Source organism: Suncus etruscus, chromosome 17 (genome assembly GCF_024139225.1).
Source record: "Suncus etruscus isolate mSunEtr1 chromosome 17, mSunEtr1.pri.cur, whole genome shotgun sequence".
Classification (NCBI taxonomy): Eukaryota; Metazoa; Chordata; class Mammalia; order Eulipotyphla; family Soricidae; genus Suncus; species Suncus etruscus.
In genome coordinates this window covers 23,468,488-23,602,637 of record NC_064864.1, presented here as the reverse complement: position 1 = coordinate 23,602,637, position 134,150 = coordinate 23,468,488, and the positions used below count along the sequence as shown (strand labels likewise).

At 46.5% G+C, this 134,150-nt stretch overlaps 3 protein-coding genes and 1 non-coding gene across 5 annotated transcripts; 2 read left to right on the top strand and 2 right to left on the bottom strand.

Moving 5' to 3' along the window:
• Positions 1 to 32,542: 32,542 nt before the first annotated feature.
• UPB1 (beta-ureidopropionase 1) lies at positions 32,543 to 71,720 on the top strand. Its single transcript, XM_049790711.1, has 10 exons — positions 32,543 to 32,723; positions 39,872 to 40,043; positions 42,730 to 42,817; positions 53,692 to 53,786; positions 58,956 to 59,117; positions 60,674 to 60,843; positions 66,651 to 66,732; positions 68,203 to 68,245; positions 69,226 to 69,380; positions 71,608 to 71,720. The coding sequence occupies exons 1-10, from the start codon at positions 32,620 to 32,622 to the stop codon at positions 71,689 to 71,691; spliced, it is 1,155 nt and encodes a 384-aa protein (XP_049646668.1). The 5' UTR covers positions 32,543 to 32,619; the 3' UTR covers positions 71,692 to 71,720.
• Positions 71,721 to 85,919: 14,199 nt separating this feature from the next.
• On the bottom strand, positions 85,920 to 99,528 carry GUCD1 (guanylyl cyclase domain containing 1). Of its 2 annotated transcripts, none has more exons than XM_049790737.1 (6): positions 99,307 to 99,528; positions 93,718 to 93,802; positions 92,585 to 92,750; positions 89,954 to 90,045; positions 88,586 to 88,827; positions 85,920 to 87,978 (listed from the first exon to the last, which is right to left on the bottom strand). In XM_049790737.1, the coding sequence occupies exons 1-6, from the start codon at positions 99,347 to 99,349 to the stop codon at positions 87,884 to 87,886; spliced, it is 723 nt and encodes a 240-aa protein (XP_049646694.1). In that variant the 5' UTR covers positions 99,350 to 99,528; the 3' UTR covers positions 85,920 to 87,883. The 2 variants fall into 2 exon arrangements, with proteins under 2 accessions (XP_049646694.1, XP_049646695.1); XM_049790738.1 differs by having other exon boundaries at positions 85,920 to 87,975.
• A 1,059-nt stretch (positions 99,529 to 100,587) lies between these two features.
• On the top strand, positions 100,588 to 116,224 carry SNRPD3 (small nuclear ribonucleoprotein D3 polypeptide). The gene is made up of 4 exons (XM_049790754.1): positions 100,588 to 100,665; positions 103,041 to 103,184; positions 112,125 to 112,317; positions 115,986 to 116,224. Exons 2-4 carry the CDS (start codon positions 103,059 to 103,061, stop codon positions 116,045 to 116,047), a joined length of 381 nt encoding a protein of 126 aa, XP_049646711.1. The 5' UTR covers positions 100,588 to 100,665; positions 103,041 to 103,058; the 3' UTR covers positions 116,048 to 116,224.
• Positions 116,225 to 121,413: 5,189 nt separating this feature from the next.
• LOC125995182 (U2 spliceosomal RNA) lies at positions 121,414 to 121,599 on the bottom strand. The gene has a single exon (XR_007490763.1). It is a non-coding gene; the product is annotated as a U2 spliceosomal RNA (small nuclear RNA).
• Between the last annotated feature and the right edge of the window lie 12,551 nt (positions 121,600 to 134,150).

Sequence of the window (134,150 nt, the reverse complement as noted above, 5' to 3'; positions counted from 1 at the left end):
TCTCTTCTAAATTTTACCATTTAATAATAATAAATAGAAAGAAAGAGCCACTAGAAATGTGCATAACAAGAGAAGAGGCCATTTAAGGACACAGAAGATGGCTGTTTGCAAACCAAAGAGAGAAGCTTCCTGAGAAGTCAAGCTTACAACACCTAAAGATCTCCAGTTTCCAGGACTGTGAGAAGCCAAGTTCTGTGCTTAAGACCCTCATATTGATAGGCAGCCCAAATGAATAAACCCACCAAGAGTGCTACCTTCCCTGGAGCAGATTCTCCCTTCATAGTGCAGGTTGGGTTACAGAGATGGTTCAGGTGGGCATGCTGGCCAGTCAGCAAATCCAAGTGAGGTCACCATCCATCAGGGGTCATGCTCTTGAGTTGCTGGACAAGTGGAAAGTAGCATTTCCGCTCATAATTCCAAGTCAGTCTTCTCTCTCGCTGTGTATCAAATTCCTGATGTTCATCAGAATGAGTGCTTAAAGAGCTTTTAGTCCAAGGGGGAAAAATAAAGGCCCAAGATCAACACTTAACTTTCCTCTTTGATATATGTAAGCCAATTTGAATAATGATACCATGAAATAAAGAACAATGTTTAAATCTTGGTTGGAAGCTCCAAGAGCATTTATTCTGACTTCCTTTGGAGGTTGAATTCCATTAGATTTTTTTGTTTATTTGTTTTTTGTTTGGTTGGTTTTTGTTTTGGGGTCATACCCAGTGACAATCAGGGGTTACTCCTGGCTATTGGCTCAGAAATTGCTCCTGGCTTGGGGGACCAAATGGGATGTTGGGGGATTGAACCACTATGGTCCATCCTAGGTCAGCGCGTGCAAGGCAAATGCCTTACCGCTTGCACCACTGCTCCAGCCCCTCCATTAAATTTTTAAAAGAAAGATATGACAGCTTCATTTTATTCCTTATCCATTCAATTCATAGATCTACTCTCTCACCAAAGTTTCTTGATCATCTACTACATGATAAGCTCTATTATAAACCATAGAGATAAAGAATGATAAAACAGGCATATTTCTATACTTGCAGAGTTGTGGTTGAGTAGAGAAACACAAATGTCCTGGCACTTGAAAATACAATTCATGTGGTCCAGTTAACTCCTCTGTGTCTATAAATTTTTTATTTGTTTTTGGCCCACACCCTATGCTACTCAGGGTTTACTCCTGGCTCTGTGCTTAGATATCATTCCTGCTGGGCTTAGGGAACCTTACATGGTGCTGGAGATAGAACCTGAATCAGCCGCATGCAAGGCAAGCGTCCTACCCGCTCTGCGATCTCTCTGACCCCACTACTATATTCTTACCCAAATGCCTTGCTCCAACCAAATTGTCTTTCTGTCTTCAATGCTTTCACTCCTGTTTCTTACCTAGAATGCTTTGTGTTGTTCTTTGCATTCTATCCATTCAGCAGGGTATGGCCAGGAATCTCCTAAGCAGGGTCCTAGGGGTCTCTGCTTCTTGGTGTTCACATCCTTCCTTGTAGGTGGGCTGAACCTTATGACTTGCAGCTAATGAATAAAAAGAAACAGCAAAAGTCATGGAATAGCACTTCAGAGATTAGGCTACAAGGGGTTTGTGGTTTCCATCTTGGTCATTCTTGCTCTGTACTAAAGCCTCATCTTGAAGAAAGCCTCCACTTAGTTCTGAGCCATTCAATTTTAAAATACTTCATGGATTTTATTCTTTTTCCTTGATTTAATTTTGGGGTCACACCCAGTTAGGCTCAGGGGTTACTCCTGGTTCTGTACTCAGGAGTCACTCCTGGTGGGCTCAGGGGACCATATGGGATGCCAGGTATCAAACCCGAGTCAGCTGTATGCAAGGCAAGTACCCTTCCATGCTGTACTATCACTCTGACCCATAAAATAATTTGTTACACAATAGACAACCAGTACACATAATGCAGGCAGAATACCTTGTTATATAATAATAGATAACTAATGCACAAGACTGGTTTGAGTTGCTTTCCTAAATCTTCTTTCACTGAGATTAATCCAGAGCAATCTCTGCATTTAAAAGTTTTTTTCTTGCAGAGTGGGGAACTGAACCCACGGCGTTATACATGCCAGACCAATGTTCTACTGCTGAATCACATTCCCAACCCTATTTCTGCATCCTCTGAATTTGCTATAAATCTGTTCTATGAAAAAATAAAATAAATATGTTCTATGTTTTGGTCAGTCTATAGTCTATTCCTTTCCAAGCAGCTTAAGGTCAGTACTTACTTAATTATTTTGTGTTCATATTTAGAGAAAGTATTTAGCCAGGTAAAGAAAAGCTTTGAGGGCCCAGAGAGATAGCATAGCAGTAGAGCATTTGCCTTGATGCAGCTGACCCAGGATAGATGGTAATTCTAATCCCAACATCTCCTATGGTCCACGGAGCCTGCCAGGAGCAATTTCTGAGCTCAGATCCAAGAGTAAACCCTGAGTGTCATCAGGTGTGACCCAAACCTCCCTCAGCCCCCAAACAAAGAAAGACTTTGAGAGCTAGAATCTTGTATCTGAAGGGACTTTTCAATTCATGGTTTGAGTTTGGTTGAGAAAGACATGAGGGTGGGAAGTAGTGGAAGTCGAAAGAAGGGGCAGTGGCGTGAGAAGAGTTGAGCTTTGGTCATCATCACAGTGAGACATCAAGCAGCCAACACTAATAGCCAGCCCTCCTTGTAAATTCTTTCTGGCAATTTCCTTATAATTGTGTGAAGAGTATCACCTTGGGTTGACAGTTATGAGCAGCGAAGAGGAGGCAGTTCTGGGGCACTGGGGTAACTTTGGAGGAGGGAGGCCAATTGTTTTCTCGGGGCCCCTCTCCCATGGTTATTCTTTCCAAGGCCTCTGCTACAGCGCTGCTGAAGCTCATTTCCTTCACGTATCACCCTTTATTTAAAATACGCACCACTTACACACAGAAACTCAAATGCAAAGGAAAAGGGGGGAAAAGGCTGCTGAAGATCAGAGTCACTAAAAGTTCAGGCTAAGAATAGACAAGGAACTCTGAGAGCCGCTTGGCTATGTGACCTCCTGCAGGGGGCTTGGCAGGGAGCCCAATCCAGCTTTGTTTTTCTACGCCTTCAAAAAGGAAGAGCACTTGCTTCTGAGTCAGAAGACCTGGATTCTGGGCCAGGCTCTATTAGGCCTTCTTCTATAACATTGGAAGATCCCTCCCCTCTCTGGACCTCAGTTTCCCATCTATAAAATGAAAGTGATAGATTAAACTTCAAGACCTCCCAACTCCATAGGGAGCGAACACAAAAGAAAACAGAAAGCAAGACCAAGAGATGTATTGTTTCTTTCTTGCTTCATTGTCACAACGTGCAATCTCTATGGGCTTCTGCTTTCTCATTTACAGAATGAGGCAATGTATGCTAGGTCCATTCCTGCCCTAGAACTTCCTGAAAACCTACTATGCACCAGGCAGGGGAATGGAAATATGATGATGAGTCAAGACAGACATGGTGTATCATTCTAGTGTTGCATGGAATTTCCATGCTTTGGAGGGGAGAGGAGGAAAAGTAAACTGTAATCAATTACAAGAATGAATGTGACATTAAAACTGAGATTATGGTTGGTCCGATGGCAGTGGTTTGACAGAACTTATTAATGTTAGTATCACAAAAGTTGATATATAACACCCCCCCCCACTGCTCAATTTGACTGGCTTTAAAAAAAGAGAAAAAAAACTGAGATCATTGGAAGGAAGAAATAGTAATGCAAGCAAGGCACTTGCTTTGCATGTGTCTAACCCAGGTTCAATCCCCAACACCACATATGTTGCCCAGAGCCCATCAGGAAAAATATATGAATGCAGAGCCAGAAGTAATCTTGAGCATGACCAGTTGTGGCCCCAAACCCCATCCCAGCTTTTTAAATTGACACTAAGATAGGTACAAAGCTTTTATTAAAAAAAAATTCTTGGTTCAGTTTTTTCAAACAACCAACAACCAACAAGGGGTGGAGGCTGGATCTCTGGCACGATAACCAATAAATAACCGTGGCACAATAATCAACCAACAACCTATAAGGGCTGGAGTTTCAATCCCCAGCACAGAAAAATAAATAAATAAAAGATCATACTAGCATTGTTACAGGTTTCTATTTGGAAGGTAGAAAACAAAGTGGGACAGTAGTAGTGAGGGCAGAATAACACTGTGGCTCTGCTATCTGCTGAACTACAATCTTAAAAATGGTTTAAATGACCATTTTGGGGGGTTGAGGATGTGACTCGGTGATGGAACACTTGTGCTTTATGTGTGAGGTCATGGGTTCAGTTCTCAGCACTGCCTTGTCCTCTAAGTACCACCAGGAGTGAGCCTGAGCACTGAACTGAGAGGAGTATCCTCTAGCACTTCTTGGTGTGGTCCAAAGACAAATACCAAAAGTTAATTTATAAACTAAGGGTTTATAAATTAAAGCTCTCTGGCCCAGTGGCTGCTCCTGATGACACTCAGGTGAAGTAGTACAAGCCTGGCTGTTTAGAGGTAGGACCTGGTGCCCCAGTGCTATGGATCCAGCAGTGATGAAGGCCACCAGGGCCACATCCAACCATGCTTACAGGGTCATACAGTACCTGGGATCAAACTCCAAGGCTAAATGGAGACTGGAGATAGTATAGCAGATAGGGGGCTTGCCTTGTACATAACAGACTCGGGTTTGATCTCCAGCATCCCATATAGAGCCCATATACCTCCAAGAGTAATCCTGAGTGCAGAGCCAGAAGTAACCCCTAAGCATCTCTTGATGTGGCCATACACACATACACACACACACATACATACATACATACATACATACACACACACATACACACAATGTTCCAAAACAAATAAGTAAAAACAACAACAACAACAACAACTCTGGGACATGAACATGGCAGGCATATGCTCCACATCTTTTAACCATTTTCTCATCCCTTAAAATACAGTTTTTAAAGTTATGTGTGTGTTTTACCACAATTTTTTCAAAGTCATTAATGTAGAGAGCTAGGAGAGCAATCAGCGGTGCATACTTTGCATGGTTTGATCTCCAGCTCTACATGGGACCCCAAGCACCATCAGGATTTCCCTGGTGATTCCCAAGACCACAGATCCTGAACAGCATACATCCTTAGGCCATAAGATAAAACTGCCTGGCCTGCTGGGTGGGAAATTGCCTCCTAGGCATAACCTGGAAAGAACCACTTCTTTAATTAATAATGTAATAGAAAAGTCCATTGAATCAGAAACTTTTAGGTAGGTGAATTATTTTGTTACTGGTGCCAGGGATTGAATTCAGGCCCCATCCATGTTAAGCATGTTATCTACCACTAAGTTATAACTCTAGCCCTAAAGTGAGTGAGTGAATTATGTAATATGTTGATTGTATCTTAATGAATCTGCTTTATTAATAAAATAGTATATTATAAGAATATATACTTTCAATCTCAACCTAGAACATCTGGTCTCCTCTCCAGAGGCAATGATTAATTTTATTTCTCCTCTGAGAGATTACCTAGGCAAAAAAAATACATTTAAAAATTTATTATGGGTCCAGGAACCGGGTCCCTCCTGAGTCAACCATATGCAAGGCAAACACCCTACTGCTGTGCTATCTCTTCAACCCCAAGGTGTTTCCCTTTCATGCTGCTCACCTGGGCTCAATCCCTGGCACCCTACATAGTTTCCTCCGTCTGCCAGGAATGATTCCTGAGTTCAGAGACAGGAATAAGCCCTGAGCACAGCAAGGTGCATCCCAAAACTCAAATAAACAAACAAAAACACTACTGATCAAGACAGGGAGCTAGTACAGAAATGAAGTGCATTTGCTCTGCATGTACCTGACCAGGTTTGGTTCCCAGCCCTCCTGCTTGTAGCCCTAAAAGTCTCCTAGTACCATTAGGGTGGTCCTGGGGGACTCCAGGATGTCAGGGCCAAAGCAGCACCACATCTCAGGCTTTAGCACTAAATCACTGGCTCAGTTGTCCCAGTACCACAGGGAGTGGTCTTATACCCCCTGAAAACTGTGTCCCTGCCCTAAATCTATCATACCTTTTATTTATTTATTTATTTTTATTTTAGGGGGTGTTGGTTTTTGGGCCACACCGGGTTTCTCATGGCTTTGTGCTCAGAAATCGCTCCTGGCAGGCTTGGGGGACCATATAAGATGCTGAGAATCGAGTCATCATCCGCTCAGGGTTGGCCGCATCCAAGGCAAATGACCTATAGCTGTGCTATTGCTCTGGCCCCATCTTTCATTTTAACAGAAGTGGAGCAAGCGATCTTCTATTTCGGATTCTACATTTATTTCACTTGATGTAGCTCAAGTTATTGCAGATGAGCGCATCAGTCCATGCAGCACTACCACCCTCCCTCTCATCAGTATCTGTGTCAAATTCACTGCAGGTGACTGACCCATCACAATTTATTTACTGAGTTCTCTCCTTAATGGGCTTTGACTGTAGGCGCGTTCCACAGCAGACTGCTGCAGCCAACACCCTCACTCTCCAGGCTTCAGACACACACACAAATGTATCGTCCATAGCGTAAATTCCTAGTTCTGGTGTTGCCGGGTCAAGAAGTCATGTTTGTTAAATATTAACACTGCTAAACTGGCTCTTTTAGAGTCTCTAACAGTTTAGACTCCTAACACCAATCTCTTCATTTGTGCTTATATTCAACCAATATTTGAATGTCTATTATGTACCAGACACTGTTTGAGACCCTAGAAACAGAGCACCTCAGACAAGCCATTCTCTACTGGAGCTAGTCTTATGGGAGAGAGTGAAAACAAAACAAAAAAATGAAATCTATAATATTTCAGTTAGAAATAAATGTTGTGGCTAAAACAAAACATAAAATGGTGTTTAAATATTGTAGTTGCAGTATGAGAATTCTAAGCATCAGTTTTCTTACTGTTAAATGGGACAATAATATCTCACAGAATTATTGAAATATCAACAAGATCGTGTCTGGTACATAATCGAATATTTCTTAACAGCACCCATTTGCTATTATGAACAATTTTACACCCAAGGAAAGTGAGTTAAGAAGGAACAACATGGGGCCGGAGAGATAGCATGGAGGTAAGGCGTTTGCCTTTCATGCAGAAGGTCATTGGTTCGAATCCCAGCGTCCCATATGGTCCCCCGTGCCTGCCAGGAGCAATTTCTGAGCGTGGAGCCAGGAGTATCCCCTGAGCACTGCCGGGTGTGACCCAAAACCACAAAAAAAAAAAAAAAAAAGAAAAAAAGAAGGAACAACATGCCTAAAGTCTGAAGGAAAATAGATTAGGTTATAACTTGAATCCAGGCTTCCTGACCCTTCAAACAGTATGGTTCCAAATATATCCAAAAGCTAAAGTACTAAGAAGATATCCACCCCCAGGGGTTGGGCAGGAGAAAAAGTACAGCTAGCAAGGCATCGGGACAATGGATGTTCAATCCTTCGAATTTCATATGGTCCCTCCAAGAATGATTCCTGACTGCAGAGTAGTCACACCCTGAGTAGTTCTCGGTGTGCCCCCCCCAAAAAAAGGCAAAGAAAAATCATTCTTTCCCAGAACTAAGGGCTTTTTGCTTGTTTTTTTTTTTTGGGGGGGGGGTTGGGGCCACACCCGGCGGTGCTCAGGGGTTACTCCTGGCTGTCTGCTCAGAAATAGCTCCTGGCAGGCACAGGGGACCATATGGGGCACTGGGATTCAAACCAACCACCTTTGGTCCTGGATCAGCTGCTTGCAAGGCAAACACCGCTGTGCTATCTCTCTGGGCCCTTGTTTTGTTATTTGTTGTTGTTGTTTGGGCCACTTCCAGTGGCATTCAACGATTATCCCTGGCTCTGTGCTCAGAAATCTCTCCTGGAAGGTTCGGGGGACCATATGGGATGCTGGGAATCGAACCCGGGTCAGTCTTGGGTCAGCAGTGTGCAAGGCAATTGCCCTACCGCTGTTTTGTTTTGTTTTTATGATTGTTTTGCTTTTATGATTTACAAGTCTGTTCGTGATAGGATTTCATGTCTACCCCATTCCAATACCACATCCTTCATCAGAATATCCACTTCCCTCCACTATCATCAAAGACTTTTTACCCTTTCTCCAAGACCTGATTACCACCTTTTACTTCATCCTACATTTCTTTCTATACTTGGGTCTGTCTTTATACTCTGTTCTATTCCATTTAACATTTTTGAAGGGGGTAAAAGGGAGTTGGGACACACCCAGTGGTGCTTAGGGCTTTCTCCTGGCTCTGTGTTCAAAGTGGTTTTAAGCTGAAAGTTCTCTGTGAATGTGATGTTTGGTACCAGCAAGAGAGGAAGGAAGGCGTGGGAGTACATGAGGTACTTCTTTAAGGAGAAGCAGGTCAGCTTCATGAGGACCCGGGCTGAGCCTGCTGGGGTTTACTCACAAGACATTCAGATCCTGGATGATACTCTCAGCCAAAGGCAACAAGCTTTCTGGCTGCTTCTGGCCCATCTGCTCTGATGAGACTGTCCCAAAGCCTGATCTCCCATTGGTTTCATTCCAAGGAATCTCCTGGAGGAAAGATAAGCAGCGGTTAAATCACAGCTGTAGAAATAATAAATTCTGGAGGGGCACTTGTATCTGTTGGGTTGGATGAGATTTTCCAAGTAGGCCAAGTGTGATTGAGGTCTCTCGGCTGTCTCTGTGCCCTTTGCTCATCCCATGGCAGTCTATCCTTGCCCTCAACCAAGTACCCACCCAGTGCTTTCTTTGACTTCTCCTTGCCAAGTTCTTTTTTTGTCTGTTTGGTTGGTTTTTATGAGGGCTGGGGACCACAAGCAGCAGCACTCTGGTTATTCCTAGTTCTGGACTCAGAAATCATTCCTGGCAGGCTCAGGGGACCATAAGGAATGCCAGGGATCAGGTCGGCCACATGCAAGGCAAAAGCCCTGCCTGCTGTGCTATTGCTCAGGCCCACTCTCTGCCAAGTTCTAATTTTCCTTCATTGCCTATTATGTCTTCATTATCATTCCCTCCTATTTATCTCAACCCTTCTTTTGAGAATATGTATATCTTTTCTATTTTGTTTATGTTTGATTTAGTTTTTATTTTTGGGTCACACCTGGTGATGTTCAGAGATTACTCCTAGCTCTGCACCTGGCAGTCCGAGGGACTATATGGGATACCAAGGATTGAGCCTAGCTTTCCTGCATGCAAGACAAATACCTTACCTGCTATACTATTGCTCTGGCCCTATATCTTTATTTTTGAGATTAAGTTATTTAACTGTTTGTTTGTGGTGCCAGGGATCAAACACAGAACCTCATACATACAAGTATGACCACTGAGATATATCCCTGTATCACAAGAATATATATAGTGGGATGATATTTACTAAGCTTAACAGTCAAAATGAAACAGAATTTGGGGCCATGGGGCCGGGAAGGTGGTGCTAGAGGTAAGCCTTGCAAGCGCTGGACTGCGGTTCGATCCCCCGGCGTCCCATATTGTCCCCCCAAGCCAGGAACGATTTCTGAGCACATAGCCAGGAGTAACCCCTGAGCGTCAAACGGGTGTGGCCCAAAAACCAAAAAAAGAATTTGGGGCTGGAGTGGTGGTGCAGCAGTAGGGCGTTTGCTTTGCACACGGACTGCGGTTGGATCCCCGGGCATCCCATATGGTTTCCTGAGCCAGGAACATTTTTTGAGTGCATAATCAGGAGTAACCCCCTGAGTGTCACTGGGTGTGGACCAAAAACCAAAAGAAAAGGAAAGAAAAGAAAAAAAACAGAATTTATGAAAAAGAACCCCTGGGGGCCGGGCGGTGGCGCTAAAGGTAAGGTGCCTGCCTTGCCTGCGCTAGCCTTGAACGGACCGCGGTTCGATCCCCCAGTGTCCCATATGGTCCCCCAAGCCAGGAGCGACTTCTGAGCGCATAGCCAGGAGTAACCCCTGAGTGTTACCGGGTGTGGCCCAAAAACCAAAAAAAAAAAGAAAAAGAACCCCTGGGCTTGATCCTCGTTTACACGTGCTTGTACAACTTGAGCCCTGCACCTCATTTTCTTTATCTATCTATATATAGATATATATAAAGATATTCATAAAATATATATGAAGATATTTCATATGGCATATCAATAATTTACATGGAGTAAATTATTCTTCAAGGGGTAGGGACCCCAATGATTTACCTAAACTAAAAAATTTACATAAATACATTGATAGTTAATGAGCCATGGACAGACATTTTCAGAACCTAGGTGACAAGATTACTCAATGCTATTAGGAAGTTCGTTCTGATGGCCATTGTCTATTGAATGTTGACAAATGTCTAGTCCAGAGTTGGCTATAAAGGAGATATGTCCTAGAAAAGACTAAAATGTGGGGGCTGGATAGAGAATACAATGAATAGAGTGTTTGTCTTGCACATAACTAACCTGGTTTCCAACCCAGCATCCCATATAGTATCCCATAACTCAGGTTACTCCTGAGTGCAAATTCAGGGGTAAGCTCTGAGCATCACTGAGTGTGGAAGAAGGAAGAAGGAAGGAAAAGAAAAAGGAGGAAGGGAAGAAAGAGAAGGAGGAGGAGGAGAAAGAGGAAAATAAAAAGAAGAGGAGGAAGAGAAGGCAAAGAAAGAAGAAGAAGAAGAAGAAGAAGAAGAAGAAGAAGAAGAAGAAGAAGAAGAAGAAGAAGAAGAAGAAGAAGAAGAGCAACAGCAACAACAATAACAACTACAATACCTGGACTTTGAAGTCCATTCTTTTTATTCTATTTATTTATTTATTTATTTATTTATTTATTTATTTATTTATTTATTGGTTTTGGGGTCACACCCGACAGTGCTCAAGGGTTACTCCTGGCTCTATGCTTAGAAATCGCCCCTGGCAGGCATGGGAGTGGGGGAACCATATGGGATGCCGGGATTCGAACCACCGTCCTTCTGCATGTAAGGCAAACGCCTTACCTCCATGCTATCTCTCCAGCCCCTGAAGTCCATTCTTATGCTGGCTAGAATTCAATAAAGCAGAGATATGGGGGTGGGGGTATCTGGACCACACATGTCTACTCTTTTTTTTTAATTATTATTTTGGGACACAACCCGCCGTTCTCAGGGGATACTTCTGGCTCTTGTGCTCAGAAATTATTTCTGGCAGGTTCAGTGGCCATATGGGATGCTGGGGATCGAACCCAGGTCAGCAATGTACAAAGAAAATGCCCTCCCCACTGTATATTATAGCTCTGACCCCAACACATTTACTCTTAAGGAGAAATATGAGAAGTAAAACAAGAGTTTGGACCATCTTTTGATTCTTCAGCATCTTTTGAAAGAAGAATTACTTGAGCATCAGGGTTAAAGCTCACAGCAAGTTTCCTCTCCAAGGAAATAAAAAGAAAGCAAGGAAAAAAAGAGTGAAAAAAAATCAATTAAAGGAATCTTAAATTCAAATTTGGTGAATTTTATATAATGAGATTTCAAAAGTTATTAGAGCTATAAGAAAGCATGTGGGTGTTCCAACCACTTCTGTTTCAACTATAGCCAGTTACATTAATAAATGAAGCTTCTGGTGAGGTTTTTTGAGAAACTGTAAAAAAAAAAAATTCATGGCCACCATCAGGCACTGATGTGTGCTGTCTTTTAAGATGTGTCCATGGTCAAAACTTTATATGCAGAGAAAGGGAAGAAACAGCATCACAGATGAACACTGTTGCTTCTGAATTTTAAAAAACCAAAGACAGTTTTTTGTTTATTATTGTTCCTGCAAGGAAAAATCACCTAGGGGGTGGGAGAGATAGCATGGAGGTAAGGAGTTTGCCTTGCATGCAGAAGGTCAGTGGTTTGAATCCCGGCATCCTATACGGTCCCCCAAGCCTGCCAGGAGCAAATTCTGATTGTAGAGCCAGGAGGAATCCCTGAGCGCTGCCGGGTGTAACTCAAAAAACAAACAAAAAATCACCTAGACTCCCCAACTTTTTTTGACACCCTACAGCTGGGTGAATAATTCAGTCTCAGAGGTCTGTGCCTTGCAGCACCATTTTGGTGCAGAAGCAAAGTGAATAGTTGATACTGGGAACGGTGTGACTCCCAAGTCTGCTTATTTCCTCTCTCTTGCTGAGATGCTGTAGTGGGTGGGCCAGAGTCCGGGATGCAGCCTAGCAGGGACTCCCGAGGAGGGGTGGCACTGTTTCACGGAGTCGCCAGTGACTTTCCACTGAGCTGTGGGAAAATTTGACAGTTGACTGTGGTTGAATCATAACTCAGAGGTCCTGACCACTCAGATCTTTGAAGATTCCTTTCATTCCTTTCCCAAAGGGGGAACCTGACAAACACCAGCGGTAGCTCTATTTACCTCAGTTCCTTGCAACTGAGATAGATGTAGGTGACAGTGTTGTTGTCGGCAGTGACAAGAACAAAAGCATTGACTATCTATAATTACAACTTGTAGAGATTTTTGGGGTTGCATCTCTATAACCATCCCAGGATGCTATTAGGATCTTTGTTAGCAAAGACACTGAGGCCAGAGGAGCTAATGGTTTGCCTGCAAGTGGCCCAACTGCTACAATGGGTGTGAAGTAGCTGAGTGTTACCACAAATATTCTGAAATTAGAGTTTCTGCTTTCAACTATAAAGTTGTGCTGTGTACCAATTGAAGCATAGTATTCTGAGCTCAAAAGCACTTCAGATATCACAGATATCACAAAGTCTGCTAGTTAGCAGACTTTACAGCTGAGAAAACAGACCGGGTAGAGAGGATGGGAACTGCCGGATGATGGAACCAGCATTCAAGGAAGAATTCTCACTGCATATCTGTAGTTCCTGCAAAGGCTTTATGTTTGTGGCAGCATCTTAAGATAGAATAATTTGATGTTATCCTTATTCTTTAAGAAATTGAACCAAGGGCCCGGAGAGATAGCACAGCGGCGTTTGCCTTGCAAGCAGCTGATCCAGGACCAAAGGCGGTTGGTTTGAATCCCAGTGTCCCATATGGTCCCCTGTGCCTGCCAGGAGCTATTTCTGAGCAGACAGCCAGGAGTAACCCCTGAGCACTGCCAGGTGTGGCCCAAAAACCAAAAAAAAAAAAAAATTGAACCAAGAGATTTATTAACATAAAGACTGAAGTGATAGTAAAGTAGTTACTACCTCAGTTTGATCCCCAGCACTCAAGTTTCTCAAGCCTGCCAGGAGTAAGTCCTAAGTACCAAGAGATGTGACCTGTCCCCCCAAAATATACATCAATGTAAAAATATTTTTACATGGGACCGGAGTGATGGCGCAGTGGTAGGGCATTTGCCTTACACACGGCTGATCCAGGATGAACCTTGGTTCCATCCCTAGCTTCTCATATGGTTCCCCAAGCCAGAAGCGATTTCTGAGTGCATAGCCAGGAGTAACCCCTGAGCATCACCGAGTATGGGCCCAAAAAATAAAAAAAAATTTTGTTTTTTCATATGCCTTTTCTATTCTATACTGATTCCCCAATTCCTCCCACCTCTTTTTTAGAGGCGTAATTGTTAAAGCTGGCTTTTTATTTTTTGCCTTTTATTAAAAACAAAAAAAAGGAAAATCTTTCTTATCCTCAAACAATAAACAATTCTTTTTCTTTGCTGTCATTCCAAGCATAATGAAAGTATCCTCACTATTGTCTCTTCCCTCCTCTTACTCAACTCATTTCACCACTGTATATTGAATCCTTCTTGGGAACCATTTAGGCCATTTCAGGATTCTCTGGCTGTGAACGATGCACACTTAGGAACTGACCTCAATGCAGCATGAACACAGCCTCATACTGTGACACTGGGACACCTGCTCATTTCTGTACCATCTCTGTCTTTTCTGGATAGTTCTATCTTGCCTTTTTTTTTTTTTTTTTTGGGGCCACGCCCGGTGATGCTCAGGGGTTACTCCTAGTTATGCTCTCAGAAATAGCTCCTGGCTTGGGGGACCATATGGGATGCCGGGTGATCAAACCACAGTTCGTCTTGGGTCAGCCACATGCAAGGCAAATGCCCTACTGCTGCGCCATCTCTCCGACCTCTCTATCTCTCTTTTCTTACATCCTTTGTGTACATAATTACTTCACTCCTATAGACTCAATAATCATTATTTACTTAGATTTCCAGTTACCTCTGGTCCAAATGTCAATTCTTGGGCTCCAGACTTGAATTTCTAACCATTCACAATGATGTCTCTTTGATGGTTTAATGAGCACCTGAATTTTTAACTTTCCTCTTTTTTAAATCTTGACTTACGTTTTTTTTTTTTTTTTTTTTTGGTTTTTGGGTCACATCCGGCAGTGCTCAGGGGTTACTCCTGGCTATCTACTCCTGTGCTCATAAATCACTCCTGGCAGGCTCAAAGAACCATATGGGATGCCGGGAATTGAACCTGAGTCCATCCTGGTTGGCCACATACAAGGCAAATGCCCTACTTCTGTGCTATTACTCTGACCCCTGAATTACTTTTTTTTTTTTTTTTTTTGGTTTTTGGGCCACACCCGGCGGTGCTCAGGGGTTACTCCTGGCTATCTGCTCAGAAATAGCTCCTGGCAGGCACGGGGGACCATATGGGACACCAGGATTCGAACCAACCACCTTAAGTACTGGATCAGCTGCTTGCAAGGCAAACACCACTGTGCTATCTCTCCGGTCCCTGAATTACATTTTTTAAATGGCTTCATCATAAAACCAACATTCTAAACAGAAATATCTGAGAAATATCTGTTTTCAATATTCTATAATCTTGAGTAATGACAATATTCTGAATTCTTTTTATTGTTTTTTGTTTGTTTGTTTGTTTGTTTTGTTTTGGGTCACACCCGGCAGCGCTCAGGGGTTACTCCTGGCTCTATGCTCAGAAATCGCCCCTGGTAGGCACACGGGACCATATGGGATGTCAGAATTCGAACCACTATCCTTCTGCATGAAAGGCAAATGCCTTACCTCCATGCTATCTCTCCGGCCCCAATATTCTGAATTTGTAAGTGAAGAGAAATTCCTTTGATTTTGATTTTCACCATATCTCCTGAATTCACTTTGTTTATTTCCATTGCCTTAGTTCAAGTCTTTGCATTTTGTCTCTGCTAATGCTGCAGACTAGATGGCCCCTTATTTTCAGTCACTCGCTCTTGCTCATCCTCTGCTGATATCTGTAATTTATCTAATTAATAGATCTAAGTATATTAATCATCTGCTGTAAAAATCTTCCACAGCAGTGACCAAATGAAATCCAGAGTATCTCTAGCCCTATTAAAAAGTAAGTAAGCCTTATTAATTATTGTATCCCAGAGCCCCTGGAGGGCCAAACAGGAAGCATTTCTCTCTCATCTGGGTTCTTCTCAGGTAGGCTGAGCAAACAAATTAACATCAGACAAATTACCAGAAGAAAAAAGAACAAACTTTACTGCATGCATATGGAGAATTTACATGGCAATTCTAGAGTAAACGGGACAGAGTCAAGGTTCATATTCTTTGTTTGTTTTTTTGGGCCACACCCGATGGCTCTCAGGGGTTACCTCTGGCTCTGAGCTCAGAAATTACTCCTGACGACCTGGAAGAGGGGGATGGGGGGATCGTTTGGGATGCTAGAGATCAAACTCAGGTTGGCTTAATGCAAGATAAATGCCTTACCTGCTATGTTATTGCCTCTGCCCCATTAGAGGTCCATATTCTTGAATTAAGACTGGGAGAAGGGGGCCAGAGTGATAGATAATACAGCAGGTGGGATGCTTGCCTTGCATGTGACTGATCCAGGTTCAATCCTCGACACCCCATGTAGTCTCCTGAAACATGTCAGGAGTGATTCCTGAGCACCAAGCTAGGAGTAAGCCCTGAGTACTGCCAGGTGTGGCTCCAAATCCCAACCTCTAAAAAAAAAAAAAAATGAGAGAAGGATCTGGGTTATTAAGGAGCAAGGTAGAGGACTCAGTAGCAGGAGAGGGTAACTCATAGGACAAAAGCAAACCTTTTAAGATGTTTGTCCTGGGGACCGGAGAGATAGCATGGAGGTAAGGCATCTGCCTAGCATGCAGAAGGTCGGTGGTTTGAATCCCAGCATCCAATATGGTCCCCCGAGCGTGCCAGGAGTGATTTCTGAGCATGGAACCAGGAGTAATCCCTGAGCGCTGCCGGATGTGACCCCCCCCCCCCGCAAAAAAAGATGTTTGTCCTGATTTAGAAAGGTTTTTCTGAAGAAGAAGAAGAAAAAAAAAAAAAGCTTACCTCTAAGGGAGCCGTAGAGAGTATAGCAGTTAGGATGTTTGTTATGCATGTGGATGACATATATTTGATCCCCAGCATCACATATGGACCCCCTTCAAGCACTGCCAGGAGTAATCCCTGTTCATAGAGCCAGGAGTAAGCCCTAAGCATTGCCAGGTATAGATGCCCCCCCACCAAGAAAATTATAGCTAAAGGTAATTTCTAAAGGTAAGGCCATATTTTAAAGATTACTTCTCAATCTCATTCTTTTGTTTTTAGGGAACCACATTCAGGAAGATAGGGGAGCACTGCTTAGGGAGCATGCTAGCAATGAAAGTCTGCTGCAAATGAAATGCATCTTGCATGCAAAGCTGCCTTCAGCCGTGTATGCTGTCTTCAGTCCCACCCCCTTCACTCCTTTTGGGAAGGCAACAGTCCCTTGTGAGGCTCCAGGGATCTGAGTTTAGTTCCACAGGACACAGTCACATATATAGGAACATGTCTCATATGAACGACTTGGAGAAAATCTTTTGAACATTTTAGGGGAGAACTAACCTTCACTCCTAGAACACATTAAATAGCTATCGAGAAATGTTATTAAATGAATGAACATAAGCTCAGGACTATGTCATAGGAAGCCAAGGAATATGAAAGAATTACATCAGGGGCCTTCTCTATTTTTCTCTCTCTTTTTTTTTTAAATTGATTGATTGATTGATTGGTTGGTTGGTTGTTGGGCCACACCCAGCGGCGCCGAGGGGCTACTCCTGGCTCTGCACTCAGAAATCACCCCTGGCAGGTTGGGGGACCACATGGGATGCCAGAAATAGAACCAGGTCCCTCTTGGGTCAGCCACATGCAAGGTAAATGCTCTACCACTGTGCTATCTCTCCAACCCCAGGCCTTTTAGTATACATGAAATGACATAAACATGAGAAATACGGCTTCCTACTCTGAGATCCAAACCCTAAATGAAGGAGTTGAATATAAGGGAAATCTATTGGTGAAGACTTCTCAAAGGAGAAAAGATTGTCTCTAGCTCTTCAGGGATAGGTAGAGTCTGTGAGAACACTGTGGAAGGAACAGTAAGCTACTGAGTGGAAGTAGACCAGGAAGAATACAGAATACTTGCCAGATAACAAGGAGCCTGGCTTGGAGCTGATGATCATGTTAGAGAATAATGAAACTAAACCTGAAGAGGAAGATGGGTCAGAAAACAGATCCTCAAAATCAGGAGAAAGAAGAAAGGAGTATTCCTAGATTAGGAAATCAACTTCCCTCTTTTTTAAAGTTCTCTAATAATAAAAGAAAAAAACTATCATACCAAAGGTATAATACTAAATAATCATTTGGTATATATCTAATGCTTTTTTCATATATCAATACTTTTAGACTGAAATTCCCTGTCCTCTCTTTACACTTGAGGAAGCTGAGACACAGATGTATTAAAGAACTGTTTTTTTGGGGGGGGGAATGTTTGAGTCACACCTGGCTCTGCACTCAAAAATCACTCCTGGCAGGCACAGGGGACCATATGGGATGCGGGATTCAAACCACCGTTCGTCCTGGGTTGGCTGCATGCAAGGCAAATGCCCTACCTCTGTGCTATCTCTCCAGCCCCTAAAGAACTTTTTGAAAACAAACAACTGTGTGTATGACCTTGCACTAAGCATGACTTACAGATAAATAATTCCCACTTCCAAAGAACTCATAGTCCAGACAAAGAGACAGTATGCAAATCATTTCTCACATTTACTTAAAATTAAGGTGTTAGACATCCGTGTACAGGGCAAGGAGTGGTGGCTTAAGGCAATTAATCTAAAAGAGTTTATCTGAAAAAAGAACTCAAAGACAAAACAATAAATTTAAATTAGCTTCCTAGCTAACACAGCCTCCTCACTAATAGAATGATAGACAAGACCCAGTAAAAGGGAATGATGTGGAAACAGTGAGACTAAAATGAGACAGAAGGAAAGACATTTCTAGAACATAAATGAGAGTAACAGGCTTAATATAAAATATAGAAAGAGAATAATAACATAACATATATAATAACATAATATATATAATATATAATAACATATATAATAACATAATAACATAGCAGATAGAGCACTTGCCTTGCATGCAGCTGACCTGGGTTTGATGCTCGGCATCCCGTATGATCTCCCAAATCTGCCAGAAATGATTCCTGACCTCAGAGCCCTGAGTGCTATGGGGTATAGCTTCAAAACAAAAAAACTAATAAAGATATTAGTTTATAGATTAGGCTGGAGTAATAGTTCTGTAGAGAAGGTGGCCAAACAGGGTTCAATTTTCTGCATCCTGTATGGTCCCCTTGGGCATCAGCAAAAATATTTTTTTTTTAGTTTTTGGGCTTCATCCAGTGATGCTCAGGGGTTACTCCTGTGCTCAGAAATTGCTCCTGGGGGCTGCCGAGGATCAAACCCGGGTAAGCTGTGTGCAAGGCTAATACCCTACCCATTGTGCTATGGCTCTGGACCTGAATAATTCTTGAGTGCAGAACCAGGAGTAACCCCTGCGCATTACCAAGCATGGTCCCAAAAGAAACAAACAAAAAACTAATATATATATTTCTTGGGGGGTGTTTTGTTTTGTTTTGTTGGGTTTTGGGCCACACCCAGTGACACTCAGGGGTTACTCCTGGCTATGCGCTCAGAAATTGATCCTGGCTTAGGGGACTAAATGGAACGCCAGGGTATGGAACCGTGGTCTGTCATAGGCTAGCACGTCCTAAGCTATAGCTACAGCCCCATTTTATGCTCTTTTAATTTAATTAGTTTTTTGGTTTTTTGTTTGTTTGTTTGTTTTGGTTTTTGGGCCACACCCGGCATTGCTCAGGGGTTACTCCTGGCTGTCTGCTCAGAAATAGCTCCTGGCAGGCACGGGGGACCACATGGGACACCGGGATTTGAACCAACCACCTTTGGTCCTGGATTGGCTGCTTGCAAGGCAAACGCCATTGTGCTATCTCTCCGGGCCCTAATTAGTTTTTTCACCACTTTTTGCTGTAAGTTAACTCATAAAATTATTGAAAATACGGAGAGTCAAATAAAAGAAAAGAAAATACGTCATAAATTTTGAGTAAGTCTAAATCATCAGGCCTGACTTTCTTTGATAATAAACATTGCTCTTGATTTTAGCATGTTACAGTCCAGGTAAATAAGCAAATAGTGTTTCCTTCTCCTTACATATCAATGTTCAGTTGAGTGATATTGTATATTTATCATCAGGTCTTTATACTAGCTCTCTTAGTCAAATAGAGGCACTAGTTTTATTTAGATTTCCTTCAGATTCTACTCTTCATTTATCACCAGAATACCATCCACATTTATATTTAACAGGCTTACACTATCTTAAACTGGGTTGCAAGTCTGCTAGCTTGAATTATTTAAGAGAAAAACATTTCCACTTGTCCTGCCAAACTCGTTGATCAATGCTCACTTAAGTGATGCAATCACGTCCTCTCATTTTGTAAGGTCCACACGCTCTCTTTTCAGGTGACTAAGCAGTCTGCAATCTTCTTCCCTTTAACTGGATAATTTCAGCCTTGTCTTATCCTTCCGGCTTTTTTTTTTTTTTCTGTCTCTCAAATTTAGGCAATCATTTTTCCCTGTGAATCTGGCAAAGGGCTTCATAATTGCAGTCTTTCTTTGGCACACATGTCTTCAGAGTTTCCTAGACATGCTTCCCTTACACTGGGGCAAAAATCACCCTTTTTCTTCAAGTGTTATAGACACACTGGCTTCCCAGTAGTGACCATCTTGCTCAACTTATAGTCTTGCTTTTCCTTCTTCTTCCGTTAACTTTCCTGTGTTCTCGACACATCCTTCTGGCTTAGATATTTGATCCCCCACCTCTGGACCTATATGACATTTTGGCAATGCTATCAGCTAATATTGTAAACATAGCTTACATTTTACTAAGCACTAACTGATTATGTGCTGTGTCCAGAATCTTCTGTATATAATACATACTGCCCATCTTTTCTTTCTACCTCCTTACCATACACCTCCCATTCTCTATTAAGTCTGTGATATATAAACCTAGTGCATCACCTGGCAAACACCAGGAGACCCCCAAAATTGGAGCCATTATTATGCTGCTTATGAAAATAAGTACGACATGGTTTATTCACATTTGACCCCAGTGCCTGGTAGTATGTCTGGTTCATTCAAAAAATGTATCAAACTGACCAATAAAGAAAACAAGCATTACATGGCTGCAAGATACTTATGAAACTGTTAGTCAACTGACAGCTAAAACTAATTCTACAGAGTCTGGACAGGAAAAGGGCCCAGATAAGTTTACCAAAATGAGTCTCTGGAGTCTAGAAGGATGGCCTGGAAGTCCAGCAGGATGCTTAGAAGAAAGTTCAAGAAGTTGTCTGTTAGTGACTACAGAGGCCAAGTATTTAAGAGACCTCTGAAGCTTGCTCCGGGCACAGGTCGGTATCAATTTGGCTCTCCAAGTACAGCCAGCACAGTGACATCAACTTCTCTGACTCAGGGAAAAACTTGAAACTGAAAAAAAAAACAACTATTTTCATGATTAATGATGAAGTTGTCTGATTCTTAGAGAATTGAAGCACCCTAAGCTTTTCTTTTCTTTTCTTTTTGTTTGTTTTTTGTTTGTTTGTTTGGGTCATACCTGGCAGGCAGTGCTTAGAGTTACTCTTGGATCTAAGCTTAGAAATTGCTCCTTGGGGCCGGGCGGTGGCGCTGGAGGTAAGGTGCCTGCCTTGCCTGCGCTAGCCTAGGATGGACCGCGGTTCGATCCCCCGGCGTCCCATATGGTCCCCCAAGCCAGGAGCGCAGCTTCTCAGCGCATAGCCAGGAGTAACCCCTGAGCGTCAAATGGGTGTGGCCCAAAAAAAAAAAAAAAAAAAAAGAAATTGCTCCTGGCAGGCTCAGGGGACCATATGGAATGCCCATATTTGAACCGCCATCCTTCTGCATGCAAGATAAATACCCTACCTCCATTCTATCTCTCTGGCCCACCCTAAGTTTTTCTTAGAAACCCTGCAGCACCCACAGAAACCCAAAGGTGAGACTGTAGAACCCCAGGAACTTAGTAGTGGAGCCCAAATGTAGTCTATGTTAGTATAGAGATAGCAAAAGCTATCTGGGTCCAGAGACTGGATTTAGACTCAAAAATTAAAGTCAGTTCATTGAGAGAGTACCAGGAAAGTCAGAGGCTTAAGCAAACAGAGAACAGCTTCCATTTCTGAGCTGGAATGCAAGAAGGCTTAACACTTCAAACATGACAGCCTCATTACTTCATTGGAGGTATAGATGCAGCAGAGTTAGAAGCAGGGTTGAGATCTGTGCAGTACTCTTACCAGTGGTCGGCAACCTTTTTTTTTCAACTGAGCCAAATCTCACCAAAACCACAATTGAAATTTATTTTGAGAGCCACACTTTGGGCACGCACTGACAGAGGCTAGGAGCAGAGTCCTGACTCCTGGAGCGGCCGCCGAGCACACAGAAGTGCCAAATTAAAAGTGTAAAGAGCCACATGTGGCTCAGGAGTCGCAGGTTGCCGACCACTGCAATATGGTAACATACCACTTTTTTTTTTTTTTTGGTTGTTGGGCCACACCTGGTGGCACTCAAGGGTTACTCATGGCTCTACACTCAGAAATCTCTCCTGGCAGGCTTGGGGGACCATATGGGATGCCAGGAATCGAACCCAGGTCCTTCTTGGGTTGGCCACATGCAAGGCAAATGCCTTACCGCTGTGCTATCTCTCCAGCCCCCTCATGCCAATTCTTTTTGTTTTGTTTGTTTGTTTGTTTGTTTGTTTTTGGGTCACACCCAGTGTTGCTCAGGGGTTACTCCTGGCTGTCTGCTCAGAAATAGCTCCTGGCAGGCACAGGGGACCATATGGGACACCGGGATTTGAACCAACCACCTTTGGTCCTGGATTGACTGCTTGCAAGGCAAACGCCGATGTGCTATCTCTCCGGGCCCCCTCATGCCAATTCTTAAGGTTATTGGTAATGTCAAATATCTGGAAGATTATTTCGGTACTGCAATTCCTCTACAGAGGATTAGTACACAGGACAGCCTCTCAAAGTACAAAATATATCTTGTCTCAGTGTTAAGGAGTTTAGGATGCTAATTATCTACAGATGATAAAATACAAGTCTGTATGGACTTAGCTTAACAAATATATTTTCTATGAATTCTTTATTAAAACACACATTCAGTTATTTTAATCTTCTTTCACCGTAGGCTGTGTACATTGTATACAAGCTCAGTCTCTTGATCTTCATATATTTAACACTAGATACTACCATCTTCAAGTTGAAATTGTTCTTTACAAGATAGTTTCTTTATTTTGATTCTGGGACTAAAATTCCTGTCACCATTAGGTCCCAGAATTTAGGTTGACACATATTACCAATAAAATTGATCATTTTCCTTTAAAACCGACCAAAATGAAATACAACTACTAATACTAAACATAACAACAATATGTCTTCCTATTACCTGGTTCATCAGTAAGATCAGGCTTCTTGATTTTCACCTCAGATGCAAGTTGCCAGTCTTATATTATTATAAAGCCCATTTGTGGTTCTTTGCATGTGATAACCCTATGATATTTTTGTGCAGGTTAAGTAAATAAAGAAAAATCATGACTGATCTGGTTCAACGACCCAACTGATTGACTTTCTTCTACAATACTCCCACCAAGTGGTCATCTAGCCTGTACTTGAACACCCTAAAGACAGCGATCTCAGGATACTTAAGTAGACTTTAGATGAATTTCCAGAAGTAGGTCATTTCACCTTTGCATTTATTTGTTTTGAGGGCTTAGCTGCACACACAGCGTTGCTCATAGACAACTCCTAGCTCTAGGAGTAGTTCTAAGGTCACTGCCAATGATGCTCAGGGAAGGATCCACAAGATGCCACGGAGCAGACCTGAACCCCTTGTTGCAAAACATGAACCCCAGGAGAGTTAAGTAGAGATATCTGTGAAGGCCCTATTTCATATTTGGATTTCTGCTTGGAAACAAGATATACCTTTATCCATTGACTCAGCTTCTCTTCTTTTTTTTTTTTTTTTTGGTTTTTTTTTTTTTTTGGGCCACACCCTGTGATGCTCAGGGGTTACTCCTGGCTATGCGCTCAGAAGTTGCTCCTGGCTTGGGGGACCGACCATATGGGATGCCGGGGGATCGAACCGTGGTCTGTCCTAGGCTAGCGCAGGCAAGGCAGGCACCTTACCTCCAGCGCCACCGCCCGGCCCCTCAGCTTCTCTTCTTAGGGCCAACAAATTTCTTACTTATGGTACCCTTCAGGTATCTGAATAAAATGATAATGTCCTTCCAGAGTTTATTTGCTTTATTTTGTGGAATGAATGTTCTCAATATCTTCAATTATTTGTTGTTGCTGCTGCTGTTTATTGGTATTGATAGTCTCTCTTTTCTGTAGGTATTCAAGATAGTTATTTGTATCATATATAGCCCAGAGATAGATAAATTTCAGTTATGCTCTGGTCAGTATAGAACAGAATGAAATAGTCACTCCTCTTGTGTCATGGACATTATTAGTCTCATAATGCAACCTAAAATTTATATCAGCAATTTTAGCAGGTACAACATGCTATTGATTCATATTATGCTAAGGGCAACCAAGTATCCCTAAAAGCCACATACACTATGCTAAGCCTATTGTATATTTAAGCAATTGTTTTGGGCTCAGGAGAGCAAATGAAGATTTACTTACTACATTGATACTTCGTGAAAATTGGGTCCCCAAAATTTAAACCAGGATGTTGTACTCCTGATTATATACAGGTCTATATTTAGTTTGCTAGACCAAATTATCAGCAGTAATTAGTCCTGGGTTTTCATGCATGACATTAGGCTGTAGTCTTCTTCAAAAGACTCATCTTTTAAATGCATGCTATGGTGAAAAGCATACCAGTTATTTTTCTTTAAGAATAAAATTTTATTTATTTATTTTGGGGGGGTTGGGCCACACTGGTGGCGCTCACCGGAGGGGTTACTCCTGGCTCTGCATTCAGATATAGCTCCTGGCAGGCTCTGGAGATGATATGTAATGCCAGGGTTCGAACACAGATCTGTCCTGGGTTGGCCACATGCAAGGCAAATCCCCTACCACTTGTGCTATTGCTCCAGCCCCAAGAATACTAGTTATTCAATGCAAAGGCTTTATCGCCTCTGGAAAAATAACTCAAAGGTGGAGCTGGAGCGGTGGCACAGCAGAAGGGTGTTTGCCTTGCACTAGGCTGACTTAGGACAAACCTCGGTTTGATCTCCCGGCTAGTCCCATATGGTCCCCCAACCAGGAGCGATTTCTGAATGCATAGCCAGGAATAACCCCTGAGCATCACCAGGTGCAGTCCAAAAACTAAAAAATAAATAAATAAATAAATTTAAAAGTAAGTATCCAGTACTTGTAATTATATATGTATATAGAATGTAATATAATTGTAATGGGAATATTATATCTATATACTTTTTTCTCAATTAAAAATAATACTCAAGGAGAGGGTACTGGAGAGATGGTAGCAAAGATAAAGGTCTAACTTTGCAAGCTGACAGCCCAGGTTTGATTCTGGCATCCTATATGCTCCCCTTAAGGCCTGCCAGTTTTTAACTCTGAGTAAAGAGCCAGGAATAAGCCCTGACCACCCCCAGATGTGGCCCAGAAACCCCCCAAAAAAATTTTTTTTGTTTGTTTTTGGGCCACACCTGGCAATGCTCAGGGGTTACTCCTGGCTGTCTGCTCAGAAATAGCTCCTGGCAGGCACGGGGGACCATGTGGGACACCGGGATTCGAACCAACCGCCTTTGATCCTGGATCAGCTGCTTGCAAGGCAAACGCCACTGTGCTATCTCTCCGGGCCCCCAAAATATTTTTAAATAACACTAAATAATAAAAATAATCTCTTGGGACTGGAGAGTTGACTCAGAGGGCTAGAATACGTGCTTCACATATGAGAAGCCCGCATTTGATTCCTGATATTCTATGGAATCCTGTGCACCACCAAAAGCAACCCCCAAGCACCTCAGCATATTGAAAGTAGCCCCCCCAAAAATTAAAAAAAATTTTAAGAAAAGAAAGTATCCCCCAAACACCATTAAGTGTGGTCAAAACAAACAAAATTTGTAAGCTGACACTGGATAGATTTTTAAAAATATTTTAACATCTGTGTTTCTTTTCAAAAATAGTAATGTTGAATGTTGTTATCCTCATTTATAGAAGAAGAAACAGCAAGCCAGAAAGTCATGACTTGATACAGGGATAGAACCATGTTTAAACCCAAGACCTTGGCTTCCAAATGCAGAACAGTTTGCACAGGGCCCAAAGAACTGACACAGTGGGGTCCAATTTTACCTCCAAACACCAAGGTTTTGTTTCTAAGCATCACTCAACGTGTCAACCAGATTTAAAATAAAAAGCTTCACTGAAAACAGTTACTACTGTGGTAGTAAGACTGAAATCATAGACTTTATCAGAATTAGTGCAAGATCTTTAACTTTTTTCTTTTAAATAATTTCTTTATTTAAGCACAATGTTTACAAATATGTTCACAATTGGGTTTCAGCCATAAAATGCACACACACCCTTCACCAGTGCCACTTTCCCACCACCATTGTCCCCCCCACCCCCTGCCTGTCTTCAAGACAGACATTGTAGTTCTCTCTATCATTGTCATGGTAGCTTAGTGTCCTTATTTCTCTAACTGCACTTACTATGCTTTGTGATAAGCTTGTTATCATGGGCTGGTCCTTCCAGTCCTCATCTCTATTGTCTCTGTGTGTTATTATTATGATACTGTCTTATATTTTTCTTAAACCCCACATATGAATGAGACTATTCTGTGTGTGTCTCTCTCTCCCTCTGACTTATTTCACTCAGCAGAATAGTCTCCAAATTCATCCATGGATAAGCAAATTTTGTGACTTCATTTCTTCTAACAGCTGCATAGTATTCTATTGTAAAGATGTATCACAGTTTCTTTAGCCACACATCTGTTGTTGGGCATCTGGGTTGTTTTCAGATTCTGGCTATTATAAATAGTGCTTCTATAAACATAGGTGTGTAGAGGGCATTATTTTATTGTGTTTTTGTGTTCCTAGGGTATATCCCTAGGAGTGTTATAGCTAAATCATATGGGAGCTCAATGACCATGAGGAATCGCCATATTGTTTTCCATAAAGGCTGGACTAGACGGCATTCCCACCAGTAGTGAGTGAGAGTTCCTTTCTCTCCACATTCACACCAGCAGTGGTTGTTCTTGTTCTCTGAGATGTGTGCCAGAGTCTGAGGCATGAGATGACATCTCATTGTTTTGATTTGCATCTCCCTGATGATTAGTGATGTGTAGCATTTTTTATTGTGCCTTTTGGCCATTTGTATTTCTTCTTTGAGGAAGTGTCTGTTCATTTTTTTTCTTCTCATTTTTTTGATGGGGTTAGATGTATTTTTCTTGTTAAGTTCTGTCAGTGCCTTGTATATCTTAGATATTAGCCCCTTATCTGATGGGTGTTGTGTGAATACTTTCTCCCATTCCGTGGGTGGCCTTTACCACCCACTAGTCACCCATTAGTCACTGTTTCTTTTGAACTGCAGATAATCAGTTTAATGTAATCCCATTTGTTTACATCTGCTTTCACTTGTTTGGACAGTGATGTTTCCTCCTTGAAGATGCCTTTAGTTTCATTGTCATGGAGTGTTTTGCCTATGTTTTCTTCTATATACCTTACAGTTTGTGTCTGATATCAAGGTCTTTAATCTATCTTGATTTGATCTTTGTACATGGTGTTATCTAGAGGTCCAAGTTCGTTCTTTTGCATGTGGCTGACCAGTTATCCCAATACCACTTGTTGAAGGAGCTTTCCTTGCTCCATTTTGATTTTCTTGCCCCTTTACCAAAAATTAATTGATTGTTAGTCTAAGGGTCATTCTCTGAATATTCAAAACTATTCCATTGGTCTGATGGTCTGTCTTCATTCCAGTACTATGCTGGATTTTATTGGGTTTTTGTTTTGTTTTGGGGCCACACCCAGCATGTGCTCAGGAGTTACTTCTGGCTCTGCACTCAGAAATTGCTCTTGGCAGGCTCTGGGGACCATATGGATGCCAGGAATTTAATCCAGACTCAATCCCCTGGTCAGCCATGTGCAAGGCAAACACCTTATCGCTGTGCTATCTCTCTGGTCCTACCATGCTGTTTTAATGATTATAAGATCTTTAAATTTTTTTGAAGAAAATGTATCAAGTAATTTACTTAAAGTTACAGTCACCTGGGGTCAGACCAATAATACAGCAGTAAGGTATTTGCCTTGCACGTGGCTACCTGGGACAGACCTGGGTTTGATCCCCCGCAAACCATAGGGTCCCCCAAGCCAGGAGCAATTTCTGATCGCATAGCCTGGAGTAATCCCTGAGCATCACCAGGTGTGGCCCAAACAAACAAACAAACAAAAATCTACAGTCACCTAATAGATAATTTACCTGTACATCAGATTGAGTAGCTTTCTGCCACACTCTAATGTTTTCCAAAATATAAGTAGGCCACTCTCTGGCATCTGTAGTTAGGTCATTTCTGAAAATACAGTCTGATATAAATTATCCATTACTCAAAATCATTAATTTCAAGGACCTAAACAAACTCCAAAGCCATGGGAATATGGACCAAGAGGGGATTCAAAGAAAAATAAACATGAGATATTAAACATGGGTCACTTGCCAGTAAATAGAGCTGTGTTAGATAAAGTGGCCCTTGAAGTAGATCCATCGACTTCAAAATCTACTATGGCTATAATCATTCAATAACTTGGACTTCTTGATTCTACGTGACCATAATTCAGAGAAAGCTGAGTATTGAAAGAAGAAGATTATAAATCTGCCACAGTTACTCAGGCAAATAAGCAGGTATCATGCTAATTTGAGAAGAATCTAGGAGCCAGAGTGATAGTATTGTAGGAAGGATACTTGCCTTGCACATGGTTCACCCAGGCTTGATCCCCTGTATCCCATATTGTTTTCTGAGTCCCACGAGGAGTGATCCCTAAACATAGAATCAGGAGTAAGCTCCGAGTCCCTTTTTTTTTTTTTTTTGGTTTTTGGGCCACACCCAGCGATGCTCAGGGGTTACTCCTGGCTGTCTGCTCAGAAATAGCTCCTGGCAGGCATGGGGGACCATATGGGACACCGTGATTCGAACCAACCACCTTTGGTCCTGGATGGGCTGCTTGCAAGGCAAACGCCACTGTGCTATCTCTCCAGGCCCCCGAGTCCCTTTAGATATAACCTAACTCCAAAATAAATAAATAGATATTAAATCTAAATCCAAATAAATAAATAGATATTAAAAATAAATGTAAGGGGCCCAAGTGATAGTACAGTGTGTAGGGAGGTTACTTGCCTTGCACACAGCCCACTGCAGTTCTATACCCAGCATCCCATATGGTCCCCGAGTTTTGCTAAAAGTGATCCCTGAGCATAGAACCAGGAATAAATCCTGAGCAGAGCTGGATTTATCTCTCAAGTCAATAAAACAAAAAGAAAAGTAGGGGTCTTGGGATGTGGCTCAGAAGTAGAGGTATGAAGTCATGAGTTCTATCCCCAGCACCACCCCACACCACTGACAGCAATCCTAGTGACCCTGCCATTGGGATCCTTGGTGCCACAGTGTGTGATCTCTGGTGCATGGAACCAAGCGTGTGGACACAATAACCAAGTGTACACAACCACAAAACCAGGTTGCAACTTCAGGATACCGCAGCAGATAGAGGAAGAAGGGAGAAGGAAGTCTAGCATTCTGTAGAAGCAGATGTTTCCCAGTCCTTCAGCATATTCCCCTACCAGAGACTGGGGTACACACCTCCCAAAAGTTTACATACTCCTAAATCACACCAAGCAGTTACAAAAAGAATTTGTCTCCCAAACAAGAAAGAGTCCTTCATTCTACTGTATTTATAAACAGTTTAAACCATTGGGGTCTGACTGAATATATTAAAAAGAAATTAGAAAGTAGAACAAAGCTTAAAGTCCTTTCTAGATTCTCCCCACAGAAATATTTAGTAAAGTGGCTTTTTATTTAAAGGGGGGGGACTGGACAATCATAAAAATGTTAATATACAAGGTGTTTTTGGTTTGTTTGTTTTTGTTTGTGGGTCATACCTGGCAGTACTCAGGGGTTACTTCTGGCTCTGCACTCAGAAGTCACTCCTGGCAGGCTTGGGGGACCATATGGGACAATGGGATTCAAACCACCATTCGTTCTGTTTTGGCAAGGCAAACTCCCTACCACTGTGCTATTGCTCCAGACCCATGGTGTTGTTTTTTATTATCCTTCTCAGGTTAGTGTTTTCTACTTGTCAAACAGTGGTCTTGTTTTTATTTGAATGGGGGGGGGGGGTCGGGGGAAGAGAGAGGATGGATGGGCACCAGAACCAATGATCACCAGCTGTCCAACTGACAAAAAAAATTATGCTTCTGAGATCTCATTGATGTCAATTCAAGCAAGCTGCCCTAACATCATGTGCCGCTCATGGCAGAAGGTCCCCCAGCTTTTTCTGAAACAGTGGTCTTGTCAGAAAACCCAACAATAGGAAAGACGGATTAAACAATTTACAATCGTTTCGATTGCTGCAAGGGCCAATCTGAAATGTCACCACTTTAATGAATCCTTCTCTCTCCCATCAGAATCAGTTCCTTCAACAGTCATTTGTTTGTTAAAACCCTGTAGATGCACCAACAGCCCAGACCCAGTTTCTGTCTAGAGCTCAGAAATAATTACAAAATATTGCTTGATGCATGTTTTAATAAAGGTATCTATCAGCGGCTAATGGCATCTATGTCTTCCTGTGGCTATTGAAAAGACTACAGGGAGGATAAAAAAAAAAAGAAAAAAAAGGGGGCGGGGATAAAAAAAAAAAAAAAAAAAAGAAAAGACTACAGGGGGAAGCAATGTTTTTGAGCTGCCTTTTAAAGGAGAAGGAGTTCACAAGACAGAAGATAGGACTTTCTTTCTAGAAGAGGAAACACTGACCCAGAGGGAATAGGGAGCATTGAATGATAAAATATTGTCTTTTAGAAAGACAACTAGAGGAAAAACTGAAGGTGGGTAAGTTAGAAAAGCATCAACCATTCAAGCAGAAGATGGAAGTTCTTGCAGGTAGGGGGTGGGAGGCGGAAGAATTTGAACAAAATTTAGGAGATAAATTTAGCAGAACTTGATGCTGCCTTGCATGGCTGAAAGAAGGAATATAGAGGAGTTGGCGGTAACTCCCTTCAAAGGCTTGGCAAATGAGTGGGCAGTGAGGTCATTAACTAAAATAGGAAATACAGAAGAAGATAAGGCCTGGGAAAGAGGGCTTTAATCCCCTTGGAGGCATTTAGAGAGGGCTTCGAGAAGCCTTCAATGGCTTTGCTCACTAAGGCAGAAATCACCCTTTCTCAGAGCTCCATAACATGTTGAAAACATGTTTTCACATTCAATTATTTAAATCTACTCTATTGAGGCTTGGATAGCACAGCGGTAGAGCGTTTGCCTTGTACTCGGCCGACCCAGAACGGACCGGGTTCAATACCCAGCATCCCATATGGGACCCCTGGAGCCTGCCAGGAGCTATTTCTGAGTACAGAGCCAGGAGTAACCTCTGAGCACTACCGGGTGTGGCCCAAAAACAAGCAAACAAACAAACAAACAAATATATACTCTGTTTACATATTGTCTTTCCCTAAGAACTCGGTCTTGCTGACTTGTTCTTATTGTATTGTATTGTTCTTATCTCTGTACTGGTATAACAAAAAAGCCTTCATTTAAAGTCGCATTCTTGGAAAAGCAACTCCAATACTGGAAACTGTCAGTTAACTTTTTACCAAAACAATGACCAAGACTTGCTGGTGATTTAGGCTTAAAATATTTGAAGCATGCCACCTCACTTTCGTTTCTTTTGTGTTTATCTTACTTTTAAACAACCTTGGGTAGAGGTATCCTTAGTTGACAGATAAAGTAACAGAAGCCTGGGTGTCTTGAATAACTTTCCTGAGGTCGCAGGTTTGCAAATAGATAAGTCAGGATTGGGGGGACCATTTGTTTCCTGGCAATGCCGCCTAGCCCAAGTTAGGTTGGCTTCCCGAATCCAGATGTGAGCAAAGCTAAAAAAATAAAAGAAGGGGCCGGGTAGGTGGCGCTGGAGGTAAGGTGACTGCCTTGCAAGCGCTAGCCAAGGAAGGACCGCGGTTCGATCCCCCGGCGTCCCATATGGTCCCCCCAAGCCAGGGGCGATTTCTGAGCACATAGCCAGGAGTAACCCCTGAGCGTCAAACGGGTGTGGCCCAAAAACCAAAAAAAAATTAAAAAATAAAAAAAAAATAAAAGGAGGTGCAGGCAGCAGCACAACGAGGGGTTCAGCTGCAGGACTGAGGGGCTGGAGCGATAGCACAGCAGTAGGGCCTTTGCCTTGCAAACAGCCAACACCGGTTTCATCCCCGCATCCCATATGTCCCCTGAACCTGCCAGGAGCGATTTCTGAGCGCAAAGCCAGGTGTAACCCCAAAACAAAACAAAGAAAAACAAACCGAAAAAGGGGGCGCAGGTCCAGCTGCAGGACTGACAGCTTGCAATCGTAGAAGAGGCCTCTCCAGATTCTTTTCAGACCCAGCCTCAAGAGTTGCGCTCCCAGAAAAGTGCTCCTAAGACCCACACACCACACTCGCAGGATTAAAAAGGGCTCCGGGGGCCCCCCTGCATTTTGCAGCAACGAGCGCACAAAAGTGCTGGTGATTTCGTCGGCGCTGCCAAGGGACTCGATGTCGAAATCTGCAGTGGAACCCGAGGCCAGAATTCTAGAAACTGCAACCCCCTGCTTTCGGAGACCTTGAGACCAAACCCAGACCTGTCACCCCACCCAAGCCTTGTTACCCCGTTCTGTTGGCAGGGGGATGTGCGTTGTGGGATATTGGACTCAGGTGTTTGGGTTTTTGGGGGTTTGGTTTTGGTTTTTGGGTCACACCCGGTGGCGCTCAGGGTTACTCCTGGCTCTGAGCTCAAACATCTGTCCCGGCAGGCTCTGGGGACCATATGGGATGCCGGGATTCGAACCACCATCCGTCCTGGGTCGGTTGTGCAAGGCAAAAAGTGCCTTGCGCCGCTGTGCTATCTCTCCGACCTGGATTCAGTTTTGTGTCCCAAACCAAAGCCCGGCACTGGAGGCAGAGCCCGGTGTTTGTGTCGTTGTCACTGGGACCTTTTGGAACAGAAGGGAGGAGAGAGAGTTGACAAGGGGCGTGAAAGGGCTGGTGGCAAGCAGCGAGGTTGGAGCAGGAGGCGTCAGTCCAGCTTGGACGCTTGCGTAGACCAGCCTGGGGCCACCCCTCCACCCCTCCTGCTGCTTCCCCCACCCCCACCCCCCAGTGGGTGCAAAGGGCAGGTATTTGGGATCCGGACCTGGGAGCCTGCAAACGCTCATCATGGCCGGCTCAGAATGGGAATCGTTGGAGCAGTGTTTGGAAAAGTACCTGCCAGACAGAGACTTGCAGGAGGTGAAACGCATTCTGTATGGCAAGGAAACCAGGTCTGCAACCCTGCTTTCCGGCAGGTGTGGGAAGCCTTGGGACCCTGAGATTAGGGACTGGGGAGGGGGAGTTTGGGGGGGGGGGAGGCAGGGGATGGACTTCTGGTTCTGAAGCACTTTGGAGAGAGTGTTGATACAGTCTTGAGTTGGAGAATTGGAAACCACAGAAGTGTAGGTGAACTGATCCTGAGGGGCTCAGAGGTTGCATAGACCCCGAGTGACCTTAACAACGCGCTTCCCCAGTTGTCCCAAGGCACCAGAGAAAGGTCTTCTGGAAAGATCGAAGCTTTCTCTATGACCACCCAACTCCTTACTGGCTATCTATGACTTGCTTTACTCTGGTGCTGTCTGAATCCATGTCTTTAGCAAGAACCCCCCCAGGAGAATCAACTCTCCTTCTTGCAACCGCTGGATCTCAGGGGCTCTTGCAGAGAGAAATTGCAGAATCTGATTGACCAATGGGTTTAAGACCAATGGTTCCTTCTCTAACTCTTACCTACTCTTTTTTTTTTTTTTCCTTTTGGTTTTTGGGCCACACCCAGCGATGCTCAGGGGTTACTCCTGGCTGTCTGCTCAGAAATAGCTCCTGGCAGGCACGGGGGACCATATGGGACACCGGGATTCGAACCAACCACCTTTGGTTCTGGATCGGCTGCTGCTTGCAAGGCAAACACCGCTGTGCTATCTCTCCCGGCCCTACTCTTACCAACTCCTGCTTCTAAGCACAGTGCACAGAACTGTGAACAGAACTGGAGAGCACTTTGTTCCTGTGTTTAATCTTTCTAACAGAGATCCTCCTTCCAAGCATGAATCATCATGCTGCTCTTTACTTAAAGCTCTTAAAGAAGGGGGACTGGAAAGATATTGCAGGAGATGGGGCACTTGCCTGATTGACCCAGATTCCATTTCTTTTTTTTTTTTTTTTTTTTTGGTTTTTGGGCCACACCCTGTGATGCTCAGGGGTTACTCCTGGCTATGCCCTCAGAAGTTGCTCCTGGCTTCTTGGGGGACCATATGGGACACTGGGGGGATCGAACCGCGGTCCGTCCTAGGCTAGTGCAGGCAAGGCAGGCACCTTACCTCCAGCGCCACCGCCCGGCCCCAACAGATTCCATTTCTAACATCCTATATGGTTCCTGAGGCTCTACCAGGAGTGATCCCCTGAGCACAGAGCTAAGAGTAAGCCCTGAGTACCGTCAGGTGTGGTAAAAACCAAAAATCTCAGAGGGGCTTGAGAATTGAAATAGCTCCTGACTATCCTTTCACGTCCTGGCTTGTTCGTGGGTTCTTGCAGTCCAGCCAGACTGCACGTCCCTGACTTCATGGCAATGACCTTAAGGCAGGAGCTTGATCAACTCCTATGAAGTTCAAAGGTTTTGAATGGATGCACCAACTGCTGCTCTGAAGTTACTGCTGAGAAATCAGACCTCAGATCCCAAAATGCGTTTGCTACCAGTGTATGGTAAATAAAGGCAAAACAGGCACCTTTTGGCACCACAAGAGTGGTTTAGAGTTTTGTCCAGGAGCATTCTTGAGGACCAGAGAGATAACCCAGCAGTTAGAGACATATACCTTGCATACACAAAAATTAGAGTTTAAACCTGGCATCCTATGACCTCCTGAACACCATGAGGTTATGTAGCAGTGTTGAACTATTCAGTCTGGTGGCCAAGTGTTGCTGGGAGTAATCCTTGGGTTCCCCCCCCCCAAGTACTGCTGGGGGCCTTAGAGAAGAGTTCTTCATACTCCAAAGAGGAGTATTCAGACTGGATGGCATCCAGGCCCCATCTGCGCTACTACTTCCCATCACGCCTGCCAGCGCTCATCCTGGGGGACCATCTTTAAGTGCAGGGTCCCAAAGGGGCTTTTAAGCAAGGGGCATCTCAGGGTACAGTTTCTAGAAATAGAAATGGGCTTTTTTGTTTTCCAGGATGAAGTGGGTATGTAAAGTCCAAGAGTCTTAAGAAAGGAGAAAGAGGGCCCGGAGAGATAGCACAGCGGCGTTTGCCTTGCAAGCAGCCGATCCAGGACCAAAGGTGGTTGGTTTGAATCCCGGTGTCCCATATGGTCCCCTGTGCTTGCCAGGAGCTATTTCTGAGCAGACAGCCAGGAGTAACCCCTGAGCAACGCCGGGTGTGACCCAAAAAAAAAAAAAAGAAAGAAAGGAGAAAGAAGTTTTTTACTTAGCCAACTGGCTGGTGCACATTCCAGAGATTAGGGTCAGGAGTACCCTGCAGAGGGACTTTGAGCATTTGGATTGCTCAAGGTGGGAAGGGATTATAATGGGAGTGAAATGGGAGCCCACATCCACTCACCAATGACTGACAAACCCTTTATCCTGGAATTTAGCTCCTAGTAACTGAGAAAATCTGTCCTAGTCCTTTTTCTTAGATGTGTGGTTGGGGAGGACTGGGGCTTGAACTCAGGGCCTAATATATGGAAGACAAGTTCTCTTACCTCTAGGCAAGATCCCTGACTCCTCTTTTGTATTAATTCTGTTTCATTCAGCACTGAACCCTTTCATGCTTTGCCTGCAAGGTAAAAACTTGTGTATCTGCTTGTTCCTCCTGATTGGTTGGAACTGGGCTATGACAAGGGTTGCGGGTGGAAGATGGAAAATCATTAACAGTGTAAAAACTCGAAACCCTTGCTCACTTCCCAGCCTCACTTGGATGGTTGCCTCTATGCAGGTCTGGTAGGCTCTGAGTCCTCAGCCGCTCCTTTAAATCCCAACTGCACACGACTATCTCTCCCAGTGGCCTGATACTGGACTGAAAATGCTTCTTAATTGAAGGAGCTCGAGCCATTGCCCCTGTCAGACAAATGAAAACCCCCAGAGAACAGTGATTCTCCATTATAAAGCAACCAAGAAATAGTCACTCACTCAACAAACACTTATGGCTTGTTTTTGAACGGTGCCTGAAGTAGGCAGTTAAGTGAGCCATCAGCCCCAGTTCCTGCCCTCAAGAGGCCTTTTCTATGTTGTAACTGATGAATACAGGGAGAACTAGATAGAGTTTGTAGGCTATGATGGAGAATGGTCAGGAAGGCTTTTCAGGAGAGGAGCTGAGGTGAAAGGAAAGTTGGCCTGGAGGTGGGAAATCTCTAGGATTACAGCTAGTTCCCTGACACCAGGAAACATGGCCACTGGGAGGCTGTGGGTGTTGGAGTTGTGAGAGTAACCAGGGTGGGTAGGCCCTGGAGGCTCTGTCCACCAGGCTGAGGCAGAGAGACTCTGGCCTTATGGCAGTTAGAGTTCTGGAATCATTTAAAGGAGGAAGCAGAAAGCCAGTAGTTTAAAGAATAGCCAGGCATGACAGATGAGGCCAGTTGTGATGCTTCTGGTTGGCTCTGCATGTGATTGCTGCAGCTCTGGAGAGGCCTGAAGAAGTATGTGTGGAAGCTTTTAGTTTACTAATGTGCTGTAACACATTGCCATAGTCTAAGAGACTTTAGCGAAAAGAAATATATGTTCATGCTTCTGCAGCTGGTATGCATCATCCATAGGGCCACTCCCCTCCAAAGGCTCTGAGGGAATATCCTTACCTGTCTCTTCGTCGTGGTACCTGGAACGCCCTTGCTTGTTGTGTCTGTGTGACTAATGCCCACCTCCATCTTTACCTGCTTTCTCCTCTCCGGGCACCTCTTTCATCATTTGCCTCTTTTGCTATTAGATTGAAGGTTCGCTGACATCATCCAAAAAAGTCTGTAAAATGCAGAATTGCTTCTACAAAGATCCTATACCCAAGTGAGGCCCCACTCACAGTTCAGTCCCTGAAGGGTCCAGGGCGAGGAGGTCTTGGCAGGGCTAGAAGTTGTCCTAAGATGATGAAGGGGTTCAAAGTAAGAGGAGTGGTCTGTATTCTAGAGAATCCAGAGGGTAAGGGTCAGAGAGTTGTGCCTGTGAGACTCCAGGGGGGAGGCTGCAGACACAGGAAGACTTAGGGCATGGAGCAAAGATGGAAGGTGGGACAGGGACACAGTGGCAGAGGTGCAGGGCTTCTAGTGAGAGAAGCAGAAACCAAGTTTTGGGATTTCAACTTCCAGAAGGCAGGTGTGGAGTGGGTCTGGAAGTGGGGTTGTGGGGGACATGTGGCAGGTGACAACTGCCAGGGAAGGGGAAAGGAGAGAAAGCAAGTGGGAAAATCTGAGGTGCCTATATAGCCTGTGTCTCACCTTAGAGGGGGGTATATCAGGGTGGAGTATGGAGCCCAGACAGTTTTCTACCACTGAGCCCCAGCACTGGCCCCTTGCATTTTCTGCTCTGTTTATTCCATGGGAAAAATGCAGTTTCTGGGGTGGATCTGTAAAATATAGATATTCATGCCACGCAAATCACTTGGTGAAAAGGCAAGTGGAGGGTAGAAACTGTAGTTGGATGTCACTTCTCATGTAATACATATCTAACAAACAGAAAGCCATTGGAAAGAGGCCTAAAATATTGTCCAGAATTTCCAGATTGAGGTTCAGACTGGGATGGTGAGGGGAACTTTTTTCATCTGATTTTATTTTCCACTGTTTAATTCCCCCCTCCTCCCCTGAGCTGTGTAACAGAACTCTGGTTTAATTATTTAAAATGCTGATGGTAAGGAGCCATTAGAAAGGGAAAGATGAAGCTACAGAAGCAGTATGATGATGAAGAGGCAAGATCTGCCTTGACCCCAGGTAGGAGAGGTGGGGTCCCAGAGGATGAGCCAGGCCAGTACGGGAAGTAAAGGGCTTCTTGCCCTATTGCTGGTGAGGCTTTGGGAGGAGGGGCCGGAAACCAAGGAAGGGGTTTAGGGGAGGCAGCAGTTGGCAGAGCCTCCGCATTCCCATCGGTGAGGTTGTGACTCAGCTACCGGTGCTCTTCAGTGCCCTTCCTGGGCTGTGCCTGCTGTGCCCTACATTGCGTAACACCCAAAAATGGGCACATGGATTCTTCTCTAAGAAATGGATCCAGAATCAGTAATGGAGTCTGGAGAGATAGCATGGAGATAGGGCGTTTGCCCTCCATGCAGAAGGATAGTGGTTTGAATCCCGGCATTCTCATATGGTCCCCCGAGCCTGCCAGAAGTGATTTCTGAGTGTAGAGCCAGGAGTAACCCTTGAGCACTGCTGGGTATGACTCAAAAAACCAAAAAACCAAAACCAAAACCAAAAACCAAAAAACAGAATCAGTAATGGAATCTGAGAGATAATACTATGGTTTAAGCACTTGCCTTGAATGTAGCTGACTCCAATTTGACTTCAAATACCAACCAGTCTCCCCAACCATGGTCAGGAATCATTCCTGTGCACAGTTACAAATAGCCTTTGGGGGGGTCCGAGAGATAGCATAGCACAGTGATAAAGCATTTGCCTTGCACACAGCTGACCCAGGACAGACACAAGTTTGATTCCCAGTATCCCATATGGTCCCACAAACCTGCCAGGAGAGATTTCAGAGCACAGACCCAGGAGTAACTCCTGAGCGCTGCTGGATGGGGCCCCAAAACACACATTAAAAAACAAATAGCCTTTGAGCAGTGCCAGGTATGGCCCAGAAAACCCCAATAATGAAAATTAACAAAGAAGCAGTAAGGAGTGCCTGGCTTGATGTCAGGAAATACCTGCAGGGATACCTGGCAGTGGCCAGAAAGAAGGTGGTGCTGAGAAGCAGAATTCCAGAGGGCAGAGTAGCCTGGCTTTGGCTAGTAAGGGTCCTCAAGGAACTAAGGGGGTAGGGAGTTGGGAGAACTTGTACGGGACTAACGGGGAAGGGGGATTAATGACATGGAGAAGAGACAGTCACCAGGGACCCCATCTGGCTGATGTCACAGCCTCGGTCACAAATTTGAGACACACACCCCAACCATGACCAAAAGGGCAGTTTGGCTTCCCCCATCTGGTTCTGTGGGCCACAGGAGAGATGCACATAGAGCACCTCTTTGGTCTGTCTCCCACCAAGCCCTGTGCTGAAGCAGAGTGAGATTTTGGGGGTGGTGCAGGGGTGCAGCAGTGGGTTTTGCTGAGGGTGGGAGAGCTGACTCGGAGGAGTCTTGGAACTGGAGGCGAGGTGTGGGCACCGCTGCTATTTCTAAACCACCAAGGATTACAAGGAGCCCAGAGTATTGAAAGGAGGCTGATTGTCAGGGGTGGAGCCGAACACAGAGCTGTCAGCTCTGCACAGGAGAAAGCGCCTGGCAGGGGGCGGCAACAGGGGGCTTGGGCTGACAGGGCTGTGATTTTTGAAAGAAATGTCTTTAAGAAAGTGATTTAAAGTAGGAGAGAAATATTATTATTAGATAATGGCTGTCAGGTTATTCTTTGATGTGTTCTCTGGGGATTTTATAACCACTGTGTCCCTACATGGTAAACCCTTCCTGGCTAGGAGCCCAGCCCCATGCCAGGTCCATGTGGGTCTGACCTCACTGCAGGGCACCATGGGGATGGTCCTGCTGCTTGGTCAACGGTATGTTAGTGGGCAGTTTTCTAAATTAATGATCCACTTGCCTTGTTAACCACAAACCAGGATGAATGCTCAGGCCTTTGGTCTAGTCCAGCCCAGCCCACATGGAATTGAGCCTCCATCCCAACCTGCAGAAACCCCAGCAGGACAGGGTGTGGGTCTCACAGGGCCCTGTAATCCTCTGATTACCCTTCATCCTTCTCAGTCCCTGCCACTTCTCTCAGTAATAAAACCTGGAAGCCTAGTTTTCCACAGCACCACCAGCCTCAATGGGGCCCTCTAACCCTAGGCCACTAGTTTCAGGAATCCATTCCCTTGCTTCTGTGCTTGAGATCCTGGCCCTGCTTCCGGCAACTCTAAATCAATTCACCCCTAATAGCTTTCCCCATGACACCCCTCTCCACATCTGACCACACTATCACTCCTGGGGACTTACATGAAGTCCAGACTTGCGGCGCAGCCATTTTTGGCTGAGCTGAGTTCTCCCCGTCCTGAACCCCAGCTCCTGCCTCCCATTCATTGACACCAATATTAGAGCCCCTTCTTCTGTTTGGTTTGGGACACTCTCCAATCCAGAGCAAAGCCTGTGATCCCAGTGCCTCCTTACTTATTTTCTGTCTCTTCTCAGTCCACTCAATGGCTCAGCCATGGGGATTTGAGGGGAGGGATTTCTGCTGACCTCATACAAATGGTCTCCCCATCTTTCCTGCCTGTGTAGAAAGCTGGAGATGCCCTGCAAGGCTTTTGAAGCTGCCTTGGAAGGAGACTTTGAGCTGCAGGGATATGCCTTTGAGGCCGCAGAAGAGCAGCTGAGACGCCCTCGGATTGTGCGTGTGGGGCTTGTTCAGAACAAAATCCCCCTGCCCGCGGATGCTCCTGTAGCAAAACAGGTGTGGCCTCTTTTGATCAAAATAACATAAATGGGGGGCTGAAGCAGTGGTGCTAGAGGTAAGGCGTCTGCCTTGCAAGTGCTAGCCTATGACGGACTGCGGTTCGATCCCCCGGCGACCCATATGGTCCCCCCAAGCCCGGAGCGATTTCTGAGTGCATAGCCAGGAGTAACCCCTGAGCGTTAGTGGGTGTGGCCCAAAACCAAATAATGATAATAATAATAACAATAACATAAATGGGACAAGGCTGCTCAGTGTTCTGAACAGTCCCTGTCTGGCCTCTCGCTTTGGGTCAGCAGGTAGTAGACCTTAATGCCCAGCCACCCCTCCCCACTAGCCTGGCTCTCTGGCTATTTCTCCCAGGCTCTGCCTTTCTCTACCTTCTTTTCACTTCCCTGGATCTCTGTACCTTGCCCTGCTTCTTCTCCTCTTCTGCCATCGATCCCATGTTCCATGGAACGGTGCCATTTTGGCTGGCTCACACTCTCCCTCCGCCAAGCTCTGCCTCTCAGCCTCTTGCCCGCTCACACCAATCAGGATGGTCCTGGTCCCTCCTCTTCAGTTCACAGGGTAGAACAGGGAGGCAGGTTGTTCATGGCCATCAGCTGATGGCACCTTGCAGGGCAATGGGAGACTGTAGGCCTGATCCTTGACCTGCCCATTCATTGTGGCAACCTCTGGTGTCTCCCTAAATAAAACAGATGCTCTGTTGGATACACAACTCTGCGGGTTCCTCCAGCTCCTCAGACATCCTGAGCTTTTTCTGCAGAGGTTTCCTCAGGATTCCGCATGAATGAGAGTGAATTTCTTAGGGACCTTTCTTAGAAACCCCTAAGGTCATGGGAGTTTCAGTCAGCTTCTACACCGCAAAGCTGACCTCTCTGGGATTTTGTGGAAATAAAAGATTTCTGGGGACTAGAGAAATCACTCAATAGATTGAGCATATGCTTTTCAGGCAAAAGGCCCAGGTTTACTCCCTAGCATCTCACGGTCTCCCCAGTGAGTACCCCTTCTTCCAAAACAATAAGAATTCTAAAGGCCAGAATGATAGTACAGCGGGTAGGGTGTGTGCTTTACATGCAGCTAACCCAGGTTCAATCCCTGGCATTCCATATGGCTCCCCAAGACCACCAGAAGTGATTCCTGCATGCAGAGCCAGGAGTAATCCCTGAGTACTGCCAGATATGGCTCCCAAACCAAAAAAATTGAAAATAAATATTTCTGGGTTTCAGTACACTTTTTGCCTCTGGATGAGTTGTTTGAGAATCTTTCTTCTCACAACCTCCTTTTGTCAGGCCATCAGGGGCAGGAATGTACTTCTCAGCCCTCTGACACCTAGAAAACATTTGGCCCAAATAGTGCCCATAGGGGGAAGATGTGGACACATTTCTATAGGTAGAAGAGACAGCATTAGGGTCTATCTCTTTGGGGCAGGCTAGAAAGTGCCTACTTCGGAAGTGGATGACTCAGGTTTGATCTCAGGCACCATATAGGGCCCTCCAAGCACTGCCAGGGGTGTTTCCTGAGAACAGAGCCAAGATCAAGCCCTGAGCACCTCCACGTGTGGCTCAAAACTCCCACCCAAATAGCAAAAAGTTTTTGCTCTAGATTTTTAGCCTTCTTCCTCTCATCACTGAACAAACATCAGCATGTCCTGGACTCACTCTGAAGACACAAGACCATGACTTTCCTCCTGCCCCTGGGGAGGTTGTGGGTCATGGAATGACAGAAGCAGCAGGGCTGTGAGGGCCACAGAGGCTGGGGTGCACTGAAGTCCCTCCACCTAGTGCTCACCTGGAGCCTGGCCAGTTTGTGAGCCACACCTGACATGGACAACACACCTAGGAAGGCTTGGGGTTGGGGAGCACATTCCTGGTAAACAAAGAACCTAGCAGGGACATGCATCATCCAACAATCAGATCCTCTCAGGAAGCTGGTACTGACAGGACCAGGCGACTTCAGAGCCGAGACTGCAGGATAGCAGGAAATGTCCAGTGTCCTGGGGCAAAGGAACAGTGATTGTGAGGCTGCCTCATGGGCAGTGTGCAGTTCTGCTCAACGTGACCCATAAGCTGGCCACAGCCTTCTCCCCTTTCTCCAGGGAAGAGGGGAGGCTCCGAGAGATTGTATCTTGGGGGGAGGGGGTCTCAGTGGCATTTCCACCATTTGTGACAGATTTGTTTTTTGTTTTGGTTTTTGGGCCACACCCGGCGGTGCTCAGGGGTTACTCCTGGCTGTCTGCTCAGAAATAGCTCCTGGCAGGCACGGGGGACCATATGGGACACCGGGATTCGAACCAACCACCTTTGGTCCTGGATCGGCTGCTTGCAAGGCAAATGCCACTCTGCTATCTCTCCGGGCCCTTGTGACAGATTTTTAAACCTGGTGAGCTTGCAAAGTATCAGGGCAGGAGAGATGGCACAAAGATGAAGGCACTTGCCAAGATGTGCTTTGTAGTAGCCACCGCTCTGATTTACCCCTGGCACCATGCATGGTCCCCCAAGCACAAGCAGGTGTGGCTCTTACACATCATTGGGTATGTAACTCCCAAAAGAAAACAGAACACAAAGCATAAGAACTTCCCATCTTTATTGGTCCTATTGCAGTTGACCGGGTGGGGGTTGGCATTCACCTGTACCAAGTGAGTTCTAACAGCAGGCTCCACCCTTGCTTTTTAAATTGCCAGGTCGCTGCCCTTCACAAGCGCATAGAGAGCATGGTTGAAGTGGCTGCAATGTGTGGTGTCAACATCATCTGCTTCCAAGAGGCCTGGAGTAAGTCTCTTTAGGGATGCTTTTCCTGTAGCTTTTGAATGCTAGGTGTCAGATCATCATGAGTTTTCTTATTACAGAGACCTTTAGAAAAGAAAAAAAAAGGGGCCGGGAAGGTGGCGCTAGAGGTAAGGTGTCTGCCTTGCAAGCGCTAGCGTAGGACGGACCGCAGTTCGATCCCCCGGTGTCCCATATGGTCCCCCCAAGCCAGGGGCAATTTCTGAGTGCATAGCCAGGAGTAACCCCTGAGCGTCAAACGGGTGTGGCCCAAAAGCCAAAAAACAAACAAACAAACAAAAAAACCCAAAACATTCCTTTTTGCATTCATTGAAAGACTCCTGGTCAGCACCATCAGAAACTCTACCTTCTCTCCTTCCTGTAGGCCCAAATCATGCTGAATCCATTCTTTCCTTCCTCCACTTCTTACACTGCCCTGCTTCACAGCCCCATGAGTTCTTTGTAGCTTCTACCCTCCACTATGACAGATCTTTAGGACATACAACCATGCACTACTCTGTCTGATCCTCTTTCCACCTCTGTGGTCTCATCTCAGCCGGAATCTACACTGACCTCCATGACTTGCTGACATCATGCAGCTTGCTCAACCTAGAAGTCTCAGCCTGCCTCTCTAGCTAAAGTTGCATTCTTGATTCTTTTTTTTTTTTTTTTTTTTTGTTTTTGTTTTTGGGCCACACTCAGCAGTGCTCAGGGGTTACTCCTGGCTGTCTGCTCAGAAATAGCTCCTGGCAGGCACGGGGGACCATATGGGACACCGGGATTCGAACCAACCACCTTTGGTCCTGGATCGGCTGCTTGCAAGGCAAACACCGTTGTGCTATCTCTCCGGCATTCTTGATTCTTGTTGTATACTTTAATGTACCATTTTGAAGCCATGAAGCCAAGTCAGCCACAAGCAAGACAAGTACCCGACCCATTGTACTATCTCTCAGGACCTAATTTCATTTTCAGGAGTGTTTTGTTTGTTTTAGGGCTACACCTGGCAGTGCTCAGGGGTTACTCCTGGCTCTGAGCTCAGAGGTCAGTCATTTCTGGGGCTGCTCAGGGGGCTATAAGGGATGCCGAGGATCAAACCCGGATTGGCCATGTACAAGCCAAATGTCCTATTCTCTGTGCTATAGCTCCAGCTCTTCCTTTTCAGTTTTATCAAAATTATATGTGGTCATAATTTAGAATATACAGGAAGACTAAAAAGCTCAGGTTCGAGTTACTTACCTTGCATGTGGCAGGTCCCTGTTCTATACCTAGCACTATATATTCCCCCAAGCAGCAGTCAGAGTGTTTCCTGAGCACAGAGCCAGGAATAGTTCCTGAGCACCCTCAGGAGAGACTCAACACACACACACACACACACACACACACACACACACACACACACATTTACTTTACTTGGTGCTTTCTGATTTTTCCATTTTGCATCATCTACTAAGGAGGAAGAAGGAGAAAGACAGGATGTATCCTTTCCCTCCTGCCTCCTTAATGCACAAGATCCCTTCCTAGTTCCAGTTCCCACGCTGCCAGACCATTTTGTAGACCTAGCATTGATTTTCCGTGGTTTGTTTTGTTTTGGTTTGATTTGGTTTACTTTGTTTTTTTCCCCTGAATTAAAAAAAAATGGAGTTTGCTTTGTTTTCTATATGCTTAGCACAAATCCTACCCCATACTTTCTGCCAGTTTTAAAGCCCCTTATGAGACAGGAAACAGTCTGTTGGATTTAGCACCATAAAGAAACATATTTCAGAACCTTCTGACTGCTCCAATTTGAATCTGACCCTTCTGCTGGCTCTTCAGCTTTCAGCCAGGATTATTTCCCTGGGATGTTTCTCTGCATTACTCTTATATTCTCTCTCTCTCTCTCTCTCTCTCTCTCTCTCTCTCTCTCTCTCTCTCTCTCTCTCTCTCTCTCTCTCTCTCTCTCTCTCTCTCTCTCTCTCTCTCCCCCTCCCTTCCTCCCTCCCTCCCTCCCTCTCTTCCTCCCTCCCTCCCTTTTTTGTTTCTTTGGTTTTTAGGGCACACCTTGCCTTGCTCAGGGGTAACGCCTGACTTTGTACTCAGGAATCACTTCTAGAAGTGCTCAGGGGAGCAAACCCAGGTCAACCTTGTACAAGGCAAAGGGCCTCTGCTGTACTACCTCACTCTGGTCCCTGCTCTTATGTTCTCTTATCCCACATCTCCCTCTTTTCTTGCTTTATTCCCTCAGTTGGTAGATGAGCTACCTGAAAAAGAACAAACAGGATGTCTGCTTTTTTATGTTTTTGGAGGGAGAGTTCTTTAGATCACACCTGGCAGTCCTCAAGGTTTACTTCAGGGTCTGTACACAGGGATCACTCTTGGTGATCTTGGAATCTTGGAGACTGTATGAGGTGACAGGGATCAAACCCAAGTCAGCCACAAGCAAAGCAAGCATCTTACCTGCTAAACCTCTCCAGCCCCAGGATATTGCTTTGAGATCTTGCCTATCTAAAAGTAGATTCCTGGGGCTGGGAAGGTGGCGCTAGAGGTAAGGTGTGTGCCTTGCAAGCGCTAGCGTAGGATGGACCACAGTTCGATCCCCCGGCGTCCCATATGGTCCCCCCAAGCCAGGGCCGATTTCTGAGCGCATAGCCAGGAGTAACCCCTGAGTGTCAAACGGGTGTGGCCCAAAAACCAAAACCAAAACCAAACATAAAAGTAGGTTCCTCCTAGAATTTGATTGATAAGACTTCTCTAAAAACAGATTTCTTCCAGAAGCTTGAGCTGCTCCTTTGTCTTCTAGCCTCGAGCACCATTGACTAGCATAAAGAAACTTTGATCTATTACTATTTATGACCTGTCTGTTTTTCTCTTGAAAGTGGTAGAATCTTCTCCTTTTCTCTAAAACTGTGACTATTCATAATGTGCAACTATGTGTGCCTATTTTATTTTTTTAAATTTTTTTCTTGGGCATGCAATGAGTACATTCAATCTAGAAATTTAGGTTCTTCAGATTAAGTAGGGTTTTTGGCATTATCTCCTACTTGTTTTCTGTTCTGTGGTCTTGGAGATCAAACCCTGGGCTATAGCAAGTACCATACCATTGAGTCATATCCCCAGATCCTTTATATTGTTCCTTAGTGATTTTTTCCTTTTTTTCCTCTCCTCCTTCTTTTTTTGGTTTTTGGGCCATACCCGGCGGTGCTCAGGAGTTACTCCTGGCTGTCTGCTCAGAAATAGCTCCTGGCAGGCACGTGGGACCATATGGGACACCGGGATTCGAACCAACCACCTTTGGTCCTGGATTGGCTGCTTGCAAGGCAAACGCCACTGTGCTATCTCTCCGGGCCCACCTCCTCTCCTCCTTCTTATCATGCCTACAGTTAGGCTATTGGAGTCCCAAGCAAGATCCTTAATTTTTTTTATGTACTTCCTCCTGTTTTTCTTTGTCTTTCTGTTTGATTTCCAGGTGGATCTGACCTAATTATTCAGCTGATTAATCACTTTTTCATTTGTGTTGTTTTGAATTTAGAAGAGTTCTTTTGGTCTGCAAATTCCAAATTTATCATATCCTATCCTTATTTTATTTTGTAGCTTCCATATCTTCTCTTATCTCTGAAAACATCAGGTAGTATTTTTTTTTCTCCCTGCATGTGCCTACTGTTCTAAATTTGTTGCCACCAGCCCCATCCAAACTCCCCAATTGAGGATCGAAAGTTGGGTCTGACTTTGGGAGGGGAGCTCCTCCATACCCTTGGTGAGACGTGATCTACCATAGCTGTTTGTTAGGTAATCTGCTTGGTGGTGGCTTGGGACCATTCTTTTCAGGCTAGTCTGATTCCCCACAGGAGTTTCTTCTCATCTCCTGCCAAGAAGAGAAAACCGACAGGGGTCCAGCATGTTAGTACTTAGTTAATTCCTCTGTCTCTGACATTCCCTGACCTTCATCTGTCCTGGTTTCCCCAAGGCCTGACTCCTCTGTTTAACTGTCTCTGGAAAAAAGAGTCTCAAATCTGCTGCTGACACTGGAGGGCTATAATCCAGACCTCTTACAAGGAAGGTCTGTGCTTCTAACTGCGTTTTAGCCTTCTCTTCCCTGCTTCTCCACCCTCGCAGCAAGATGGTGCCTCTTTAGCCTGAGCTTTCAGGGCTCTGTGGTAGAGAGAGGGTGCTTCCTCCTCTGCTGGGTCCTCCAGATTATCTATGCACCATCTGCTTGCCAGTCTTCTGCGCTTTGTTGTTCTCATCCGGCTTGCAGGGCTCCAGCCTTGTGGTTTCCACCTTTGCATAAAAGTGTGTTCACTTTCAAATTGTGCAGTTTCATGGAAGAGCAAAGAATATGTCCAGTCTGCTGTCTATAACCAGAAATCAATTTCATTTTTCATATCTCCATACATGTGAGATACATCTGTCTCTTCTACTGTACCTTAAATTCCAAGAAGCCAGTGATGGGATTTTGTTTATTTTCCCCATCCTACTATCCCCCCTTCTTGCATTTTTACACTAAAATTTTAATTATGGAGCCAGAAAGATGAATCAAAGAGCCAGAGTGTTTTTTGCATTGCTGGAGCACAGGTATGAATCCCCAGCACCTCAGACTCCCCTGATACCACTGTGTGACTATTAAAAATAATTTAATAATAATGGTTAGAATCAGGGAGATGGCTCAGCATAAAGGGTTGGACTGTGCCCCTGACCTGCAGAAGCCCCAGGTTCAATTCCCATCACAACTTGATATCTGTAACACTGGGTCAAGATGCCAGGAGTGGCAATGGGTCCCCAACTACTGCTTGGGAGACTCAAAATAAAATGAATAAAATAATTTAATTGTGGAAAAATATATATATATAATACAGCAGTTACCACCCTAGCCACTCCCAAGTGTTCGATTTAGTGATATTAAATACATTCAGAGTTGTCTAATCATCTATCAATACCCAAAACTGTTTCATTAGGGCCAGAGAGATAGCACAACAGTAGGGCGTTTGCCTTGCATGCGGCCTCCCCAGGACAGATAGTGGTTCAATTCCCAGCATCCCATATGGTCCCCCAAGACTGCCATGAGCAATTTTGAGCTCAGAGCCAGGAGTAACCCCTGAGCACCGCAGGGTATGATCCCCCCCCAAAACACACACACACACACACACACAAACCCACAAAACTATTTCATTATTTCTATCAAAACCTGTAGGCAAAGGCCTGTTGTAATAGCACAGCAGGGAGGGCATTTGTTTTGCAGGTAGCCAACCCAGGTTCAATCCCTGGCATCCCCGAGTCTGCCAGAAATAATTTCTGAGCTCAGAGCCAGGAGTAACTCCTGAGTGCCACCAGGAGTGACCCCCCCCCCAAAAAAAAATTTTTTTTTTTTTTTTTGGTTTTTGGGCCACACCCGGCGGTGCTCAGGGGTTACTCCTGGCTGTCTGCTCAGAAATAGCTCCTGGCAGGCACGGGGGACCATATGGGACACCGGGATTCGAACCAACCACCTTAGGTCCTGGATCGGCTGCTTGCAATGCAAACGCCGCTGTGCTATCTCTCCGGGCCCTGACCCAAAAAATTAACAAAAAATAATCAAAACTATAATCAGTCATAACTGCTCCTCCATGCTCTCCCTGATCACCTTTGCTCTGTCATTGCTCCATGAATTCACCTGTTCTGGGTAAAGAGTTGTTTTTCTGTGTCTGGCTGCTCTTACTCAGCATGATGTTTCCTAAGCCTGTCCACTCACATAGTTCCCAAGTCATGCTTCCATCCCTTTCTCTGCTGGTATGTATGACATTCTGTTACAGCACATTGCATGTATTCATTTTCTCCTTTCTCATTTTTCATAATAAAAAATATAAATAAGCCCCCAAACTCATTTAGCCTACTGCACCCTTTTCAGGAAAAAATATACTTTGGGGGCCAAAGTGATAACACAACAGTAGGGCATTTTGCCTTTCATGCTGCTGATCTGGGATGGGCCCAGGTTTGATTCCTGGTATCCCATGTGTCTCCAGAGCCACTTCTGAGCACAGAGACAAGAGTAAACCCTGAGCGCTGCCTGGTATGTCCCCAAAACAAACAAACAAAAAAATATACTTTGGATGGAGCCAGAATAATGATAGTACAGCAAGTAGGAAGTTGGCCTTGCATGCAGCTAACCCAGGTTCAATCCCCAGCATCCCATATGGTCCCTCTGGAACGCGCCAGGGATGACTCCTAAGCACCAGCGATGCGTCTCGAGAGCTCCATGTGGCTCTTTACACTTTTAATTTGGCTCTTCTGTGTGCCGGGCGGCCGCTTCAGGAGTCAGGACTCTGCTCCTAGCCTCTGTCAGTGCATGCCCTGTGTGGCTCTCAAAATACATTTCAATCGTGGTTTTGGCTAGATTTGGCTCAGTTGAAAAAAAAAAGGTTGTCGACCACTGGTCTAGCCCATTGTTTTCCCTTTGGGAGGACATCAAGCTCTTCCTACAAAGTTCTCTGCCTTCTCACAACAGGTCATAACTTAGCTCCTGAATTGTAATGTTACCCCCATGCCTGACTCCCCTGTACCTTCACTTCTAGATTGGCGAGGGTTAGTAAGTTCTAAAATCTAGGCTCCTGTCAGCTCCCTAAATGTGGGAACCCCAGTCCCTGCCAATTTGAAAACTGTAGATAGGGCTTGACAGCCATCTTCCCCTAACCTTTCCTCATCCTTCTTTTGAAGATTCACTTACATTAGAGTGGTTATGTAAACAGGAAAAGAAGTCATTAAAATGGAAATGGAGAAATTTGGAGAGCTTAGCAACCTGAAATGAAATCTGAAAGGGAGGTTTTATTCTCTGGGGGTATTTGAGCCTCTCCTAATGCTCTGAAAGCTGAGAATGAATGGTCATTAAGGGACATTTTTGTTATCAACAGTTTTTGTTATTTTTTGGTGGTTGTTGACTTCCTTAAAATAGCTCATCACTCCTCACAGGAGAATCTGGGGAGTCTTCAGCCGAGGTCCCTGAGGATTGTTACTGGCCAGACTCCCATTCTCAAAAGAGCCGCCCTGGACAGCTGCGGTGGGAGTGGTTTTGTGGGTGGGGTCTTTATGCTGGTGCCATTTCAGGACCAACTCCCCCAAACTGAGAGTATTGGGGTGTCTAGGTTTTCCTCCTCTCAGAGTCACCCCTACTTTGCCAGAAAATCAGGAACAAGCAGTGTTTGAGAAAGGTCAGCTACAGTTATTACTCAAAAAGGCTGCAGTCTTCGGGTTTCAACAACTAAAACTAAAGAACCAGAACTATGTCCCACAGTTGGAGGGAGCCTTCGAATTCCCTCAGTCAGTTCCCAGCCATGGGCCTGGAAAGACTTCTGACAATTCCCCTCCAGCTTCTGCCCCTGAAAGAAATGGACTTGGCTTTTGTATTTTTTCATTTACTCTATGAGCAAGAGGTAACACCATTTTGTTGGGGTTTTACTAAAACAAATATATTTCACTGTGTATTTCCCTCCAAGGAGTTTTTATTAGCCATTTTTGTTTTATTTTGTTTTATTTGGGTCACAGCCATAGATGCTTAGGATGACTCCTGGCTCTGCATTCAGGAATCACTCCTGATGGTGGTCAGGGGACCATATGGAATGCCAGGAATGAACCCAGGTCAGCCTCCTTCAAGCCAAGTGCTTCTCTTATACACTGTATTTTTTTTTTTTTTTTTGCTTATACACTGTATTATGACTTCAGCTTCAACTTTTTTTTTCCTAATCTTATCTCTGTAGTCCAGTATAGGTCTTGTTTATTTCTTTGGTAACTTTTATCATATGTCAATGCTTAAATCCTCTTCTATTTCTGTATATCACCACATTCTTAAGAGCAGGGGGGGTCTAGGGATTCACAAGATCAGTTCAAACAAGAACTTTGCACATTGCATAGGGCATTTGCCTTGCATGCAACCAACACAGGTTGGATTCCCTCCATCCCATATGGTCTTCCCAAGCCTGCCAGAAGTAATTTCTGAGCTCAGAGCCAGAAGTAAGCCCTGAGCATAGCCAGGAGTGGCACAAACTCCTCCCCACCCCCACAAAAAACACATTCCAATAAAAATGAAAGAAAAAAAAAAGACAAATAGCAGCTCAATAAGAAATACTCAAAGGGTATGAAACAGATCCCCTGGAAATGAATCCAGCAGGCCAGTGACTACAGGCAAGGTGCTCCACCATATCCCATATGGTCTCCTATCCCACCAAGAGTGGTACCTGAGTATAGACCCAAGAATAATCCCTGAGTACTTTTAGGTCTGACCCAAAACCCAAAAATAGGGCCAAGAGAGAACAGTGAGTAGAATGCTTGCCTTTCAGGTAGTTCAATTGCTAGCACCCCAAGCCACAGTCCCCCCTGGGTCCACCAAGTATGGCCCCAAAACAAAAAATAAATAAGTAAAAAATATATATAATTTTAAAAGTTTTTTATTTCTTTCTTTTTTTTTTTTTTTTTTTGGTTTTTGGGTCACACCCGGCAGTGCTCAGGGGTTACTCCTGGCTCTACTCTCAGAAATAGCTCCTGGCAGACTAGGAGGACCATATGAGATGCCAGAATTCAAACCACCGTCCGTCTGAATGCAAGGCAAACGCCTTACCTCCGTGCTATCTCTCTGGCCAAAAGTTTTTTTATTTTAAATAAAAGCACATAACATAGAAATTGTCACTTTAATCATTTAACATGTTTTGGGGGTTTTTTTTGGGGGGGAGTCACACCTGGAAGTGCTCAGGGGTTACTCTTGGCTCTACGTTCAGAAATCGCTACTGGCAGGCTCAGGGGACCATATGGGAATCTAGGATTCGAACCACCATCCCCCTGCATACAAGACAAACACCCTATCTTCATGCCATCTCTCCAGCTCCTATTTAACATGTTATTTCCTCCTTCCCTCTGTTGTCATTGCCATAACCAGGTCTCACACACTCAGTTGCAATGCACCCAAGATCATACTTACTGGTTGGTGGAAGCCTGTGGAGGGAGGCTTGTACTCAGCAGGTAGGGCCGTGCTGGGGAATGGGCCACCATCTCCCACTTAGACTGTCATGAAGCTTCATCCCTGGGACCTCTTTTTTTTATCACCATCATTCAAGCTTCAGAACACTTTGTTAAATGTTTTTGGTTTGGGAGGCCATCTCTGTTGGTCTCAGGGCTCATCCCCTGTGTGAGAGAGAGGGGAGAGTCCCTGTGATGACAGAATCAAGTCTGGATCTTCTGTACTTAGTCCTTTGAGCTAATTTTCTAACCCCCAATACCTTTTTTATCCTTCCAAATTGAAACTCTCTGTGCCCATTAAATAAAAATTTCCTATTGACCCAATCCCCAGCAACTGTCCTTCCACTCTGTGTGTAGAAATATGCCTGTTCTACATCCCTTTAGTAAGTGGGATCAGACAGCATTTGTCCTTTGGTGACTGTATGGTTTTACTTAGCATAATGTCTCTGTGTTACAGCACGTGTGAGGATTTAACTTAATTCAAAGATTGCTTTGTATGTATAAATCACACTTAGTTTTTCTGCTAATCAACATTTGGGTTACTTCCTTCTCTCTTCTATTCTGAATAATGCTGCTATGAGCATGAGTATGTGAATAATCAAGTCCCTACTGCTATAGTATTTAAGAGTACAAGGCAAGTACTTTACCTGCTATACTATTACTCCAACCCCTTAAGAGTGTAGGAAAAGAACCAGAAAGCTAGTACAGAAACTAAAGCCTTATATTGACCTTATACATGGCCAGTCCTAATTCTATCCCTGGCATCACATATGTTCCCCTAAGCGCTTTCAGGCATAATTCCTGAATACAGACCCAAGAGTGAGCCCTGTGCATCTCTGGGTAGAAGTCCTCCACCCCCCAAAAAAGTAAATAATGTTGGAAAGACTTTTGGTCCAGTCCCTTATTTCACCATGATAGATTCTATGTAACATCCTTGACCAAAGACACAACTTAAGAAACCAATTGAGGGGCCGGGCGGTGGCGCTGGAGGTAAGGTGTCTGCCTTGCCTGCGCTAGCCTAGGACGGACCGCGGTTCGATCCCCCGGCGTCCCATATGGTCCCCCAAGAAGCCAGGAGCAACTTCTGAGGGCATAGCCAGGAGTAACCCCTGAGCGTCACAGGGTGTGGCCCAAAAACCAAAAAAAAAAAAAAACAAGAAACCAATTGAGGGGCCGGAGAGATAGCATGGAGGTAGTGCATTTGCCTTGCATGCAGAAGGACAGTGGTTCAAATCCTGGCATCCCATATGGTCCCCTGAGCCTGCCAGGGGCTATTTCTTTTTTTTTTTTTTTTTTTTTTTTTGTGGTTTTTGGGTCACACCCGGCAGTGCTCAGGGGTTATTCCTGGCTCCAGGCTCAGAAATTGCTCCTGGCAGGCATGGGAGGACCATATATGGGACGCCGGGATTCGAACCGATGACCTCCTGCATGAGAGGCAAACGCCTTACCTCCATGCTATCTCTCCGGCCCCGCCAGGGGCTATTTCTTAGCATAGAATGAGGAGTAACCCTTAAGCACTGCAGGTGTGACCCAAAAACCAAAAACCAAAAAAAAAAGAAAAAGAAAAAGAAAAGAAAAGAAAAGAAATCAATTGGAAATAACAACAACAACAACAAAAATTGTGGCATTGATCTATGCAAAGACTCAATGGCCCTGTAAGAGTTCCCAATGAGTTCAGAGAGATAGGGATAGTACAACAGGTAGGGCATTTGCCTTGCACACAGTCAACTGAAGTTTTATCCCCCATCATCCCATATGGTCCCTGAGCACTGCTAGGAGCAATTTCTGAGCATAGAACCAGAAGTAAGTTTTTGAACATTGCCTCCAGGTGAGAGTATCCCCCCAAAATAAAGCAAATAAACAAAAAGAAGAGCTCCACTTTAGGCTGTGAGTACTGGATATAATTCTGACCTTTCCTTTCTTTACAGCTATGCCCTTTGCTTTCTGTACAAGAGAGAAGCTGCCCTGGACAGAGTTTGCCGAGTCAGCAGAGGATGGGCCTACCACCAGATTCTGTCAGAAGGTAGGTCATTAACTGCTCCTTGGCCACAGTTGCTAAACATGCACAAGTTAGTGTGTGTCCATGGCTATCTGGTGTGGCCCTTTATCATGAAAAATGTACTCCTTTGGTGCTTGTTTTGCCAGATAAGAATTGATAAGATTATTTGCTGCCCTTTTTTAGTGTGCTTGCACTTAAAATCAGAGTTTTCAGAGCCAAAAAGACCCTACGTGGCTTTTTCAGGCAATGGCCAGGGGGGTCTGGGGTCAACTCAGTCAAGAATCCTAAAGCCAGTGAGAATCCATCCCTTTGCAGAAGCAGGGAGGAGGCCAGAGCCTGTCTGGTCAGAGCCCACCTGCTCCCCTTTTTGCCTGAATGGAGCTTCTGAGCATGACCTGTCTCACCCATGAAGAAGTTGGTTTTCATTCGTCTCTATTAAAACCTCATAATATATGTTGCATGAAGCTATTTATAGGAAGTGTCTAGAAGAGGCAAATGCATCGAAATAGAAAACAGATTAGTGGTTGTCAATGTCTAGAGGGGTTGTGGAAGTGGCGTGACACTGGCTGATGGGTAGGGGGTTCCATTCAGGCCATGAATATGTTCTAAAATTAGATTGTGATGATGGTTGCACAACTCAGCAAAGCAGAGAAAAACCACTGAATGGCCCACTTCAAAATGAGGATGATACATAGAATGAGCATCAGGATCTGTGCGTTCTAGCTTAACAATAGAATAGTAAAAACAAACAAACAAACAAAACAGATTAGTAAGACCCATAGTGGGGTGGAGGAAGTGGGGGACCCTGGGATAGTGGTAGAGAGAAGCAGACATTCTGGTGGATATGTGGTGCTGAAATCCTGTCATTAACAATATTATAAATTACAGGTGCCTAAAATTTTAAAACTTAACTTTATATGGTTTGTTTTTGGTTTTTGGTTTTTGGGCCACACTTGGCGGTGCTCAGGGGTTACTCCTGGCTGTCTGCTCAGAAATAGCTCCTGGCAGGCACGAGGGACCATATGGGACACTGGGATTCGAACCAACCACCTTTGGTCCTGGATCGGCTGCTTGCAAGGCAAATGCCGCTGTGCTATCTCTCCGGGTCCCAAACTTAACTTTATAAATAAATAAAAAAAAAAAACTATAAAGATGCTGGAGTGATAGTACAGTGGGTAGGACATTTTCCTTGTAGCCAACCCAGATTTGGTCCCTGGCATTTCATATGGTTCCCTGACCTGCCAGGAGTAATTTTTGAATACAGAGCTATCAGTAACCCCTGAGCACCACAGGGAATAGCTCAAAAACAAAACAATTTAAAAAAGGATCTATACATAGCTATATACTAAGTTCTCCAGACTGGGGAATTTTTCTCTTCTACTTTTTAATAAACTTTAAAAAAAATCTTTCTAAAGTAGATGAATAAATAAGGCCCATAATATTCAGCAGGAAGAGGAATGGTAGCATGTCTTTACATGCTAGAAATTCTTTTCCTTTCTCGATGTTTCATTTTATTTAATTTAATATTTTGGGTTTAATTTTGGTTTTGAGCTACACCAGTGGTGCTCAGGGCTTACTCCTGACTCTGTACTTAGAATCATTCTAATAATCTTGGGGGACCATACGAATGCCAGGGATCAAACCTAGGTCAATCGCATGAAAGATAAGCAACCCACCTACTATACTATCTCTCCAGTTCCATTTTTTTTTTATTTTATTTTTTTTGTTTTTTGGGCCACACCCGGCGTTGCTCAGGGGTTACTCCTGGCTGTCTGCTCAGAAATAGCTCCTGGCAGGCACAGGGGACCATATGGGACACCGGAATTCGAACCAACCACCTTTGGTCCTGGATTGGCTGCTTGCAAGGCAAACGCCACTGTGCTATCTCTCCGGGCCCATCCAGTTCCATTTTAGAGTCAACATTTATTTAGGGACTTTCTTTTTCTTTTGTTTTCTGTTTGTTGTTGGGCCACACCTGGCAGTGCTCAAAACTTACTTTTGGCTCTGTGCTCAGTGATCACTCTTAATGGGGCTCCAGGGGCCATATTGGGTGCTGAGGAACCCAGATTGGTGGTGTGCAAAGCAAGTGTCCTACCCAAAGTACTATTGTCCCAGAAAATATTTAGAGATTTTCTGGACAAACTATAATCATGATGATAATGTCCATCCTGAACCATGCTTCTAAATATCTATGCTCTCAGACTATCAGATAGAAAATTCTTCATCCACTGGATTATTAATTTTGTGTGATGGAAAACAAGAGGAAGGGAGTTGGTTTGGAGGATGCAAGTGACACACTGAAGCAGGGTCAGAAGAGAAAATAGAGGGTAGGAGCAAAAACAGTGGCAGGAATCCCCTCGTGGCATCAGGAGTGACTCAAAGAGCCCCACCACCCTCACAGGGTCCAAAATGTTGCCTGCCACCTTATGTGGCTTTTCCTTCTTCTGTCATTAAATTCAGAAGTATTATTTTTTTTTACTTTTTTTTGTTTGTTTGTTTGTGGTTTTTGGGTCACACCCGGCAGTGCTCAGGGATTACTCCTGGCTCTATGCTCAGAAATTGTTCCTGGCAGGCACGGGGGACCATATGGGACACTGGGATTCGAACTTATGACCTTCTGCATGAAAGACAAACACCTTACCTCCATGCTACCTCTCCGGCCCCAAGTTCAGAAGTATTGAAGAAAGCCTAAAGCTATTGTAAAGTGGTAAAGTGCTTGCCTTGCACTCAGCTGACTCAGGTTTAATCCCCGACATCCCATATGGCTCCCGAGACCCTGCCAGGAGTAATTCCTGAGCACAAAGTAACCCCGGAGTATCACTAGGTGTGGTCCAAAATTTAAAAAAAAAAAATGAAAGTGCTGATAGACTAGTTAGAGCCAAGGACCAATAACCAGCTGGAATGGAATGTTCATTTTTTTTTTTTTTGGTAACCAGGCCCTGATCTTTCTGAGACACAAAGAATCTGGCCAAAACACTTTTATTTTGTTGTTGTTGTTGGGGTACAGGTCAGGGAAGTGGGTGGTGGTGTCAATGTTAGGGATGGGAAAGAAGAGCATGTAATAAAGTTTATTTTTGTCATGACTTTTAAAGTATATAGTGTTAAGTACATTCACACTATTGTGAAACAAATTTCCAGAACTTTTTCACTGAGTCAAACTGAAACTCTACATGTTTGCCAACCTCTCTCTAGCCCCAGCTACTGGAAACCTAAATTCTTCTTTTCTGTTTCTTTTTTGTTTTGTTTTGTTTAGGAGTGAACCATAAATGGCAATGCTGAGGGATTACTCCTGGCAGTGCTCAGGGGGCCATTTGAGGTTCTGGGGATTGAACCGGGTCAGCCGCATGCAAAGCAAGCATCTTACCATCTGTATTATGGTTCCCACTCTTACTTTCTGTTTCTTTGAATCTGACTACTTTAAGTCGACTGACACTATGTGTTTTCTTGTGACTTGCTTGTGAACCTAATGACATTCAAAGGGCATTCTTGTCAAAAAAAAAAAAAAAACATGTAGCCATCGGATTTTCTCCTTCTTAAAACTGAATAATATTCCATTTGATGGGTAAACTTCATTCCCTTTATCCATTCATCCAGCCAAGTTTGGGGGTTGCGTCTGTCTTCTGATGGTGGCAAATAGCACCTCTATGAAGGTGGTATGCAGCTATCTCTCCTTGAGCCTCTTTCAGTTCCGTATGGATCCTGAAGTGGGACTATTAAGTCCTACAGTAATTTTGGTTTTTGTCTTTTAGAAACCACCATACAATTATACACAGCAGCTGTGCTGTTTGACGCTCGTAACAACCATGTACAAGCATGATGGTTATTCTTCCTCAGCCAAGTTTAGGCAGAAGGACAGAACATGCATTTAACCTTCCAAAGAACAAGTCTAGCTATTTATTGGAGTTGTTGAATTTGTCAATAAAATACGGACCAAAGTGAGAGAGAGAGAAAGAGAGAGGGAGAGAGAGAGGGAGTGGGAGAGAGAGAGAGAGAGAGAGAGAGTATTATAAAAGGGGTAAGGGGTTTGCTTTGCCTTGCACACACTAACACAAATCAGTCCCTGGCACCACAAATGATCTCCTGAGCTCCACCAGGAGTCATCCTCAGAGCACAGAGCCATGAATATCACCCCTGAACACTGTTGAGTATGGCTCCAAAATTCAAAGTAAGTAAATTAATTTTCTAAAGAAAGTCTGCTGTAGTAGAGCTCGACTGTGTCTCAGTGGTCAAGTGCTTTTCTTGCATATGTGAGATCCTAAGTCCAATCCCCTGTACCACAAAAACTGAAAAATAGGGGCCGGGCGGTGGCGCTAAAGGTAAGGTGCCTGCCTTGCCTGCACTAGCCTAGGACGGACCGCGGTTCGATCCCCCGGTGTCCCATATGGTCCCCCAAGCCAGGAGCGACTTCTGAGCGCATAGCCAGGAGTAACCCCTGAGCTTACGGGTGTGGCCCAAAAACAAAAAAACAAAAAACAAAACAAAAAAAAAACTGAAAAATAAATTTTAGTGCCTACAGAGATAGTGCAGCAGGTAGGATGCTTTCCTTGCATAGACCAACCTAGGTTCTATTCCTAGTATCCCATACAATCCCCAAACCTGCCAGGAACAAGTACTTATCATTACCAGGTATAACCCCAACCTCCCAAAAAATAAATAAAAATTTATTTTTTTCATTAATAAAGACCATGGATGGCATTTTATTTAAAGTAGGGTACTGCTGGGGGCCAGAGCAATATTACAGCAGGTAGGGCACGAGCCTTGCATGTGGCTGGCTGATCCAGGATTGATTGGTGGAATCAATTCCTTATGATCCCACAAAACACTTCCAGGAATAATTCCTGAGTGCAGAACCAGAAGTATTTCCTGAGCATCAGCTGAATTTTGGGCTGGGAATAGCCCCCCCAAAAAAACCTGCAAAAAATTTTTATTAAAAAGCAAAATAGAGGGGCTGTAGAGATAGCATGGAGGTAGGGCATTTGCCTTGCATGCAGAAGGAAGGTGGTTCGAATCCCGGCATCCCATATGGTCCCCTGAGTCTGCCAGGAGTGATTTCTGAGCATAGAGCCAGGAGTAACCCCTGAACACTGTGGGGTGTGACCCAAAAATAAAATTAAATAAATAAATAAATAAATAAATAAATAAATAAATAAATAAAAGGGCAAAATGGAACACTGCTGTCCTCATCTTTTTCAGCTGGCCAAGAAACATAACATGGTGGTAGTGTCCCCCATCCTGGAACGAGATAGCGAGCACGGTGATGTTCTGTGGAACACGGCCGTGGTGATCTCCAATTTGGGAGCAGTGCTTGGGAAGACCAGGAAAAACCACATCCCCCGAGTGGGTGATTTCAACGAGGTGAGCAGCCCCTACCACAGTAGATCTCTATGGGCCCCTTCGAGGAAGCGCCACCACACACTGGATCCAGTGCGGAAGGCACCTCCAGACCTACCCTATGTCACAGGGCAGAGGGTCCTCAGATGGAAAAAACCCAGATACCTAGGCACCAAGGAGGCTTGGTTTTGCTTGTTTATGCTTGATACATCCTGACTTCATCTCTTAAAATTTGCCTTTGAAGTACATGGTACATAAATTGAAAGAAAAATCAGTAGTGCATACATGAGATGATATGGGGGCCTCTTCAGGCTCTCACCTCCTCAGCCGTTGCACCCAAATCCTTGTCTTCAGGAGGGAGGACATCTACTGCTCAGTAGTGGGTCTGACTGGCTGGGTACTCCTGTGGAGTGACAGTGATTCAATGTGCTATGCAGTCCTTCCCACCTCAACACATCAGGACATGTCAAGAGAGCTTTTCTGATTGGCTGTTGCCAATTGCAGGAAGCTGGGCTGGAGGGAGTGGACCTATGAAGAAAGGATATGGACTCCACTTGATACCTAAGATACAAAAATCTCAGCCCATGCTGGTCCCTGACCTTTACGTTTCTGCCCAATTGTGAAGGTCCCAGCCCTTCTCAGACTGGCACATAGACAAGAAAAGGATCTGCAGAGCCAACTGCTGGGAAGAGAGAAGCCAGCCAGCGTTTCTCAGTAACAGCTGGAGATGAGGGTGGGAAGGCACCTGTTTACCCTAGGATTAATCGTTAGCTTCCCACAGTCAGGGCATGGCTATCTTTCCTGTCTCCAAGTCCCAGAATCTGTCCCATGTCTGCCCTGCTTGCCACCTGACTGGTAAGTTCTAAGATTCATGATAGGAAATGAAGTGCTCTGGATAAAAAATCAGCAGCACCCTGACTAACACTCGAGATCCCCTCAAGATGGTCCTTAAAAAGATCCCAGGAGCATTCGTCTCAGGGAGTAGGTGAAAGGGCTGGGATGACAGGACAGTCCTACCAGCTTTCTCTGCAGGGAAATCCTGACTTCAGCATGATGCGTGGGGATCCTGATGGAGATAGGCTAGATTAGGGTATAGAATATTGATCTCAAGTGGGCCATCAGCAGCTGGACGAGTTACATATGCGGGGATCCAGTCTCATACCCAGACTTTAGCATGTCTTACAGGGACATGTAGTTGGTGAAGATGGTGACCAACCCATGTTTCCATTGATCAAACCTCAGTCTTTCCTTGCACCATGATTGAAACCGCACCAAAATTCATCCTAAAATACCATGAGGGAACTGCTGAAGGAATTTTTATTTTCTGACATATCCAAAAAGAAAAAGTGGGTAAATGCTCAAGCCATGGTAATTCCCCGATTTCCTCCTTGGCTTGACTTGTTAGCACATTTGATTTCTTTGTTTTTCTTTGTGGTTCATAAGTGTATTGATGATGCTCTGAGTCACACATCTAAGATTGCGCCTTGGAGTCCTGATGATATGCCATGACTTCTGCTGTTTCTTTGCAAAGGGAAATCAGACAGCTCTGAGGTTTCAGTGCGCAATCCCCTGTTTTTCAGTCCACTTACTACATGGAGGGAACCCTGGGCCACCCCGTGTTCCAGACCCAGTTCGGGAGGATCGCAGTGAACATTTGCTACGGGCGACATCATCCCCTCAACTGGCTCATGTACAGCATCAACGGGGCTGAGATCATATTCAACCCTTCGGCCACCATTGGAGCGCTCAGGTCAGTCAGCAGGCAGGATGCGGGAGGATTCTGGGATGAACCATCAGAGGCCTGAGGTCTTTGAAGGAGGTCAACACGCCAGAGTCCTCATTAGGCGAGCACAACCCCCTGCCTTTCCCCCCAAAGAACTGTCCTCCCCAACTCTACCGAAGAGCTTTTCTCCTGCAATCCCCCAGTCTTGACTGATTCTGAACGTGGAGATGAGGAAAACCCCATATAGGAAAATCCTCTATGCCAAGATTCAGGAAAGTCCCACTTCTAGCATTTTTCTGTTTCTTTTGGATCCACACCCAGTTGTTCTCAGGGTTCATTCCTGATGGAACTCAAGAGACCATAAAGGGTGTAGTGGTCCAACCTAGGTCAGCCGCTGTGCAAGACAATTATCCTGCCCTACCTACTGTTTTATCTCTCTGGTCCCTGAAACTCATTTTTAATCAGTGAGACTGTTTTTCCCGTTGCATCTCGCGTGGCTTCAGGTATTAGAGAAACCCATCAAAGTGTTCTGAGCAAAGCAGTGGGGCTGTCTAGCAGCCCCCACACTACAGGGCAGGACCCCACCTTGCTTAATGGTGGCCAGCAGAGGGTTCAGCAGCCCCATGTGGCTATTGCCTTTCTCAACCCCCCATAACTGAGCCTGTGGGTGGTTTCCAGTTTTGCATCATCCTGAGAATCCAGAGCTCTGAGATTTATATGCAGAATCTCTCCCGGACCAGCTCACTTCCTCTGAAGCAGCATTCCTGGGGTCAAAGTACCAATTTTGACTCTCTGTATGCTGGTGGCCACAATCCAGCAGGCTGAGCTGGAGAAAGCCCCTGGACTGCTTGGCATTGCTGGTTGTCACTCTTGTCTGTAGTAAAATTCCTTCTAATTTTCCTCTAAATGTTGGGACATGACCCTTTACATCACCAGGGTTTTTTGTTTGTTTGTTTTAAGTTTGCTGCCATACCCAGCAGTTCTCAGGGTTTTCTCCTGGCTCTGCATTCAGGAATCACTGCTGATGGTGCTCAGGAAACCATATGGGATCCAGAGATCAAACCCAGGTCAGCTACACACAAAGCAAAACCTTACACACTGTACCATCACTCCGAGCTTTCCTTCTGGGCACTGCATCCCCTTCTCAAGGGCAGCTTGGCAGAGCAGGTCCCAAGATAGAACTCAGATTGTCTATGTCTTGGGTCGGCCACCCTATCGTGCAACTGAAGGTCTTGTCTTCATCCAGAAGTGGTCAGGGGGAATGTTATGCCTGGATCACATGACAATGACCTGCTCCTAACAGTTGCTTTGGTAGTCAAGTTATGATCATCCACCCCCTAGCCTAGCAGATGGAGTCCCTCAGAGCCACTCCCCAGACCCTCCCTTCCTATGTGAGACATTTCAGCAAGTGGGAAGAGGAGACTCCCCGAAGGGTCCTTGGAGCAACTGTCCCTCCCCCACTGCCTCTTGAATCAGCACAAGCTAAGCGGTGGCCCAGATTCAAAGAACCACCTTCCTGACCCCACTTCCGTGGACTTTTATTAGACCCAATTAAGCAAACAGAAGCGCCCTGGTATAATAAGCACACAACTGCTTATGTCCTCAGTAGCCTGTTAGGCTTATTAAAAACTATTGATTTTCCTTTCTCCGCTAACAAGCATCCTATCCTACTTGGGTCTTTCCAAGGTGTGATGTGGCTGGCAGTTCTAAAAAAAAAAAAAAAAAAAAAAAAAGCTAGTCTTTTGGAAAGTCAGTATTTTTCATGAATCCTTAAAAATTTCACACCCGGGGCCGGAGAGATAGTATGGAGGTAAGGCGTTTGCCTTTCATGCAGGAGGTCATTGGTTCAAATCCCGGCGCCCCATATGGTGTCCCCCCCCCCCATGCCTGCCAGGAGCAATTTCTGAGCCTGGAGCCAGGAATAATCCCTGAGCACTGCCGGGTGTGACCCAAAAACAAAAACAAAAACAAAAACAAAAACAAAAAAAAGTTCACACCCAGGGGCCAGAGAGATAGCATGGAGGTAGGGATGGTGGTTCGAATCCCGGCATCTCATATGGTCCCCCTGAGCGTGCCAGGAGCGATTTCTTTTTTTGGTTTTTGGGCCACACCCTGTGACGCTCAGGGGTTACTCCTGGCTATGCGCTCAGAAGTTGCTCCTGGCTTCTTGGGGGACCATATGGGATGCCGGGGATCGAACCGCGGTCCGTCCTAGGCTAGCGCAGGCAAGGCAGGCACCTTACCTCCAGCGCCACCACCCGGCCCCACCAGGAGCGATTTCTGAGCGTAGAGCCAGGAGTAACCCTGGAGTACAGCCAGGTGTGACCCAAAAACAAAACAAAACAAAGTTCACACCCAGATTGTTAAACTTCTAGAATTTGAGCCTAAGAAAGGAATTCTAAAAAAAGGAAGCGGGGGTGAAGCAGGGGTGAGAGGAGGGGAACAGGTTGTACCGGTGAAGAGATTCCTGTCAGTATTCCTGTCAGTGTTATTTATACTAAGAGAAAAACTGGGAATGAGAAATGTTGGGGTTAAGGACATTTAGAACCATCTCTTCTTGGCCACCAAAAAGAGACTATGAAATTTAAGCCACTTCAGGGCCAGACCAATAATAGAGTGGGTAGAACGGCTTGAGCACACCAGATGGGAGTCCAATCCTCAGCATCCCTGAGCACTATACTAGAGAGATTCCTGGCTTCGAAACCAGAGCCTAACTGGGTGTGTCTCCTCCCCCGCCACCAAAACAACAAAAACAAAAACAAAAATTAAGCCATATTATGACGATACACCCTTAGGGGTGGGGTAGGGTGGAGAGATGTTTCCAAACTAGGGTAGAACTCTCTGGAGTTTATTGCCAAGGATGGTCATGGAATATAGAAAATTTACGACTGTTGGTTTCTTAAGTGAGTAAGACACTAGCTACCTGGAATGCAGCTTGACCCAGGTTCAATCCCCAGTACTCCCTATGGTCCCATGATCCTTAAGTACAGAGCCAGGAGTCAGCCTCACTGAGCACATCCTGATATGACAAAACAATATGATGCTAAATAAATTCTTACTTGCATATAAGCACTAGATCACAACTTCCAGAACCTTCTATCCCCTTTCTTTTCTGGCATCTGCCCACATCAGAGATTCCCTTTTCCACACACTCTGTGGAGTGTCACTGTGGCCTGACTCATGTTGCGCTCTCAGTTGGGTCCACATACTTTTCATGAACCAGGCTGTTTTGCAATGTATGCAGTCTTCAGGTCAGAGATTGCTGCCTGTGTGTCTGTAGCTTGTCTCCCTACTTTGATTATTTCTAGGGGGTGGGCTGAGTATGCTGTCCTGGGAATATGGTAGATGTTCTCATGTCCCTAGTGGACTCTCAGTGGCTCCACATGCCCTGAGATCTCCCGAAACCCCTGGCTCTGGCTTCCTTTTTCTGACTTATTTGAAGAGCCCAACTTTTTTTTTTATTGCCGGCTGTGGGCTTGAGTCCTAAGCAACACACCCTCCCTGGAGATTTTGCAAGAAAAATGTTTGATAGGCACTCACCTTGCGACTGTCTGTTGAATTCCTGAAAATGTCATTTACGAGTGTGCTCCTCTCAACATCTTTTCTAAAAGTTTTGTCAGCTTGCCTGAGCAGCTAAGGAGCGGGGGGAGCAGTAAAATGAGTTCCCTCAATCAAGCCTGTGATTTTTTTTTTCCAGACTCGTGAATCCTCCTGAGAATTAGACATGTGACAAGCAACCACCCCCTCCACCTACTCCCTGGTTTAAACCAGGTGTACACTGACAGGAAGGAAGATTCCGGGACATTTTGCTCCCCGTCACTCATTGTTTCTAAGTGGGCATTATACCTGTCAATCCAGAACCTCAGTGATATTGTTCCTCAGAGAAGACATAATTAATGGCAAGGATGTCTGAACGCCATGGCCTGTTTTAGTTGGTAGGCTGGAGAAGGACAGGGCCTCCAAGTGCTTTTTATGGAGATTAGAGGAGACTTTTTTTTGTTTTTGTTTTTGGGCCACACCCAGTAACGCTCAGGGGTTACTCCTGGCTATGCGCTCAGAAGTTGCTCCTGGCTTGGGGGACCATATGGGACACCGGGGGATCGAACCGCGGTCCGTCCAAGGCTAGCGCAGGCAAGGCAGGCACCTTACCTTTAGCGCCACCGCCCGGCCCCAGAGGAGACTTTTGATGCCTATGAGCGACCCCAAAACACCAGCAAGGCAGCCCAGCCTCTGCCTCCAGGTTCCTGGCTGGGCTTTTTCTGTGCAGAGCCCTTCATCCCAGTCAGAGAGCCACTGGAGAGGCTACAAAGTCACGGTGGGCAGGACTCTATCTTGCACATATCCGGCCCAGGTTTAGTCCCCAGCATATGATCCCCTGAGCCTCACCAGGAGTAATTCCTGGATGCAGAACCAGGAGTAAGCTCTGATCACCATCTGATGTGGCTCAAAAATAAAGGGGGGGGGGGTGTGACAGCAATAACACGGAGGGTAGGGTGATTGTCTTGTACATGGCCAGCCAGGTTTGATCTCCAGCAATTCATATGGTTTCCTGAGCCTGCCGGAAATAATTCTTTTTGTTTGTTTGTTTGCTTGTTTGTTTGTTTTGGAGTTACACTCGGCAGTGCTCAGGGGTCATTCCTGACTCTACGCTCAGAAATCATTCCTGGCAGACTTGGGGGGACACATGGGATGCCGGGATTTGAATCACCGTCCTTCTGCATGCAAGACCTTCTGCATGCATGCCCTACCTCCATGCTATTTCTCCAGCCCCTACTGGAAGTAATTCTGAGTGCAGAGCTAGGGTTAATCATAAATGCCACCAGGTGTGGCCTAAAAACAACAAACAAACAAACAAAAAGATAAGCAGAGAATTACTCAGGGCTCAGTGGAGGACATTGAGATAGCCCTAAGAAATGGGAACCAGGGCTGGAGAGATAGTACAGCAGGTAGGACTCTTCCCTTGTATGCAGCCTACTTAGGTTCAATCACCAGCATCCTATATGGTTCAAGCACCACCAAGAGTAATTCCTGAGTGCAGAAGCCATGAAAAACCTCTGAGATCACTGGGTGTGGCCCCAAAACAAACAAAAATGGGTAGCTCTGAGTAGGTAGTTCCTGCCTCCAAACTTCTCCCCCACACCCTTACCTGAGTTCTGTGCTTTGTGCTTTAGTGTTCTGGGCCTAAAATCTGCCCCCTATGGAGGTCAATTTGCAGAGAAGCCCAGAACAAGAGGGATGAGGAATATACAGCCCCTTTAGGGTCCTAGCTGCCCGCTGCTAGTGCCAAGTGAGGTTTTGCTCAGTCTAGTGAGCTCTCACCGATCAGACAGGGGCGAGGTGGTGAAAACAGAGCACAGAGTTCCCAAAATCTGCTGTGTTGTCTCTCTCAGAAGCTTCGGTAGTCTGGTCAGTACCACCTCACCATCTCCCCTTGAGGAAGTGTCAGAGAGGGAAACTGAGTCTCAGGCAAGACTCTGGTTCAGCAAAGCTTCTCCTGTCTATAGCAAGGAATCTCCATAGGCGCCAGCTCGGGGCAGGCTGAGGACAAGTTGACTAACTTCAGGGTTTGTAGTGCCCACAGGCACCCACAGGTCTCCCTGGCCCACCCACCCTGGGCACCACAGGACCAGTGGCTTTTAGTTTACACTCTGCCTTTGCCCTCGGCAAAACAAATTTTGTTGTTTGTTGTGTTGTTGTGTTTGGTAAAAAGGAAGAGGAAGCCTTTGCCCTGGGCAAAAGTAGAGTGAAAACTAACAAGAAGCCACACTCAACACCTACCAAGTCTGATGGCAAAGCCCACACACAACCCACTTTCACCCATTCCTTTCTCACAGTGAGTCCCTGTGGCCCATCGAGGCAAGAAATGCAGCCATTGCCAATCACTGTTTCACCTGTGCCATCAACCGTGTTGGGGAGGTAAGTACCTTGGGTCTATCCCAGCCCTTTCGAAAGGGGCACTGCGGAGGGATGAAGGGATAAACTGCCTAAAGAGGGCTGGTCCTGGGCCCAGAGAGATAGCACAGTGGCGTTTGCCTTGCAAGCAGCCGATCCAGGACCAAAGGTAGTTGGTTCGAATCCCGGTGTCCCATATGGTTCCCTGTGCCTGCCAGGAGCTATTTCTGAGCAGACAGCCAGGAGTAACCCCTGAGCATCGCTGGGTGTGGCCCAAAAACCACACACACACACACACACACACACACACACACACACACACACAAAGAGGGCTGGTCCTTTGGACCAGCTGAGACCCAGGGCAGGGCCAGGATGGGAAGGAGCTAGGCTGGCCTGTGCAAGCTCTCACCTCTTCCTTCTGTTCCTTCTCCAGTACCTGCCACCAATCCTAGCACCCTGCAGAGTTTGACCTCCCACCTCCCACATTATCTCTGGGTCCTTCCTCTGTTTCTCTCTGGTTTTGTTTTTTAACTGAAATTCTCTGGAGTGGCTCTCACATTATCATGACCAAGTATCCAGTTTCTTCTTTCTGGCCCCATACCCATGCCAGTTCTGATAGGCAGACACAATGTCTTCATTATGCAATAATTTTCTTCCTCATTCTTATTAACAAAATGTCAAACTCTAATAAGAGCATCTGATCAACTGGTGTTAAGTGAAGTTCCTCCACTTAAGTCCATCTCATGTTTGACCACCTAATGAGAGGGGTTTTCATTAGCCCATATATTCCTTCAAGCCAATGTGCACTTGGGGATGATATTGAAAGAGAAATAGCATGGAGGTAAGGCATTTGTCTTGCATGCAGAAGGACGGTGGTTCAAATCCCGGCATCCCATATGGTCCCCTGAGCCTGGCAGGAGCGATTTTTGAGTGTAGAGCCAGGAGTAACCCCTAAGTATTGCCAGGTAAGACCCCCCCAAAAAAACAAAACAAACAAACAAACAAAAAAGAAAGCAGCAAGTGACACTATCTGTGTAAATCCACCTGGACAGCCCTCACAGAACCAAGCCAGGGGTTTTCACTCCTTCCACAGCCCAAGATCCACTGGGAATCTAAAAACTATTAGTCTCCCTGCAAATCATAAAGTACCCCCAAAGCAATATAAAGGAAAAGAAAAGAATAAAATAAAATAAAATAATAAAGTAAAGTACCCAAAAGTAGCCTGGTTCTTTGTCAAGTTCCCCCAAAGGCCATCCACATTTGCTTTTTGGGGGGAAGGATTTCTCAGGAGGACCCTTAATAAGAACTTGTTGACTGCCCAGGAGATAAGCCTTTCCCTCTCACTTTTACTAAAATAAATAAATAAATAAATAAATAAATAAATAAATAAATAAATAAATAAATAAATAAATATAGGACTTTACCAGAGCCTGGTTTGATGGTGAGCAGCGCGTTGCTGCCACCTACAGGCTAAAGCTGGTTTTTCTCTCCTAGGAGCACTTCCCCAATGAATTTACCTCTGGAGATGGGAAGAAAGGTAAGTTCCAGAATCACCTGCAGCATTGGGCTCTTTCAGCCTTTGCCTCCTCAGGGTGGAGTCAGAGGAATATTGGACTCCCTCTGCCTTGCCACCTGTTGTGAGAAACTGGCCATAGAGAGGCCATGAACAGGCAATGGAGATCCTCTGGCTCCCCACATGGGGAAGGAACAGAACTCTACTAGACTCTGTCTCCCTGGAAAGTGTGAAGATTTGGAGTCGTTTATAGGTCCCTGAAAGAGGGTTACAACATCTACAGACCCTCCTTTTCTCTCTCCTTTGCCCCTGTCCACCAGACCCTGTCACAGCCCGCCCCCCCAAATTAGCCCTCCTGGTGGTGGATTCCTGGAACCCATCACTGGTTTTCCTCTTCTGGCAGTTACTGCCAGGAGGTCCCACCTGGTCTTACCCTGTAGTCAGGAATAAGATGAGGTTGGGGTGTTTGTTCTTCTCAGGGAGGAATTGCACTATCTCTAATGTGGCTTGGGGAACTAGAGGGCACTGTTGGGGTGAGCTTCCCTGAAAAGCTGGTTAGGATAGAGCCTCAGTTCATGGTGCAGAGCACCACAGAGACAGGTCTCCCTGGAGGCCCTCCGACCCCCATTGTAGGCACAAATGGCATTGCCTCGACATGCGTGACATTTAGAGATGTGCCTAGTCAGCCCTGGGGAGTACAAGAGGGAAATTGCTGGCCTTGCATGAGGCTGACCAGGATTTCATCCCCAAGCATTGTCAGGAATGATCAGGAGAGCAGTGCCAGGTGGGGCTCAACCCCCAAGTGGCAGGGTGAAGACAGTGGATTGACAAGCAGTAGGGTCTTCCAGTTTTGGGGGGACATAAGTCCTAAGGATTTTGGCTAGAGGTAGTCTTGAGGAAGGTCACATGGATCATTTCTCCTGCCTGTCCTTCCACATGCCTAGTCCTTGTAGAGCCTGCCCTTTTCCACACACAGCTCAGGCCTTGTCTCTGCTCCTCCAAAGCTCACCAGGACTTTGGCTACTTTTATGGCTCAAGCTATGTGGCCGCTCCCGATAGCAGCCGCACCCCTGGGCTCCCCCGCAACCGCGACGGGCTGCTGGTCGCTGAGCTCAACCTCAACCTTTGCCGACAGATGAGTGACATCTGGAACTTCAAGGTGGGTGCCTGCGGCCCTAGCTCTCCTGCTGGCCCTTGTCTGGTTCTGGGAAGTGCCACAGCTGGGCTTGCCAGCCTGGTGACCATGGGAAGGCACAGGGGGCTCATACTATGCAGCGACCCTGTAAATCTCTCAGATCCCAGCCTTCCTGGTACTTCTGGGCAGAGCCACCAGGCGAATACTGCCAGGCAGCAAGCCTCAATCAATTCTCCTTTCATCTTATTTAGGTTCTGGGTGTCTTCTCACAAATTAATCTCAATTTCATTTGTCCAGCGAATAGAGCGGATTGGCTTCTCTAATGCTTTTTTGCCTTTCCAGGCTTTTGCACTTATCACAAGATGAATGTGTGTGTCTGGCTCCACCTGTGTCCAGGCCCCACAGTCTAGGCCTTGGTGAGACAGAGGAGTGAGTCGTGCTGAAAAAGCAGAGGCAAAGCCTGAACTGCCTCTGCCACTGCATGGCTTGCTCACCCCCAAACAAGCTCCCCTCTACCGAGCCTCATGGATACAACAAGGGGCTTAAGTTGAAGGCCTTTGGAAGCCTCTGTGATTTTTTTTTGTTTTGTTTTGTTTTGCTTTGGGGCCACACCCGGCGATGCTCAGGGGTTACTCCTGGCTGTCTGCTCAGAAATAGCTCCTGGCAGGCACGGGGGACCATATGGGACACTGGGATTCGAACCAACCACCTTAGGTCCTGGATCGGCTGCTTGCAAGGCAAACACCGCTGTGCTATCTCTCCAGGCCCGAAGCCTCTGTGATTTAACAATGCTAGTAATGAGGTTAGAGAGGTCCTGGAAATAGTGTTTGTGTTCACTATCCCAGATTGGGGCAGCAGCACCCATGGCCAAGGGTGCCCAGAGTACAGCATCTCATCATGGGGAGAGATCATTTTGCTTCCTTAGTGCCTGGTGGTTGCTATTTCCACCAACTCAGCACTGGTTCTGAGCTTACCAGACAGGAGTGAGTTGCCCTGATTGAATGAATGGGCCTGCCTCGGTGTCAGGCTTGGAGCTAGACAGAAAGCAAAGCAAAAGCAAGCTGGGAGCTGCAGGCCTGGCTCCCATTCTCACTGGGATTCTTGGGCCTATTCCCTGCGTTTCAGATCCTTGTCAGGGGCAGAGAGATATTACAAGTATGGTGCTTGCCTGAGCCCAACCTAGATGTTAACCTGGTACCCTTTAAGGTTTCAGGGCCCTGCCAGGAGTGAACAGTGAGCACAGAGCCAGGATCATGCCCTGAGCATCACCAATTGTCACCCCAAAACAATAAAACAAAATGTAAATTTTACTCAGACAATCTAGGCCTTGCTCATAGGAAAGTCTCCAAGGCCACTCAGATTCATGCAAAGTAGAAGCTGGAATTAATAGGATGTTTTCTCAAGGCCATTTTTATTTATTTATTTATTTATATTTATTAATTTGCTTTTGGGGCCACACCCTGTGATGCTCAGGGGTTACTCCTGCCTCTGTGCTCAGAAATTGCTCCTGGCAGGCTCAGATGACCATATGGGATGCCGGGAATCAAACCCAGGTCCGTCCTGGGTCAGCTGTGTGCAAGGCAAACGCCCTACCATTATGCTATTTCTCCAGCCCCTCAGGCCATTTTTTAAAAAGAAGTTCGGGGCTGGACAGATAGTAAAGAGGTGAGGCATTTGCTTACATATAGTCAAGCCAGGTTCAATCCCTAGTACCACAAGTGGTCCCCCAAGTTCCAGTAGGAATGAATCTGAGCACAGAGCCAGGAATCAGCCCTGAGCATGCCTGGTGTTACCCCCCTCATGCAACCCTCCCTTCAGAAGCTGAAGACTTCCTAAGCTGGAATTGGTGATATGTGAGAGGATGTCAGGTCTGGGGAAGAGGGAAAAAAAAACAGGAATAAGTACCTGTGGGCCCTCCAGCCCTGCCCTGCCCTCTCCCAGTCACTGCCTGTCTCCATGAAGAGGAGTCATTTGGTCAGGGGCTCCTGGCTGGTGACTGAAGCAGGTCACAGCCCTCTGGACTACAGGCTGCTCTCCTGGGACAGGTCCCTTTCTTTCTGCCTGGAAGACCTCTTGGAGTTCTTCCCGGAGGAGGGACCTGAACATATAAGTCATCCCCACTCTTCCCATAGCACTGAATTGACCTGCCTTTAGCCTTCTGGTTGCCCTGTGGCCCCCAGCGGTGACAGATGGAGGAGGAAACGTCAGTGCTGTCGGGAAGGGGAACCTCCAACCTGTGCTTTGCTTTCAGATGACGGGCAGATATGACATGTACGCCCAGGAGCTCGCAGAAGCTGTGAAACCCAGCTACGTCCCCAACATCGTGAAGGAGTAGCCACAGGCCCTGGCCTAAGCCCTTCTGCCTCCCCCACCAGCAAGTGCAAAGGCTTGACAGGTCCCATTCTCCCTTATGACTCCCAGACCTCCCACGCTGTGTAGGCCCCTGTTAGCACCCCTGGAGGAAGATCAGATGGGGGCCACTGCCTGGCCCCTCTCCCTGGGTGCCAGCACACATCCTAAAGTGACTGATGAAAGGTTTGGGGAGTGATGGAGAGGAGGAGTACTCCTACAAAACAGACCAGCTGCCCCCTCATTTGGCAGTATTTTTGTGTAGATTTGAACTCATAGCATGGGTGGGGTTGATATTAGGCTTGAGATTCCCAGTGCTGAGGGTCTTTTCTTTTCTAGGGACACTCAGCAAGGACAGAGCCAGGCCAGGAGTATGTGTGGGAGTGAGAGAGTGAGGCAGACCCTGAGTCACTGGCCCCATGGATGACTTGGAGAAACAGGGGTAGAGGCAGGCCATGGTCTCCAGTTATTCAATCAGATGCTAATCTAGGTATAGCTGTGAAGGTATTTTGTAGATGTGATTAAACCCAAGGCTATCTAACTAAACCAATGAGATGATACCAGCTAATCTGGGGAGGCTGATTTCTTCCATGTAAAGGTCATTAAAACAGAGCTGAGACTTCGCCAATAAAGAAGAAATTCTGCCTGTTCACAGCAGCTTCAGCCATGTCTGAGTTCATTTTCCCTTCGGTCGCTTCCCTCCTGTCCCTCAGCCCGTCTCTCTAAGCTGACACCCGGGAATTCATTTCATGCTCTATTCTCTCCTCTTCTGCTTTTCAGTTTAGACCTTGCCTGATTCAGAACTTGGTATAGAATCTTTAGTATAGTTTTCCACATTGGTCCTAGGTTTTTCTGGAAATCTCTAATTTGATTGGATTTCTGCCCTTGACTCTATTTTCCATAATATATTCCATAGAGTGCAATGAATGTGTGTGAGTAGATGTGGCAATACAAACTTAGGCCATCAGTCCAGACCTAGGGTTCAAATGCCCTACTTGATGGCCTGTCTCATGTGTGGATTCAAGTTGGGCCATTTTACCAGCCCTCAACACTGTGAAAGATAGTTGCTGGCAATCTTTACACAGCTCTAACCCTTAAATGCAAACACACACACACACACACACACACACACACATCCCATTCTCTGTAAATGCATATTGTTATACATACATATCTATATGCAAATAATTGCATAACTAGAACCACCGGACTCCCTCTTATTTTGTTTCCTTATTGAGCCTTAGCTTTCTGTTCCTTTGTTTCCACATTGGAAGTGAAACATGTTCTCTGTCCTGTGTTAAGCAACAGGACAGTATTGAGAGACAGGCTGAGTGAACCAGGTGGCCCCTACCCTGGGGAGCTGTCAGCTTTCACAAGTGTATCCATTCCATTCCTTCTCCATCGCACACAACATGAATGCAGCAGCTCAGACCCAAGCCTCCATAGTGAGCAGCATAAGGGTTGGATAAAGTGGGGGTGCTTGCTGTGCCCTCTTAAAGAAGACAGCTTTCAGGTTCACTGGCCCCCCCAGCTGGGTCACTTGAACAGCCCCACATCTTTTTTTTTTTTTTTTTTTTGGTTTTTGGGCCATGCCCGGCAGTGCTCAGGGGTTACTCCTGGCTGTCTGCTCAGAAATAGCTCCTGGCAGGCACGGGGGACCATATGGGACACCAGGATTCGAACCAACCACCTTTGGTCCTGGATCGGCTGCTTGCAAGGCAAACACTGCTGTGCTATCTCTCCGGGCCCACAGCCCCACATCTTAAAGGATATCCAGAGTGGCAGGACAGCGGGGAGGCTACTTACCTTGCACGTGGCCGACCCAGATTCAATCCCCAGCACCCAAGCTGGGGTCAGTCCCCCAAGCCCTTCAAGAATGATCCTAAGCACAGAGTCAAGAGTCATCCCTGAGCACTACCAGATGTGGGCACACACACATCCTAGAAAAGGAAATGGGCTGAGGTGATAGTAGAGCAGGTAGGGCACTTGCCTTGCATGTGGCCAACCCAGGTTCAATCCCTGGCATCCCATATGACCCCCCTGAGTACTGTCAGGAGTAACTCCTGAGAGAAGAGCCAGAAATTAAGTAACCCTTGAGCATCTTTGGATGTCACACACACACACACACACACACAAACACACACACGTACACACGCACGCAAAGGAAACAGTAAATGACAAGTGTTGGGAAGATATGTGGAAAGCAGAATCCCTATGCACAACTGGTTGAAATGTAAACTGGGTAAGACACTGTGGAAGGCAGTTTTGGGGTTCTTCCTCAATGGCAATATTATCATGTACTTCACCAATTGGGCATGTACCTCCCCCAAAAAATACCTGAAAGTAGGGCCTGGGATGCGATTCAAGTGGTACTTGCCTTGTATGTGCAAGTCCTAGATTTGATCCCTGGCACACATACATTTTCCCCTGAGCATCAAAGATTTCCTTTGGCACCTCTCAGTACTGGGCATGAGCTCTATTAAGAAACCCTAAGGGCTGGGCCCGGAGAGATAGCATAGCGGTGTTTGCCTTGTAAGCAGCCGATCCAGGACCAAAGGTGGTTGGTTCGAATCCCGGTGTCCCATATGGTCCCCCGTGCCTGCCAGGAGCTATTTCTGAGCAGACAGCCAGGAGTAACCCTGAGCACCGCCGGATGTGGCCCAAAAATCAAAAAAAAAAAGAAAAAGAAAAAAAGAAACCCTAAGGGCTGAAGAGATAGTGCAGGGTTGAGGCCCTTGCCTTGCTCACAGCTCAGGTTCAATTTCTGACACCAGAGTCTGTCTTCCCAGTCCCTCTAGATGTAATCCCTAAATACAGAGCCAGGAGTAATCCCTGAGCACCATCAAGAATGGTAAAAAATAAATAAATAAAGTAAAATAATTGGGTAAATACCCATAATATGAAATATTATTCTAACTACCTCGAGTGGAACTCAGTGCTTGTCAATATACACTGTTATACAACTGTCTACACCACCATCTCCTAAATTTCTCTGTCCCCATCCCTAACCTCCTTTCCCTCATCCCATGGGAGTCAGCATTCTACTTCTGTCTGAGTTCATGGGTCTGACTACTCCTTCATACAGGAACTGCCCAGAGTGATCCTTCAGTTTTGTCTTGCATGGGCTATATCATTGGGCCTGAACCCTATGGTTGGTTCATCCCTTCTCTGATCTGACACTGTTAATCTGCGTGTGCGTGCACACATTATTTCCATTCATCTGAACTATCCCTGCTTTCAGGGCTCTTTATAATTGTCATGGGCTACACTGACAATGTGGCTCCTTGAAATAATCTCCCCAACCCAAGAGAAATCTTATTCTTTTAATTCCTAACTGGAGTGTCAATTTTTTTGTTTGTTTTTGTTTTTGGGCCACACCCAGCAGTGCTCAGGGTTTGGTTACTCCTGGCTGTCTGCTCAGAAATAGCTCCTGGCAGGAACAGGGGACCATATGGGACACCGGGATTCGAACCAACCACCTTAGGTCCTGGATCGGCTGCTTGCAAGGCAAACGCCACTGTGTTATCTCTTCAGGCCCAAATATTTTTATAAATATTATTTTGGGTTTTTTGAGGGGGCCACACCTGGTGGCACTCGGGGATTATTTCTCACTCTGCACTAGAAATCACTCCTGACAGGCTCAGAGGATCATATGGGATCACTCTGACCCCAATAAGTTTTTTAAATAAGAATAAATCAAGGGGCCGGGTGGTGGCGCTAGAGGTAAGGTGCCTGCCTTGCCTGCGCTAGCCTTGGATGGTTCGATCCCCCGGTGTCCCATATGGTCCCCCAAGCCAGGAGCGACTTCTGAACACATAGCCAAGAGTAACCCATGAGCGTCACTGGGTGTGGCCCAAACCCCCCCCCAAAAAAAAGAATAAATCTGGGGCTGGAGAGATCGCATGGAGATAAAGCATTTGCCTTTCATGCAGAAGGTCATCAGTTCGAATCCCAGCATCCCATATGGTCCCCCAGCCTTCCAGGAGCGATTTCTGAGCATGGATGGAGCCAGGAGTAACCCCTGAGCGATGCCGGGTGTGACCCAAAAAAAAAAAAAAAAGAATAAATCTGGAGATAGCACAGTGATAGGGAGTTTGCCTTGCATGCTACCGACCCAGGACGGACTGAGATTCAATCCCCAACACCCCATATGGTCCCCTGAGCCAGCCAGGAGCGATTTCTGAGCACAGAGCCAGGAATAATCCCTGAGCTCTGACAGGTGTGGGGGGAAAAAACAAATATAAAACATAGCTAATATTTTGACATATTTCACTTTGGTCTTTTTACCTCCCTCTTTTAACACAATTGGGATCATGATGTTTGTAGAATTTTGTGATATTATCTCTGTTTTACAATATAATGAAAGCAGCTGACAAGTCCCAGCTGACAAGTGGCCTACCTCAGCTTCAAGGAGGTTGAGAGTATATACACTCGTGGGTCAGAGACAGAGCAAAGTTTATTGCAGCAATAGGAGTACCAACATTGGAGGGGCACACACCTGGCAATGCTCAAAGCTTACTCCTGGCTCTTGCCTCAGAGATCACTCCCAGTAGTGCTTATGCTGTGTGCAAGGTGAGAGCCCTCCCACAGTTCTATTGCTCCAGGCCCTAGAGTAACAACATTTTCTTGCAACAGTTCTCTGAGACACAGTTCCCTGAGATCCAGGCTAAGATGACCAAATAATCCCTGCACAAGTCATGAGCTGCACTAAAGAGGCAAAGGGAAATTCATATATTTTTCTACTGTCCATAAGCTTGGCTGCCCCTTATTCTTAAAACAAAGACTCTAACAAAGTTGCCAACATACCTGCACTTGCTTTAGATGGAGTCCTAATTCTATTTTCCAAAGCTACTGTCTCTGCAAACATCCTTGAAAATATAGTTCAGAACTAGGTTACTCAAAGTTTTTGGGTTTTTTTCTGGGGGGTGGGTTTCTTAGGAGATGTGGTGGAGATGGAGAATTGTTTCTTTTTTAGCTCTTAAGTCATGCGGAAATGTATGAAGTTTGAGATAATCTGCTACAGCAAATTCCAACTCTTTGTACTCCTCGTTTTCATACCATCTTGACTCCTCTGCCCAAGAGTACACTACTCCACTGGTCTCTTTGATTAATCTCACCAAGAGAGACTAGTGGAAGCAGCTTGTTTGTATCATGGTATTTAGTTTTAATCACAGGAATTTAAGAATAGAATAAATTCAGGCTACAGAGTAACTTTGGGCCTATGCATTAGGGTCCTCAACCCAACAGACTGAACAAATCCCATCAACCTTCCAGGTATACTTTAGGAAGCCAAATGACTTTCTCAAATACTGACCTTTCTTGGACTGGGTCTTTAATTTAGGTATGTCAGGATATAACACAATTTTCACATAGGCCTCAGGAGGATAAACTATAGGCAAGTCTTTTTTTTTTTAATTATGAGAACAAAGATGCAAAGAAAGAGGACAAGGTAAAGTTACAGTGAAAGGACAATCACCTGTAACATAATTCTCAGAAGAAGTCCCCTTGCTGATAACTTAACTTCAAACTTTCAGCCAAAGAACATTAAGATAAATAAAACAGGGGCCGGGTGGTGGCGCTAGAGGTAAGGTGTCTGCCTTGCCAATGCTAGCCTACGATGGACCATGGTTCGATCCCCTGGCGTCCCATATGGTCCCCCAAGCCAGGAGTGACTTCTGAGTGCATAGCCAGGAGTAACCCCTGAGCGTCACCGGGTGTGACCCAAAAACCAAATACCAAAAAAAAAAAAAAAAAAAAAAAAAAAGATAAATAAAACAGAATTCATGTACAATTACTTTGTCCCTCAAGTCCCCAGATTGTAATACATTATAATATTTCTTAGCAGCAGACAAGGGAATTTAAAGCCGTAAAACTTATGTAACTCCTTAGACATTAGAGGCATAGTATTTGTTTTACATTTCCATGTACATGCATATCAGTTTAAGTTAACCTCAAAAGTTTAAGTGGATTTTTTTTAAGGATTAGAGTCAAAGGAGCACAGTAAAAACAGTGTTAGAGTGGCAATTGTTGTTTGCATAGGCCCACCAAAATATGAGGGGCATGGAAAGGAATAACCTTGGCCTAAATACAAAGAGACCCTACCCCTGAAGTTTCCTGGCATAAGACCAACTCTAGGGCCCGGAGAGATAGCACAGAGGCGTTTGCCTTGCAAGCAGCCGATCCAGGACCTAAGGTGGTTGGTTCAAATCCTGGTGTCCTATATGGTCCCCCCGTGCCTGCCAGGAGCTATTTCTGAGCAGACAGCCAGGAGTAACCCCTGAGCACCGCTGGGTGTGGCCCAAAAACAAACAAACAAAAAAGACCAACTCTAGGCTCAAGGCAAGCTAGATCATCCAATCCAAGACATTGTCTGTAGTGCCAACACACTTTTATTTTTCACATAGTCTCTGTTGTTGGTATCATGTTTCTGCATTAAAGATCTTGGAATCTGCATATCCTACATTGAAGTCAGGATGTGGACCGTCCTCTAGTTTCACCTCACAATTAAAGGGCAATGCAGAGAGCCCTGTCCTGTAAGCAGGTCGTTGTTGTTGTTGTTGTTAAGTCTTCTCAGTGTTAAGGGAAGTCTCTTTTGAGCAGGTCGATGTCTGAGCAGTGGTAGGGTCTTCCGTGGTAGAGGATTGCTTCCAGGTGATGTTATAGACAAACTTGGATGTTTTGTGGATGGCTTCCCTGGTTCAGGGGTGAATGGAAAATGCCCATTCTTCTGAGGCCTGTGCCAGGTTGTATGTCAATGTTCAGGATGTAAGGTCCCTTTGCACTACAAGATTTGTGTGTTCAAGTGTGTTGGCACTACGGACAATGTCTTGGATCGGACGATAACTTGCCTGAAGCCTAGAGCTGGTCTTATGCCAGGAAACTTCAGGGGTAGGATCTCTTTGTATTTAGGCCAAGGTTATTCCTTTCCATGCCCCTCATATTTTGGTGGGCCTATGCAAACAACAATTGCCACTCTAACACTGTTTTTACTGTGCTTTTTTGACTCTAATCCTTAAAACACACCCACTTAAAAGTTGAGGTTAACTTAAGCTAATATTCATGTACATGGAAATGTAAAAAATACTATGCCTCTAATGTTAAAGGAGTTACGTAAGTTTGATGGCTTTAGATTGCCTTGTGTGCTGTTAAGAAATATTATAATGTGCTACAATCTGGGGACTCGAGGGACAAAATAATCGCACATGGATTCTGTTTTATTTTTTTTTTTTTTTTTTTTGGTTTTTGGGCCACACCCGGTAACGCTCAGGGGTTACTCCTGGCTATGCGCTCAGAAGTCGCTCCTGGCTTGGGGGACCATATGGGACGCCGGGGGATCGAACCGCGGTCCGTCTCCTAGGCTAGCGCAGGTAAGGCAGGCACCTTACCTCCAGCGCCACCGCCCGGCCCCGGATTCTGTTTTATTTTATCTTAACGTTCTTTGGCTGAAAGTTCAAAGTTAAGATATCAGCAAGGGGACTTCTTCTGAGAATTATGTTATGGGTGATTGTCCTTCCACTGTAACTTTACCTTGTCCTCTTTCTTTGCATCTTTTGTTCTCATAATTCAAAATAAAAAAATTTAAAAAAAATTAAAAAAAAGATTTGTGTGTTCCAATCAAATAAGATAAGATCTTATTTGTATGTATAGTATTTTCCCATTTTAATGTGCCTATGCAAAAAAGGAACAATGCCACGTGGCGTTATTGGCGCATATGGGGGCCATAAGAACAAGTCCAACAATCCCCATGACATGGTTCAATCAACAGCATTAAACTGGGGGCCGGAGAGATAGCATGGAGGTAAGGCGTTTGCCTTTCATGCAGAAGGTCATCGGTTCGAATCCCGGCGTCCCATATGGTCCCCCGTGCCTGCCGGGAGCAATTTCTGAGCATGGAGCCAGGAGTAACCCCTGAGCACTGCCGGGTGTGACCCAAAAAAACCACAAAAAAAAAAAAAAAAAAAAAACAGCATTAAACTGGGGGACTCTTTCACCAAAATTCCTTATTGAACAGCTCACAAAGAGAAGATAAAAAGTGGTTAGAATCGCCACTGTATAAGAGAATATTTAGCAAGACTTATAGCTGTCAGAGAAACAACACATAAAATATTCAAAAGAAATTCGTGTCCATTTTATGTCTTTTGAAATAGTTGGGGGTTGTTACACACAATGCAAGGCTTTGGTCTGTGATTAGATTGTGCAGTACTGAAGTTAAAAAGAGTAATGTGGGTTAGTGATGTTTGGGGGGGGGTGAGAGAGTTAAGGAGTAAAAATGAGCTTTGTAGGGGGGTGGGAAAGGGCAGAATACAAAATGGACATTCTAGATACACAAAACATAAGTATAGGGAATACTCGTAATACATGCTACTGCCCCCGCACACTTTTCCACATATAGACTGGTCAGAAATTGACAGTGACAAACAGTACAACCGAGAAAATCTCAGCACACCCCAAGTTAGGACCCACCATTTCTGGCCGCCTGGGCTGCCACCCCAGGAAGGCCTGGAGGCCGGGGGCAGAAGAGGGGATGGCTGGGGGCTTATCAAGGCTCCCAGCGCACCCAAGTTAGGGAGAAGGCCTTCCACATGGGGTCTCCCCCAACCCCATGCTGGCTAGAGCTAGCCTCCAGCTCAAGAGAGGATCGAGGGAGAGCTGGAAGCCAGGATCTGCCCACCCTACACCCTGTGCCCTTCCCTCCCTAGAGTTGAGGGAAGGGCGGGGAAAGCTTGGGACCCCATCCAGGAGGGACCCTCGACACCCACCTTGTCTGGCCACCTGGGCTGCCACCCCAGAAGGCCTGGAGGCTGGGGGCAGAAGAGGGGACGGCTGGGGGCCTATCAAGGCTCCCAGCGCACCCAAGTTAGGGAGAAGGCCTTCCACATGGGTCTCCCCAAACCCCATCCCGGCTAGAGCTAGCCTCCAGATCAAGAAAGGATCGATAGAGCCAAATCTTTCATCTAAAGCATACCTGGCCAGTGAGTTGATGCTGCCCTAATCAGACCACCACTATACACTGATTACTTGAGTTCAGGTGAGAAACAAATGTATTTCCTAACCATATGATTACCAACCTCGGTGTAACTATACAGAATTCACAGAAATAGCAAACCAGACACTGGCCCAAGAAGCTATCCTTGAGTAACTAGGCCTATCCAGGTTGCCAGGAGAGCCCCACAAGGGTTCTATGTGCTACATGATCTATTAATAGTATTTGCTTAAATTCATTGATCATGTGATGGGTGTGAAGATGCAGGATAATTTAGAAGTGGGCAAGTCAATCCTGACTTTTATACAAGTATAATCAATCATCCATGGTACCCCTCTATAGATAGAAACTATTGTTCACAAATCCTGCATTCCCCCACATGGGGCCCATCATTTGAAGACATAGTTTGATAGAACCTTCAGTATGACCTGGCCAGCCGGTCAACCTTGGCTTCCTAGTTAAATATGAATGACTGAATCTTGGGTTTGGATTTGGTTTAAATTTGCCTTGGATTTGGAAGGGCAACCTGAAGCTAGTCAGTTCAATGTACTCTGTCTGCCACTGGTTCAATAGCATTCCTCTTTCCCACAGAATAATAGTGAGGTCCAGAAGAGTGGAAGTTGGGATGTTCTGTTATTCTGACAGAGTGGGGACAATCTCTTGTGTTTCTAATAGATGACTGGTCATGTTAATAAGAATAAGGATAAGATTTTAGTCGAAGTCAAATGCTTAGGAAGAAGGCAAACTGAAATCAGTGACATTTAAGGAGCTTACAAATGTCTGAAGAGTTTCTCTGGGCACCTTTGTCCATAAGGAAGGTCCCAGGGACTACTGTTTCCCCTAAAATAAGACATCCTCCAAAAATACCTACTTACAGGGCCGGAGAGATAGCTCAGCAGTAGGACATTTGCCTTGTATGCAGCCGATCCAGGATGGACGGTGGTTAGAATTCCAGCATCCTATATGGTCCCCTGTGCCTGCCAGGAGCAATTTCTGAGCGCCACCGGGTGTGACCCACAAAAAGAAAAAACAAACAAACAACAACAAAACAGCATTGAGGGCTAAAGAGAAAATGCAGAGGTACTTGCTTTTCACACACTGATATGGGTTTGATAGGGGCACTATATATAGTCCCTGGGCACTGGCAGGAGTGATCCCTGGGCACAGCCAGATTTACCCCCAATAACAACAACAAAAAGGCACCAAAGCTCTTTAGGCTTCTTTTCAGCTGTTCTACTACCTAGTAGATATGACTCTTGGGATGCATCAGTTTTGTCCTTGAAAAAGGCAGCAGTAACCAAGAGAGGTCAGGCTAATTCTTTTTTATGTTGGGCCACACCCAGAAATGTTCAGGGTTTACTCCTCCTGGCTCTGCACTCAGGAATCTCTCCTGGTAGTGTTCAGTGGACCATATGAGGCCCTGGGGAATCAAATAAAGTCAGTGCTGTGCAAAGTAAGTTCCCTACCCACTGCGATATTGCTCTGGCCTCTGCATAAGCCCTTGGAGCTATCTACTCAACCACATGAATTATTTTGAGACATATTAGTGTGGAAGGGTTCCAGACATCCATGAATGGTAGAGGGCACCTTGAATGCTGAGGCTGCCAAAGGCCACTTGTTTATGATTAACAAGTACATCATTGTTAGATGTCCATTAAACCAGAAGCATCATACAGACTTGCTTCAGTGTAATGTGTGCCTGAGCTGGCTGACTAGACTGGACTAGATGCCATAACCTGAAAAAAATGTCCACAACGGTAAGGCATCTCCATGGCACCAAGAGGGGTCAGGGGTTAATACACTTGATCTGCTTCTACCAGATGAAGGGAACTTCTCTGTAAGAGAAATGGATACTGGAGCTGGAGTGATTGTATAGGAGGAGGTAAGGTGCTTACCTTGTACATGGTCGACTCGGGTTTGATCCCTAACACCCCATATGGTCCCCTGAGCCTGAGTACTGTTGGGTGGAGCCCCAAACAAAACAAACAAAAACAAGTTTCCCCTAGCCTCCAGGTGGTTGGGACTTCCAGGTGATGTAGGCCACATGTAGACTGGAACACTCAGCTGCACCAGCTGGTCTGGGCTTCACCCAGATGTGCTAGTTCATGTTCAAAGGGTAGCTGATGGGAAGAAGCCAGAAATATGCCCTTAGAAGGAGACACTGATCTTGTATCCAAGAATTTCAAGAGGCAGGTTAGCCTCCTTTTTATTTATTTTTTGATAAAGAGGGACACAATGTGCATCTACATACATGATCCAAGATTGAATTTGATCATGGTTAATTGGGCATCCTGCAGGTGGAGGTCTGAAAACCCACTGTCAGGATCTCAGAGGCTATTGGTTTTCAGGCCATAATCTACACAGAGAAAGTTTTAAAGAGAGAACTCATGGTAATTCCTGCCCTTCCCATAAAAGGCACATGGCAAGAATCTGTCCTATTAGCACCCAGACAAGTGCATACAGGTCTCCTTAACTGAAGGAAGTCCCTGGCCCTTAGAAGCTGAAAGGGTGATATATTATTTCAATGCTGGCACAATAAATGTGAATTGGAGGTAGGTGTCTCCATGGACATTCATGCCCATGCCTTCAGCCCCTAGCCCCAGGGATCAGCCACTAGGCAGGACATTTTTTTTTTTTTTTTTTTTTTTTTGGTTTTTGGGTCTCACCCGGCAGTGCTCAGGAGTTACTCCTGGCTCCATGCTCAGAAGTCGCTCCTGGCGAGCACGGGGGACCATATGGGACGCCGGGATTCGAACCGATGACCTTTTGCATGAGAGGCAAACGCCTTACCTCCATGCTATCTCTCCGGCCCCTAGGCAGGACATTTTAGTATCTTGCTGAAATTCTCAATTCTGCTCTGGAGTTACAAGGGGCATCCATGATGTGCGCCCCAAACAATGTGATGAGCTCAGCCTGTTGGCAAGTTGGCCAAGAAGAAAAGGTTCAGCATATTTCATTCTCCAAGGAGGCCTGAATTCACCCAGTGATGCTCAGGGCTCACTTCCCTTTTTGTTTTGTTTTTCATTTCTGGGACACACCTGGCAGTGCTCAAAGGTTACTCCTGGCTCTGTGCAGAAAACACTTCTGGCAGACTCGGGGGGGGGGGGGGGACCATATAAGATGCCAGGGATCAAACACGGATTGACCACATGCAAGGCAAACACCCTCCTCACTATGCAATCGCTCTGGCTCCCATCACTTCTGGCTCTGCTCTCCAGGGCTCACTCCTGATGGGTTCAGGGGACCATATGGCATGCTGGAGCACAACCCAGGTTGGCTCCATGCAAGGCAAGCACCCATCCTGCTGTGTTACCTCTCCAGCCCCAGGTCAGACTTCCTCCCATAGGCAGGATCCTGGAACCAGGGCAGCCTTCCAGAACTCAAAAGTTCATTTCTTCTTGGGCTTGGACTCCCTCTCAATCACCACTCTTGCAAACCACCACCACCACCACCACCACCACCAGTGTCCAAGGGGGTCACTTCTGAATGTGACTGGGACCGAGAGTACAAAAAGTACCAGTAGTTCTGGTCTGTATTTAGAGCTCATTGAGTGATGACATTGGCCTCTAGGCCCTCTCCCAGGACTGCATTAGTGGTCAACGAGGTGTCAGTGTATTTCATGAAACACCAGCATTACAAAATCCATGGCCAAGGCATTTAGGAATTTAACCCTTGGGAGCCAGATTCTCAAAGCCTTTTTTGCATATCCAGAACTTCCCAGAGGTGCTATGCACATAGTCTGCTGACCTGACAGGACACCCTGTTATCCAGCCTCGCAATTGGGCATTTTGAAAGTAAGCCTTGGGGCATGCTGGCAAATGATTTCTAGAGGAGATCGACCTCCGTTCAGGGTTGCAAAACATGACAGTCAGTGATCCGTGGCTGTTGCTCGCGCCCTGTGCAGTCCTATGTGCCGCAATCTGACTCACTTCTGAATGAGATGCCTTCCTCCTGGGTGAGTTCCCCAGCCTCCCCACCTTTCCTGACCTGCCTCTGCACCCCAACAGAGAAGTTGGGGCTGGAGCAATAGCACAGCGTAAGGCATTAGCCTTGCACACAACCAATACAGAATGGACTGTGGTTTGAATCCCGGCATCCCATATGGTCCCTTGAGCCTGCCAGGGATGATTTCTGAGCACAGAGCCACAAGTAACCCCTTAGCTGAGCACTTCTGGATGTGACCCAAAAACCAAAAACCAAACCAAAAACAGAGAAGTCAATATTCCAGCATCAGTGCAATCTCGAGGTAGTAATTGTGGCCCTGGCCAACAGCAGGCCCAAAGGCACCAGCCCAGATGCACCCCAACCTATGCTCTGACCAGTGTCTTTATCTTCCAATGCTCCCCATGCCCCCCACTAAGTCCACAGTCAGTCTCATCTGTGCTCCCAGCCACCACTGCAGACTCAACACCCCACCATTCTCACCCTTCCTGCTCTCCCCAGCTCAGAAGCCTTACACCAACCAAGGCCTATTCTGACCCATAGGCATCGGTGCTGACATTCACTCAGTCATGGTGGGATCTCTTCTCTTATGGCAGCCCAGGAAAGAATGGTGAACTCATTGCCAGAGTCCACATACTGTGAGCCATATATGTGGAACATTTATTTGGCACTCAAGCTTGGCACCCCTCATGTGTGCCCTGAATGTGCATATTAGTAGAGCCAGAATTGATCTCATTGAGAACTCTTCCATCTTTCTCCTTGCAAAGTGGGGTCTAGGGAGAGGGCTGAGAGCAGGGCAAGGGTCAGGGAGACAGTGACCCTCCACCCCTGAAGGAGCTGGGGAGACCTGAGGCTGCCAGATAATTCTTCACTAGCTCTGAGCCCCTTCCTCCCCTTTTGTAATGACGGGCTTGTAGACTTGGTTACTTATATACTATAGATACAGTGCTCCCCAGAAGTAGAACTGAACAGCCCAACACTAGGCAGGTAAGAGGGGTAGCTGATTGGGGTGGAGGGCTGGAGTCTTATCCATGGGACTCCCCATTCTAGTTCCGCATGTGATCTGATGGTCTCCCTCATCAACACCTCTGTGCCTGCACCAGAAACCATGTCCTTCATGCCCTCCCACTTCAGTGCAGGCATCAGCCTGAACAGGAGACCCAGGTAGCAGGTGTGAAAGCAGAAAATGAGTTCCAGTCCCAGTGAAATCCTGGGGTGGCAAGGCAAGGGCCCAGCTTCCTAAATACTCATGAGAACTTGGAGAGGAGTCAAGAATTACCAAACACGAGTGAAGGGCTGCCATCATTTTGCAGTAATGTTTATTGAGAATGGCTTGTTAACAAACAAAATATATTTATGTATAAAATCTCTGCAATGCAAAAGATCCCTTTTGTTCCCCTGAGATGGGGGTGAACCAAGCCAACTGTCCAGTGTGGCTTCAGGGACTGTGGGTCAGGAGAGCCATGTACGGGGGTGGAGTGGGGAGGCAGGACATAGTTCCTGATATTCAGGCTTTCATGACTGGTTACACAACAGAGTTATGTGACTCCTGCCTTAGGACCCCAGGGCCCATCTCTGGGACAGGCTGCTCCTTCACCTTCCACATAGGCACCCTAAGAAGACATACTCCCAGCTGGGAGAGAGTGTGTCCCAGGGTCCGTCATCACCATTCAGATGACTGAAAAACGTCACCTCCTCTCCCTCAACACAACAGTTTTGCCCTGAAGGTGCCCACACCTATAGTGGGCCTACAGGGTGCTTCTGAGTGTAGAATGGGAGCCTGCTTGGATCCTGAGATTGCCCAGCATTAAGGCAAGAGATGTAATCCAGGGCAGCTGTCCAGCTCAAAGCACCGTCCCTGGGGCCCCAGCTGCACACAGTGTAAGGGAACTAGTGAACATAGTGGGGGTATGGTCTGATGCCCTAGCAGCCAAGGAAAACAAGCTCAGGGCATGGACTGTAGTCTGGGGATGGTAGCAGCTACCACGGTGTCGTGCCCTGGGCACTGGGAGACCAAACTGCATGGGAAGAGGCAATGGCTACTGGGTTGGTAGCCTCAGAGGCAGCCCCTTCAATGCTTCCCTTACTATTCAGGCAGACATCGATCCCAGTCCCTCCACCACTGTCTTTAGCTAACTCCCAGTTGACTGAACCATGTCTGTCCTGGCCTCAGTCCCCCAGTCCCTGAGGGGTGGCAGCCATTCTCTTCAGGAGACCTGGCCCTGGCTCATCCAGCCCTCTTAGGTGCCTGCTCCACAGTACCTGCAAGCGCACTATTATTGTCTGGCTGAAGGGTGCTCCTCCCCTTCTGCAAAAGCAAAAACACAATCTCAAAGAAATAGCCTTGTGCCTTTGGAAAAAGCAAAAGGGGGAGGAAGAGCTCCAGGGAGCTTGGAGCCAAGGGCTTTGCTGAGAGCAAGCACCAAGACGGGAATCCTAGGCTGCTCTGCCACTGCTTCAAGAATGCAAGTACCAGGACCCTGGCACTCTAATCCACCAGACTCTCTGTTCCCAACTCTGTTCCAACAGGACATGGGCAACTATCAGGCAGCCTCACAAAGGGGTGAGACAGGAGACCTTTGGGGAAACTCTTCCTGGCCCTTAGTCAGGTACTCACAGCTCTACCAGACACCAGCCAGGCACCCCCCCCACCAATGACCCTAAAGAGTACCTGGAGGGCTATGGAGCAGGGTGTCTCAGAGTCACTTCTGCAGACGTCTAGCGCCTTCCCTCGAGCCCAGGCCCTGCAACCAGCCCCAGAAAAGGGGGCCCACTGGGAGCTGGGAAGGTGATGGCACCCATGAAAGGGCATGGGGTCTGCAGCACTTCCAGGAGAGGGATCTAGACTGCTTCTGGCAAGGTCTGAAGCAGCCTCAGGGGTGGGGTCTAGGGCCAGCTACTGTCTTCAAGCATGCAGCTAGTGTCCCAAAGCAGGGCACCGTTGGACTCAGTCCTGGATCTGTCGAGAGAAGGGCTCAGGTCTCTCCCTGACCCAGGAGCCCGAGACACTGACTGCTTCTGGACCTGGGCTCGGAGGAGCCACTGCTCAGGCACTCCGGGATGCCTGTAGCAACTCGAGGGTATGTACCGGGCGAGCGGTGATAGAGGTGTGCACACGTCGCTCCCCATAGCAGGGTCACACAGGCCAAGGCCACAGCACCTCATCCAAGCCCAGCAGCTCAGGGCCTGGCATAGCCTTCTGGGTAGAACCAGTGAAGAGTAGCAGGGACACGGGCAAACCAGGCATCCGGGGTCAGCTGTCCAAGTAGACAAAGAGGATGTCTTCATCTGTGCCATAGCTGGTTCTGGCCTCCTCAAAGTTGCTGATGCTGGTGCTACACATTCCTGCTAGGGGCAGGACAGAGCAAGGTCAGCATGTGCTAGGCAGACCCACAGCCCATTCCTGGAAGCAGGGACTAGCTCAGCCCTATCTGCCTGACCATCTCTGGCTACTCAGGTTTTCCACATAGCCCTCCCTTCCATGGCAGACTAAAAGCACTATTCTCAGTCCCCTCCACACAGTTTAATGTGGATGGAGAAAGGCAGGTCAGGGTGGAGAAGAACATGCTCTGAGCCACCCAAGAGAGTCTGTGATAGTCCCTCCTCATCCATTTGGTACTGAGAGTCCTGGATGGGGCTGGAGCAGAGGCTCGGGTCACAGCTGGGCGAACTTCCCTCAGACAGTGTAGCTATCCTGGGAGGGCTGGATGGGTCTGGGGAGGAAACTGCAGCCTGGAGCAACAGCTGGTACAGTAGGGCTAAGCAGTGAGAGTTGGCAGAATGAGAGGGAGCTGGGGCCTGCCCATGGGTTGGAAGGAGCAAGGGACACAGCAGGTCTGGTGGCTGACAAGAGAGGCATGTGGATAGTAAGAGCCCCAGAGGAGCAGAACAAGAGAGGGGTTCTGAGGACAGGCTGTTATAGCAGGCTGACAGGGAATGCAGACACCCCACTCACGGTCAGCGTAGGCTGGGTTGTTGTAGAAGATGCAGCCGGTGGCCCGATTGTAGCCGCGCAGCACGATGAAGTGGCCCTGGTAGTCAGGGGTACGACAGAAGCAGTGGTGGCCACTGGGGGCGAAGCAGCAGTACTTGACAGGGCTGGAACAGAGGTCGCAGTGTAGCACCCCCGAGTTCACCAGCACGATGGCCACGTGGCCCTGCGCCAGATGAGCCTGGATGTCCTGCACACTCACAGCACTGTGGGCACAACAAGGGTCAGCTGTGCTTCTGGGCCCGCCTCTAAGCTGACCAGCAGATTCCTTAGTCTGACCCTGTGCCACAACAGCTTCAAAGCACGGCTCTTCTCTACCCTGAGCTCCATGGAGGATTCTGCTCAGCCCAAGGACAAGCACAGAACAGTAGGGGTGCCCAGGGGCATGCTATCAAATTAAACCCTTTACTGGGTGGTGGGGGGAAACTCCAGACAGGCTGCAGCCCCACGACTGTTTAGTGAGTTCTTGGAGACTTTGCCTTCTACTTCTGGAAAGCAATTCATCCAATGCCTGGGTCTGAGCCAGTTTCCAGATCAAAATGCTGGCCTAAAAGGGCTCTATTTCTCTTTTTCACCCAGGGCTCTAAGGCAAAAGGGGTTGCCCAGAAAGAGCAGATTACCAGGATTTCCCTGGAAACCCCCAGTCCCACAGAACCAGCTACCTGAGATCACAGCATGACCAAGATACCAGCAGGCCCAGTAACACTAAGGCATCTCTACCCCCCTTCCCGGGCAGTTCACCAAATTCCCTGTCCTCAGTTTGAGGAATGGGGACAGCACCTGTCAAGCCCAGTATGAGCTCAGAAGACCAAAGAAAACTGAAAACGGTCCCTGTTTTCCTGCCTACCATGTGGCCATTTTTATTCCTAATGAGAAAAATAAAAGTGTGCAAAGTAAAGGGAGACCTAAATGGTCCAACACGCTGAGCTAGCAGGACGCCTGGAAACACTTCTTCCTACAGACTACTGAATCCACACCTCTGTCTGCATGGGGGCATAAGAAGGGGAGGCCACAGCAGACTGTGGGGGAATCCAGGAACTGCCTCCCCTCACTCGACAGTGCCCATGCCAGCAGTGTCCTCTGGCTGCCAGCTCTCCCTAGGTACCTGCACACTGCCTCTTGCCACTGTCTTGGAGCAGCCTGAAGACTGCCCAGAGTCTATCTTGGGACTACCCCAAGCAGGGCTTTCAGTAAAGCAGGTTACATAACCATGGAGTCCCCTTTCATGAATGGCAGAACTGGGGCTCAGGGGCAAGTCAAGGTCTACAACAACTTGGTTCCTCCAGAACCCACAGGAGTACATATAGATAAGGAAGAGTCAGGAAATCTCACCATTTCTCTACCAGCACCTTGCAGGCCTTGGCTTGTGCAAACAGCTGATTCACCCTCGTCTCCTCTGTGTCAAAGTGCTTCCTGTAGAAGGACTGGGAAGAAACAAGCAGACTGGAGAAGGCCCACCTTCACTGTCTCCGGGCAGAGTAAAAAGCATGAGATGGATTTGGGAGGGTGAGATGAGGAGCCCAACCTGCAGGGCTAGCACTTGCAGCTCAGTCAGACCAAAAGTTATGTTTGTGCCAAGCTGGCATACAGCCAGACAAAGGGCACAGGAGATGGGTGGGCAGGCTGGCTTCCTGGGGACTATTCGTCACACTTGGGCTTGTGTGTTCTGGTGGACACAAGCATTTACTGCTGTAGTAAATGAAGGAAGAAGTGGCTGAGTCCCCAGGCCTTCCCTGGGTGCCAGCTCAGATGGCCAGAAGTGGGTTAAGGTGGACTCTTAGGGGTCCTCAGGCTTCCCCCCTCCCTCCATACTCCAGGGGGGAGGTGCATGGGGAGGAGGGCGGGCAGATATCTGGCTTCCGATTTCCCCTTTGATTCTCGAGGCCAGCTCTTGCCAGGTATGGGGTTTGGGGAGTCCCCATGCCAGAGGCCTTCTCCCTAGCCTGCGGAGTGCTGGGAGGCTTGGCAGGCCCCCAGCCGTCCCCTCTTTCTCCCCTGGACTCCAGGCCTTCCCAGGGCGCTAGTCCAGGTGGACTCTATAGGGGTCATCAGGCTTTCCCCCTACCTCTCCCTACACTAATGGGAATGCGCTTTGGGAGGAGGGTGGGCCGTTCTAGCACTGGTTTATGTTGGGACAGTCACTGGAAATTTTTTCTCCTTGATCTCCTATTGATAGTATTGTATGCATATAGTATATATATGCATCTTGTATTGTGACCTTGATACTGCCCTACAAAGCTCGTTTCTAATATTTTTCTGTCTCAGTCCCAACCCTTATTTCCCCCCATCTACCCATGTAGGTGCAGCTCATGACATGAAGCTCACCACACAGAGTGATGAGTGCAGTTAGAGAAATAACTACACTGAAAACTATCATAACAATGTGAATGAATGAGGGAAATAGAAAGCCTGTCTCGAGTACAGGTGTGGGTAGGGTGGGGAGGAGGGAGATCTGGGAAATTGGTGGTGGGAATCTTGCACTGGTGAAGGGGGGTGTTCTTTACATGACTGTAATCATACAACTACAATCATATTTGTAATCATGGTGTTTAAATAAAGATAATTAAAAAAAATAAGTGGCTGAGTCCATCTGTACACTCTGTCACCATTCAACCCCTCAGCTTAGTAGCCAGACAAGATCCATGAAACTCAATTTGTTTTTGTTTTTGTTTTTGTTTTGAAACTCAATTTGTTTGATGCAAGGAACTTAAGTGGGCAGGAGGAGGAGAGGCATGCTCATGCCCTTTTCCCTGCCTGTGGTCACAGTGACCAAACCAGATCCCTGAGCTTTCTCCACTAGGCTGGTAGGTACAAAGGAGAGGTTGACAGCACTGGCCACTGTGTGACCACCTTCTTGCCAAAAAGGCCAGCAGTACCTTTGCAGTGCCAAGTTTCAAAGCTTGGGCTGAGGTTGCCTCTGTGGCAGGAAAGACTGGCAGCAGCTAAACGGATAGGGAAAGTATGCTGGTGTATTGGCAAGGCTACTGCAGCTTGCTTTATACAAAGGAGAAACAAAAAGGCTGGGGCCAGAGCGATAGCACACCAGTCAACCTGGGTTCTATACAAAGGAAAAACAAAAAGGCTGGGGCCAGAGAGATAGCACACTGGTCAACCTGGGTTCAATCCCTGGCATTCAATATGGTACCCCAAGCCTGCCAGAAGACTACATAAACCATGGGCCGGAGAGATAGCATGGCAGTAAGGCGTTTGTGCTGTGAGCCAAATTTTGTTTGCAGTCTTCAGCACCTGCAAACAGGTTCTTCGTGGAGTTCGGGAAAAATTCCACGGGGAGAAGGTGGGCACGCGGAATGGCGAATGACGGAAATATATTGTAGAAATGAATGAAACCACGCAGATTGCATGGGGACTTACGTTTCAAACCGACTGAGCTAGCTGGGCCTTTTTGGCAAATAATTCCTTTTTCAGGAGAACACTACACTTATTGGTGTGTGTCCTTCCTGAGTGAGATGTAGCAGTTTGCCTTGCATGCAGAGGGACAGTGGTTCGAATCCCAGCATCCCATATGGTCCCCTGAGCCTGCCAGGAGCGATTTCTGAGCATAGAGCCAGGAGGAATCCCTGAGCACTGCCGGTGTGACCCAAAAACCAAAAAAAAAAAAGACTACATAAACCAGAGGCCATTAGGTCTAATGCCTTGGTTGAGGGGTGGAAGAGAAGGCTGAGGGAAGGGGCTGAGCAGCCATTCTGCATACCCTAAAGTGCTGTCAAAGGCAGACAAAAAGCATGCTGGGAAGGGGGTACTTGCAAGATCCCAGATCATTTCTTGGGATCTTCTTGAACAGGCCAGACCTCAAGGTCATCTGCATCTGCAAGGTCCCACTCCCAAGACCTGGTCACGTGCGATATCCACTGCTCCCTGGTCACTGCACACCTAAACCTATGCAGGTGTCTGGGCCTCTTCCACTACCCTGACCTGGGAAAGGCCTGACAGCTAGCTACTCACCTGGTTTTTGTAGCCCTTGTCAACGCCCAGGGTCTGAGTACAGAAGCGATGCCTGACACCAAAGTGGCGCATCAGGTAGGCCAGGTCAATGGTCCAGATGCTCCTGGTGAGCTGCAGCTCCTGCAGGGCACCCTCAAACTCTCTGTCGTCCAGCTGGCCCAGGTACCTGGCCCAGGGGGGCGGGGGGGGTCATGTCACTGAGGTGGGTATCCATCCCCTCCAGAGCAAGCAGATCAAAGTCTCCCTCCAATCATCCCAAGAAGTCTCCATCCTTTATGAGAAGCTGTAGACCTGCCCACATGCTGGGCATAATTTGATGGAGGGTGAGATATGGGCAGAGCAAGCAGGGTAACTATCTACTTACTAGGCCATGGTCATAAATCCAGGTATAGTTGTGAAGGTATTTTTATGAACATGATTAAACCCATATTGTCTCTGAGCCAAATAGATAATGCAAGAGCATTATCTTTTTGCCTTGCCTTGTACACAACTGACTGTGCTTTGATCTCTGGCAACCCATATACTGCCCCAAGCACTGCCAGAACTGTGCAAAGAGCACTGACAGGTGTGGTCCCAAAGCCAATGAATAAATAAACCTACAGTCTCTCCTGTGGGCTACATTCTTTAAGAGAATAATTACCCTACATCTGGCTTCACTAGTTTTGTCTCTCAGTTGAGGTAATTAGACCACACAGATGTTTTTTGAAATTTCTGAGAATCCTTTTGGTACCAGGATTCCAAAAACGCTCTAAAAACTGGTCTGCCAATAATGGTGACTATCCCTACAGACCCTGTTGCCAAGTTCCCTATGAATCTTAAGAGCTTCAACTCAGCATTTGGCTCGCAATAACCCAGTCTTGAAGGAGAAGGACAAAGCCCTCTCCCCAACACCATCTGGGTCACAGGGCCCCTCTATGGCCCATGCTGAGCAATGACTTTCCTGGCTTCCAGAGGAAAGACCCAGAAATCTGGTCCACTACTTGTGGCATTTTGCTAGTCAAGTCCCAGATGGCAAGGAGAACTCCCCCAAGCTTCAGGCAAGAACGAGCAGGGACAAACCACACCCAAGTCTCTCATCTCTGCCAGCAGAGCAGGTGAAGGGCAGGAGAGCCGAGGCCTGCCTGCCTACTCACCGCAGCACCATCCTGGAGCAGGCCAGGCCACAGTCCCAGTGGTAGAGCTGCTGGATGATGGGCACAGGCAGCTGCACAAAGTCCCCTGTGTGGAAACACACGGTCATCCCGAAACTGCTGCCAAAAGTTCCATCCGTCCAGATCCTGTAGAACACTTCCGGTCCCCACTCCCACCCCCATCCTTCCTCTTATAGCAGCAGTGATCCCCAGCAGTTCGAGGGCTGCTGGTTCAGTATCTTTTAGGTAGGCGCCTGCAGAGCTGCTGTCTGGCACTTCCTGCTCTGACACTTCCTGCTCCAGCTTCTCTTTGCCTTCACCAGTTGTTCCCTGCGAAGAATCTGTATCTACTTTGATCCCTCAAACTGGCCTTTTGCATACTTCTGGCTGGACACCCCAGGGTCTCCAAGGTACCAGTGCTAATTCCTTCCCCCACACTGTTCTGGCCAGGCCCCTTCTGAGTGCCCTTAGCCCCACAGACCTCTCTCAAAGCCCTTTTGTTGAAGAAAGTTCCCAAGAGAGAGGACAGGCCACAGTCACAGCTTTGGGGAGCTCAGCACATCTGAACTCCACAACCACCAGAGCCAGCATGGACTAAAGATTTCCATAAAGACTGGGGATCAGCTAGCTCTCCAAGCCACGCCTGTGTTCTCCTTTGAATAGTTAACTTGTCTGCTTATCCTCGAAGCATGTGTTCTCTCAAACACCTATTTTCCTCCCTTTCTCTCCCTTTATATCTTTCTATGCAAATTTCATTCAATAAAAACTATCTTGTGGCCAGAGAGATAATACAGCAGGTAGGGCACTTGCCTTACATACAGGCAATTAACTGGGTTGGGGGTTGAGTCCATGGATCCCCCATATAGTCCCTAAACACCTCCAGGAGTGATTCTTGAGCAAAGACAGGTGTAGAGTTCCATGCACCAAAAAAAAAAAAACAGGGGCCGGAGAGATAGCATGGAGGTAAGGCATTTGCCTTTCATGCAGAAGGATGGTGGTTCGAGTCCAGGCATCCCATATGCTCTCCTGTGCCTGCCAGGGGCAATTTCTGAGCATAGAGCCAGTAGTAACCCCTGAGCACTGCCGGGTGTGACCCAAACCCCCCTCCCCCCAAAAAAACCTATCTTGCTTCTCTCTCTCTCTCTCTCTCTCTCTCTCTCTCTCTCTCTCTCTCTCTCTCTCTCTCTCTCTCTCTCTCTCTCTCTCTCTCTCACACACACACACACACACACACACAAACTGAGGGTCTTGGGTAATTTCTTTGTGGAATGAGACTAGTACCCTGAGTGACCTCTCAAGTCTGTCCTTGCTATCCAAAAAAAAGGAGCCTGACCAGCCTGACCCTACCTTTGAGACCTACACCTTTGAGCAACAGACTATCCTCTATAATTCTCTCAGCCAGCTCTAAAGAAGGGGACTTTGGTCTGATTCAGTTATTCAGTCAACAGATATTTCCTAAATGCCAGTAAGTGCCTCGCATGTGACCTAGCGATCTGGTGGTGAGAGCAAATAAAGATTACTGTCCTGAACCACAATTGTGAGAAAAAAAAGCTATGATTAGGAAGGTGGAGGGGAACCCAAGACAGAGGGGACCAGCCTCCCAATGAGGCCCCAAGACAGAGCAAGTTAGCATGCAGCTGACCGGGCCTTTCTTCTTCAAAATCCATGTGGACAAACACAGTCTAATAGAATCAGGACAGATTCCCCACTGACCACTGGCAGTCTTGGAAGCATGTCTTAAACCAGAATCCTGACTGTCCAGAACTGACCAGAATCCTGCCAGATCCCTGGCTCCTGCCAGGAGGGCCAAGCAACAAGATTGCATTTCATGCTAGCACACATCCTGACCTCCTTTCCCTGCAACCCCACCTCTTTGAGCAGCTCCTTGTGTGGAATAGGCCCCTATTCCTAGTCCACAGCTGATACCTTTTCCTTCACCTGCACCCTGCGCGTACCTAAGCAGGCACCTGTGACTGCCCCTTCACTGTGTTGCATTGGCTACCCCTCACTTCTATTTTTTTTTTGGTTTGGTTTCTGGGTCACACCCGGCAGCACTCAGGGGTCACTCCTGGCTCTATGCTCAGAAAATTGCTCCCAGCAGCCTCGGGGGACCATATGAGATGCCGGGATTCGAACCACCGACCTTCTGCACGCAAGGCAAAAGTCTTACCTCCATGCTCTCTCCGGCCCCACTATCCCTCACTTCTAAGGACCTGTACCAGGGACCATGGAAGACAGAATTGTGTGAACAAGTGCAGGCAACCACTTGCTTGGTTCTCTAAGGGGAGGTGGATTAACTCAACTTTCTGGGCCTGCTTCCATGTCAATGAAATGGCCTGTTACAGAAGCACTCAGCCAAGCATGACAAGCCCAGGGCTGAGAGATAATAGAGCAAGTAAGGAAGGTGCTTGCTTTGTCACTTGGCCAACCTGGTATTTTTTTTGCTTGTGTTTGTTTTGAATCATATCCAGCAGTGCTCAGCACTCCTGGCTCTGTGATCAGAAATCGCTCCTGGCAGGCTTGGAGGACCATATAGGATGCTGGGAATTGAAGTAGGGTCGGCCGAATGCAAGGCAAATGCCCTACCTGCTGTACTACTGCTCTGGCACCAACCTGGGTTTTATACTGGGCATCCCACAGGAATGATCCCTGAGTGCAGAGCCACTGATATGCTCTAAGCATTGCTGAGTATTTCCCAAAACCAAACAAACAAACAAACAAACAAACAAAAAAGCCAAGCCTTTTGCTGGCAGGTGCTGACATGAACTTTCCCCTCCATCCAGTTGAACCTGAACTCTGAGTCCAAGAGGCCAAGCCTGTTCCCTCCTTTCCCAAAGCCCAGGTGAAAGGGAATCAGATCTAAGAGATAATAAAGAGGCTAAGGAGTTTGCCTTGCTTCTGGCCAACTCAGACTGGACCCCTTGCACCAGCCATCACTGTCAGGGATCTCAGAGTCCCTGAACACGGCATAGTGTGGCCCCAAAACTAAAACTGACCATTATCGGTAAAATTACAAAGAGTTTATCAAGGTAGACAGATAGTACAAGGGTTAAGATGTATGCAACTTATCCCTGTTTAATACCTGGCACCACATATGAGTCCCTGTGTACCGATATATGTGGTCCCTCAAAACATTAAAGTAACGAGATTCTTCATTCAAGGACTTAATACATCTGTCCTCCAACTCCCACTGCCATGGTATCAGTCCTGGTGCCTACTCTGCTTTTGTCCTCTCCCAAAGTCCACCCAACCCTTGCCCAGTTCTGTACACAGTAGCCAGAGGTGTGCTTGCCAGTTTCCCACTGCTCTCAGAAGTCCAGTTTTCACCCCATACCTTGACTAGCAGATCCCTGACCCACCTATCAGCCTCACCTGGGCCTTCCACATTCATCCCTCGGTTGCCCTGGGAACCCACTACCCTCCAAGCCATTCTAGGCCCTTTATAATAGGTAGCTCTATCTGGTAATTTCTTTCTCTTGCATTTAGGTTATCATTCAGACTCTAGCTCTATAGTTCCTGTGAGAGACTCTTCCAGATTATGTCTTTAAGGTGAAGGAGGCCTTAACAGCCTGTTTCCTTCAGTACTTAGCCAAAGTAATGAAAACAAAGAATGTACAAAGCTACTTGCTCCTCGCTACTTGCAGGGAAAGAATTTGCTCATTTTGGTCACTGACATTTCCCATGTGCCTCTGTCTGATGCTTAACAGTACTCCAATAAACATTTAGTGGGGAAAAAAAACTTACTAGGCTGGTGCAGGGGACACAAAGATGTTAAGACCCAAGGCTTGCTTTTCGGTCTTAAACATGCAACTGCCTCCCATGCTGCTGGTCTCCCTTTTCAAGAACCCCTCACTGGGCCCAGAAACTGCTTTTTTTCCCTCCCCAACTTTTGCTCTTGTGCATATTAACTTGGAATGTTGTCTTCCTTCTTCCAAAGTCCATAATGCTATGTTCTCAATCCAGAGTATCTGAATGGTGTCTACTTTTATCAGTGGAAGGGGACAGATATGGGGCACAGGATGGTGGTGGTAGCTGGGGTTGAAGATACCACTCCTAGGCCCTTTTCCACAATTAATCCTTAAAATGGTTGAGGCTTTAGGCTTCAGACTTTGTACCTCTTCTTGCATCCTACCATGCTTCTCAGCTCCAGGACCAAGTAAACTGGACATTTCTCTATGTGCCTTCTGCTATGCCCAGCTATAATTATGGCTGTCTCCAGGGTGCTTGATGACTCCACTGCCCCTCCTAGTCTTGCCCTAAACTTCAGAACCCCTTGATCCCAAGGTCCTTGCAGGGCTGCATATTGCCACGTGGCTAGTGTCAGCACTGGCAGGTCACTGCAGAGGGGCCCAGAGACACTCCTGTCGGGGGTGATAAGAATAGGCGAGGTCTAACAACCCCAAAGCTGTTACTAGATGTGGATGCATGGAGCTAGGGTTCTACTACCTGAGATCCCAGTTTCACCTGGATCATAATTAACCCTTTGCAGCCTAAGCCTGCGCTTATGCCTACATGTAAATGACAAAGAATCGTCAGGTGGGGTCCACACTATTCATGAAGCACTACAGGACCCAGGATATAGCTCAGTGGTAGAGCACTTGCCTCGATTCCAGGCACAAGCAAACCTACTCAGCACAGTGCCTGCTCATAGAAAGCCCCCATGGGCCGGCAAGGTGGAGCTAGAGGTAAGGTGTCTGCCTTGCAAGCGCTAGCGTAGGACGGAAAGTGGTTCGATCCCCTGGCGTCCCATGTTGTCCCCCCAAGCCAGGGGCGATTTCTGAGCGCATAGCCAGGAGTAACCCTTGAGCGTCAAACGAGTGTGGCCCAAAAACCAAAAAAGAAAAGGAAAGAAAAGAAAGCCCCCATGAACAGGAGTCACGATTGCATGAGACTTAAGAAGGGCTTTTCATAGTGGGAGGTTAGAAGTGTTAACCCAGGAAGGCAAGAGGGCCTCTTCCACTACTCCCTAGCCACCGTGACACCACGATCTCACTAGCTCTTAACCTCTCACTCTCTCTTCTTGGTGCTTTAAAAGCAAGAATTGCAGCTTTCTTCTCTCCTACTTGGAACCCAGGCCCGAAGTCTTTGGTTTTCTGCCCCAAGGCACTCTCACTCTGGTCACCTCAAGGCTCGAGGAAGGAAAGAAAGAGAGGGTCAGGGCCTTAGCCAGAGCCAACTCTGGGCCACCCCATACTCTGCGCTCTCAGCAAGCCCCTCCGAGGCCCTAGTGGCCCCCACAGTTCCCTAGGAAAGATGGGGGGGGGGGTCTTCCACGTGGCATAAAGCACAAGGACCTTTTGCTTTGGGGGAAAAAGGTGGCTTCTCTGCTCTCGACCAGGACTCTCGACTCTCCTGGAATCAACCTCAAAGGAACCCCTAAAGTGACGCCATCAGGGAGATGGAGTAAAAAAGGCAAATCGTGCACCTGGCTAGATTTTCGCTTGCAAACTCTGCCTTCCCTCCATCCAGAAGACAGGGGTCGACCCAAGGTCGCGCGGCCGGACCCTGCCCGGAGCTAGCTAGCGAGGGGTGTCCCCGGATTCCCCGGGGAGGGGGGGGACGGGGCTAGGTAGGCCCTAGGGAGACACTAACCCGACTCCAGCGGATGCCCCGCTGCCTCTGCCTCCGTCCTCATGACCCGGACAGCGCGGGGAGCCCATGGCCCCGGCCCGGCGCCGGTTGCAGGTTCGGCTTCGGCTGGAGCGGGAGCAGAGTCGACTCGGATCGGGTTCCCCCGCCGCCGCCGCCGCCGCCGCCGAAGCAGCAGCCACGACCAACCCAGAGGGAAGGGGAGACAGCAGCAGCAGCAGAGGCGGGGCCAACACAAGCCCGCCCTGGGCCTGCGGTGGGGCCACGCCCCTTATCAGTATGCACGACGCCGCCCCTTGAGGGAATCCGGCTTGGCTGGCCACGCCCCTTCCGGGAGACACCTTCTAGAGAACGCATAGGCCCCGCCACTTTAGGGAACCCGGTTGGACTGGCCACGCCCCTTCCAGGCTACACCTTCTATCTAGGGGCCCACAGGCCCCGCCCCTTGAGGGATTCCAGTTTGGCTGGCCACGCCCTTCTTGGGACCGTGCAGGCCCCACCCCTTAAGGGAATCCGATTCGGATGGCCACGCCCCTTCCAGCTACACCTAATAGACCGCGCAGGCCCCGCCCCTTGAGAGAATCACTTTGACTAGCCACGCCCTCTGTTGGGATGACCACGCCCCCTCCAGACCACACCTTCTATAGAGCCACAGACCGCGTCCCTTGAGGGAATCTATTTCACTAGCCACGCCTCTTCCAGACCATGCCTTTTAAGGTCCAGTAATCCCCGCCCCTTCCCGTGACGTAGGTTCTTAGAAGCCCTGCCATTGGCTACTGTCCTGGAGGCCCCGCCCCTTCCCTCACTCCCGCCGGCCCTGCCCGGAAGTCCGTCCCTTGTTCCCTCTGCTTAGGGCTCCAGGCCTGGTTCGGCCCCGAACACGGCCTAGAAGACCCAGTTTCTCAGTCGCACTCAGCCTTAGCGCCCATTTACCTGGCGGTGCCGATTTCCACGGGTCAAATTGTGAAGGGATATCTGGGCAAGCGATGGCCCAGGCACCATCTCCCCGCCTGGCTGCGTACCCCCTTCCCGGTGTAGCGTATTGGGCAACGCGAGCCCCTTTCCCTAACCGACCTGAAAGCCGTTGTTTCCGACGACACCTGAGATCCGTCACCAACCTTTTTCCGGCTGGGCCGGAACTAATGTGCCGGAACTCGCGTTTCCCACCCGAAGCAAGCGAGGCGACAGAACCGGTAGTGGGGCCGCTCTGACCAATAGGAGACTAGAAGGGGCGGGCTCTGTGTGCGTCACTTCCGGTGCGCGCGGCATTCTGGGAGCGCCGGTTCCGCCCGCCTTTCGCTCGTGGTGCATCTTCGTGCTTTTCCCGGGTTTCTGTTTTCACGAAGGAGGAGGCCGGAGCCGGTGAGAATGAAAATCCTCTGGGCATGGCGGGAGGTTTTAGGAGGGGGGCATGCTAACGAGGAGCTGGAACGGGACCCGGTTGGGGAAGCGCGGGAAGCTGGTCTGGCTTCTGGCGGGGTTTGGAACGAAGCTTCTGGAAGGTCCCTGGACCTTGTGCGCAGCATCCTGAGCGACCCAGCCCGGCCCCGTCGCGGCCTCCAGATCTGCAGCGGGACCACCGCCGTGTTGCACATCAAAAAGCAACTTCTAGAGAACGCCTCAGCAAGGAAGTCTGCGTCTGCTGGAGGACTCACACTTTAGTGCTCACATGGGCTTAGAAACTTCATCCCTTTCTCCCCCAGTCCCAGGGCAGGAGAGATTCTGCAGCGGGTAAAACTGCACTCAAGCATTGCATACCAATTGCATAGTGATCCCTGATCTCGGGTCACCCCAAAAACGAAAATTTAAAAAAAAATATTTGGGGGGGGGTTTTGGCTCACACCCTGCAGTGCTCAAGGGTTACTTCTGGCTCAACGCTCAGAAATTGCACCTGGTAGGCACGGGGTTGGGGGCATCATATGGGATGCAGGGGTTCGAACCATTGTCCTGCATGCAAGGCAAACGTCCTACCATGTGCTACCTATCTCCGGCCCCAAAAACAAAATTTTTTTAAATCTAAAAATGCATAGGCCCCGGAGAGATAGCACAGTGGCGTTTGCCTTGCAAGCAGCCGATCCAGGACCAAAGGTGGTTGGTTCGAATCCCGGTGTCCCATATGGTCCCCCGTGCCTGCCAGGAGCTATTTCTGAGCAGACAGCCAGGAGTAACCCCTGAGCACCGCCGGGTGTGACCCAAAAACCAAAAAAAAAAAAAAAAAAATGCATAGGATTCATGAAGCCAGAGATAGCGTGCAAAGGGTTAAGGCACTTGTTTTTAATGTGGCTTAACCAGATTCAGCCCCCAGAGACCCATCAGCATCTGATCCCTGAGCACAGCCAATGTGGCACCCAAATTTCAAAAAGACAAAAGTGGGGGCCGGAGAGATAGCATAGAGGTAGAATGTTTGCCTCGCATGCAGAAGGACAGCGGTTTGAATCCCGGTAACCCATATGGTCCCCCGAGCCTGCCAGGAGCGATTTCTGAGCGTAGAGCCAGGAGGAACCCCTGAGCGCTGTTGGGTGTGACTCAAAACCAAAAAAAATAAAAAGACAAAAGCAATCCCATCCTGTGTGTCTTTTTAACAAAATAGGGCAAAGGCAGAAAGAGTAGCGGGTTGGTTGTTTGCCTTGCACATAAGCAGTTCAATGTCTTGTTCAATCTCCCATGTGGTCCTCCCAGTGCAGGGCCAGGAATAAACCCCGAACATCATAGAGTGTGGTCCCTAAACTAAAGCTAAATAAATATGTCAAACCTGAGCATGCCAGTATGGCTTTTTTCTCCAAAATAAGTTTACCCTGTTTACACCACAGTGTCACTGTACCAAATTGATTTCTGCTTTACTGTCCTTGATGATGGAATCAGTAAAGAGGTTGAATCTATGGGTTGAATTAAATGCAGTCTCTTCTACATCAGCAAGTACCTGGGCCTATAGCTGCATCTACATTGTCATATTTTTTACCTGTGTGCCCATTTCTAGCCACCACCTGTGGCTGCTGAGTACCTGGCGTGGTGCTATTGTAGCTGAGGGAATGTTTTGGGTTGTTTTATTTTAAGACAGTAACTACTGTGTTGGGTAATGTATATGTTCTAACTCTCATAACAGCACTGATGAAGGGTCACTTGATAAAAAGAGACACCCTGGTAGAGAGGGAGATGGAGAGCACTTTTTTTTTGTTTTGTTTTGTTTTGGGGGGGGGGCACCCGTTTGATGCTCAGGGGTTACTCCTGGCTAAGCACTCAGAAATGGCCCCTGGCTTGGGGGGACCATATGGGACGCCGGGGGGATCAAACCGAAGTCCGTGCTACGCAAGTGCTTGCAAGGCAGACACCTTACCTCTAGCGCCACCTTCCCGGCCCCAAGAGAGCACTTTTCGTTACATTCCCATTATCCTTTTTTCAGTCCAACAGTCACCACTTTATCCCACCCTCTCTGTCTTCCTACTCTTTTAATTTTGTTTGATTCTGTAACACACCCACCTATGTTCAGGACTTACTGCTAGCTCTGCAGTCAGAATTCACTCCTGACAATCTCTGGGAATTGTGCGAATGCCTGAGCTTGAACCCAGGTCAGCAGGTACTCTACTAGCTGTACAACCTCCGGTCCCATACAAATTATTTTATTTTCTCTGGAGAAAATGCCTATTATCATCTTCTCTATTTGTGTGTTGTTGAGCCTTAAAGGAACATACCTCCTTAGACTTTGAAAGATTACCTGACTCTCGTCTTTCTCACCCTAGAACTCATTTCTTGCCAAGATGTCCATTGGTGTGCCAATCAAAGTCCTCCACGAGGCTGAGGGCCACATCGTGACTTGTGAAACAAATACTGGAGAAGTGTACCGTGGGAAGCTCATCGAGGCAGAGGACAACATGAACTGCCAGGTATTCTGCTTCACAAATGAAGCTGTAGGGACTGGACCTTTATCCTAGAGGTCAGGAAGGTGTTGTTTGGAGGGTTTTTAATTCTTCATGTTCAGGAATTAATTTATTGAATGCCTAATGTGTGCCAGGTACTGTTCGTGCTAGGGATGTGGCACAGCAAAGTGCCATTTGGAAATTTGAGTGTGATCTTTGTCCTTTGTTTCTTCCCTTAATAATTTTTCTCCCATACTCTGGGAATCTGTTAAAGAGAAGTGGCACTGTACCCTTGGATAGGATCCTCTTTAAATTGCCTGCATGTGTTTAATGCTTTGCATTGAGCAGAATCTTCTATTTACATACTGAGTTTGTCATTTTCCTTGTAGGAATATTATTTGATTACAAGTATATCTTGAGTTGCTACATGTTTAGTTCCAAAATATAGTAAAACAAGTATTACAACTAAGAAAGTCACACATTATCTTTCAAAAATAAATGTAGATATGCTCCTTAGTCAAAAATAATTTATTGCTTGCTAGAGAGAAGCAGTATGTGGGGGAGGTGCTTGCTTTACACACAGCCACCCTAGAGTCACTCCCTGAAATCACAAATGGTTCCCCTCCAGTTCCCAGCCAGTAGTGATCCCTGACCTCAGAAACCTGAACACACCTGGAAGTGGTTCAAAAACAAACAAAAAATTAGTATAACTTTATTGCTAAATTGCCAACAACACAATTGACACTACATTGCTTTATTTTTGTTGCTACCCAAAGCAGCTAGATTTCTAACTTTGCACTCTGGGACCCCCATACACAGTGCTAGGGATCAAACCAGTCCTCTTTTTGCTGGTAGAGGATCTTGTTTTGTTTTTTAAAAAATATGGGCCGGAGAGATAGCATGGAGGTAAGGCGTTTGCCTTTCATGCAGGAGGTCATCAGTTCGAATCCTGGTGTCCCATATGGTCCCCCGTGCCTGCCAGGAGCAATTTCTGAGCCTGGAGCCAGGAATAACCCCTGAGCACTGCCGGGTGTGACCCAAAAAACAAAAGAAAAGAAAAAGAAAAAAATATTATCTGAGGGCCCAGAGAGATAGCACAATGGCGTTTGCCTTGCAAGCAGCCAATCCAGGACCAAAGGTGGTTGGTTCGAATCCTGATGTCCCATATGGTCCCCCGTACCTGCCAGGAGCTATTTCTGAGCAGACAGCCAGGAGTAACCCCTGAGCACCGTCGGGTGTGGCCCAAAAACAAAACAAAACAAAACAATTTTCTGGAAACCAGAGTATACAATAAGTAGGGTGCTTACCTTGCATGAGGCTGGTCAAGGTTTGATCCCCAGCACCCCTAGGTTTGGCAAAGAAAAAAGCGAACATGTTATCTGGACTAGCAAGGGCTGGAGTACTTGCTGTGCATGCAAGTGCCCTAGACTGAATTTCCAGTGGTTTGGACATCTAGTTGCCATCTTATCATTTATGGGGGGTATGGTGAGGGGGTGGATACAATCAGGTTGCTGCCCAAAAAGATACCTGCAGAGTAGAGTAAGTCAGGTATGTCTATAGAAACTATCTTGTGAGGGTCTGGAGAGATAGCATGGAGGTAAGCCATTTGCCTTGCATGCAGAAGGATGGTGGTTCAAATCTCAACATCCCATATGGTCTCCTGAGCCTGACAGGAGTTATTTCTGAGCATAAAACTAGGAGTAACCCCTGAGCACTGCAGGGTATGACCCAAAAACAAAAAAGGAAGAAAAGAAACTATTTTGTGAGGGGCCTAAGCAGTGGCACAGTGGTAGGGCATTTGCCTTGCACACAGCTGATGTAGGACGAGCTGATGTAGACGGGCTGCGTTTCTATCCCCCGGTGTCCCACATGGTCCCCCAAGCCAGAGCAATTTATTTGTTGTTATTGTTGTTGTTTTTGTTTGTTTTTGTTTTGGGGTCACACTCGGCAGCACTCAGGGGTTACTTCTGGCTCTATGCTCAGAAATAGCTCCTGGCAGGCTCAGGGGACCATATGGGATGCTGGGATTCAAAGGACAGTGGTCCTTCTGCACACAAGGCAAATGCCCTACCTTTATGCTATATCTCTGGCCCCATAATTTAACGTTTTAGGTTTTTTTTTTTTTTTTTCAGGAGCGATTTCTGAGTGCATAGCCGGGAGTAACCACTGAGTGTCACTGGGTGTGACCCAAAAATAAAAATATAAATAAATAAAGAAGGGAAGGAAAGAAACTATCCTGTGAAAGTATATCACAAAGTGTGGGAGTGGGAGGGGGAATGCATTTAGAACAGAGAAGGGATAATAATGATAATAGGAAATGACCTCTCTGGACAAGAACTGGGTGCTAAAAGGTAAAGTTATATGAAAAATACTATCAATAACAGTATTGCAAACCATGGTGCCTAAAAAGAAGAAGGAGAGATTAGGAAAGTGAGACTGGGGGTTGGGGGTGGAGTGGAGTGGAGGAAAATTGGGAACATTGGTGGCAGAAAACAAGCACTGGTGAAGGGATGGGTGTTTTAACATTGTATAAAACTTACCCCTCGGGGCCTGAGAGATAGCACAGCCGTGTTTGCCTTGCAAGCAGCCGATCCAGGACCAGGAGTGATTTCTGAGCGTAGATCCAGGAATAACCCGAGCGTTGCCGGGTATGACCCAAAAACCAAATAAAAAAAAGGTTGAGGGGTAAGGTTTTTTTTGTTTGTTTTTGGGCCACATCGGGCTGTGCTCAGGGGTTACTCCTGGCTGTCTGCTCAGAAATAGCTCCTGGCAGGCACGGGGGACCATATGGGACACCGGGATTCGAACCAACCACCTTTGGTCCTGGATCGGCTGCTTGCAAGGCAAACGCCGCTGTGCTATCTCTCCGGGCCCCCTTGAGAGCTATTTAAAGATCACATATGAGTTGTATGTAGCAACTAGCTTAGCTCAGCTCCTTGTATTTTATAAATGTCAACATTTGATAGTCATTAAGGTCATAGAAGTAAACTGACATCTGAAGTCATACCACAAACCATTTCCTGACTTTATTTTTCTTTGGTCCTGGATCGGCTACTTGCAAGGCAAACACTGCTGTGCTATCTCTCCGGGCCCCTGACTTTATTTTTCTATACTATTCATTTGTGATTTATCTTGTTCTGATTATCTTCATACTGTGGTGAGTAACTGGGGCCACTTGGTGTGTGAAATGGATGCCCTAAAGCTAAATAGTGTGGCTCTACAAACATAGATCCAAACCTCTGGCTTAAGGCCTCCTCCATTTTAATGTACTTTGGTTCAGTGAGTAAGTACAATGTAAGGTTGAAGTTAGTGAATCCTTTTTTGGGGGAGGGGAGCTGCACCCAGCAGTGTTCAAGGATTACTCCAGGTTGCTCAGAGGTCTCTGGTCTCCACACCAGTTAGTGTATCTTAATGTGCTTATTCAACTATTTGAACAGCTTACTGAGTTCCCAGGGCCTGGGGTTTCCTTTCTATAATACATGGATAACTGAACAAATGACCTTGGGAGTCTTTGAGACACCTTCAGTGTAATGAAAGATTTTGGTATACCATGGGTCTCAAACTCAATTTACCTGGGGGCCGCAGGAGGCAAAGTCAGGGTGATCCTTGAGTGCAAAGTCAGTAGTAAGCCTTGAACATTGGGGGTGTGACCCAAACAACTAAAACAAAACAAAACAAAAAAAGATTCCTCTAGGGCAGGGCCACAAAATGTTGTACGGAGGGCCGAAAATGGCCCACAGGCTGCGAGCTTGAGACCCCTAGTATAGAGTATAGGCAGGCTTGGGACCATATGGAATGCCAGGAATCATAACTGTGTTAACCATATGCAAGGCAAGTACCCTACCCTGTACTGGGCCCTGAGCTAGTGGGTTTTTTTGGGGGGGGGGGTTGGTTTGGGGGCCACACCCAGAGACACTTAGGGGTTACTCCTGGCTATGTGTTCAGAAATCGCTCCTGGCTTGGGGGACCATATGAGAGGCCAGGGGATCAAACCTTGGTCCGCCCTAGGCAGCTTGTGCAAGGTAGATGCCTTACCGCTTACGCCACCGCCTCAGCCCCTCAGCTAGTGTTTTTCTTGGTGGTGGTAAACTCAGTGATGTTTAGAGGCTAAACCTGGGCCTGGTAAACGCTGTGCCCTCCAGCCTTTTTTTTTTTTTTTTTTTGATTTCTGGGTCACACCTGGCGGTGCTCAGGGGTTACTCCTGGCTGTCTGCTCAGAAATAGCTCCTGGCAGGCACGGAGGACCATATGGGACACCGGGATTTGAACCAACCACCTTTGGTCCTGGATTGGCTGCTTGCAAGGCAAACACCGCTGTGCTATCTCTCCGGGCCCGCCCTCCAGCCTTTTTAAAGTTATCACACAGCCTTCTTTTTTTTGTTTGTTTGTTTTGTTTTGTTTTTTGGGCCACACCCGTTTGATGCTCAGGGGTTACTCCTGGCTATGTGCTCAGAAATCGCCCCTGGCTTGGGGGGACCATATGGGACACCGGGGGATCGAACCGCGGCCCGTTCCTTGGCTAGCGCTTGTAAGGCAGACACCTTACCTCTAGCACCACCTTACCGGCCCCTACACAGCCTTCTTAATAGAATTTAGAAGTAACTTGTTTTTTATTACATGCTTATTCTGTGTGTGACAGAGTAGAACATTTAGTCATTATTAGCCCTCGGGACAAATTTACAGGTGCTATAAATAATCTAGCTTGGAGAAAGTTGCCCTGAACCCAAATCTTTGGCTCTAAGTCTGTGATGTTAAGTAAACTTGAAAGATCTGGCGCCAGAGCAATAGCACAGCGTTTACATAAAGCATTTACCTCGAATCCTGGCATCCCATATGGTCTCCCGAGCCTGCCAGGAGTGACTTCTGAGCGCTGCCATATGTGACCCCAAAACAAAAAAAAACCTTGAAAGATCTGTTGCTGAACTTCAAACCCTCAACTTTTTCAGGTATCAGTAGGAAAGTGAATAAAATGAATCTTGAAAGAATCACAACTATAAGTGAGTAGGAATATGACAAGAGTGCATGAGGCATGCCCAGAACAGGAAAGTTATGATTGTCTACAACTTTGCCTTTGTGAAAGTTAGCAGTGTGGGGGCCAGAGAGATAGCATGGAGGTAAGGCATTTGCCTTGCATGCAGAAGGATGGTGGTTCAAATCTCTGCATTCCATATGGTCCCCTGAGCATAGAGCCAGGAGGAACCCCTGAGCGCTACCAGGTGTGACCCAAAAACCAAAAAAAAAAGAAAAGATAGTAGTGGCACTGCTCAGTGTTACTCCAGGCTCTGCACTGAGGAATTAACTCAAGACAATCTCAGGGAGCCATACAAGGTGCTGGGAATTGAACCCAAGTTAGCTGCGTGCAAGGCAAGCACCCCATCCACTGTAATCTCTCCCTGCATGGTCCTATGAGAAATTTATTAATTCTGATTGTTAACAAGATTTTTTTTCCTCCCCCTTTATAGCATTTGAGTTGGGCACCAGGCTCATGCTATCTGCAACATTGTAACTTTCTAGCAAAGTTGGTAAACTGGGTTTCTGACGTTTTCAAAAACTGATCCGTCAAATTGCTGCTATGATGCAAGCACAGTCCTGACTTACTAACAGACTCTCAAGGGTGGGCAGTGGGGCTGAGCAGCTTTGTGAACACAAGGCAGCTGTTCTGTGGTGCTGGAGGGAAAGCCTGGAAAGCAGTAGCAGACCTAGGCTGTAATGGGAAGCAGGTAATGCTGGATTCTTCTGCTTTGACCAAAATATTTGCCATTTGGAAAATTAAAGTCTTGTTGATCTGATAAGGGGTCTCCAAACAGATGGGAGAACATAGAGGAACCACCAGGTGTGCTCCCTCCCCCGCCCAAAAAAAAGCCCACCTTAGTTAAGCCTCAGAGGCATTGTAACTTAGAAAGGGAAAATGGATGGGCCCGGAGAGATAGCACAGAGTCGTTTGCCTTGCAAGCAGCCGATCCAGGACCAAAGGTGGTTGGTTCGAATCCCGGTGTCCCATATGGTCCCCCGTGCCTGCCAGGAGCTATTTCTGAGCAGACAGCCAGGAGTAACCCCTGAGCACTGCCGGGTGTGGCCCAAAAACAAAACAAAACAAAAAAGAAAAGAAAGGGAAAATGGAGGCTCGGTAATGATTTTCAGGTCTGTGACAGATCTGCCTCTAGGGATTATTCTGTGTATGAAGGTGACATTATCTGTTTCTAAGGATTATATTATGTAAATTGAGCCATGTCCCAGTCCCTGGAATCCTGCCTGGAACAATAAATGCTCCGTCAAAGTTGGCTTTGTCTTTCTTTTCTTTCTATTGGTCAGTAAGGGGAAGAACTCAGAGGAACCAGAAGTTTCACCCCTAGTAAAAATTTTTTGTTTTTGTTTTTGGGCCACACCCGGCGGTGCTCAGGGGTTACTCCTGGCTGTCTGCTCAGAAATAGCTCCTGGCAGACACGGGGGACCATATGGGACACCGGGATTCGAACCAACCACCTTTGGTCCTGGATCGGGTGCTTGCAAGGCAAACGCCGCTGTGCTATCTCTCCGGGCCCACCCCTAGTAAATTTTAAGACTGGCCCTTAATCAGGGTCTCAGACCTTTAATTAAATAGTTAATCAGTTCATTTGTTTTTTTTTTTGTTTTGTTTTTGGTTTTTGGGCCACACCCATTTGACACTCAGGGGTTACTCCTGGCTATGCGCTCAGAAGTCGCTCCTGGCTTGGGGGACCATATGGGACGCCGGGGGATCGAACCGCGGTTAATCAGTTCATTTGTGGCACCACAAGTTGTGGTCTTTGTTTTTGTTTTTTGTTTTTTTTGTTTTGCGTATTTGGGTCACACCCGGCAGCGCTCAGGAGATAATCTGGCTCTATGCTCAGAAATCGCTCCTGGCAGACCTGGGAGACCATATGGGATGCTGGAATTCGAACCACCGTTCTTCTGAATGCAAGGCAAATGCCTAACCTCCATGCTATCTCTCCGGCCCGGTTGTGGTTTTCTTAACAGAAAGAGCAAGATTTACGGTAAAGAACTAGAACCTGTTGGAGCCAGAGAGATGGTACAGTGGGTAGAGCATTTCACTTGCACACAGCTAACTCAGGTTTGATCCTTGATACTTTATCTAGTTCTCCAAGCTGCACACACATATACACAAAATACGGAAATGTGTTAAGAAACTGATAATGTTGGGATGTTTCTTCTCTCTATCCCAGCTTATTCGCTATTGAAATAGTCCTCTTTCTAACGTTCTAAATCAGTCCACCCTTTCTCTGTTCACAAATCCAGCAGACTCAGGTGCTGGCAGTGTCCTCAATTCTAATTCTGCTACTCCACTTCCTTTTTTTTTTTTTTTTTTTTTTGTGGTTTTTGGGTCACACCCGGCAGTGCTCAGGGGTTATTCCTGGCTCCAGGCTCAGAAATTGCTCCTGGCAGGCACAGGGGACCATATGGGGCGCCGGGATTCGAACCGATGACCTCCTGCATGAAAGGCAAACGCCCTACCTCCATGCTATCTCTCCGGCCCCGCTACTCCACTTCTTGCATTCTGTCAGTTCCTCCTAGAATGTCTTGTCTCCTTGTGTAAGCTTTTGCCTTACATCTGATAGTCTCAGCCCTTTGTACAGACTCCACCTTCTTCCTGTCTCCAATTCTAGCTGTGTAAGGGGGGGGGGGGAGGGTGGAGCTCTGAATATTTTGAGAGGATAGGATTCATGCATTTGCAGTCTCTTAAATGCCAGGCAGATGCAGGACAATTTGTACAAGACATACAAAGCTGTTTAAAGATTTTTGGTTTTTGGTTTTGGTTTTTGGGCCATACCCGGTGACTCTCAGGGGTTACTCCTGGCTGTGTTCAGAAATAGACCCTGGCTTCGGGGACCATACAGGGCGCCAGGGGATCAAACTGCAATTCGTCCTAGACTAGCACATGCAAGGCAAATGCCCTACCACCTTTGTCACCACTTTGGCCCTTAAAATTTTTGTTTTTGGGCCACACCGGTGACTCTCGGGGGTTACTCCTGGCTCTGTACTCAGAAATTGCTCCTGGCTCAGGGGACCATATAGGACTCTGGGGATCGAACCCAGGTCCATCCTGGGTTGGTCACATGCAAGGCAAACACCCTATTGCTGTGCTATTGCTCAGGCCCCAAAAGTTTTATTGGCTGTGAAGGGCCTTCATCTGCTAGCAGGGAGGCATTCTAGCAGCATTAGGGATCTGGGCCAGGCTAACAGGGCTCAAATCTGGAGTTCCTGCATTCTCTGGCCCCACCCTCCTTTTCTTCTTGTTAATGCTGTATTTTTACTAATGCCTTTTGGGGGGGGGAGGGGTCACACCCGGCAGCGCTCAGGGGTGGCTCTACGCTCAGAAATCGCTCCTGGCAGGCTCGGGGGACCTTATGGAATGCTGGGATTTGAACCACCGTCCTGCATGAAAGGCAAACGCCTTACCTCCATGCTATTTCCGGCCCCTGTTGCTAATGCTTTTAATGCTGCTGCTGTAACCACAGATCTCATACACACGGTTGTAATGCTTGCACATACTTGGTTGCAGTGATCTCACACTTGTATTAGGGCTCTGAGAATCACAGATGTAGTGCCCACAGGATCATATGTAACACGTGGGGCAGAGTTGGGAGGTCAAACTTGAGGCCTCATTCCCTGAAGACAGGTTCTCTACTACTGACTTTCACTGGGCCCTTGAAGTTTGTGGCTCTTTAATTTTGACATTGTGTCACATAGCAAAGAAATAAATAGGAAAACACATGCTTTTGGTAAACATGAGAAACTGAGGAACATCTATTTATATGTGGGTATTGGCACAATCTCCTGGTACATGCAGAAAACCCTATATTAGCCCCTCAATAATGCTCGCATCTTTAATTCACCATATTAGTTTCTACATTCTGAACTCCCTTCTTTGCCTCTATTTTCTACTTCCTCATGAAATGATGATTTACTGATGAAATGATTCCCTTCCAGATGTCGAACATCACTGTCACATACAGAGATGGCCGCGTGGCACAACTGGAGCAAGTATACATTCGTGGCAGCAAGATCCGCTTTCTGATTTTGCCTGACATGCTGAAAAATGCACCCATGTTAAAGAGTATGAAAAATAAAAACCAAGGTTCAGGGGCTGGCCGGGGAAAAGCTGCTATTCTGAAGGCCCAAGGTAAGTATTCCTCACGCATGGGTTTTTAACTGTAGGTTGTCTTGTTAAGTTTATTTTGTTTTTATGGGTCATACCCAGCAGCACTCGGGTTATTTCTGGCTCTGTGCTTAGAAATCACTCCTGGCAGGCTCAGGGACCCAGGATCGAACCTGTTCAGGTTGGCAGCAAGCAAGGCAAACAGCTTACCACGCACGCTCTGGCCCGTCTTGTTAATTTCTATGACAAGTCCCTTTGTTGCCTGATTCCTCCCATCTCTTCATACCCACCACCAACTTTCCCAGCAGTCATAAAGATTAAGGGCCTTGCTCTGCCTTCTATAATGCTCTTAGATGTCTAGAAATTCTGTCCAGAGAATCTGATTAACTTTCACTCTCATTTCTGTAGTTCCTGAATAGGGGCACCACGGTATGGTGAAATAATGTCTTGAATGTGGTCTGTTTATTTGCCAGGCAGATAGATATATGTAGGAGAGGACACAGTTTAAACAAAGTGTTCAAAGCTATTTCAAGTAGAGTTCAACACTGAGAGCTCTTTTCATGCTGGTGGGTAAGAAGTTTTAATAATTAGGGTTCTCGAGCCAGGCTAACTGGAATCTTGCATTCCTACCCACCCCACTCGACTCCTCATGCCTTTGTTATTGTTGTGGTGGTTGTGGTGATTAGTGGTCATGCCCACTTGGTTGCCAGAAAGTGTGGGAGCTTGTTTTGTCCCCCCAGCACAAACAGAAATACTGATGATGTTAAGAATCCTTTTTCAGGTGATATGTAAGCAGTTTTGAGTCATTTTTATCCATTGAAGGGGATAGGATTTCTATTTTCAAGCTTCTATTGGAAAATAAGTCTCTTAGCACATTCTGAAAATTAGTTTACAAATGGTCTAGTCATTTACTTTTATTTTTTGGTGCTTTTGGTTTTGGGGCCGTACCCGGTGATGCTCAAGGGTTATTCCTGTCTATTTGCTCAGAAATCCGCTCCTGGCTTGGGACGCCAGGAGATCCAACTGTAGTTCGTTCTAGGTTAGCCACTTGCAAGGCCATATGGGGCACCAGGGGATCTGTCCTAGGCTAGCGCATGCAAGGCAAATGCCCTGCCATTGCGCCACCACCTCCGCCCCCTTCTTTGGTTTTTTTTTGAGTCACACCCAGCAGCACTCGGGTTATTGCTGGCTCTGTGCTCAGAAATCGCTCCTGGCAGGCACGGGGGACCATATAAATGCCGGTATTCGAACCACCAACAGTCCTGGATCAGCTGTGTGGAACAGGCAAATGCTTTACTGCTGTGCTATCTCTTCAGCCCCCCAGATTTAATTTTTTATATTGCCTTGTGGAGAGACAATTACGTTGGTAAAGTCTTTGCCTTGCACACATGTAACCCCAGTTTAGTCCCCAGCACCACATTTGTTCCTGAGAGCCAGGAGGAGTAAGCTCTGAGTGTTGCCTGGAGCCTCTCCCGCCAAAAAAAAAAAAAAAAAACTGTCTTCTGGGGCCAGATTGGTGGCTCAAGCAGTAAGTCATCTGCTTGCCTGCGCTACCCTAGGACGGACCATGATTCAGTCTCCCAGCATCCCACATGGTCTCCGAGCCAGGAGGATTTCTGAGTGCATAGCCAGGAGTAACCCCTGAGTGTCACCGAGTGTGGCCAAAAAAAAAAAAAAAAAAACCAAAAAAATAAAAACCTGTCTTCTATAAGTGAAGTAAAAGTCAATGAAGTCTGTATTCAACACTTCACTGGTATAAATATTTTATAATGAAAGAGTCTAAGTTTAAAGACAGTAAGTAATCCTTTAAAATGCCCATTGAGGAGCCGGAGAGATAGCATGGAGGTAAGGTGTTTGCCTTGAATGCAGGACTGTGGTTCAAATCCTGGCATTCCATATGGTTCCCCGAGCCTGCCAAGAGCGATTTCTGAGAGTAGAGCCAGAAGTAGCCCCTGAGCACTGCCAGGTGTGACCCAAAATAAATTAATTAATAAATAAATAAAATGCCCATTGAAGGGCCGGAGAGATAGCATGGAGGTAGGGTGTTTGTTTGCCTTGCATGCAGAAGGACGGTGGTTCGAATCCCGGCATCCCATATGGTCCCCCGAGCCTGCCAGTAGCGATTTCTGAGCGCAGAGCCAGGAGGAACCCCTGAGCACTGCCGGGTGTGACCCAAAAATAAAATAAAATGCCTGGTGAGGGGGTGATTCGAGAGACATATATGCTTGCCTAGCTATAGCTTGTGCCCTGCCCTGGTTTAAATCCCAGTACCACATATGGTCCCTTGAGCACCACTAGCTGTAGCCCTGAAAATGTTTGCATTGCAAGTGACGAGAGAAACAGTCTTCGGAAATGCCATGTTTTTTGCTAGCCTTCTACTCTGCCTTCACAGAAAGAGTTTGTCCTATCACTGTTAACTGCAAAAGGTGAAAGAAACATAGTGGTTATACACAAGAAGCTCTTGCTGGGGGCCGGAGAGATAGCATGGAGGTAAGGCGTTTGCCTTCCATGCAGGAGGTCATCGGTTCGAATCCCGGTGCCCCATATGGTCCCCTGTGCCTGCCAGGAGCAATTTCTGAGCCTGGAGCCAGAAATAACCCCTGAGCACTGCCGGGTGTGACCCAAAACACAAAAAACAAACAAACAAAGAAGCTCTTGCTAAGAGTCTGCCCAGGCTTACTGCTGTCTTCCTTAGCAGTCTGTCCTATAGCATATGGCTGGCTCTTAACTGAATTTAATCAAATTCTTTAGGTTTTCAAGTTCTGTAAGAGGAGAAGGCCAAGACTCCTGTTAGTAGCTATAAAAATATTGTCACTAGCTGATCTAGAGGCTTTGGGTAACAAATAACAATCTTGTCATACTTTTCTGTTTGTTTTGGCTTTTGTTTTTGGCCTACACCCATCAGCTCTCAGGGGTCACTGCTTCTGGCTCTGCACTCAAAAATTACTACTGACAAGTTTGGGGAACCATATGGGCTGCTGAGGATTGAACCTGGGTCAACCGCATGCAAGACAAACTCCCTACCCAGTCATGTCATATCACAAAGAAATAATAAAATATGAACTGGGAAATAGTATGGCTCTGAGGGCTAGAGCACATGCTTTACATAAGGGAGGTCTAACCTTTAACTTTATGGTCTCCAAGCACCACTAGATGAGGCCCCCAAAAAACAAACAAAAGAAATATTAAACCTGTCACCAGATTTAACAAGTGTAAATGTTTAGCTGCACTTTTGCGGAGTTCTAAGTGAATTAAATTCATCTGTCATGTTATCTGTCATGTTTTATTAGTTCGCCAATTCTGAGAATTGGTTATTTTGATGTGCGGAATTCTAAGTGAATTAAATTCATCTGTTGTGTTTTATTAGCTCGCCAATTCTGAGAATTGGCCTATTTTGATGTATTTTTCTATAGTTCTTAAACTTTTCTCCCCATATTTCTCGGCTTTGGGCAACTCTGCCTCAGAGAGGAGACTGCTGTGGCAGATACTCAGGGCCTGAGCCTGAGCTCCCTGATGCTTACAGTTGCTGTGCTGCCTTTCTCTGAGTTTCTTTTTTTCTTGTGAAATGGATGGGGAAAGCAGGCAGAATTTGAGCCAGGTGAACTTTCCGGTTCCTTCCAGCATGGATGACCTAGCACTTTGCTGTAAGGACTCAGACTGATAACTTTTTCCTTTCTCTTTTCCCCCTTCAGTGGCTGCAAGAGGAAGAGGACGTGGAATGGGACGTGGAAACATCTTCCAGAAGCGAAGATAAATTTATTTGTCAAACTGAACTCTGCTCATATTTTTTCACTTAGGTTATCTGGGTTTGGGGGGTATATGCTTCTGTATATGTTCTAAGTTTTCTTGTAACATCTTTCTCATTAGACCAGGGAAATGTTTAACTAAATAAATATGGTTGCTTTTGTTTTTCTTTTTGAGAAAATAAGAACTGTGTTTATTTGGAGTTTGGTGTTCTATTTGCTTTGGCAGCAGGTTAAATTTTGACACCCTGGGAGATGTCCTGGGGAAATGCCAGTACTTTGAAGTAGCATGCTTACTGATAAGAACTTAAGCTGCTGTACCAGGCCAGCTGCTTGTTAAGTTCCAGAAGTGTTCAATGCAAAAGAACTCAGAGCTCACAGGCTATCCCAGGGTTTGTCTCAGACACGGGCATTCCCATGGTTCTGGCCTAGTAATTTAACAATAGGCAAAAGTAGCCTAATATTCAAAGGTAGTTGAAATTCTTATTGACCCTAACTCCGATACTCAATTGGCTCCTATCCTCAATTGATTAGTAATTTGGTTTTGTTTGTTTGTTTGTTTGTTTTTGGTTTTTGGGCCACACCTGGCCAGGGGTTACTCCTGCCTGTCTGCTCAGAAATAGCTCCTGGCAGGCACGGGGGACCATATGGGACACCAGGATTCGAATCAACCACCTTTGATCCTAGATTGGCTGCTTGCAAGGCAAACGCCGCTGTGCTATCTCTCCAGGCCCAATTAGTAGTTTTTTGATAATTCCGGGGAACAGTAAGCTTATTGGTGTATCTCATATCTTCAATTGGGATAGCCACCATTTGGCAAAAGTAACTAGAATAACTCAAAAATTGAGAGCAGGGACCAGAGTTATAGTAAAGTGAGTATGGTTCTTTCTTACCTTGCATATAGCTAATCCAGATTTGATCCCCGGCGCCTCCTATAGTTCTACCCTGCCAAAGCGGTCTCTGATTGCAGCTGGGTATTGCATCAAAAGTAATTTGAGAATTGAGAAAGCAACCTGGAAAAAAACAAATGTCAAGATTCAGTTTAGGGATAAAGAGATAGCATGGAGGTAGGGCATTCACCTTGCATGCAGAATGATGGTGGTTCGAATTCCAGCATCCCGTATGGTCCCCCCAGCCTGCCAGGAGCGATTTCTACAAAAAAAAAAAAAAAAAAGATTTAGTTTCGTGTAAGATGGGTGAGCCATATGGGGTGGGGGCATTAAACAGGAAAGGGATAAGACGTGGAATGTAGGGCCCGGAGAGATAGCACAGCGGCGTTTGCCTTGCAAGCAGCCGATCCAGGACCAAAGGTGGTTGGTTCGAATCCCGCTGTCCCATATGGTCCCCCGTGCCTGCCAGGAGCTATTTCTCAGCAGACAGCCAGGAGTAACCTCTGAGCACCGCCGGGTGTGGGCCAAAAACCAAAAAAAAGAAAAAAAAAAAAGACGTGGAATGTAGCATCAGAGTACTTGTTTTCGTGATGCCCTCGTTTTGATCCCTGGCACTGTCTAAAAAGTGAGGGATGATTACTGACTTTTCGAAGATTGTTTAGGTAATGGGAAAGACCATTCCAGTGCCCTCTGCTTGCACTGAGACCATTCTGACAGCCCTGCTCTTTAGGATGCCTGAAGTGGAGAAGAGAGTCCATCACATCCACTAACGAATCAGTTTGATTATTTTGCAGTGTTTAAAACATACTCCTGGCTCTATGCTCACTATTCACACAAGAATCAACTACCCTATCCACAGAATTATCCCTACCACTGTATTATCTCTGCCCTAATTCTCTCATTTATCTTGGCATCTAAGGATCCATAAGTTTCCAAATAAGCTGTTAACATTTCAACACAACGATGTAACATATTGCATTCTTTCTTTTTTTTTTTTATTTATTTTTTTTTTTTGGTTTTTAGGTCACACCTAGTGGCGCTCAGGGGTTACTCCTCCTGGCTCTAAGCTCAGAAATCTCTCCTGGCAGGCTATGGGATGCCAGTATTCCACCATCGTCCTGGGCTGGCTGCATGCAAGGCAAATGCCCTACCACTGTGCTATCTTCAGTCCCCATATATTGCATTGTTTTTATAATAACTGCTTAAAGACTGGGAAAAGTACAGGGGCTATGTCACTTTCCTTGTACGTTGCAGACCTCGAGCACTGCCAGATGTGGCCCCAACACCCCTCACTTCCAAAAAACTAAGAAGCAAGTAAGACTTTAGAGAACATTCTCTAGAGCAGGGGTCTCAAACTCAATTCACCTGGGGGCCGCAGAAGGCAAAGTTGGGGTGATTCTTGAGTGCAAAGTCAGTAGTAAGCCTTGAACATTGGGGGGGTGTCCCAAACAATTAAAACAAAACAAGATTCCTCTAGGGCAGAGCCAGAAAATGTTGAGAGCCGTTTTGAGACCCCTGCTCTAAAGCAATCCTTATTGGGCTGAAGACATTATATTAGACTTGACCAGGCTAACATTTTATCTGATAAGGATAGCATCCATATTAAGTCCTTTAAAGGAATATCTTTGGGACTGGAGCGATCCTTCAGGTAGGGAATTTATTTGCTTTGGATTCAGTTGTTGGGGGCGTGGGTGTTTGCCTAGCATACTGATGACTAGAATTGATACCCAGCATCACATATGGTCCCCTGAGCACAGGGTGTGGTCCAAAAGCCCATAAGGCTACAGCAGTAGTATTCAGCAAGTAGAGCATTTGGCTTGCATGCAGCCAACCCAGGTTCAGTTCCATCCCAATCTCCCAAACCACTAAGAGTAACATCCTGAGCTGAGCACAACCAAGTGTCTTATCTGCAACCCCACAAAAAGCAAATTGATTCACTGGCAATGAAGTCTCTTGTTTTACACAACAAATGACCAGTGGTTTTCAGCATCAAAAAGCCTACTTCAGATTTGCACAATTCACTACCTAGTGAAAATTAGCTACACCCCTGCAGCAATATAAAAAGTGAAGGAGATTATTCATAGTTTTGTTTCTAATGTTCACAGTGGAAGCTTGGATTGATTTATAAAACAATAAAATGAACATTGGGCCTGGAGAGATAGGACAGCGGTGTTTGCCATGCAAGCAGCTGGTCCAGGACCTAAGGTGGTTGGTTCGAATCCCAGCATCCCATATGGTCCCCAGTGCCTGCCAGGGGCTATTTCTGAGCAGACAGCCAGGAGTAACCCCTGAGCACTGCTGGGTGTGGCCCAAAAACCAAAAAAAAGAAAATGAACATTGGGGCCAAAAAGATAGTACAGAATAAGTGCTTGCCTTGCACACAGCTGGCCTAAGTTTGATTGCCCAAAGGGAAATTAGCAAAACAAGCCATATTCAATAGGTTTAAGTTCACAAATCATTAAGTCTGGCCAGAAGGCATTTGTGAACCAATTCAGGCCACTTAAAGGAGAGTCTAAGTAATGTTAAATTTCCCTTTGTAGGGGGCCGGGTAGGTGGCGCTGGAGGTAAGGTGTCTGCCTTGCAAGCGCTAGCCAAGGAAGGACCGCGGTTCGATCCCCCGGCGTCCCATATGGTCCCCCCAAGCCAGGGGCGATTTCTGAGCACATAGCCAGGAGCGTCAAACGGGTGTGGCCCAAAAACCAAAAAAAAAAAATTTCCCTTTGTAGTGTTAATGAGGTTTGAAGCCAAATCTGACCTGCAAATTTGAAATAATGCTCTCTTGGCTTTACTGATAGTAATTCCAAAAGTAGTTTCTGAGGTATATTCATTTTTCTGGGTTCTAGATTCTCATGGATTGGACATTCAGTTTCATTAATAAATGGTATAGGTGGTATATTCCCCCATTTTACAACCTGCATTAGCTCATCTGTATAATTTATCAACATATTCAAAATGGTAATCACAGCTAAGAACATAGCAGCGCTGGTGGGGGGGGTTACTCCTGGTTCTGTGCTCAGAAATCCGCCCCTGGAAGGCGGGGGGGGGGGGGGCACATGGGATGCCGGGATGTAAGGCAAATGCCCTACCTCCATGCTATCTCTCCGGCCCCTACTGGTATTAATTTTTTTTAATTCTTTTTTTTTGGGGGGGTGGGTCACACCTGGCAGTGCTCAGGGGTTACTCCTGGCTATCTGTTCAGAAATAGCCCCTGGCAGGCTTGGGGGACCATATGGGACACCAGGATTTGAACCAATGACCTTCTGCATGAAAGGCAACCGCCTAACCTCCATGCTATCTCTCTGGCCCCTGGTATTATTTTATTTTTTTTTTGTATGTACAAATGGGAGAATTTATTGGGTAAGCTGTCAGTGAGAACAATGTGGAAAACGAATTGTACTTTTAAAAAAAACCAGTTGCAGGAAAACGAAGCATTGTGCAGGGTCCCACATTCCGGGGAACAGAGGAAGCACTCCAGGGTCCAACCTCCTGGGGACAAATGAGAAGGCACTACGCAGGGTCCCACTTCTGGGGACAGATGAGAAGCACTGCACAGGTCCCACCTTCACAGATCAGAAGGGCTTGCAACCGACAGGCATTGCAGGGAACTCCTGAGTCCTCAATCCCAGTGCACGATGTTCTGCATCTGGCCACTTAAAGGCCTAGAAGATGTGCTCACTGGACACCCTGCAACACACCTGTGTCCATCAACCTCAAGGGCACCCATGGTCAACTACAGGAGCAGTCTGTGAGCCGGCAGGCCACAAAACAGGCGGAGGCACGCACTGCACAGTCCCGTGTCCCCTCTCCCTCTTGGTCTTTCTAGAAGTCTAGGACATGCAGTGAAAACTTTTCAGGCTCAGCTCTAAAAGCCACTGGCTGGTCCCCAACCTATTCCTGAGTTCACCCCAACACATGGCTCGCCAGGACCGCACAGAACACAGGCCCTCAGAGGGATTGGCCTGCACTCAGCTACCCCCAATCCTGCTCTAGGTGATGAGGGTGCCAGCTCAGGAGAAACTTTTACTAAGGGTGAAGATGGCAGAAAGAGCCGGTGCTTTGCAGCCGGTAAGGTATGCCCCAGAGGGAAGGGCTCCAAGCCAGTAACATAATCAACATTCCTCTTCCTCCTCCTCTTCCTTCTCTTCCTCTTTAATCTCAGAAATCTTGTCTATGGATTTCAGGATTTCAGCAACAAGATTCAACTTTTCAGCTCCAGATACCAGCTACCTGGAGCAAACTCATCTCCTGCTTCAGTTTCAGCACCTGGTTTTCAGCTTTCATGGCCCGTTTCGTCATCAGCTCCTGGTATTAATTTTTATAGATACTTTTTCTGCCTCCTCCTAGGCAAACTTCTCCACACCCTGTGAGCAGTGATGCTGGATGGGTCTTTTATATCACTTTCTTGAATTTTGAGGGACAGGTTAGGCTTCTTTTCCTGTAAAAATAGAAGCATACTCTCCCCCAAACTTTTACCGCCCCCCTTTTTTTTTTGGTACACCATTCCTGGAGGTACTGCAATACCAGGTCGATGCGTGGGATGGACGGAGCAAGCTCCTATTCCATTTCCTAATGCCAAAAATCCATTTAATATATTGTCATCAGATAGACGACGTATCAAATATTAAACTGATAAGAATAAAAACTACACTTGATCTTGGGGCCGGAGAAATAACATGGAGGTAGAACGTTTGCCTTACATGCAGAAGAACGGTGGTTCAAATCCCGGCATCCCATATGGTCCCTCGAACCTCCCAGGAATGATTTATTTTTTTTTTTTTTTTTTTTGGTTTTTGGGCCATACCCAGTGACGCTCAGGGGTTACTCCTGGCTATGTGCTCAGAAGTTGCTCCTGGCTTGGGGGACCATATGGGACACCGGGGGATCGAACCGCAGTCCGTCCAAGGCTAGCGCAGGCAAGGCAGGCACCTTACCTTTAGCGCCACCGCCCGGCCCCATTTTTTTTTGTTTTTTGTTTGTTTGTTTGTTTGTTTTTGGGCCACACCGGCGGTCCTCAGGGGTTACTCCTGGCTGTCTGCTCAGAAATAGCTCCTGGCAGGCACAGGGGACAATATGGGACACCGGGATTCAAACCAACCACCTTTGGTCCTGGATCAGCTGCTTGCAAGGCAAATGCCGCTGTGCTATCTCTCAGGGCCCCCCAGGAGTGATTTCTTTTTTTTTTTTTTTTTTTTTTTTTTGGTTTTTGGGCCACACCCGGTAACGCTCAGGGGTTACTCCTGGCTATGTGCTCAGAAGTCGCTCCTGGCTTGGGGGACCATATGGGACGCCGGGGGATCGAACCGCGGTCCGTCTCCTAGGCTAGCGCAGGTAAGGCAGGCACCTTACCTCCAGCGCCACCGCCCGGCCCCCCCAGGAGTGATTTCTGAGCGTAGAGCCAGGAGTAACCCCTGAGTGCTGCCAGGTGTGACCCAAAAGAAAGAAAGAAAAAAAAAAAAAAAACCATACTACACTTGGTCTTAGCCAAAAGGTTGAGAAGCAATTTAACTTTTTTTTTTTTCCATTTTTCTTTTGATTCATCCCTAAACCAAATAGGCTGATGATCATCAGCCTTTTACTGGTGTTTTAAAGGCTCTATTTGTTTCCAGGGGAATTTCTGTTCTCCCCGCTTTTGTTTTTGTCATTGAGCTTTTATATTTTAGTGATGTTTTGGCTCTTTCTACAATTGCTGGGACCCTGTGAATGATAAGGGATGCCAGTAGAGTATTTAAAAGATCATTGCTGAAAAAATATTTTAAGATTTTGAGTCACATATGGTAGCCCATTGTCTGTCTTAATACTTTTAGGGAAATCTATAACTGCATAAAGGGGTGATAGAAAGTTAAGGACATATTTTGCTTGTTCCCCAGATAAAGATCGGACCCATAAAAATCTTGAGTAATTTATGGTACAGAGTCCATTGACCTGCCAAAAGACAAAACAGGAGTGACATCTATCTACCAGAGATCATTATCATTTTTACCTAGGGCATTAACCCAGGTGCCATTGGAGGGCAAAGAGTAGAATCACAAGTTGAGCAACCAGCAACAATTTCTCTTGCCTGTGCTTTGATAACTACAAATCAGTGGCACAGACTTTTACTACTGCTTTGAGTTAGTTGGTGCCGTTGTTGAACCTTTTGAAGTTTACTAACTAATAGCTGGTCTGTTATGACATTCACTTTAACAGTTTCTCCTAGTAAAGAAGAATAAGCACGGGCCCGGAGAGATAGCACAGCGGTGTTTGCCTTGCAAGCAGCCGATCCAGGACCAAAGGTGGTTGGTTCGAATCCCGGTGTCCCATATGGTCCCCCTTGCCTGCCAGGAGCTATTTCTGAGCAGCCAGGAGTAACCCCTGAGCACCGCCTGGTGTGGCCCCCCCACAAAAATAAGGAAGAATAAGCACAGACATGCTTAATAATTTTTTCTGTTGTTTTTGTTTTGGGGCCACATCCAGTGACACTCAGGAGTTACTCCTGGCTTTGTGCTCAGAAATCGCTCCCGGTTTGGGGGACCATATGGGATGCAGAGGGATCAAACCGTGGTTAGTGTTTGCAAGGCAGGCAACTTACCGCTAGCACCACCACTCTGGCCCCACTTAATAATTATTTTAACTTGATGATTTCATAAATGCTTTTAGCCCCATAGGGTGCAATTTCCTCCATGGTTTCCTAACAGTATATTTTGCCCTACTCTGACCACATACTGGCTACCAGAAACAATGATCACCTTTTAAAATGCTAACAATGGGCCCAGAGAGATAGCACAGCGGCATTTGCCTTGCAAGCAGCCGATCCAGGACCAAAGGTGGTTGGTTCAAATCCCGGTGTCCCATATGGTCCCCCGTGCCTGCCAGGAGCTATTTCTGAGCAGACAGCCAGGAGTAGCTCCTGAGCACTGCCGGGTGTGGCCCAAAAACCAAAAAGAAAAAAAAAAAAAGCTAACAATAGGGCCAGGGATCGGAGACAGCACAGTAGTAGGGCATTTCCCTTGCATGTGGCCAACACAGAACAGACCCAGTTTTGATTCCCGATATCTCAAATGGTCCCCTGAGCCTGGCAGGAGCGATTTCTGAGCACAGAGCCTGAAGTAACCGAGTGCCACCAGGTATGACCCAAAAACCAAATATATATATATATATATATATATGTATGTATGTATATATATACACATACACACATACATATATACATATGTATGCATATATATACATATGTATGCATATATACATATATATACATATATATATATATATATATATATATATATATATATATATATATATATATATATATAGTGGTTGGAGCGATAGAGCAGTGGTAGGGTGTTTGCCTTTCATGCAGCAGATCCAGGAAAGACCTCTGTTAGATCCCAGCGTCCCATATGGTTCCCTGAGCCAGGAGCGATTGCTAAGCACATAGCCAGGAATAACCCCAGAGGGTCACCGGATGTAACCCAAAAACAAGAAAACAAAACAAAAAGTTAAAAATAGGGGCCAGAGAGATAGCATGGAGGTAAGGCATTTACCTTTCATGCAGAAGGTCATCGGTTCGAATCCCGGCGTCCCATATGGTCCCCCGTGCATGCCAGGAGCAATTTCTGAGCACGGAGCCAGGAAAAACCCCTGAGCATTGCCGGGTGTGACCCAAAAACCACAAAAAAAAAAAAAAAAAGTTAAAAATAATTTCCCGGGCCCGGAGAGATGGCACAGCGGCGTTTTCCTTGCAAGCAGCCGATCCAGGACCAAAGGTGGTTGGTTCGAATCCCGGTGGCCCATAAGGTCCCCCGTGCATGCCAGGAGCTATTTCTGAGCAGACAGCCAGGAGTTATCCCTGAGCATCGCCGGGTGTGACCCAAAAACCAAATAATAATAATAATAATAATAATAATAATAATAATAATAATAATAATAATAATAATAAATAAAAAAATAATAATTTCCTGGTGCTGGAGAGATGACATGGAGGTAAAGCGTTTGTTTGCCTTGCATGCAGAAGGTCGGTGATTCAAATCCCGGCATCCCATATGGTCCTCCGAGCCTGCCAGGAGTAACCCCTGAGCGCTGTCAGATGTGACCCAAAACCCAAAAAATAAAAAATAACAATTTACCTTGGGGCCAGAGTGGTGGCACCGCGGTAGGGCATTTGCCTTGCATGCCACTGGCCTAGGATGGACCAAGGTTCAACCCCCCCTCCCCTGTGTCCCATATGGCCCCCCAAACAAGGAGTGATTTTGGAGCACATAGCCAGAAGTAACCCCTGAGTGTCACCGAGTGTGGCCCAAGAACAAAAACAAAAAAAATTACCTAGTCCATATGTGGGATCCCAAGTAGGCCAGACCCAATATTTATTGATTCATGAAAATAATGTATGATATTTAGTTTATTAGTTCTGAGTTGTACTTTTTTTTTTTTTAAGGTTTTTGAGCCACACCTTGCAGCACTCGGATTATTCTTGATTCTGAGCCCAGAAATTACTCCTGGCAGGCTGAAGGTACCATATGAGATGCTAGAGATTGAACCTGGGTAGTCGTGTGGAAGGCAAAAGCCCTCCCCACTGTGCTATCACTCTGGCTGGCCCCATGAATTGTATTTTTTTACAGGGCTATTACACTCCTATTTATTAAATGACCATAATATTGATAAAATCTTCTGGATTTTATCAGGAGTTTCGCAGAATCCTGCCTGAGTCAATTGTTCTTGTTGTATCAAATAATTAACGATGGGGCTGGATGGCGATGGATGGAGGCCTTTGTGCTTAGGCCCCAGCCACGTGGCTTCATCCCCCATCCAGCCGGCGGGTCCCAGGCCCAGGTGAACGGCTTAATGAAGACTCACTCACAGGCAGGCATTAGGAAGCATCAGCTTTATTCATGCCCTAACCACCACAGGTTTGTGGCCTACTCATAACCTTTCAAGCACAGCAATACTTTGCTAGCCCTGCGTCTAATTTCCTGTTAGCCATCTTCCCTTTGGGCTCCATGCTGGTCAAAGACCAGAACACAGAGGCCCAAAAGCCAGAACGCCCAGCAGCGCAGAAAGGGGCCCAATTCCCTCGGTCCAAGGCTTATCTAACTTTTCCAAGACCCCTCCCAGGAATGGGCGGGGTCTTGCAGGTAAGGTTACACCTACTATCTGGTTCCCAAGACCCCTCCCAGATATGAGTGGGTCTCAGGTAGCTACACCCAAATCCAGAGTCTCAGCTAGGTACACCAACAGTTCTTTTATTTTTGTTTTTGTTTTTGTTTTTGGGTCACACCCAGTGGTGCTCAGGGGTTACTCCTGGCTGTCTGCTCAGAAATAGCTCCTGGCAGGCACGGGGGACCATATGGGACACCGGGATTCGAACCAACCACCTTTGGTCCTGGATCGGCTGCTTGCAAGGCAAACGCCGCTGTGCTATCTCTCTGCGCCCCAATTGTTCTTTTAATACTGGAATAATACCTTGAGGTTGATCAATTTGGATGAGTATATTATCTATATGATGGATAGCAAAAGCATGCGGGCACTGGTGCCTTAACAGCTGTTAAAAGACAGGCCAACAAAAGGTGACAAATGGGAACTGGAGGGACAAATGGGGAAGGGGGCATTTGCCTGTACGCCCTGGACGGGGACTCGGCCTTGATCCCTGGCATCCTGGAACTTGCCAGGAGTGAGTTATGAGTGTAGAACAAGGAGTATCTAACCCCTGAGCACCAAAAAAAAGAAAAAAAGATTGACAAATAGGGCCATATAAAGCTCCTTGAGCCAGGGCCCTTCATTGGCATCTGGCTGTTAGCCCTTAATAATTTACTAAACGATGAAAGAAAGTATTGTTAGCACCTGCAAAGATCAGCCATACACTTTCAAACAACAATATCATGATAGCATGATTATTTTAGTTCTGAAAGAACTAAATAGAAGAGGTAAAAGCAGAGATAGATTTGACCAATGGGGGTCTTTATAACAGGAGGGGGATGCTCCCTGGGGAGGCCTGACAGTCTCCACAGAAGCTGCCAGAGCCGCACCCCCCAGCAGACTTCAGTGGTTTATATAGCTCATATCTGGCAGGAAAAGGTACGTACTGATGCATTCTTAGATTAGAATTTCCCATCTCCCCTTCAAACTGGTCAGGTGGATTTTTGGGGATTTTGTTTGTTTGTTTTTTGGGGGGGGGCACACCCGGTGATGCTCAGGGATTACTCCTGGCTATGTGCTCAGAAATCTCACCTGGCTTGGGGGACCATATGGGACTTGGGAGGATCGAACCGCAGTCCACCCTAGGTTACCGCTTGCATCACTGCTCCGACCCCAGGTCAGGTGGTTTTTATGGCAGTCCTTATCTCTTTTTTTTTTTTTTTTTTTTTTGGTTTTTGGGCCACACCCGGTAACACTCAGGGGTTACTCCTGGCTAAGTGCTCAGAAGTCGCTCCTGGCTTGGGGGACCATATGGGACACCTGGGGATCGAACTGCGGTCCATCCAAGGCTAGGGCAGGCAAGGCAGGCACTTTACCTTTAGCGCCACCGCCCGGCCCCCAGTCCTTATCTCTTATGGTCTGGGCCAACATTCTTTTCTTTCCTAAAAGTCGGTCCTTGTGACTTAAGACTTTTTCCTAAAAGTCGGTCCTTGAAGACATTCAATATCTTCAGGTCTAACAGCTTTTCTTCTGGTGAGACTTGGGGCTTCTGATTTTTCCCAGCAAACCTTACAAGAAGTTTGTGGAAAACCTTGACTTCCCAGATTTAGTTTCATTTTCTTTTTTTCTTTTAGTTGGTTTTTGGGTCACACCCAGCATCACTCAGTATTACTCCTGGCTCTGTGCTGAGAAATTACTCCTGGCAGGCACAGAGGACCATATGGGATGCTGGGATTCAAACCACCGATAGGCTGCATGTAAGGCAAATGCCCTATCTATGTGCTATCTCTCCAGCCCCTGTTTAATTTTTCTAAGTGCTATAGTTTTGTTCTTAAGTCCTTAAGAAGTCTATATTCTGGAATGTAAATCTAAGACCCTTTTCCACATACTTTCTCAAAACACAAGTATTAAAATAATTAATTCTACAGGTGCTTTTTAAAGATCTCCTTATAAGAATTCAATTTGAGGGCCAGAGCAATAGCACAGCGGTAAGACGTTTGCCTTGCACGTGGCCAACACAGGACAGACCATGGTTCAAAAACCAGCATCTCATATGGTACCCCAGCTTGCCAGGAGCGACTTCTGAGTGCAGAGCCAGGAGTAACCTCAGAGTGCCGAGATTGTGACCCACCCCCCAAAAAAAAGAAAAGAATTCAATTTGTAGTTTCTTTCTTTCTTTTTTTTTTTTTTTTTTTTTTTTTATTTTTCAGGCCACACAGGTTTGATGCTCAGGGGTTACTCCTGGCTAAGCGCTCAGAAATTGCCCCTAGCTTGGGGGAACCATATGGGACACCAGGGGATAGAACCTCGGTCCTTCCTTGGCTAGCGCTTGCAAGGCAGACACCTTACCTCTAGCGCCACCTTTCCGGCCCCTATAGTTTCTTTCTTAAAACACAACCCTCAAACCTTCTGTACATTCCTTTACTTTCATTTTATACTGTAACTTTTAAAAAGTCAATCCTTTTCACTTTAAGATAGAATTTTTTTTTTTTTTTTTTTTTGGTTTTTGGGCCACACCCGGCATTGCTCAGGGGTTACTCCTGGCTGTCTGCTCAGAAATAGCTCCTGGCAGGCACGGGGGACCATATGGGACACCGGGACTCGAACCAACCACCTTTGGTCCTGGATCGGCTGCTTGCAAGGCAAACGCCGCTGTGCTATCTCTCCGGGCCAAGATAGAATTTTTATTTTTTGTTTTGTTTTGTTTTGTTTTTGGGTCACACCCTACTCCGTTCAGGGGCCACACCTGGCTTTGTACTCAGAAATTGCCCCTGCAGGCAGGCTCGAGCGGACCATATGAGATGCCGGGATTCGAACCATCCATCCTGTGTTGGTTGCATGCAAGGCAAATGACTTGCCTCTGTGTTATTGCTTCGGCCCCAAGAAATTTTATTTAATTTTTTTGTCAGTATCATATTATTTATTTATTTATTTTGGTTTTTGAGTCACACCCTGTTGCACTCGGGAGTTACTTCTGGCTCTTCACTTAATTTTTTTTTGTTGTTGTTGTTGTTTTTGGGCCACACCCAGCGATGTTCAGGGGTTACTCCTGGCTGTCTGCTCAGAAATAGCTCCTGGCAGGCACAGGGGACCATATGGGACACCGGGATTCGAACCAACCACCTTTGGTCCTGGATCAGCTGCTTGCAAGGCAAATGCCACTATGCTATCTCTCTAGGCCCTCTTCACTTACTTTTTTCTTTTTTTTTTTTTTTTTTTTTTTTTTTTTTTTTTTTGGTTTTTGGGCCACACCCGTTTGACGCTCAGGGGTTACTCCTGGCTATGTGCTCAGAAATCGCCCCTGGCTTGGGGGGACCATATGGGACGCCGGGGGACCGAACCGCGGTCCGTTCCTTGGTAGCGCTTGCAAGGCAGACACCTTATCTCCAGCGCCACCTTCCCGGCCCCTCACTTACTTTTTTCACTTAGAAATCACTCCTGGAGGGGCCGGAGAGATAGCATGGAGGTAAGGTGTTTGCCTTTCATGCAGGAGGTCATCGGTTCGAATCCCGGCGTCCCATATGGTCCCCCGTGCCTGCCAGGAGCAATTTCTGAGCCTGGAGCCAGGAATAACCCCTGAGCACTGCCGGGTGTGACCCAAAAATCACAAAAAAAAAAAAAAAAAAAAAAAGAAATCACTCCTGGGCCAGAGAGATAGCATGGAGGTAAAGCATTTGTCTTGAATGTAGAAGGACGATTGTTTGAATCCTGGCATTCCATATGGTCCCCCGAGCTTGCCAGGAGCAATTTCTGAGCGTAGAGCCAGGAGTAACCCCTGAGCACTGCGAGAGAGAGAGCGAGAGAGAGAGAGAGAGAGAGAGAGAGAGAGAGAGAGAGAGAGAGGAGAGGAGAGAGAAAGGGAGAGGGGGAGAGAGGGAGAGGGAGAGAGAGAGAGGGAGAGGAGAGGAGAGGAGAGGAGAGGAGAGGAGAGGAGAGGAGAGGAGAGGAGAGGAGAGGAGAGGAGAGGAGAGGAGAGGAGAGGAGAGGAGAGGAGAGGAGAGGAGAGGAGAGGAGAGGAGAGAGAAAGGGAGAGAGGGAGAGGGAGAGAGAGAGAGAGAGAGAGAAGAGGAGAGAGAAAGGGAGAGAGGGAGAGGGAGAGGGGGAGAGAGGGAGAGGAAGAAAGGGGGGGAGAGAGAAATCATGCCTGGCAGACGCAGGGGACTAAATGAGAGAAGGAGAGAGGGAGAGAGAGGGAGGGAGAGAGGGAAAGAGAGAGGGAGAGAGAGAAATCACTCCTGGCAGGCTCAGGGGACTAAATGGGTTTTGTCAGGGACTAAATTCAGGACAGCAGCATGCAATGCAAACACCTGACCTGCTGTGTTACTGCTCCCGCCCCATATTTTATTTTTTATAATTACTTTATTTAAGCACTGTGGGCACAAAATTGTTTATGATTAAGTTTCAGTCATAGAATGTACACCACCCTTCAGAATTTCCTGCCACCTGCCACCAATGTCCCCAGAGGCCCACTCCTACCTGCCTCTGGAGCATTTTACTTCTCTGTCTCTCTGTCTCTGTCTCTGTCTCTCTCTCTCTCTTTCTCTCTCTCTCTTTCCTTCTCTCTTTCTTCCTCCCTCCCTCTTTCTCTCCCCCACTTCCTTTGTTGACACTGGTTTGCACTATTATAAATGTAGAGTTACCATGCGTTTTACTTTATCCCTTTTCAGCATCCAGTTTTTGTCCAGAGTGATCAGTTACAGCTATCATTGTCATAATGGACCCTTCTACTCTAACTGCATTCATCACTCTTTGTGGCAAGCTTCCTACCATGGACTGGTCCTCCTGAAACCTCATCTCTATAGGGCAAAATTTTTTCTAAGCATCTCCATTTCTTATGTCTTACTTGAAATTCACTTCTGTAGCCTTTATATAATCACATTTCATAGATTTAATCCCTTATCTTATTAAAGTCTGTATAACTTGATTTCTCACGAAATTTGAAACCAAGTTGTTAATAATATTTTCCATTATTTCCCAATTCATTATTCTGAATAGAAATTCAAGCAAAGTGGAGATTTCCTAGCAGTTTGAGTATAAAAGTGACTTTTTTTCCTTCCCCTAAACCCCCCTTTTTTTCAATTTGTATAAGGAAGATTTACTAGCACAAGATAAGAACTCCTTGACAGTAGCAGTTGGCCTTCTCTGATTTTTTTTTTTTTTTTTTTTTTTTTTTTTGTGGTTTTTGGGTCACACCCGGCAGTGCTCAGGGGTTATTCCTGGCTCCAGGCTCAGAAATTGCTCCTGGCAGGCACGGGAGGACCATATATGGGACGCCGGGATTCGAACCGATGACCTCCTGCATGAGAGGCAAACGCCTTACCTCCATGCTATCTCTCCGGCCCCAGCCTTCTCTGATTTTTATTAAAATAGGTGACTGTTGTATTAATTATTAATTATGGAGTCCTAGTGTTGTGGGGTGGTGGGGCATTTCTGGGCTGTGTCTGGCACCTGCAGACCCTTTGGCTAACAGGTCTGTAGGTTGTAGGGTAGTGGTGGCGGCGAAATAATTTCACAGGCAGTCAGTTGAAGCTTTTCAGGAGATTTCCAGCTTTATTACAAGGCCCTAATTGCCATGTTCATATTTCTCACATGGCCTCTAAACTAAGCTTTATTAAGCAGCCTTCATCAGCTGCCCTGCAAGCACCCTTCTTTTTTTTTTTTGGTTTTGGTTTTTTGGGTCACACTGGCAGCATTCAGGAGTTACTTTTGGCTCTATGCTCAGAAATCGCCCCAGCAGGCACAGGGGACCATATGGGATGCCGGGATTCAAACCACTGTCATGCATGCCAGGCAAATGCCTTACCTCCATGCTATCTCTCTGGCCCCAAGTTTGTTTTTTAGGATGAGTATTTTTTTGGGGAGGGCCACACCCGGCGTTGCTCAGGGGTTACTCCTGGCTGTCTGCTCAGAAATAGCTCCTGGCAGGCACAGGGGACCATATGGGACACCGGGATTCGAACCAACCACCTTTGGTCCTGGATCGGCTGCTTGCAAGGCAAATGCCACTGTGCTATCTCTCCGGGCCCAGGATGAGTATTCTTGATCTGTTCATATCTCTGTCCTCTGTAAGATTATTGATTGTAGAGAGCAATCAAGGGGAAGAATTTCTCTCCCTCTCTTCACTGCATTCTGTTCTTCCTTTAGCATCCTCTCTTCCTCTTTTTTGAGGTTCCTCTTCTTTTGACTATGATGAATCTAAAGCTAAGTAAATTAAGTTGCAAAAGGTCTAAAAGATTTGCTGGGGAAAATCAGGTGGCCCCACCCCCAATAGAAGAAAGGCTGGTTAGACCTGAAGACATCGAATGACAAGGACCGACCGATTTCTAGTGAAGAACAGGATGTCAGCTCAGACCAGAAGATATAAGGACTGCCATAAAAACCACCTGACTTGCTTGGAAGTGAGATGGGAAATTTTAATTAAAGATTATGTCAGGGCCGGGAGAGAGCACAGCGGCGTTTGCCTTGCAAGCAGCCGATCCAGGACCAAAGGTTGGTTGGTTCGAATCCCAGTGTCCCATATGGTCCCCCGTGCCTGCCAGGAGCTATTTCTGAGTAGACAGCCAGGAGTAACCCCTGAGTACTGCCGAGTGTGGCCCAAAAGCAAACAACAACAACAACAGGGGCCGGAGATACCATGGAGGTAAGGCGTTTGCCTTGCATGCAGGTCAGTGGTTCGAATCCCGGCATCCCATATGGTCTACCAAGCCTTGTTTCCTTTTGTTTTGTTTTGGGGCCACACCCAGTGACGCTCAGGGGTTACTCCTGGCTATGTGCTCAGAAGTCCCTCTGGCTTGGGGGACCATATCAGACGCTGGGGGATCGAACCATGGTCCATCCAAGGCTAGCGCAGGCAAGGCAGGCACCTTACCTCTAGCGCCACTGCCCAGCTCCTGCCTCTTCTATTTTGACATCTTCAGCAATCACATAGTAAGCAATACAGACACTGTCCTTCTTTATTATTTTTTTGATTTTGGTTCACACCCAGCAGTGTCCAGGGGTGACTCCTGGCTCTGCACTTAGAAATCATTCCTGGCAGGCCCAGGGGACCTTATGGGATGCCAGGTATTGAACCCAGGTTCATCCCAGGTCGGCCACATGCAAGGCAAAAGCCCTACCACTGTGCTATCGCTCTGACCCAGAAGCTTGTCTTTCTTAATTTCAAGATAACCTTCTTCTGTTGAATCAAATAATTAACGATGTTGCTGAATGGTGAAGGATGGAGGCCTTTTTCCTTAAGCCCCGGCCACGTGGCTTCATCCCCCATTAACCGGTGGGTTTGGGGTCCAGGAAAGCGACGGGTATTGAACTCACTCCCAGGCAGGCATCAGGAAGCATCAACTTTATTCATACCCTATTTACCACATGTGTGTGGCCTATCTCATAACCTTTCAAGCACTTGCTATTCTTAGCCCTGCATATTAACTCCTTTCAGCCATCTTCCTTTGACCTCCATGCTGGTCAAAGACCAAAAGGGGAGAGCCCGCCAAAGGCCAAAAAGGCACGAATCCCCTGGGTCAAAGGCTTACTCACAGGCAGGCATCAGGAAGCATCAACTTTATTCATACCCTATTCACCACATGTGTGTGGCCTATCTCATAACCTTTCTAGCACAGCCATTCTTCGCTAGCCCTGCATCTTAACTCCTTTCAGCCATCTTCCCTTTTAGCTCCATGCTGGCCAAAGACCAGAAGCGCAAGAGCGCCAGCCAAAAGCCCTAATCCCCTCTGGTCCATACCTTATCTACCTTTTCCAAGACCCTCCCAGGAATGGGCGGGGTCTTGCAGGTAAGGTCAAGTTACCTAGGGAGAAAGGGTGGAGGATGAGGCTTCATTCTTCCATTGCTTCAAAACTAAAGTTCTTTGCAAGGGCAGTGCCTAAATAGACTGGAATAGTTGCTAAAAGGCGTGCTTTTTAATTTGTGTTCCTGAGTTGCACATTAGTGATCTTAGCATTGAATGTATTCCTCTTCTTTGAAAGTACTCTGCCCAATATTACCCTGATCAACAAGCTTCCAGAACCCTGACCCTTTGAGTTTCACTGGGAATCAGCCTCTTTGGGTTCTAGGTCTTGGCAGTTTTTTCGGCTTCACGGATTTCAGTCGACGTCAGACATT

What these genes read in the sequence shown, in the direction of transcription:
- UPB1 (XM_049790711.1), top strand. Translation starts at nt 32,620, where the DNA reads ATGGCCGGCTCAGAATGGGAATCGTTGGAGCAGTGTTTGGAAAAGTAC. An exon ending in ATGCTCCTGTAGCAAAACAG is followed by an intron (nt 40,044 to 42,729) that starts GTGTGGCCTCTT and finishes TTAAATTGCCAG; the next exon opens with GTCGCTGCCCTTCACAAGCG. An exon ending in CTGCTTCCAAGAGGCCTGGA is followed by an intron (nt 42,818 to 53,691) that starts GTAAGTCTCTTT and finishes CTTTCTTTACAG; the next exon opens with CTATGCCCTTTGCTTTCTGT.
- GUCD1 (XM_049790737.1), bottom strand. Translation starts at nt 99,349, where the DNA reads ATGAGGACGGAGGCAGAGGCAGCGGGGCATCCGCTGGAGTCGG. An exon ending in ACAAGGGCTACAAAAACCAG is followed by an intron (nt 90,046 to 92,584) that starts GTGAGTAGCTAG and finishes GTTTCTTCCCAG; the next exon opens with TCCTTCTACAGGAAGCACTT. An exon ending in CAACCCAGCCTACGCTGACC is followed by an intron (nt 87,979 to 88,585) that starts GTGAGTGGGGTG and finishes TCCTGCCCCTAG; the next exon opens with CAGGAATGTGTAGCACCAGC.
- SNRPD3 (XM_049790754.1), top strand. Translation starts at nt 103,059, where the DNA reads ATGTCCATTGGTGTGCCAATCAAAGTCCTCCACGAGGCTGAGGGCCAC. An exon ending in AGGACAACATGAACTGCCAG is followed by an intron (nt 103,185 to 112,124) that starts GTATTCTGCTTC and finishes ATTCCCTTCCAG; the next exon opens with ATGTCGAACATCACTGTCAC. An exon ending in TGCTATTCTGAAGGCCCAAG is followed by an intron (nt 112,318 to 115,985) that starts GTAAGTATTCCT and finishes TTCCCCCTTCAG; the next exon opens with TGGCTGCAAGAGGAAGAGGA.